The sequence below is a fragment of the Anopheles funestus genome, chromosome 2RL (assembly GCF_943734845.2).
Source record: "Anopheles funestus chromosome 2RL, idAnoFuneDA-416_04, whole genome shotgun sequence".
NCBI lineage: Eukaryota > Metazoa > Arthropoda > Insecta > Diptera > Culicidae > Anopheles > Anopheles funestus.
In genome coordinates this window covers 99,611,289-99,733,184 of record NC_064598.1, presented here as the reverse complement: position 1 = coordinate 99,733,184, position 121,896 = coordinate 99,611,289, and the positions used below count along the sequence as shown (strand labels likewise).

Genomic DNA, 121,896 nt, shown 5'->3' with positions numbered 1-121,896 from the left:
ATCTACTACGTCATCTCACTGGCACCTGGCATTTCATCTCTCAACAAACCTATTGGGACAGGCAAACAAATATGATTAAATCCATTTGTTCAAGGATGTTTGGCTAACATGGCTGTAGAAGGACATCGAACAAAATGTCCTCTACATATCATGCTGTTTCTCGATTACAAGACTTATTGTTACCACATAGTCGGATAGTCAATCCTTGCTACGGGGAGATGGTCAGGATGGGATTTAATTCTAGGTCCTCTATTGTGAACCCTCTTCAAAGGTTTATTAAATGTACACGAAAATCAAGTCGTAAAAATTACGAAAAATGGAACTCATATAAATTATCCCTCTTAAGATAAATCTTTTGTATATGTACTTCATTCGAGTACAACCACTTCGGTAGGATCACCTAAAGCAGAAAGCACAGAAAATTAATATATAGCAAAAATGTACAAATGTAGCTTACGCAGCTTACCTTTTTTGTTAGCTTTCATTTGTGGCAAAGCTTTCGTTTTAACCACCAATCCTCCACATATGCGATTCGTGATGCCGTACGAGGCTAAACTCGTGCTTGTAATGACAGGAGGGTTAATGTTCTGTGGAGAAAGGGGAAATGCAGGGAGAACCTTTTAATTAATACCACGCGTTGGAACCAGTTGTCTGTGTATAGGTCTGATCTCACTTAAAGATGCGGAAAACAGCAACCGTTCTCATTAAGTAGTAACTTAAATTACTTACCGTCTGTTCACGTCTGGCACGCTTTATAGAAGAAGCACCAGACTCAATTGAGTTTGCAGCGTTGCTACTACTACCCTTCAGTTGCTGTTCAAAAATCGAGCTAGGAACGTTTTTTGCCTTAGAACTGTCCATCGTAGTTGAATCCAACCCGCGTTTCCGAATAAAAACACAGTTTGGTGCCGTTTGAACACCGGTAATGTTTGAAGGGGTAGTAGTGGTGGTGGTGCCGGTACCAGCACGAATAATGTTCCCCGCCGGCACATTCGGTTTCAGTACTGTTCTCGATGGAGTAGCTGAAATACTGTAAAATGAAATAATAAGTCATTAATGTTATCAAGTGCCACTAATTAACACTACTCAGGGGGGTAAATACATACAATGGCTTAATAGTTGTTTGCTGTGAACCAAGGGTTGTTGGAAGAATACGTCGCATAGTGGGCGAAGCGACAGCTTTATGTATGACAAGATCTTTGCGTGCGACATCCTTGTAGTTGTAGCTCATACCGCTCACGTTAGCTGCAGGAATAACGGTCATCGTTGATGTTGTCGGAGATCCGCCTGTTCGCTGCATTCCTACGGTAGATGTGGATGGAATAACCGTCGACGTCAATGCTGATGATGTTGGTACGCCACCAGAGCCGGTCAGCTTTTGCAACCCTGCAGTAGTGGTGACATTTGCTGTCGGAATAATCGTCATCGTGGTTGATGGTAAAGAATTGGCTACGGAAATACGGGACGATCCTGGATGCTGCGCTGTTGCAGTCGTCATAATGTTCGTGAGACCTGTTTTTGCCGCAGATATGCTCGTTCTGGTAGCATTCATGGTTATAGGGCTTTTCCCCGGTCGACTGATAATCGTTGTTGGCCGGGCCATCACCGACGTAACAGCACTTGGTCGAGTTACTAAGACCGACTGGTTAGTGGTCGTTGCAGGTGTCGTCACGCCGGATGATGTTTTCACAGTCGGCAATTGCAAGGGAACAGAAGACGATAGTCTGGTGGTGGTGGTACCTATCCCAGTGGCATTATTCAGTTTACCTGTCATGCTGGCGGTGGAAAGCAATGTTGCTGGTGCTATGTTAGTTTTTTGGAATACGTTTATAGGACGCTGGGGGCCACTGCGGCTAGTTGCTTCCTTGCTTATTGTAGGTGTCGGTGATTTTTGATCCACCTTCGCCATCGTGATCGCGCTGATGGGATTTTTTACCATCTTAGGACCGGTATTGCTCGTCATCGTAAGCGGTGTCTTTATTGCCGTCATTGTTAGCGTCATTGGACGGCTTTCAGGTCTCGGTTTGGGAATTGCAGCAGCTGCCGATTTCACTTGCGTGATTGTCGTATTCGAGAAAGCTCTACTGGGCAAAGTTTGCACCCCGCCCATACTCGGTTGTAAAGCGTTCGATGTTTTGCCCTGTTGGCTTGCGCCAACTAACACAGGTTTCTGAACTGTTTTGGCAACGGTCGCAGTAGTGGTACTGGTATTGGTAGATGGCACAACTCCAGCAGTCGTAGCTGGTTGTGATTTGACCGTTATAGCCATACTGCTCTTGGGCATAGTTGTACTGATGGAAATGGATGTTTCTGCCGTTCGCTGGGTTGCATTGCCAGATCGTACGATTTGCATTGGTGAGGGAGTTGATGTTGAGGTGTTCGTAGCTGGTAACGTTACCTTGCTCGTTGGTATCAGTGTTTGTACCGTCAATGGACTTCGTGCCATCGACGCGGATTTGTTCACATTAGTGTGCTTTTTCAATGGAGGTGTTAAATTGACCGTCGGTAATGATTGATTTGGCTTGACTGGTACCGTTTTCGTCAATGACTGCGGTACGGTGGCTGTACCTAAACTGCTTAGTGCACTGGTCGTACGATCCAATTGAACCCGACTAGGATTGATGCTTGGCTTCGCTATTGACTTCGTATGCTGCTGAGGTACGTTATTGCTCAGAGTTTTGAGGTTTTTAAACAAATCTTTCCCGATACCGGTGGCAGAGGACGGGTTCGGCGGGGTGGAATTGTTCTGCGGTTTATTGTACGTTATACCAAAGTTAGTTCCAGTGACACGTTTGTCTGGCGGGTTTGATGTTTTTGGAGGGATAGCTGCTATTCGGCTTACATCATCTTCTTCATCGCTCGGAATAACAGTAGCTGCGCCAGCATTTACCACTGTACTGGATGTTGAACGCAATACGGATGCTGTGCTGTTCGATCTCATAGTTTCTATCACATTGTCAACAGTTGATCGACCGGTTGAGGCTGTCGTCTGTTTCGTATGCTTTTGCACACCTTGCCCAATGGCTGATGTTGGTGCCGATGCAGACTGACTACTTGCAGTTGTTACTGTGGCCATAGCGCTGCTAGCAGTATTCGTGGCGGTCAACGATTGTATCGATGGAGAAGTAATTGGGATATGGCCGATATTATTTCTCGATTGGTTGTCCAATGTCGGCGACAGCAGCGGCACATTTCGGGGTGAAAATGGACTTGAAACACCAGCCGATGAAATTGATGAAATAGCCATTTGTTCGCTTAACCGGTTGAATATGGATTTTGCTGAATCGAAACCGCCACCACTTGCATTTGGATTGCCAGTTGATTGTGGACTCGATTTGTGTAGTGAAGCTATATTTGAAATCGTTAGTCCAGCGGGCGTTGCTGGTTGAACGGCGTTTGATGGCAGAAGGGACAAATTGCTTTGTGCGTAATCACACATCTGTTTTAACGTGTTGTAGTGACTCATCGGATTGCTACTGTTCGAGGTACTGTGCTGCGCAGCTATATCTCCTAACGAGGAACTCGCAGCACTCGACAACTGAGATTGTCCTAACGCACCCAAGGACGATGGCGGCAATCCACTGCTACTGGCAGTCGCTTTTCCTGTGTAGTAGTTTAGCATGCTCGCTAGTACACCAGCCGAACCGTATCCTTTTCCGGACGATCCTGCTTGATTAACCGTTGGACCGACCGGTGGTAGCATCGATTGACCGTTACCAATTGGTGACGAATGACTCTGAAGTGAAGGCATACCATAGTCCATCCCTGTCGTGCCGGACATAGGAAAGTTATTAAACATCTTAGCCAATGCCGACGTATATGCCGGATCGCTAAGCATCGAGGTGTATGACGGCTGACCGCTGTACTGCATGTAAAGCGGTCTGTTTATCGAATTACTGTAGGAAGAGAAATCGTTCCGATACATATCTCCACCGCCAACGGGCATACCCGGCATACTCGGCATTCCGCCATAACCCAAGCTGTTATAGTACGAAGCTAACGATGCAGCGTATTGTGATGCACCAAACATGGAACTGGATGTCGCACCCAGCGCGCCGAACTGCGATAAATAGGAACGGTTTTCGTTGTTCTGTATTTCCCGCTCGTACGCTGCCCAAGCTTCCTTCTTTTCTTCCTCGCTTAGGTCCTGTTCGGGTTTGTTTTCCAGCAGTGAATCATGCTCGTGGTACTTGATAACCTTGTTCGAGAAGGTGCGCAACAGTGATGCTAGAATATCATCGGCCGGAAGTATCGGCGTTTCGCGCGTCATCTCCGAAAGCTTTGTAAGCGTATACAGTTCCGCCAACTCGCCGTAACTGTAATGTCGGTCAATCTGTTGCTCGTCTACCACCCGGTAGCTGAGCGCCTGTTTCGTAACGGAACGTGAATAAACCTTTTCCTCCATTGTGCCTACCGCTATTAACCGATACACGTAGCACTTACGCTTCTGGCCGAGACGATAAATGCGAAAAATATTTTGCTGATCATTCGATGGGTTCCATGACGTGTCCAAAATGATCACACGGCTTGCACCAGTCAAGTTAATGCCCTGACCGCCGGCCTTCGCCGAAATGAGGAAACATTTGGTAACCGTATTTAGCGGATCATTAAATGACGTGATCATTTGATGGCGATCCGTTTTGGGCGTCTTGCCGTCCAACCGAAAATAGTCTCTGCCCCGACGCCACGGACCCTTGAATGCGCTGTAACCGTACTCATCCGCCTGTTGCGGGTCGGCGCTCTGGTTGTGAATCTTGGCCATAAAATGTTCCACCATATTGAGTACCGACACAAACGCTGTAAAAATTAACACCTTTTCTCCACGCTCGTTGCTTTGCTTCAGTATTTCGAACATTATCCACAACTTGTTGCTTGGGAAGAGTGATTCCAAATCGGCAGTTTCTAGGTACTGGCGCCACCAATCATTCGTTACCGACAGCTGCCCACTCGCGATATCGTTAATATCGTCGGGTGCTTCATCGTCGGTGTCTGGAGTTGCCGTTTTGCGGATTGCGTCTTTGCGATTTTTCTCCAAATTTGCCAATTCCCATGCTTTCTCTAATACTTTTGGGTGCGTCCATATCTGCAATGTTTTATACAAGGTACAAAAAGAACGAATGAGTAAAACCAACCACTTATCGCTAAAGTTAGAATATTGTACCTTGCGCAATGAGGTGTAATCGGCAATCAATTTGAATTTCTTTGTTCTACCGGGCTCGCCGGTAATATCGTTGCTGGTATACTCGTTCATTTGCAAAAAGACTTGATACAATTTCTCCTACAAAGATACAAATAAACGACAAAATCGTATTAATGAATAAGCCAATAGTTCTAGTTTACCGCTTTCCATCGATTAGATTTTTTTTTTTACGGAATGATTCCTTGTGTCGCTTCTGCCTACATAATTGCGGCAGGACTTACTTGTACCGGTGTCAGTGGAATAAATAAAACATACTCGAACTTTTCCGGAAGGAACTCCTTCAATACTGATGCTTCCTTTCGCTAAAAAAAAGAAATAATAAAAAAAATTATCAAAACACGTACAAAATATATGGAATGACTGCGTGTATTGCAGATTGTGGCATTTTGTTTATAATTATAACTGTGTGATTGGTGAAACCGCAAACGAGCAAGTGTGCAATAAGAAGTTTCTTATTTGCAATTAACTCTACTTACCTGCACGAATTTTGAAAGTTTATTGTGCAAGACGTAAGAACGTTGCTTCATAATTTTAATGGCTTGATGATCGGAATCCTTGCACTGCCCATTCTTGATCGGATTTGCATAAAGATTACTAAACTCCTTGTCACTTCCCAGAAACGACGGCTTTATAAAGTTGACCATACAATAATCTACGAAAGAAAAACAACATGATAAAGATGGTGAGTACAAAAACGTCCGGTGAAAAGTTCAGACCGCTTTGTTTAACTTACACTCTTTCAGGTTGTTCTGTATCGGAGTTCCAGTGAGCATAATTCTTCGTTTCGTATGGATTTTTGATACTGCCTCACTGATAGCCGATCGCTTGTTTTTAATCTGATGGCCTTCGTCGCATATGACAAGATCGGCACCTGGATTCAGCAGATACTCTTTTATGAGCTCCAGCTTAGCGCTGCGCATTCGCTCCGATCCTTTCCGTCGCTCGTAGTTGATCAGTGCTCTAAACGCTTCGTACCCGATCAGCATCACACCGCAGTTGGGCGACTTGCAGGAGTACCATCGCTTCAGCACCGATATCTTATCGTTCTGCGTGCAAACGTCCGGAAAACAGTACACCCGCATCTGGTAACCGGTATGAATGGTTCCCTGCCATCGGGAAATCTCTTCCTTCCAGTTCATTACCGTACTCTTGGGACATATGACCAACACTCGGTTCGTCATTAGCTGAGGATAGCGCATCACCGTGTGCAGTAGCGTAATCATTTGCAGCGTCTTCCCAAGCCCCATACAGTGTGCCAGAACGCAACCGGAACCGGGATGTTTTGGCAGCGCATCAATAGAACCGTACGTGTTATCGTACATGAACTGGATACCCTCGACCTGGTGAGGTTTTAAAAGCTTCACAATATCGGGATGCACGCTGATCGCTTGGCGGCGTAACGAATCATAATCTAGCACCAATTCGCTCTCACCTGGTCCCGGCTTATACGTGGCAAGACACTTTTTCAGCTGTTCTTGCTTCTTTTTTAATCGCGCCGTTCGACCCTCTTCTTCCTTTTGCGCTTTTTTAGTTTCCTCTGCCAGCTCATCGTTGGTAAGCATATGCCGTGTTCTTCGTTTCGGTTCCTTGTCCGGTGCTGTTTTACCTTCGTCCAAATCAGCCGAAATCAGTTCGGCATCGTCTGAGCTGTCCGAGCTGAGGCTAATACAGTCTTGACCATCTTTCGAAGCCTTCGTTTTTGCCGGACGCTCTGTGGCGGACGATGCAGACTGTAAACCAGGTGCTGGGGACGATGTTTTTTCTAAGGAATCTGTACTGGAGATAGTATGCTTCTTTGTCGTTACATTACTTTCGGTAATACTTGTTACCACACCATCGCCCGATTTGTCATCTTTGCTAGAAGTTGCGGTAGTTGGTGGACTGGAATCGGGTAACTCAGCTGTGGGAGGAGCTTTTCGCTTTCGTTGCCGTTTCTTGATCAAAACGTTAGCTACCCCAACGTCAGATTCATCACTGGACGATTGCAACTCGGAATCGGACAAACGTTCTTTACGAGCGCCCATTCGTTTTCGCTTTTTGCGGGGCTTTTTGTCCGATGTATCACTTCTACTATCGTCAAACAGATCGTTACTAAACAGTTCCTTATCTTTTGGATTTGCCAGCTCCATTCTATATTGCTTCTTAGCTTCTCCGGGCTGTTTCGCTGTTGATATGTCTTTACCACTTGAATCTTCACCCGCAGCAGCCACGTTTCCTGGTGAATCTCCTTGTCCGTTGGTTAATAACTGCGAATTGCTATTTTCCAAATCACTTATCTCGTCCATCGTTCGCTTTTTCTTTTCGTTCTTCTGCGTTATTTTATCACTGTGACGTTTCAAAAAAGTTTCCACCAACGAGCCAGAAGATTCGTTCGAAGCTTCATCATCCGATCCTTTGTGCATGCTGTCATCGCTGGTATTATCGGTCCGATCATCCAAGCTATCGTCGTGCGTTGTTTCTTCACTGCTGCTGGACTGATTTAGCATTTGCAGCTTTACATTATCGTTGCATTTCTGCAAAAATTGTTCTTCCGTTTCCACCACATCCTTTTCACTTTCGCTCGATTCTTCCGAGTGTGGTTCGAGTGGGATCGTGTTGTCGGTACCATTTTCATCATTTAAGAACTGTTCCATACTGTTTTCTTCCTTTTTCTTTTTGAGGTGTTCTTTAGCATCCTTTGCTTTTGCCGTATTTTGTGTATTTGCCGAAACGACGCTGGAAGCATTTCTGCAGACGACAAGATTGCTTATATTACACAATCGTTCGATCTGCAAGTCCTCGTATTCCTCCCGTTCGGATTCTGTCATGTCTTTAAAATGCTTTGTACCGGAAACCTTGTCTATTTGCTTTGTACAAACATCTTTGCTCAGTTGCGCATCGGAAGACGGCTTACTCTGTTTCGGCGAAAGTTCATCGCGACCTTGACGTTCTTCTGCTTCCTCAAAGTAATCCTGCATCACACCCATCACGTCAGGGCAATCGGAAATAATGTCGTCTACTCCGCTCAGTACATCGTCGAGAAGATTCTCGTCTCCATCCACACGTTCCCCTTCTCGCTCGGAATGCTTCTCCTCGTCCACACTGCTGTCTGAATAGATCTGTTCCGTTCTCTTTTTACTGCCAGCGGTCCTTTCTTTTCCGATATCTCCTACCGCACTGTTTTTCCGTTTATCTTTGGCACTTTTTTGCAACCGTCTGTTGCGTCTTACAAACTCTTGCATCATTTCATCACCATCGCGATCGGAATCCGAGCTTCTAGCCATGATCGAACCTCCGCTGTCGGATTGATCGCTGCTACTATTGCTCAAAGAATCGAGCAATTTTTGTTTAGATTTTTCATTCAGAGTCCGTTGCATATGTTTATAGTTCTTTGTATTATCCGTCTGTACGCCTGTTTCGACTTTACACATAGCCCTACCAACGTTGGAGTTGAGCGAACACTGCCGTGCCATTGGAATCTGCCCACTTTGCCGATTAATCTAAAATAAAGTACAGAAAAGTGTAAAAATATCATTTTAGTTCCGCAGAAAGCTGTCGACATATACTTTATTTACCTTCTGCAATAGTTGGCCTAATTCGGAAAAGTTTGATACTGTTTCCAAATTCTTTTTGCTTTTTGTCTGCTCTATCCACCGTTCACAATGTTTTGAAAACTTGTTTCCTAATGATATTAGTTCATTGAACTCAGTCGCGGTTCTATCTGTCCCAGTAGCACCTTTTGTACAGTCTGTATCCGATTCAAAACCTTTCGGCATTTGATCATGCAATGTGTCACCAGAAGACGGAAGAGCTCCATCGTCTTCAAAACGTTCAGAACAGTTGGCGGATAACAATACCGACAACTTGTCCGGGCTGTCGCCGTTCACTATCGGTGAACATTTACCTTCCGCAGCAGGTCGCTCAATTTCATGTACAGAGTTGTGAGCCTTTTTCGATCGGTAAAGCAAAGATTTCACCGTTTTGTCAATTTGCTCAACCGTTTTTTTAGCACATGTCGTGGTAACATCATCCTCGCACGCCAATTTCTTGGAGAGGTTTATCAATTTTCGAACCTTGTTTTCATCATTATCGGAGAGCAAATCTTCCTGATCGCTGAACTGCGGTGCGATATAATTTGTCGTCGTGTACGAATGATCATTATCCAGCAATGATCTATTCTCTGTCTCATGTTGCGTGAACGAGTTGTGGAGCGACTGCAATATGATGTTGCAAGCATCTTCACTTTCGACTTCACTTTCGTGCAAATCGCTAGCAATTATCTCATTGCCAATGTATTCGGTCTCTACGATAGTCTCTTGAATTTGTGGTTCACCGATTTCGATTTTTATTTCAAACGGTTCATAAACCATTTCCTCGTCGCTTGCTTCGTTATCCACCGCTGTACCATCCGGCGCGTTATCCTTATTGAATAAATCCTGCATATCGAGATCTTCAACGTATGGAACACAAAACCGTTCTCTGCTGGTGTTCTCAACTTGGCTCGCTATACGTTCGGTAGTTGCCGCTTCGAACACTGGCGCACTTGTGCTATCGTTTAGATACTCATGATCAGATAGAAAACGATTGCTCTGTGCCGAGGAGTTTATGACGTACGGGGATGTTTCAACCGGGATCGATTCAAACTCACCAGACCCCAATGATTTTGGTGACGAAAATTCGTGCGTATCAAGTATAACCCGTTCGTCGTCTTCATCATCGGAACGTAACTCGACCGAAACATAATTTTCATCGCTTTCCGTAAAATCGCCGACTTCCATTATTTCAACGTCGTTGAAAAGATCCGGTTCTTCAGCGGTGGTAGACCTGTGGTGTCATAGATACAAGAAATTATTGAAAACCTAATGCCATTACGCCTAATTACATTTAAGTAGCTACCGGAAAATGTTCTATTTTCAAATTCCAATCGGATGATTATCGGATGATCCAAAGGTATTTTTCGTGCACATACCATTTCACTTTTACTGTATAAATTGAATTTTCCATTCTTTCAAACAAAAAACATACATTTGGAAATGAATGTCGGTCTGTTCCGAAGCGGGATTGTAAAAAAAGAAAGAGCACACAAACTCAACCACTACCTTGCGCGTGAATGAGATATAAAACAAAACAAAAACAAAGAACTAACGCCAGCAGTCACGAACGCGTTCCTCGCTTGCAGGTAATCCAATTTTTTCGCCCATAAACAATGAATTCCTCTAAAATATGCACATTTGCACATTTGCTAACGAAACTTACATGTTGCTGAATACTGATGATGTCGAGCGCGGTTGAACAGATCACTGAAAAAACATTGCCAGTGGCGCTGATTTTCCTTCACACGAAACTTTACAGATTGCTGCGAAAAAATGGGCCCGGCTGGTTTTGCGGATTTATCTTCATTTCAGCGCGAACGATACATTAAAGGGCCGATTACATTATGTACTTTTGCTTGGTTTTTACCATGGTAGAATGTGTCAAAATCGATTTGACAGATTCTACCAAGGCATGGTAAAAAACATTCGGTATGTCCTGTGTAGATTCTGTCACCGTGTGGTAGCATAGAAAAAACCAACTTTGTTCCAAGATTGCGATTACACATGAGCCATGGTGTTTTCTGTCAAATAGTGCAGTTTGAAGTTATTTTGACACATTCTACCATGGTAAAAACCAAGCAAAAGTACATAATGTAATCGGCCCTTAAATGACTAACACTGCGTGGTGCACTTGTAATACAGCGTGGAACTATCGCTCATATCCAACGATTTGCGTACACTTTTCACTAATTGTTGGGCTAAGATGGCCAAATATGCAGAAAATCACAACTGCAGTTTCACTCTATCTCGCCTGCTATTTTCAGGAAGCCAGTGGGTAGCAAACTTATTCATACGAATGAAGTGCACTGCACGTACTACCATTGGTCATGCGGCGTGACAATTAGTTGTCAAACTAAACAGCTTTTCCCAAAGTCTGTAGAGTAATGAGGTCTCGTAATAGAGGGGTTTTGGCAGCTCTTGGAATAACAATGAAAAATAAAACTGACAGATAGGTGTCCGAAGCTCCTACACGATGTTGTGTACTTGTATGTGTACGGTTGTTTTGGAGGCTACTTCAGCTGCTCGTGTAAACATGATTTTGTTTCAAGATATCCTACGATTAATTGTTGTAGATTTTATTTTAAAACGAAATCTTTTAATAGTGTGATTATCGTGTAATACAATGCGCAATGGAAATTTATGGAATAGTGCATATATTCCCCACATTTTAACGTTGTAACGACTGTCGCCAAAACTACGAGCGCTGAAATTTGCTCAGTAAACAATTCACCAATACATAGCCAAGGACGTCTAACTGTCAAAATGAAAATCCAAGATGGCAATGTCAACAAAGCCTATTCCGCGACCTCACTACTCTACAGACTTTGTTCAGTTCGCTTCAAATCCGACCCTGACAGAAGGCTCCATTTGTATCGAAGACTGCTGTGATCGGTTGCGTGCTGCGATTGAATTTCAGGATTTAGTAAGAACCGTGTTTGGTCATCACCTAACTGAAGATAATGACGAACAGAATAAAACCGAATGGAAAACAAATTCCATTGAAGCAACCGTCGTCGATGTTGAGCATCGATTGGAGCAAGAGGAAAGCCCAGTAACGGAAAACTTTAAATTGTTGGGAAGGCCGTTCGTTATGCCGAAACTCGATTATGTTGATACACATATGAGATTTAACAATCTAGAATACGTAGAGCTAAGCGGTCCAATGTGTTGCGGATGTGACTTTGTAGCGAAAACTAGGGAAAATCTTATGGACCATATCAACGCAAACCACATGTACAGAACAAACGGTCCGAACGATTCATTCGTTTGCGATGTGTGCTGTGAAGCGTGTGAAGATGGTCATCAACTAAAGAACCATCGACAGTGGTTCCTAAATACGGAAATTTTTCTTTGCAACTATTGCTCCTACGGTTTCACGTGCAAGGAAAATCTTATGCAGCACATGATCATGTGCATCACGCATGATAAGTTGGCTACCGAAGAAAAAAGGCTTTTGGAAACGAAGAGAGTCGAGCATAAAGAGCTGGAAAAAACACTGAATGATAATCTTGTAGCAAAAGTAGAGGACTATGACGATCATAGCGATTTTCACAATGACAAGGCAGCTGATATCGTACCGCAGCAGAAACCGTTCCGCGAGCTTACCCAAACCGGCAATCACGGATGCTGTTTCTTGCGCTGTAATGCCACATTCGACCGGGAAACCGATCTGTACCGTCACGTACATGAGTTGCACGCCGCTCGTCAACGGATTCATCGAAGCGAACGTACATCCGATCGGCACGTGTGTGAAACTTGCCAGTTGAGCTTTAAAAGTGTTAAAACTTTAGAACGACATCGGAACGGTTGGAAGCTAAAGCAGAACAACGTTTGCGCGCATTGCGCTAAAGGATTTATTACTCCTGGTGAATTAAAAGATCATGTGCAGCAGGTGCATAACGACACGACGCCCCAGTTCCGCTGTGAAAGCTGTGAGAAGCAGTTCAGGAAGAAATCCCTTCTCAAACTGCATCTGGTTACACATCAACAAGATCGCCGGCACGGTTGCGATCAGTGTGACGCACGATTCCACTTTGGCTATCAGCTGAAAAAGCATCTGCAGGCGGTCCACACAACGGAGTTTCCGTACGAGTGTAAGCACTGTGACCGGAAGCTGCCAAACAAACACCGGTACGATCAGCACATGCGGATGCATACGGGTGAAAAGCCGTATGCATGTCGGTACGACTGTGGTCGCAAATTTGCACATGCCACCGACCGTCGAAGGCACGAAATGGTGACGCACACAGGCGAGAAACCGCATCGTTGCTGCAGTTGCAGTATGGCGTACGTCAGACGAAAGGAATTGCATCAACACTATCGACATTTCCCAGCACATGATACTGATAGGAAATTCATCTCAGCCGGGGTTTTGAATGCTTGAGGAAGTAACATACAATCAAAAATGCTTTGAAGATACAACCGGGCTTAACAAATGTAACAATAACGGGGATCGAAAAGTAAAAGATGTACGGACAAATAGCGGCTTATTTTTCGAGTTTATTACGTTCTAACCACTGCTACACAGCGATCCAGAGTTTAATTCGCATTAAATGTCTTCCACTTACCCCAAAGCCTATGTAGCAAAATATATGTAGCTTGTTACGCGTTTTAACCCTGCCACGATGTCTTGCCTTTAGGAAAGAAAAGCCCTATTCGATTTGCTGTTTATCGTAGTAATCACTGCTGCTGCTGATCTGCTGTTGCTCTGGCAACGAAATAGCATACTAGGGCAGAAATATGTTCACATATTGCGGAACTGTTTGTGCAAATCGTTCAGCATGATGACGTCCGGATTTTCCTGCTCGAAGCGTGTCGGTTCGTGTTCGCGTTCGTCGTCACCCCACTCGCCAAACTTTTGCTTCATCACATCTGGCTGGCGGCTTTGTTCCTCCTGTGCTTTCTGTTGCGGCAAGCATTCCAACAAATCAAGGCGCACCCAATCCGAATCGGTATGGCATCGGTACGTTCGTTGACGGGACACAGTGTAGCAATGAATGGAGAATTCGAAAGGATGTTTTGGGATGTGTATTGAATAAAAGGTTACTCTTATCAGTCGTGGGAGGTGTAAGTTTGTGTTTAAATGTTTGCCCTCCCAATGTTTTTTTCTTCAATAAATGGACTGATTCTTGTTAGGAACGTCCTGCTGCCCAAGAGGATACAGCATTATTTAAGTATATTTACTATACCGGCCAGGATTTGAAAAGTCGGAGAGGGGGAAAAGAAAGGACAAATAATAAAAATTAAAATTTTACTTGTATCTAACAAACCCAACTAAACAGCAACGTGATTGTGATTTTTGTGAAGAAACTAGTTGCAAAAAGAGTAAATACATGAGTTGAAACGAAACGTTTGATACACATGAGTTCAAACGGAATACATGTGTACAATACCCAAACTAGCCAAATGAATATACTTCTCGCTCTGCCTAACTATCAAACCTGCATAAGCGAACAAGCGGGCTAATCTGAAGGACATGAAACGGGATACTTTTAGGATATTTATTATCCTACTCAGAGGTGGATCATCCACTACGCAAACTAAGCGGCCACTATGCATTCAATATGCTTGTCTTACATTATTGTAATACTTTATACTTAATTGATTTATTTTAATTGATTGAAATAAGTTTCTTTTCACTCAAATAATGCTTTAAATTAAAAAAAGAATAAAAAATAAGAAAAAAATTTAAAAAAAAATTCAACTCGAAAATTTCATAAGGCTTACCCCTTACGTTTTTTTGAGAAATTTTGCAAAAAAATGAAATTGATTTATTTTAATGCTAATTGGTTGAACTAAGTTTCTTTTCACTCAAATAATGCTTTAAGTAAAAAAAAGAATAAAAAATAATAAAAAATCGCACATTTTCGTTCAACTCACTCGCACATTTTCGTTTCAACTCACGTATTAACTCTTTTTGCTACACGACTCACCACGGCTACATGCTTACACTCATGAGTGAGTAAAATGACCGAACCTTAACTTATACGCTTATGTCGCGTTTTTTATGACTCCGAAATGAGTCGTTAAACGAGCTGACTCCTAATAACGACTCATTCACTCTGAGTTGACTCACTAAAAAGAGTTGTTATTCTCTGTAGAAGGAAGGATCTGTAGAAGGAACCCATCTCGTTTATGTATCTATGTGTTTTGCAGCATTGATAGACTAGGGGGTGCTATTGCAGGGGTTGGTCCGATCAATCAATCAATGGAAACTTACCTTGGAGTCACTCTGAGCAAACTTCGTAAACATGTTTGCAAACACTTTCTTCTGCTGATCGTTGTAAGCTTTAATCTTGTGCTTGCAAATCGACACCTGATTAAGAGCGGCTTTGTTTTCCGGTTCAATTTCCAAAACCTACGAGTGTGCGATAGAGAAAGAGCGCATTTAAAACGTCCAGCCAAACACGATGTGGTTGTTATACTTACAGCAGAGAAATCCCTAAGGGCTCTATCTAAGTCTTCCAATGCCAAATTAGACATGCCTTGCCTGTACAGTGCCTTTACGCTTTTGCTGTCTATTTGTAGTGCCTCAACGCACTATCAGCAGAAGAAACGGAAATCGCAAAACCGCAACATTAAGTGATGTATTTCAAATTGTAGATAGAACGATTGCCCACTAACCGCTTGATAAACTTACCGCAAGCTTTGCTTCGTCGTGATTGTGCATCTTTTGGTGGCACAAAATCTTATTCAGATAGATGGCCAATTTCACCGCATCTGCTTCCTTGGATCGGATACTCAAGTATGTTAGCGCACTGTTGTATAGCTTTAGTGCCAGCTCGTGTTTATCTTCCTTCAGGTACTTGGTGGCCTTCTCGCGCATCAGCTGAGCCTGAGCTATCGATTCATCTTGCGACATCATTGACAGATCCGCGAGGTGTTCGACATCGCTCAATGTGACCGTGTACTCGACTGTTGCGTTCGGCGGTACACCGAGCTCGCTGTTTCCTTCGGCCCCAAATGCATAAAGCGGTTTCAAAACCAATCGGCTCGTTTCCGCTCTGTTAAAATGCTCCAGTGCCACTTCGACGCCTGACACTACACCAAACTCTTTACCCTCGTCCATACAAAACTCCACGTCTCGCTCCTCGAACACGCGGCCCTCGTGGCGACCAACAAGATGAATCTTTACCAGGTCTCCACTCTTCGGACAGTCTCGGGTGGTGCCAGACCGCACCATGAATCGTTCAATGCCACCGTCCTCTTTGGGGCTAAGGTCTGCACCCTTCCAACCCAATATTTCGAGCTCAAAGTTTAGCGTCGCGTTCGGCGGGATGTTCGGTGGGCTGCCGGATTTGCCATATGCATACTTGGGCGCACAACGCAGGATGCACTTTTCGCCCTGTTTCATTGATGCAACGCCAATATCGAAAGCTTTGATGACCGCACCGATCCCAAGCTTGAACTGGAACGGTTCATTTCTGTCCCGGCTTGAGTCGAACTGCTTCCCATCTGCGTCAAGTGTGCCGGTGTAATGCAGCGAAACGGAACATCCTTTCGATGGCGTCTCGTCGCCAGTTCCTTCCTGCAGGATGCGCTTCTGCACGCCTCCATCACGGGACAGATCGATGTAATCCTCCATTTCCAAACGTTTTTATTTCACACTTTTAGTAAAACGGTGTAATAGCCTGCCTGATGGTGCTTCTTCGTAAGTTTGTTACGGTGATTTACGCGGCTCGCTTTTATATGTTTGACAAGTCCTAAATACAGAGTAGGCAACGTTTTTTCGATACCAGTGCTTCTCAATCTACAACATAAGGTACGAATATAAATTTGTAGTGTTTTCAATTATTGGAATATTTAAATTTATATTAATTTGAAAATTACTGATTTTCAAATTAACAGAAACTATACGTGATTACTTTAAAAAGATGTTTAAACATTTAAAGGGTTGGGAAGCGCTGATTTTCGAACTGCACGTTGACAGCACAATTTTGACATTTATCGAACATGCCCGAATTTTCCGGAATTCGTTTTCGGAGTCACGTTCTATACCATTATGGCCATGTGCGGCATAGATATGAAATTAATCTCTATGTTTTCTACACTGAAAAATGCAAAATGTTCTTCGAGAGCATTAGAAGATTCAGTATCAATTTTATTACATCACTCAGCCAAGTTACGGGCCCGGACAAATCCGTTGCACCACGAACTGCAACTCACACGCGCTGCACAGGATAGAGTATACCGGATTCTCCTGTAGTAAATTAGCAGCAGTGCGACGCACAAAACTTTGACACGGTTCATAGAAAATTGTCACAACTCTTCGAACCATTTCCGATGGAGAACATAAACGATAAAAACGAAACAGTACACTTCCGACATGGAACGGATAAATTAATCAACTGACATGTTTTCACCAGTGGCAGTCGTCCCTTGTTGTTGCTGCTGATCTCCGCCCGCTTCTTGGTCTACCATCTCCACCGGAAGTTCCAGTACCTTTGGTCCGTACAGCAACACATAGGCACAGTGCCAATCGCCACCACCGGACAGCTTAAGGATCGATTCCTGGTCCACCGGGGACACGTGATCATCGTTGAACATAATCCACTGATCGTCTTTATGTCGCACCCAGCCTACATAATGACCTGATGAGCTCGATCGTCCTTGATGTGTTAAGACAGCCTGCAGTGTATAATAGCCGCTGTTGTTACTACCTAGATCTAAAATGTAAATCAACCGGATAGACAATAAAAAGATTATCAGTTTAACCATCCATCGAGTGCTGAAACGCTCAATGCACATGCAGCAGTAACTTACCATCTTCGAAGCAGTACGGTTGAGGAATTGTCTTGGGTTTTTCCTTTTCTAGTTCGGCCTTGGATTTATTCTTGCCCTTTAGCGTACGCTCAACCTCTGCGTTGGATACTTCGTTAAATTTGGCACGCACCGGTGCCAGCTTTTCTTGCAGTTCCGGTGTGCACAGCTCGTACGCATCGAATTCGATCGGGAACTTAATATCCTTCAGCACCTTCGCGTTAATGCCCTCCTTGCCCTTGTACTGGAATCGAACGAACTGCACTGTCAGGTAGGCCGGCAGACGACTGATCAGCGACTGAAATAAATTCAATTCAAAATAACGCATCCATTTAAGTAATATTACATCAAATGAAATCATATTTAATACGAGAACTGTTGGTGTAGTTGGTGTAAATTGGGATATCTGCTCAACAATCAGTCGGAGGATCGGCACTCGTAGAAATGAATTATTGAACGACCAGAGGTGGATGTCTACAGCATCTACTTGCAGGATAATGTTTGTACTACTGTAGAAAAAGGATATGGGGTGATTAGCTGTATTCGCCACGTCGGAGATTTTAAGTACCTGTATTTCAAATATAATACGGAAACAAGATTGTAGTAAAATCGATCATACGAAGAATCTAAAATGTAAAGCAAAATGAAGGCAATGTTTTCTTGAAAATTTTATTTCTGAAAAGTACCCGACTTTCCTTTAGGAGACTCCCACGCTGAGTGGGAAGCCGAATAATTCAAAACACTCTTATCCTTTTTCTCGCTATTAGATCAGGATCTGTTTTGACGGAACCCTGCTAAACTGCATTGTAGTATGCAATTGCCGCCATCGACACATCTGTGTGTATTCTATTCCGTATTTCATATCTTCCTGCACTACATTAATATTATAACACATTTGTAATTAAACGTATAGAGGGCGCGCGCTTGACAATGGAGTTCATGTGTACAAGAAAAGGAGAAAATAAATGAAAAATTGAAAAAAAAAAACACTTCCTAATGGATATTTTCGATGAAATATGAGTTCAGTAAATGGGATGCCTGACTGATACAGCTTATAATAAACATGTTGTGTCTTAATGCCAAATTATGATATTTCTTGCAACTGCTCTGTGCTGTCCGTTACATTATGACATCAAATAGATCAAATAAAACATCATAATTGCACATGAAGAAAAATGACCCCCGCTACTACTCTCTCTCTTTCTCTTCTCAAATGACTTTTTGCTATGTACATTTTTTACCTTCTTCGGCCATCCTCCACAAGCCATGCGTTGTTTTAATGTTCTGATTCTGACTGGAGGACTTAAGCATTTCAAAAATGTTTGTACATAAAATATTACTTTCTTTTAATCTCCCTGCTGTTCCTTGTCGATGACTTATGAACCTTGCACAATATACACATGCAACATATATAAATTGTTTCTCTTGCCGGTGATTGGAAGGGAGTTTTTTATGCCTCTCTGGATGACTTCCCGTTCCCGTGCGTGGTGGACCACAATCGTTTGCAACACTGGTTTATGCTACACTACGACGTTACATCCGCAACGTGCATTTGTTTCATTGCGCGCACACACACACGCGCGCTAGGTTATTAATGATGTGACCCTAGATGTATGGTGTAGTTTAGATTATGTACAGTGAAGTTGGAATTCTTAAAAAAAATTAATCTTACTTCCTAAAAATGACTGTAACTCATATTCTTCACTTTGCTCTAATGCTTGGTGTACTAATGTTACTATATTCGCACATCGATACTTCTCCTACATGTGTGAGAGTACAACAAACTACTTTTTTCGACTATTTCCTTCACCATACTGCGAAATGCAACCTTGTACTCTATCTGCAATAATGGTTGGTCAAAGAATAGTTCTTGAAATGGGGACCAAAAACCTGAACCGAAGGTTGTGCAAAATCAAACATTGAAGCACACACGCGCGCACACACATACACACGATGGAGGCCGATTGATCGATGGTGGACTTCATGTGGCGCACATCATGTTGATATCTCTTGAATGATCAAGACTGTTTTTAACTATTTGAATAGACGTCCTACAATATAGGGGTCATATGTCTGCCACACTGTTTACAAGCATACAAGACTCGATCTGCTGTATCTGGATGTTATTCTCATACTTATCACGTTTGCTTCGTTATCTTGTATTGTTCTGTTCCTTCGACTCAGTAAAATCTATACAATTTCTGGCCTAAACGGTGTCTCTCAAATGTTAAATGGCAAATTGTGTGTGCTTTCCTCATTTTTCTTCGGTATATATGTGGGTGTGTGTGTTGGGGGGGTCTCAGTGTGTGCCCTAGTAACCGTATTGTTTAATCCGTGTAGATTATGTACTGCGACGCATCATTGTCGATCTCGACCGATTCCATCTTCACAAAGGCCTGAGGTGGCAAAATACCCGACGTCGTGTGATGCGGTGACGCGGTCTGCATTAGGCTCTGGTTTCTACTGCTGCTGCCACTGCTACTGCTGCTGCTGTTGCGTTTTGCTTTCGCGTGTGTTAGAATGTGAGATTTGAGGTTGGTGGATTGGGCGAATTTCTTGTTGCAGCCATCGAACGGACACACGTACGGCCGATCGCCCGTATGTATCCGCACGTGCGTTCTTAGATTAAAGTCCAGCGAAAACCGCTTGCCGCAACCTTCGAACGTACACTGGAATGGTTTTTCGCCGGTATGCACCAACTGGTGGCGCTTTAGCTTCGAACTTTCGACGAACGATTTACCACATTCGGCACACACGTGTACCCGTGGACCGTGCGTGTGTAGATGCTTCCGCATGGCCGAATTGTCACGGAACATCTTGGTGCAGCCCTTGTGCGGGCAAGCAATGTTGCGGTCTGACACGTCGGATGATTTGCCACCACCGCTGCCACTGTCACCGCCGAGTATTAGTCCCGGTCCGTCGGACGACAGCATGTTGGCGGACGAGCTGGACGATAGCTTACCGCTGCTACCTTTCGTTTTGTGTGCCGGCCGAGTAAACTCGCTCAGCTGCTTCGGATCAGAGAGGTCGATGCCTGGTATACTGTCGCAGTCCGGTGTTATTTTCTTGCCCGTCATGTACTCCGTGTAGTCTGGGTCGATTTCCGGATTGGAACCGTCATCATCATCCGTACCGGACGCCCACATCGTCACACTGAACTCGCCCTCCATCGTTTTGATCTGCACCTGCTTCTGCTCCCAGCGGCGCCGCTTATGGTTCACGTCCAGCTGCTCCACAGCCGTTAGCCCGTGGTGATGGTGGCTGTGGTGGTTGCTGTGGTTATCGTTCGCCCGAATCCGATTCATCATGCCGCCGCTGCGGGACTGCTTGAGCGACTTTCGCTTCCTGGACGATGGTCCCGGGGTAGTCGTTGCCGACTCGATGTAGATTTCGTTCTCCAGATTGATGTCCCCGTACACGCACATCGCATCGCCGGACGAATCCAGCACCTCCTCGTGCACTGCCTGTCCAATGTCTGGTTCGTGGTGCAGTATCTCCTCATCATCGTCCCCGTGGTGCAGATGGTGCCCCATCAGTCCCTGCGAGTCTTCCGTTTCGCACGTTACCTCCTCGTAGTGCCCATCCACACCGCCGTACTGATCGTAATCAATCTCGGTCCCGAAACCGGCACTTCCGTCCACCACCTCCACTATGTTTGCATCCGGCACTTCCACCTCCGACATGATGTTATCGTGATGATGATGCGGATGATGGTGATGGTGGGAGGACATCATCAGTAGCTCCTCCAGTGGATCTACGTAACCCTTCACTTTTCCGTCGTCGTAGCCCCGGTACTCCCGGTGCACGGTACTCCAGCTTCACCAGCTTAACTTCCACTGTCCGCAGTACCCTGGCGAAATTATCTGTTCGCCTCGGAGACAATCCAAAAGCCGCAGACACCCCACGAACAACGGGATCCTTCAGCAGCACCGCCGTGTCCTTCACACCAACACACGCACGATCAGCAGCAAAGCGGTACGTACACACACAACATTCAATCGTTCTGGCTTTAATCCTTTATCCTTCTTTACAACACTAACACACAACAAACTGCTATCGCAACGACGGCGACGGACGACGACGACGACGACGACAGCTGCTGTGCGTACAGGTCTCCTTTGTGCACAGAGGGTACGATATGTTTGAGTGTGTGCGTGCGTGATCCTTTCTGGTGTATTCGCTTGGCGTTAAATACTGCTCCCGTTCCGTTGAACACTTTTTATCAACACACTATTTTAATCTTGTACCGTAAAAATAACGTTCTATTCCTGGTGTGACGACGATCTTACATATATTTTTAGTTCTTGCGATGCGCCGTTAATGACGTTCCCTATTCTAATCACAGGGCTGGATGCGCCCAATGCAGGTTGTTGTGAACCGAGAAGGGATAACTCATTTGCCTTAATTTTGTTTCATACGAGTCAGTTCCACAGATCGGCTTTCGATGTTCGTACGCACACCACCACAAACAAGCTCATATTCTGTACGTGTAGAACCAACGTTCCGTGTGTGTTTGCCTCACACCTGCGAGATGAATCCTTTCAACTGTTTTATTCTTCCCACATGCTGCGTATTGTCCTTCACCGCTCCAAGAACGTAGCCAATTATGATAAATTCAAGTATTGCCGCGAATAAAGCAGTTTCTGATGCAGCACAAGAAACAAACATTGGCGCACTTCCTTCTCCGTTCTTCTATCTTCGCTACAAATAGCGAACACACACCAGCGCACCGAAACCGCAGAACACTAATAATGCCCCTTCGCTATTTCGATCCGTTCCGCTTGGCTTTTTACAGCAATGCGTGCGAAACTATTGTCCCATTGATGTAATCACTTTACGGCTCCTTTTCTGCACATTGGCCACTTGCAATGCCAACCGAGTGACGGTCGCTGCTGTACCTCACCGTGGAAGTACCAAATATTGCTTTAAATGCTGACAAAAATTCACGTTTCCAAAATAAAGATGGCTGCCTGGGTAGAATTTCTTCCTCACGAGAAGACAGGGAAAAAATGAGTGCGTCTCTGTTCGCTCGTTCGGGCGAAATTGTTAACCATTTTCGCCCGCATTCGTGCAAGAGCGAGATAGCACGATCAAGACTGCTCGACTGATTCGACCGGTTTCGAGCATGAGAATTTAGATTTTATTTAATTAAAATTGTATTACAGCACACAATTCTTGTAAAATGCTGCTAAATTTTTATGATTTTTTTTCACCATTTGTCACTATTTTGAGAAAAGTAAGAAATATGTAAAAAAAATACAATACATCACAACAAAATGCAATCATTCAAAATGTTACATCTAGCCGTCTCGCTCTACCACGGCTGTCCATGTTCGAACCCAACATGGCGGACGCGTTGAATTCTTGTTCGAATTCAATATGGCTTCATGTTTTGAAAAATACTCCTGCTTCTTTCCAACAACGCAAGGGCTTTGTTTTTGTACGATTTAATCAGTGTAAAATGCCAAAATCGCATTCAAATGCTTTTCTAATCGAACGAAGCATGATTTTTGAAACCATCTAAATTGTGCTAGTCATGCTCACCATTGATAAATGAACCGTATTTTCAATACGCCGGATCCGATGGTTTTCCTCACCCCCTTTTCGGGGGGTATAAAAGGAGGGAGACGCACGTTTGTTTGTTTGCATACAATTACGCTTTGCGCAAGATGGTGTGTGTGCAGACGGCGAGCGAGATTGTTGCCGAAACGGACAGAATTGGACGAAAACAAAGCAATAAAAATGCACCATACTCGAATTTACAATGCCGTGCAGCGTAAATCGAGTAGATATTCGTTTTACAATATTATTTACAATATTACAGAAAAAAATAAAAATCTTTTACCCGATTCACTAACCAAATAGATTATGTTTAAAGTTCTATACACTTACCGTTTTTGAGTAGACAGCATCACGACCTAGTGATGGGGACATTTTGGTTAATTGTTCTTTAAGTCTCTGTAACAAAACAGAAAGTCCGCAAAAAGATTATTTTTTGTTCTGAAGCTGTCCCCGTAGCATCTCGGCAATAGGCACATACCAATCGTAATCCCGAGTGCATGTACTTCACTTCGGTGGAAATGAAACAGCTAAGCTGCAGGAAGTTTTCTTTAGATTTGCTTACGGGCTCATCTTCGGCCTCGGTACATTTCATTTGCACGTCAAATGAGCCACCGAACCATTGGTCAATGAACGAACTGCAAACCGGGGGAGAAAAAAAAATTGGTGAACAATTTTCCTCTTCAATCCACAGCCAAACCTGATTCTACAGCACTTCGACTTACCTGTGTTTTACACTTTGGTCGACCAAAAGTTTCTGTGCCGGAAGCTTTTGCTGCAGCATTTTCAGTAGTTCGGACCAATATTCGTTGGCGTCCTGCTGACGGTACGTACCGTTCTCGCCGGTTTGAGAGAAGCTCGGAAATGCAGCGTGAAACCGTTGCAAGAAAAGCACCGGTGTGATCGAATCGTTTCTACGTTCCATATCCTCGAAAAGGTTCTTCATTGACATGGTAATAGCATGTGGTGAGGCCAGTCCAGCCAACCCGGAGGCACCGCTCGTATCTTCCTTGTATTCCTTTAATGCATCTCGCAGCTCACGCACCGATCGCAGACATTGCAGCGTGGCATTCATGTAGCACGTATTGCCCAGATTCACCAAACCGGCGGGAGTATCGAACTGCATGCATACAAGGGAGAAAGATAATGTACCAAAATATGGGGGAATCTGCTTCCTGGCCACATCACTCATGCACTTACAGCTGTCGCAATTTCGTTTTCATTCATGTCTTCTATAAATTTCGGCTTTTCCACTGGTTCCTGAGGGACTTCTTCCTTTGTGCCCAGTAGCAACAGAGTGGCACCCTACAAATAAAAGAAAAAAACGCTCAGCATAAACTTGCGTCCGTCCGGCAACTTTATGTGCATTGGCATGTGATTCATACATTCTTGATCGGCATATTCCACTCCTCATCTTTCAGACTTATTCCTTTACACAGCACCTTCTGACGATCCGGTTGCACACCAGTCAAGGCAAACAGTTGTGCCTTGAACAGCATCGGCTCTTCATCGGTGTTGACTTCGACATCTTTAAAATTTTCCTTACCCCACTTTACATTCACTGAAAAACAAAGCAAATGTCCAATCAAATATGCTTAATCATGGTTGTTTTCGTTTTGTACAGTGCTAAATAAAGTCTCGCTGGTCACCACAAAGGCTATTAAGTATCTTCTTTACAACCAGCTTCATCTAATAAACGTTTAGCAATGGTTTTACCTCGCCAAACATCCAAAAAAGCTAGTATTTATTTATTTAAACTGCTTCAAATCTTTGTGTACACCATAACCTCAATTGCGAGAACTGTCACCAGCGAATAACTGCGGCTAAAATATCGGTTTCGTACGAAGAATCTATAGTCTGTGAACTCACCCGTAAACGAAGGCATTTCTATAAATTTCGATCCTTTTTTAAGTGCTAACTAGCGTTTAGATATTAGTTCCGAAATGGAGAATCGTTTTACAAACAAACCCAACTGAACTGCTTTGGATCCGACGATAGCAAACTGGTTTTATGACAAAGGCTGAATTGGTGAAGATGCGTGTACACCGTACACAATACCGCGGGTTGTTCGAATATTTTGACATTTCCTATTCAGCACACTTTCGGTTGTTCGAAGATTTAATCGTTCGCATTATGCCCGTTTTTTATGCTTTCTTATGTTTATTTTATGTGCTTTCTTCTATATTATATACCTACCTAATATATTCCTTATTCTTTCATAGCGTAAACCAACATAAAATGTTTTATTTGCTTATTTTTGCAGGAGTCATGGAAGCGGGATATGCGATGCTTGTTGACGCAGAATGTTCCATAAGCTCTATATTTAAAGTTAGTTTTTCATTTTCTTTCTACATTAAGTATACCTGAACGCCTGGTATTTGCTGAAATTTAAATAATTTTAATATGAAGTCATACAAATAGTCGAATAAACCATGCTATGTGCTGCGTTACGTCAGCTGCTTCAAAATTTTGCTGAATGTCAATCCCGCTTTACAACCTGCCTCAACAATATAAACAAATACAATCTGCTGTTCAGTAGGGTTTCTCCTGTTTTCGCTGGCTGGAATCTTCTACCCGTAAAGACGCGAATTGTTTGGTGTATCGTAAATTATGAACTATCTACAATGAGTTCCAAACATTGCCGTATATGTTACAAATCCGATCAGGACGATCTAATCTCGGTACGACTATTGCTGGGCAACATAACGATCGAGGAGATGATACTGAACATCACAAGCATTTCCGTGTCTAGTGATTGTCGTTTGCCGCAAAATATTTGTCTGCAGTGCTTAGATCGATTGAAAGCAGCATACGATCTACGCCAGCAGTGCATCCAAACGAATGATCGACTGTGTGCCGAATTAGAGTAAGTAAAGCGCCTTTTCTTGTCGTCAACAAAACGTGTGATAATACTTTTCATTTTACTTATATAGATACAGCCGGGATTTGCCAAATACTGTTGTTGAGCAGAAGACACAAACTATACCCCAATCCAGCACAGTATCAGATGGGGATAACAATGACAAAAATACGGTTGTTATTGAGATAATTGATGAGGATGTGGTGCACGAATCAAGCAATGAACCTGACCAGATAGAACACAACATTACGGCACATTATATTGCCATCAAAGATAGAAATTTTGCTTGTTGTGGGTGTGCCATGGATTTCAGCTCACGGGATGAGTTAGAAGAGCACGTAGTGCGAACGCATACGAATGGTAAAACATACCCGGAACAGCGTGTAGAAGATGCTAAAGAAGAAGATCCAGAGGCAAACGAATCCGTACAGAATGAAGAGTACATTCTGGAGGATTCCACTGATGATGAAGTTGAACTGTCCATTGATATCGATTTCAGCGATGCTGAAGAGGAAGAGGCAGCCGATGAAACCGATCTGGATAGTGAGTTTGAAGAACCAACGACGATGAAATCCGCCGAACGCATAGAGCAAGCTAGCATACAAAGAGCATTGTGCCTTATTCCTGGAGAGAACTTGCTGCTTGTCTCACAGGAGCAAGGGTATGCGATCGTGGAAATGCAACAGCATCGCTGTTGCTGCTGTACACAACTGTTCCCGACCGAAATGCAGCTAAACAACCATTTAGAACAACGAGCGCAAAACCGAGATTCGGACGGTACGCGCGAACAGTATGCTTGCGAGTACTGTGGAAAACAGTTTACGTGCTGGTTGGTGTATGTTTGTCATAAGCGCATGCGAGAACAGCGACAATTTTACATGTGCACGTTGTGTAATGCGGTGCTAGACTCGCAGAAGCGAATGATATCGCACATGCTCATATCGGATGAGCATGCGAACCATTTCAACGTTTCCCGGGAAAGTATCGTGGATCGGTACAGAGCAATCGCACTACCCGGAAAACGGTGCTGTTGCTGTAAGAAATACTTTGATGACGAAGAGGAGCGGATGAAGCATATGCAGTACGCGCACAGTCTACCATCGGCGAGAAGTTCCTTTGATAAGTCAACGAAACTACCGTACTGTTGTAGTGCTTGTGGCCGACGATTTCGAAACGAGCGCCTCGTGGAACGTCATCTGCAGTATACGGTGGACATTTTACAATATTACTGCAATCTGTGCGACTTTGAAACGTACAATCCAAGGCGCATGGAACTGCATCTTTACTCTGGACTTCATCGAGATACGTTACCGGTAACGGTTGAGCTGAAGCCACTGCAAACGAAACCATCGCCCTCGCAGTACTGCTGTTTCGATGGATGTGAACAACATTTCCAGAATGAGCCGGCTCTAAAGCAACACATAAACCTATCACACCACCAGGTGTTGGAAGCGAACCGAATCCAGACGAAAAAATTGAATCGAATTCTGCAATCGCAATCGTACCACGAATGTAACGTTTGCAGCGTGCTGTTCAAGTCGATCGGTGCGTTGCAGGCACACCAAGCACCAAGCGCCCGGAAGGGCTATTTGTGCGTAGTGTGTGGCGTATCAAAGCGAACCCGTGCGGCATTACGCGTCCACGAACGATCACACACCGGTGAGCGACCGTTTCGGTGTGAGGTTTGCGATAAAACGTTCCTCACCAACCGTACGCTTCTTTCGCATCGTAGCTGCCACATCACGGGCCAGCATAGGTGCAAACTTTGTGGCCTTGTGTTTAATCGAAAAGAAAATCTTAACCGGCACATTATGCTCAAGCACGGTGAAGCGACGATCCAGTGTGACCTTTGTCCGAAGAAGTTCAAAACCGTTACCGTGCTGAACATACACAAACTTTCGCACACGGGCGAGAAGAGGTTCAAATGTCGGACGGAAGGGTGTGACAAACGCTACATCACTGCATGCGATCGACGGCGGCACGAGATGTCGGTGCATACGTTCGAGCGGCCACACAAGTGTTCCTTCTGCAATGCGGCGTTCATCCGGAAGCATCAGCTGACGGTGCACGAGCGACGGCATACGGGCGATAAACCGTTCGTGTGTCCGATCTGTGGGAAGGATTTCGTTGAAGCATATCCGTTGCGGAACCATATGCGCAACGTCTGCCAACAAGCGTTAGTGGAGTGAAGGTGGGATTGGGTGTTACATAAAAGCAGAATTGCACAAACAAACTGAATCTGATTTTTTTGGGACGACGTAAGAGAAATATAATGATAAGGAAGAGATGAAACGCTATTTTGACTTCATCCGACATACTCACAGTATTCGTCACTCTGCTGTGTATACGAAAAAGGAAGAGCTAGGACACTAGGATACTAGGACTGCGATTGGCTCTCCTTGTATCAGAAAGGATTAAACAACGCAAACGGCGAGTGATTTGAACGCGTGCAAAGAGATGAGCATGTGTAGAGATGATTCTTCACGTTGCACAAAAGATTCCGATTGAAATAATGTGTTTGATAAACCTTTTTTCCTTGAGGAAGAAAACCTAAGAAGAAAAGATAACTTGAAAATAAGGAAAGGATTTATAACTCGTTTTGTTAATGGAAATAGAAAATAAACAAAATCCATTGTCAAAGAAAACAAAATGAAACAACAACGAAATATTCATTTAACTAAGCGTTGGTTTACTATATTTACAAAAAAAAAAGAAAAAGACAACTATGTTCCATAACCTATCGTGGAGCGGGGAAGTGGGTAAATATACAGTTATACAAAAATTAAAGACGAAAAAAAAACACATAATAAGGAAGATTTCGTTTGCATTGGTCGCCTCTAAAGCCACACTCACAGTTACGCTACTTAAAATAATAAAACGAAACTAAACCAACCCGAGAGGGCACACTGTGTTTCCCCCGGGGGGCGTTACGAACGTTTTACCTTTTTTTCATGTCTCTTCCTATTCCCATATCCTTGAGAAGACTACGTAATTTCCCGATGATTTAAACACTAAACATCATATCCCTAGCTAATAGTTAGCGTAAAATGAAACATGAAAACCCTAACACACGTGTTGCTTTTTGCTCATCCTGCACCATATTTCCCTGCACACACACACGCGCGCGGGCGCCCACGCAGACACAAGCATGTGGACGCAATCAAAAAAAAAACACAACAAAACGCACGCAAACTATTCTTGCTTTTTTCTTTTGCCTAGTCTACATTTATTTTACGCCCACAATTGTCCACAAATGAGAACAATGTATGGTTTTGGGTATGTGCCATGAGCGCTTTTTAGTGCTGATAAGTTTTGTTTTTGCTTTTTTTTCTCTCTCTCTCTTTATGTGCACTTGGTACTCTTCTCATCGTAATCACATTTAATTTCAACATAATGTGTAGCTGCTGTCGATTTCTTCATATCGTCCTTATTATCGAATTGTAATATTGAACAGGGTTTATAAACTCTTTTCTCGCATTCTCGCTTTATCCTCTGCCTAATCTGGAAGCCAATTGGAAAGGGGGGGTGTGGTGTGGTGGGGTTTGATGGAAGTTTTCTTTTTTAGAGGTACACGTTAAATTTATGTTACTTACAGCTACATCGCTTAAATGGCTAAACAACACATATAATGGAAGGGGAAAACAATTAAAAAAGAAAAACAAATCCTATTCAAATCTGCTCGCCCCACCAATTTCCCCAACAAAACACGGAAAAACGCATTGTGAGTGTTACGAGTTGGTGGTGCAAGATTTCGTTGAGTTCCTGCCGCCATTCGAAGCCAACTGTGTTTCTCTGTTGGTACTTCTGTTGGACCATTTTGTGTTCGTGTGCCCATCAACGTTAAGACACGTAAATAACTCGTCCTTGGTCTTTCGGTTCTAACAAAACAAAAAGGATATATCAGTAAGATCATTCCGGGCCATTTTCCCCAGCAGCGCGATTCTGAATCATATCTTAGCTAAACACTTAATTCGTATTTAAAAAAAATCTAATGGAAACCAAAACAAACAAAAAAAAAACGGAAGAATAATCAAGCTGTTTCACAGTTTCCACACACCGTCAGACCCTCAACTCTTATACAACTATTAATTGTTGCTACTAAAAATTAAACTATCTGTACAAGTATGGTTCCGGTTATGTTTGTGTTGCAGGTTGTCTGTTGGATCCTAATTTGGAGCGGAGTGGAAACACACACGGTGCACAAAACAAGTAATCATTATTTATATGCATATATATATCGGCGCCATTTTAATTGTCCCCTAATTGAGGCGTGGGCGGTGCTGATTCTATAGATGAAGCATCATTTTCCAACATTTTTTGTCTTTTCCATCCGGTTATTTGAATTTCATTGCCTTTTTTTCCACGGTAGACATTCAGCATCTGATTCTCTTATAAACTCTGAACGCGTTAAAAAAACGTAGAACAAATCAGATTGGCACATAGTAAGTTTTGTTTGTTTTTGTGAGTAAGTGAAAGTTTTCCGGCGGCCTATTCCAGGTCCATCCATTCCTCCTATCTCCATGTCGAACCATCTTCTAATGTACAACTTTGCTTTTCCGTTCCGTCTCCACTACTGCGTTCAGTCAACTCTTCCTAATCCTAAGTTTGAATTTTAACAGCTTCGCCGTTTGTCAAGGGGACGAGACCGGGAAGGGAAGGGAAGGGAAAAGGGCTTCAGTACATTCCAAAGTGAAGTGGGGAAAACGGAGTAACACGCTTAACACAACTTATTGAACGGTGGTAATGATCGGTAATTGGTGTGTATATGTGTGGTTGTGACGACATATCAAAGGAAAAGCACGGAACGATACGCGAAACGCGATGATGGCACACAGACCTTCTTCTTGTGGCTTTCTCCACCCCAATGCGGATGATCCTGTTTATACTGGCTGAGATCATATGCTGCTGCTGGTTTCGCGTACCATCCTTTCCTAATCCCGGCGGCCGGTATCGTCGCTCACTTGTAGTACATCGGTTCGGATTTACTTAGATCCGTTGGCATCATGCTGTCGTCGTCACTTTTCACGTGCATGTGATGATGCTGCTGGGATGCTGCTGCAGCAGGATGTGAGGATGATTCGCTGTTAGTGGGTGATGGTGTATCCCGCTCCCGATCGTGCGGTTCCCGATGATCGTGCTCGCTAGTACCGCTCGTACTGCTGCTTCGGCTACCGTTTCGCGCAGAATGGTGGTGCTGCGGTTGATGGTGTGCATGTGGAAGCTGTAGATGGTGGTGGGTGGGATGGTCCGGTTGATCGTCCTGTTGGTGACGTGCTTCGGCTGCAGCCGCGATAGCAGCCGCCGCCGCTGCCTGTGCCTGCAGTTGCTGCTGATGCAGGTGGTGCAGATTACTGCTGATCGTGTGCAGCGATTGCGAATTAATCGACAGGGGCGTTGGTGAGGATGGAGGCGACCCAGCTTCCGATTGTTGTTGCTGCTGCTGCTGTTGCTGCTGTCGGAGCAGCTGAATTGTCGTCAGTCCGTTAGCGTTTCGTATCAGTCTGCAACCAGAACATAAATCAATCGATTAAATCGGTTCTAGGATGGATGGAATTCTCCAGCACAACTTACGGATAGCAATCGGTACCGTTGACCGGCGATCCGTAGCTAAATTTGCGATCATTCGTACTGAGATCGGTCGGTTTCAGGTCGTCCAGGTCGGTTTCCATCTTAATGTTACGATGGTGCGGGCCCGAACCATTTTGTACTGCGAGATGATGCGAATGGAGTGCCTGCTGCTGTTGCTGCTGCTGCTGCAGGTGATGGTGATGGTGCAGGGACGATGGCGATGACGACGACGAGGAGGACGAAGGCGAGAGCGGTCCGTTTTGAGATGCAGCAGCGGCAGCTGCCGCGGCAGCCAGATGATGTATGTTTGCCCCGTTCGGGAGCAACGACATCAGCGAATTGGCACCGGATGATCCATTGCTGGCAGACACTCGGTCACCGTTACGCTCGCTACCGTTTCCAGACTGTGCTGCAGCAGCGGCTGCTGCGGCCTGGCTAGCTGCCATCGTTTGCCGCAACAGTGAGATGTTTTTGATGCTCTTTAGCTCCGTCGGATTGCGGAGGAATCTGTTAGGGGTTAACGAAAATGATGATTAGTATCGTGTGTTGGAGAGAACTGTACTGTAGTAATAATGCACTAATACTTACTGGTAGCAGTGTCGTTCGCCCTGCACCTTCCGGAGTATGTTGACACGGTAGTAGTAGCGCAACGCGCGCGACATCTTATCGTAGTTCATCGAGAGATGGTTCTTCTGTTTGCCCCACAGCTTCGCTAATCCGGCCGGATCGACAATCTTAAACACGCCCGTATCACGGCACTTCCACGCGATGTAGCTGCTGTATCGCTGGCTCGGATCGTTCAGCAGCTGCTGCAAGAAGTCCCACAGCAGGCGGCCGTCTGAAAGCGAACCGGACGAAACTGGAGGTGTGACAATGGTGGGGACGGGGACGAAGGTTTTGTGGTGTTTTGGTTTTTTTTTGTGTGTTTGTGGTGATAGCGTAAAAAAACATGGGTGAGTACATATTCCCGGTTGTATGTTTTTTAATGTGAAATTAATGTGAAAGATGGGAAGGTGGTAATTGTCTCAGACGGGGATAAGCCATTTTGCTAAAACATGGTCTTATCCTCGTCGAGAGGAGTAGTGTATTTAGTGTTAGGTAGTGAGCGAAAGAGCTACCCCAGCGCCCACAGTGGTAGCCCACATAGCAACGCGATCGTACATTATACGATTTGGAGCTACTTCACTCCGCTCTTTTTTGAGAGCTGACCCAACACTAAGTGTAGTGTGCGTGGCTTGTAGGTAGTGTCGCGCGTAGCACCGTACACCAGAGATAGAAGATAGGGGATGATGTGAGCTAGGTTGGACAACTTACTTGTATTTGGTTCCGGACTGTCAGGGAAGAACTCGCGCTTGACAGGTAGAAACGCGCCGGGCGTGCTCGGTGCAGAGTTGGATCCAGATGAACCCGACGAACCGGTACCATTGGATGCGGCACCCTTCAGACCGAGTACGGCCGCGGCCATAGCTGCTGCGGCAGCCGCTGCATTGGAAGACGCACTCGTCGAAGAAGCACCGACGGAAGAGGATGAGTCACGGTCGCGTGCTGATGATCCACCATTGGTGCTGGAACCGTTTAGCAATGAAGACACCGGATATTGAAGAGTTTTCGTGTCGAGTAACTGCAGCTGACCAAGGTGTTGCGTTTCCTTCGAGATCGGTGTCAGGGGCGGGCTCTGCTGTGGTGGATGCGTTGCGATCAGGGGTAATTTGCTGTCCGGGTGTGATAGTGGCAGTGGATGGAATCCATTCCCGGTAGAACCACCCGTTGTCGAGGTTGCACCAGAACCATTGCCCACGGTTGTGTTATCTTCGTCCGAATCGGATTGATTGCTGACGCTGCTGCTGGTACTACTTGCTGCGCTACTGCTGCTACTACTGCTGATCAGACTGTTGCTACCATTCGCGGCCGATGCTCCGTTCGTGTTGGGACCGGTACCGTTTCCGTTGGTGCTGCCACCACTCCCGGCACTTCCGTTCGTAGAAGATGACGAGGACGATGAGGATGATCCAGCACCGGAGGACTTGGATTGTTGTTGTTGCTGTTGCTGCTGCTGAAACACATTCTGCTCGGCGTGGCTTTGTGAGGGCGGACTACCGGCTTGCGAATCAATCGACGGTGCCGGGCTGAGTGTGACCGAGTTGGACGCGGCCATAAACTGCTGCAGGTGCGAACTGTGGAAGAACGGACTGTCGGGTGGTGCAAGTGCACTCCAGTTCGGAGTCGGCGGATGGCTGTGCGGCGAGAGCGGGTAGCGACCGGTCGGTGTAACCGGACTGCTCGGCAGATGTCGGTGCAGCGTCTGTGCGTCCCGGATCAACATCTGTAGCACGTTGTGTAGCACATCGCCGGCGCCGGGACTACGCTCTGCCAGATCATTCTTTGTCAGGACACACAACGCTTTACCGTTCATTTGGAAGAGATCAAGATCGAACTTGGGCAGATCGAACTCCCGTTCGCAGAAGCGCAGAAATATGACCACCTCATCGCGGCCCCAGATGCGTGGGTCCGTGTTAAGCTGTGACGGAAGTTGTGTCTTTAGATCGGCAAGCGGGCTTGGTGGAGCTGGCGGGTAACGCCATAGCAGCTCTGAATTCCACAACCCTAGCGGTGGTGGTGCATTCAGCGGCGATAGCGGGATCGGTAGTAGCTTCATGGCGGCGGCGGCAAAGATGGCTGCAGCGGCGGTGGACGGCGGTTGTGTGGCGCTGGTTACTACGTCCTGACCGGACACCGCTGCACTGCTAGCCTGATGTTCACGAGTGATGGCTGCAATTGTGCTAGTATGCTATCGAACGATGCTGGACAATTTCAGGAGACGCGATACATCCAGAATTTCTGTAGTTATCTAGAAAGGAAAAAAGGGGAAAAAACAATCAATTAGTTTCAATGCGAAAGAAATCAAGCTCTGTGAATGTGAAACTGAATTCTGCATAGGCTAGAGAATGCCTATTCCCAGGATCTCTCCATTTCTTGGACAATTATTGATTTTATTTGCAATGGAATCTCAACTTAAGATCGCAATAACTTTCATAATGATCAACCAAAGTGATCCAAACACTGTTATAAGTAAGTCGTTCTTCACATTCTATTCATCTTCTGAAACTTCAATAAACCCAGAAATGAGGATTTGAAAGGTGAAAGATAGCGTGCACCCATTACCACTAGGGCTGGTCGCCATACTGATATTAGTTATGGGTTTATTTTTCACTTTTTCTTGGACGAAGGGTTCGAACACAAGATCGAAGTCGGAAAGTCTTTCCGTCCGATCCCTCCCAGACATACAGGTTGGACAGTACCAGAAGAGCACAACATACAATACCAGAAGAAGAAGATCTGACGATGATGTTCATCTAAAGATCGTTCGCACAAGAGAAAAGGGGTAGGTTTGGGAGGTTTGGGAGAGACAAAAAGGGGGTGAGAAAGAAAGAACGTGAGAAGAAGAGAATGTATTCAAATAACATCCGCTAGTTCAGGTTTTCAGCGGAAATTGATTTTTTTTATGATATGTATAAAAATATTTCTCTCCAACACCACACCGGTGGATGATGGTGCCTGCGTTTTACTTCTTGGGTTGGTTCTCTTTCGTGTTTCCACCGTTTCTTTGCGCCTTCGCTTCCACACCACGCTCACACTTCTACCATCCTCCGTTCGGAAGGGGGCACAACAACAAAAAATAGGGACCCGGCAGGAACATCTCTCGTAAGAAAAAGAGGTCGCGCGGGCACAGTTTTGTTTCACGAGACATGCCACGCGGATGATGGTGATGATGATGATACTAGCTGGAGCTTATGCTGTTCTCTTTCTCTTGTTTTACTCTTACTCCTGTGCCCGTCCCATTTCCTGTGTAACCGACCTTCCCAGCAACACCGGAGCGGATGACCTCGGCTCTTGGCGCTTAAGTTTTTACTCGTAGCTTAACTGAAACGATCTTCGCCCTGCGGGGATTTGTTTTTGCCTGACCCGTACAGCCGAAGGTGTAGCTATCCTCCAAGAGGATCGCTAATTATTTTTCACATCATTGCTTTTTAAACACTCTATGTAAGATCATGAGATGATGTAAAGCAAAGGCACAGGAATAAAGAGACGAATATGAAAGATGCGCTGGAAAAATGGAATTGGTTTTCTAGTTCATTTTGTTTAGGACTATCATGAACTGATAGTCTAGAACTGAACCTCTGTGAGAAAACTCTAATATGAGATTTTGAAATTCGCAATTGGAGAAGGGTATTCTTTTACTATACTCACTATCAAACTCGAAGAAAGGAGATATAAAATAGCATTTAGGAAGCGCATGTTATTCTAATCGATAGAAGAAAATCAATCGCGCGATGGAATTGCAAATGGTACACCTCTCCGGCACGTCTTTCCTTTTTGGGTTCACCTTACCGATGACACAATTGAGCATCGGATCTCTCTCCATGCCAAAAAACACACGATTCCAATTCTTGTTCTCGTCCATAGCCGAAAAGACCGTGAACCTTTTACCGCTGCTAGCTTAGCTAGTTTACTGTGCAAGCAGCGATGTTTTTGCTTATTCAAATCCCAATCTCACGATAAGGAGGAGTAGCAATAGGAACGAACAAAGATCCGGGAGAAGGAGTGAGAATGAGTAAATGATTAGAATAAACAAACCTGAATTTTAGCACCAGCTCTAAGCGACAAACAACCAACTTCCCATGAGAGCATACTAAATTTTGGAATTAAAGATTAGAACTTCCAGCAAACAAACGGATCCGGAACCGAGAATTGAGAAATGGAAAGATCAGGCGAAGTAAAAAAAGAAAACAAACGACAAGCGCCAGATCACCGTGATCTTCTTTTGGACTGGATGTTGCAACGGTTTGCTAACTCCCCCTTGTGTGCTATCATCTCCGTAGCGGAAATGCTTGTTCTGGTGCAATCTTGCACATTATCTTTCCGCACTACTCGGCGGTCGCGTAGAATTCTTCCTTTTCTCATCAGAAACAAAAAAAAAACAGACGAACAACCATCATCATCATACACGGAGAGATTCTATTAATAAACGTGTGCATCTCGTTCGTGCACAAGAACCAAAACTCATTGCACAAATCGCAAAACTCTCGCACATACACACACACTGTGTGTTTCATAGTCATAAAGCAGGGTGCACAGCAGCAACAGTTCCGCTAAAGCGCATTGCACTTACACCCCCTTCCTCACACCGTTCCTCACTCTCCACCCTTATGGTGCGCGATTCATCGCATGCACTTGCACTTGTGCCTCGAATCATTTCAGATCGTTTCCCGTTTTTATGTTCCTTCGCCGCGTACAGAAACGCCGTCCCGAGAGTACGTACAAGATCGCAGAGTCGTAATCGCTAAACCTCGATCAGGAAGTGGCATTAATGCACATCTTCTTGCTCTTTCTCACACTTTTCTTCCCAATTAAGAACACGAAGAATAAGAACGCATCCGAATGCGTATCTTGCAGAAAACATTCTTTTCCGATCGTTCTCCTTACATCGGTGCAGTAGTCTTGGGCAATTTCCCTGGGAAGGGGGTTACACAGAACTGCATCAACCGATGTCTGCACAGACACACGCACACACACGCAATAACATTCCGTCGAAGGATTCGGGAGCGAAAAGAAGGTGGAAGGCCACGATCATTCGTCTCGTGTCGAGGAATCACGGAAACAGAGTACTCGTTGCCCGGCCGTTTCCACTCTCCAAGTTCTTCCCTTCTTTCCGGGTTGGAGCATCGTTCGCCGTGAGTGGTGCTACAGTTTCCTTTTTTTCCCACACGCTGACACTGTTGTGATCGAGAAAGGGACCCAGGGACGAATTTGGTGCGGATCGCCGCTTCTTCTCATCTTTCTCTGTGATTCTTAGCTGTACCAGGGTTTTTCAGATACTTTCGCAAATCAGTCACCATTTATCGCAGTATTTTCAGTTAATTTCACAATGCCAATGGATGACATCGAAATTGCGCTATGTCCTGTATCTGCAATAGTAGTTTTTTTTTATATTATTTTCCTCAGTTCCATTGTCAAATTTGTGAAGCTTTTGTTTTATCATTTGAATATATTCTGATATTATTTTGCTACTGTTAAAAACTGAAGAACCCTGTGTTTGTGTGTCCGGTTTGAGGTCTTCCTCCGTGAGACGTGAAAAGAAGGAGCAGGTTGTAAAGCCAGAAACAGAAACAGCCTATACCGGAACGTCTTTCGATATCTTCTATATCCCCAAATGAAGGGATGAAATGGAACGCTTGGAGGATCGGAGGATGGGGACGTATGCTGTGTGGACCAAGAGCTGTAAGAGCAGCAGTAAAAGGAGATCTGGAGCGCATTCCTTTCCGTTCCAGCGGAAGCAGATGATCTCAAGACTCAGTCGTGACCACAACCACACACACACACACAAGTCCAACGATGAATGTTTCATTTTCTCTTTCGTGGTACGTTTCATATTTTTTTTGTTTCTCTTCCGTTTGCAAAAAATGCAAAAGAAAAAAAAAGTACATACAATCTCCTAAGATCAAGACCTCAAGAACTGTGGGATGTAAAACGGGAAAGGATCTCTCATTAGGCACTCTATTCAATCCGGAACCGGGCGTAGTTCTTTCAATCTTCAACAGAACGGCATATTTCTCTTTTGCTGCTTCATCGTTTGACTCTTCACCATATCGAGAGTGTGTGTACCATTGCGAAGCCTATCTCCGAAACAGCTTCCAAGACGAATGCCTTCCTTCTTCTGCCGAAGGTGGACGCTTCTACTACTCTTCGCACCCGCAACTATACACCTCCTTAAGGGCAAGTGATCCACGAAAGAATGTGTGTACGAGGAGGAAGAATATGGCTGGTTTGTGTGTTAATTTTGTGTTTTACTTATTAATGCCGCATTCGTTTACTCCAACAATGAGAGAGAGAGAGAGAGAACGGGAGAGTCGCAAAGTCCTGTCCGCAATTGTGCGAAATTGTCCGCAGAGGTTGGCGCTAAGAAGGGAAACGAAATAGTGTGAGAACAGAACGTGCAAGGGGGCACATCCTCTCCATTCTTCAACAATTATGCTGCCACCACTTTTCATCCCTTCACAAGCTTTGTACTGAGCTTCTTTTTTTCTTCTCCATTGGGACGATGTCTTCGAAACGGGAAGAAACGATCATTGGTATCTGCAAAGAACCTGCGCGCGCTACCGTTCCGACAAGGGAAGCTGAGCAGTAAGCAGGGCACATACCGAAGAAGCAAAAGCCGGACTTCACAAGAAGGAGCACGCATATATAACCGGTTTAAACGGAAACTAAAATGATAATATAAATAAAGTTCACGGTGTGTGCGTGTGTATTTATGCTTGGGGTTTCATTTTTTTTTCGCTCCATGTGGACGTTACATGGTGGTTTTATTTTATGTGTTTCACTCGCCCGTACCCAACGGGAGCACTGTTGTGATGGTGATGATGATGATGATAACAATTCCAAAGGGTGGCGCAGGAGTAAAAGCATTTCGTATTACAGCGTGTTTTGTCACTCTGCACAAAATCTTTTTCGATACATTTCCAACTTTCGGTAGGTGGCAATGTACCTCTTATGCTCTCTCCTCTTATCACAATTGCTCAGTTTTTCTTTTTTCTTTAAATCACTCCAAAGGTCGAGAACAAACGTTAACGTACGGCGCTGGTCTGTTATTAATCGATAATGAAACGATCGAACTTGTTTTTTCCCCTCTTCGAGTGTGTGCAAATCTTCCCAGCGATTGTAGGGATGTAGTATTATTACACAAAAGCTACTGGTTGGACGGGTAGACATGTGTGCGTGTGTGTGTATAATAATTACCCACCGAAAGGATGGGTTTGTCGTTCACCGTAACAACAAATCTTCAGGCAACCGAACAACCGAAGGAATATTGATTGGTGCAGGAGGCGAAAGGAAAAGGAAGTCATTAAAATAAGTACACCACACGGGAGAGACGTGAAGGGTGGATTGCAACAGATCGTCAGAACACATTTCCCACTCCTCTTGAAAACCGGCGACCGATGTAACGGTGGTTTTAGTTTGCGTCACAACATACATTAAATAAATGGCGCACACCGGCGGTGCGAGAACCGCACTTACGATCGAACATGCGGGATCTACCGAGGGTAGCGAGATATGGGGAAGTTGAAGAGCAGAAGCGTGCGCGGAAGAAGTATGTTCTCATCGAATGAATATTTACAAAAATGCTAAACAAAACCACCCTCTGATGACTGCCTCCTTTTACTCCACCTACCCCCTTTTACCATCTCGCGAGAGGATCAAGTATATAAATCACGGCTGCAATATAGCGTTTCCTCGTGCCGGAAGATCACTCTTCTGAGAGAGGAGATGGGGTCGAGTAACGTGTAGTGTAACCTTCAGATGAAAATGAAAATTGCAATCGAATTGTGCTGGATTAAAACACATTTCACTCTACTACTTTTCTTGCTATTCACCGCTACATATCAGCAGACTGGTTCAAAAGAACAGATATTTAAAATCCACAACATAAAACACCACCAAATGGTGCAACATTGAGGTGTGTTTGGGTCTTGGCTCACATTTCTTTTTATCGTTTTTACGGGTCGATTATTTTTTGTATATAAAGTTAGAGAAGGTAACAAACATCGGTAAGGGTTTTTAGCACAGGAAGTGGCTGTACAAAATGAGCAAACGAGGAAACGTTACTATCTCTCCAAACTCGTTCCCCATCATGTGTACGGTCAGTGGTCAGTGTACGGCTTTGATATTTCCACACTTCATTCTTGCTGGCAAGCGATAGAGATGAGTGGCTACGGGAAATGGAGATCGAGCTGTTTCCTGTAAGCAAAAGTGCGCCAACGAAGTGAGCACATAGCACAGGAGCAGGAAAACAGATTCCAATTCCGATTCGAACGCGATCAAGCTTTTTTTTTATAGTAGATCTGGCAGATTGTAAGATGATAGTGCTTGTACTCCACACATAGACATACAGGCAAGCATTTCTGCTTCAGCTTCTGCGTTCTAACTACATCGCACGTTCTCTTCGTGATCTCACGAGCATCACATTGTGTTTGAAGTTTGCTCAGGTAGAGCAGCGGACTGACTGCTGGAAGCAAACGTAGAACGGAACAGATTGAAAAACGTGTTGTTATGCTGCTCGGCCACATACACGGAGAATCGCCACATCCAATCGTTCAGGGTTTGAACAGCATCCAAACACCTCTCTTTCACTCGCTTAGATTTAGAGGAAACTTCCTTAAAATTGTTTGCTGGCATCGTCGACAGAGCTATACCCGCCCGCTGTTGTGTAGTTACTTACGATCGTTCTCATCTCATTTGCATATCGTTAAGTCGGCGGGGTTGCCGAATGCTTCCCGTTTGGGGATCTAAACGATCCCCAGCCAGATTGGAGTAGGGCGCTGTGTGCCTGTGCTTCCTTTTCCTCAGCATCCACATTTTACGCATGGTAATGTATCGTCGTTAGTTTCACCTCTTCTGTGTCGCCGCAAAACGCAAATCCGTTGATGTATGTAAAGGACAAACAAAACCAAACCTCCATCACCCAAAACATGGATGACACCCTCCCCCCCCCAGGCATGACACTGTTCTTTTTGACAATATTTTCGCATACAGAAAAAAGGAATCTAGGAGAAAGAGAAACGATCGACAGATGTGCTTCTCTCGTTTCACCTGTTGTACTACACACGATTGTTGTTGTTCCTCCATTTAACGCATTCTTGGCTCTTTCCCTGCTGGGAGGTAAAAACATAGATCCGCTTCCTGTGGAATGTGCGAGATGACGAGACGTTGAATGCCGTTGCGATGTGAGAGATAGAAAACACGCATCGAGCAAGTAGTAACGATGGCTTAACACACATAGTTCCCACAGAATTGAAGTGACGTGACGTAACGCTGGCATCATCTCCACAGCTAAGTAAATGTGATCGCAACTACTGCTGTTGTTGCCGTCTCACAAACGACACCGATCGTCGGCTACTCAAACGTACACATTAACGTGCGAAGGCGTACGCAATGTGCCCGGATGGAGATGGAAAAGATGACACTTGCTGTGACGGCGGTAAAACGAAACTGACTTTTGACACTTTCTGTCATGTGCGTAGCAGTCTACCGTAAGAAATTTCAACATCGAACCCAACTCGATCGAATCAGTATTAATAAAACAGGTGCGTAAATAAGGCAGCAAATTGTGCAGAATCTTCATCTCGTTTTGTGTGTTGTAATGAGCGTTTTAAAACCAATTTCCATCGGGAGGAAATTCATTTCGCTCGATCAATCAACCGATTAAAACTGAGCTTGATCGTCTATTACTAGCGACGCAACATACCGAGCCATTGCCTGGGACACCGATCGAGGTATGAAAGGAAAAGGGCGATGACGCAATTGGACGAATGGGAGAGGTAGGTACAGCTTACTCATTTCCGGCTGCTCGCTGTGAATAATCGACTTGCCACCGTTCCAGGATGAGAATCTAATCCTACCGTTGCACATTATGAGTGTCCGCGCAACCGTTCCGCTATTTAGAGAGATATGATAATATTGGAACCATTCCAAACAGCCATTCAGTTTCGTTTTCTTCCATTTTTAGACTCAATGGCTTATGTGTCTGAATAGTTGTATTTAAGTTGAATAGAAAATGTCAAACATATCCAACTAGCAAGACAAATCCCAGTTCAGATATAAGTAGACACAAGAATGACATCTTCCTATTCTGAACGAAAGCGGGATACGTGGCACGGGCTGTCAAATCGGGGTGAAAGAAGAACGATTGTCCCGCGCGCCTTCCCGAACGAAATGGATATAAATTGTCATTATAATTTCGTCAATGTGTCGCATCTTGAGGAAACGGAGGATAAGAGCATTGGACACAATGGACATCAGCAAAGCTCCATAAAGGGTGACGAAGACTTAAGGAGCTGACACTTTGGGATTTGAGATTTCAATTTAAAACCTGTAGAATGCTTCATTCATCTTCTAGTGATAGGGACAATTTTGTGATACAAAACAAAGAGCCTAAACCTATGACAAAAGTGTAGGAATATGCTGACATTTCGCGCGTTCATCGTACACTGTCGTGTGACGCCCGAATTAAACAGGAAAGGGAATTAGATCATTGTGATTTCAATAACTTTTCATATTATGTGCTTTTCAAGCATGTCGTACGACGAGAGTGCGGACGCGTTAGATCGTAGCTCAAGAAGTGAGTGCGAGATTTGGAGCTTCTCATCTCTAAACACAGTTAGTAGTACTAGTTGGTGTTGGGGTATTGCGGGTATTGGGATATTCTCTATCTGTATGTAAGTCTTCATTTCTCTGTTTGAATGAGTAGCATAGAGATCAAGAGAAAGAGTCACAAACCAAAACGCATTCAACAATCATGTTTTGCTAGCGTCGGGATAAGTTGTTTGGGCTTCCTTCGCTTCGGAGTTTCAAGCCCGATGCCGGTATTCAAGATTTAGTATTACGTCACATAACCAAGAAATGACGGCACTGTGCGCCCCAGAGAAGGTGAGTGGCGTATGTGCATTGTTGTTGGCGGATTCCATCTCGACCAAGAGTTAATTTCAACAGGAGAAGAAGCAAAAAAAACATACCCCTCTCCTCGTTCGTGCTTTCCCTTTCACGCTCGATCAAAAGTGATCGTTAAGGAGCTCGGATGAGGTAGAGATACCTCAGTAAACGTTACGTCACATCTTTCTTCAATGTGCACACCACATCCAGCAACAGTTCCGCTGGATTTAAGCTGCGTGTTGCGATTATGGCGGTTGTTGCGTGGTTACTTGATTACCGCTGCTACACCCAGCCCAACCAACACTTCCCACCACTCGGTTACGATCCGCCTTGCCAAGAGAGCGGGAAGACAAGTCTGAAAGATGCAATTTTTCATAAGAGACGTAGTGTGCACACCAACAGAATGGTTAGACGCTGGAAGAAAGCGGAAGAAACGGCACGCATCAACAAACTCAACAAATAGGGTATCTCTCCCTTACTTTTCTTGTCCCCTTCTCCACCATAACACTACTCGAGTGTTGATGAAGAAAGAGCGTGCAAAAGGAAAGCATGAAAGTCGGTCAAAAATTTTAAAATTCATATAACACGATTAAGTAACTCACGCTACGTTACCACAGTTGCAGTTACAGCCACTCACGGGTGCGGAGGACCTAGTTCAAACCGTGTATCCCCTGTTGATGAAGGCAGTGGTATAACGCTGATTACCTGATGACAAACCGATCGAGTTCGCACCGCTTTTTCCGGTTCGTATGGGAAACGGGCCACAGCTGGAATGGAACGATCACGTAATATTCTTTTGCAGCAGTGGGAGCTAAAGTGGAATACAGTATGTAACATGCGCCTTCCTTTTCGCCCAAATGTCCAAATGATCGATCAAGCTGCAAAGATCGTTAGTTTAACGATAGCTTTTTTTCTTCTGGAAATGTGAAAGAAAAGTTGGAACAACTGACATATTACCTTATAATAACAATTTTAATCAGGAATATTGGATGCTAAATAAATTGGGAGCTAATTTATCTTCACCCCTCATCTGCCCGGTGTGCCAGCAATATGAAACCAAAATTCTAATCGACCTTCAATGTCTCGCACGCACCCGAGAGACAAATAGTATGCAAGCGGATCCCCGTGCCACTGTTTGACAGCTCACTAGTCAGTTGTTTATAAACAACTGGAACGTAGCAAGAAAGAATTGCTTTAGTAAACCAATATGGTGGCCCGGCGTCTTCCTGAACTGTGTGGAATTCATGATCGTTCTTCTCCTTCTGCCAGATTCGTCTGAAGCCAAAGAGAGAACATGACCCAGAAGCGTTTCCAATTTTGCGTGATTTTTTTTTGTTTCCCCACCACGATTTGAAAGGAATTTTTGGGGAAAGGAACGGCAATAAAATTAATGATCAGACAAGGCAACATCGAGCCAAAATGGCAGACGACCACTCACCCGGTGGTTCGCATCCGGGGAAGGAATTCCTATCGCACCGGATGGAAGATAAATCGAGTGATGCGGGAACATACACGGGGAGGGCATCCGACAACGGAACGCGCGCACGGCAAAATCTCGGACTCTCTCGCTTGGGCTGCGATGAAATCCTTTCGCCTGCCTGGTGCTGCAGCATCTCACACGACCGCCCGGGGGGCAATTAATGGACCGGAAAGCGCTGTCGAACACGGGGGCAGTCGTGAAAACGGACGATGTATAGCTCGCACTGTTCCCGAGGTCAACGCCGATTGCGAGAAAAAAAAACCCAGTCTCCCGAGAAAGACACCGAGCAGCGCGCGGATGGACACAACAACATTCGACCGGAAATAGCAAATAAAAGTTAATATTTCAATTTTCGGCCGATGGCGCAACGAGAAAGGCGATGTGTATTCGGATGAGTTCTCAAGACCTGCGGGAACGATCGTTGCGTTGCCGATTGCTACGTTATTCGGGACGACTGGGATGAGTGTGTTGCTTCGCCTAATTAATGCACTCTATGTTAGTATGCTCTTGCATCCAGAGCTGTGTAGAGATAGTAAAACGGTAACCGTGGACAGTGTGTGTCCTCATTTTGTTTTGATTCTTTCGTTCGGGAGATAATTTGAGACTTCCCGCACCAGGGCATTCGCACGATAAGGCTGTTGTGAAGAAAGTATTTGGTTTATCCTTTTTTAATGGTTCACGATTCCCTGAAATTTGATGAAGCATCAAATTCGCCAAGGATTATCCCAACTTTGAGGAGCATTTCTTTGGTACATGGGCGAACGATATGTTATAATGAAAGAGCCCCAAATTTGAAATGAAGAGTTGGAAGTTAAAAAAAACTAACAGGATGATAACAAAAACGCACACATCATCATCTTGTTTTGCTGGCGTCCATACATAATCATCGTTTTGGGTGGACGGGTGGACGAGATCAAAAATCAATTTCCTCAATTTTGTTCCTTTTCGTATGCCACACACACACACACACATACTGCGAACTGACCGGTCCTCCATGTCGACACTCCAACGTCACTACTAGACTGGTAGGGTGTAGTCCAGCAAACAACCAACACCACGAAAAGCGAAGAAGGAAACCGGATATTACTACTCTTACTAAATCTATAAACATTTTCCTGTCCGATTTTCATTCGGGTCCAGTTTTTCCTTTTTTTTCGCTTTATTAACAACACACACGTGTACGCACCGATGTGCGCACACACACACACACAAATAAAAATCAGCATGGTTAGTGTACGGGAAAATTAAATGAAATGGAAAAAGAGGAACAAAACCCGGAAATGAGTATTGAGAGGGTGGAGGGTGGTTACGGCGGACGATACAGGACGGACAGGAAACAGAACCAAAAGCGCAGGAAATGGAAACCGTACCGAGGATAACGGAGGGATAGCGCTGAAAATCTGTTAGGGGCAACATCGAAACATACATTTTGCCGATCCGGATGCAGTATATATCCTTTTTTACTCCCTCCGAAAATTAAAAATATTAAAAAAACGAACCTCCATACTACACACACAGAGAAGCATATTATTGCAGTTCTGACAGTGGAGGAGGGAGATGGTATTTTGAGGATGACTTCCTCACACACGCGTATGCATCATGCAGTTGAAAATAAATGCACTGCACACATATTTGTGGTGTGTGGAAAAGTTGCATCTGCATGCATGTTAGTAGTTTATAGTTCAACAGAATTCATGGAATGCGGAAAATGCGTACAGAGCACTTTTTTTAAAATGTTTTTAATCGAAATTCCAATCATTTGACGAGTGAAAACAACAATAATCTCGTTGTTTCTATTAGAGAAATATTCCTATTAGTATGCAAGGTCATATATGTTGCATGTTTTCCCAATATTCTACTGCAAAGGAGTTTTATTGAGGTTTGTTTTATGTCTACTGTGTATTTTACCCACACAACCATACTGGTTCATTTTTTTTTCTCTCTGCGCCGGTAACCGGAACCAAAATGCCATACAATGAGCATGTAAACATCATCCATAAATACACCCCCAGCGTGAGGACATCTCCTTCCTTCCGTATCCTGACCGGGCCGGTAATGAAAATGGTTGCAATAAATTTGGCAACAGCGGAGAAGACTATTGGGGGGGCAGGCGAAACATAATCGCTCACTCGATGAAGGTAATGATAATGGAAATTGGGACCATTGCCCACAATTTCCGGAAGTGAGCGAGAGAAAATCAATACAAATTTATGAACAAACAGTTTCGCAATCCGGTGGTAAGAGGTAGGAGAGAAGGGGGGTGAAAAATAAAGGATCCATGCTGACCATGGAGTGGTCCTTCCGCTGGACATTGTGCCGGAAATGGAAAAGCGATCCCCAAACGGTAAAGCAGGGAAATATTCGCACATTTCCGGAATTGGGGAACGGTTCTCCGGGGAAAGGCAGGTTGGTGTCGAAGGGATGTATGAGTAGATACATATGTGTGTGTGTAGGGGGGAGTTTTGGTGCAGTGAAGGTAAAAATAAATGCTGAAACATAAACACCAATCCACATACACACAAACCAGACGAAACTCCATGTGGTGGCGTCCCAAACCCTTCCTTCTCATCATCCCCAATCACCCCCCCACATCCGTTACCCGGTACGGAAATGGTGAAAGAAGATTTATTGCCCCGGAAGAGATAAGTTCTTGTCGTCGTCGACGGCGGCGGCAGTCGTTGCCATTGCTGCCGCACATTCGTTTTATTGGAAAAGAGATCGCGGCGATATAAATTCGCGACCTGTGTGTATCTATCCCCGGTTCAAATCGAGCGGCAGCGTGCCAATATGCAAGTGTGAGTGGCGATACCAGAAAAAGGGAAAGGAAGTGAACGAAATAGCTACACAAAGCGGAACAGAACAAACGAAGAAAAAAATAGGACCACCGGAGATCGAATGGACGTGACCGATCGTCTAGGTTCGAAGGTCGTCCGGTAAACGTGGACATGGCGGGCGCACAACCCAAACACACACACACACTTCCGGTTCCGGATGTCGCGATACACTGCCACGCAACTGTTCATGCAAAAACTGTTTCCCTACCAATCGTTTCCGGAAGTTAAAATCCCACCCCACACAACAACACAACAGTTTGTGCCAAGTTTGTGTGCATCAGATTTGAGCAGTTGGTAACACGAAGTTGGAAGTAAACCGAAATCGAAACGAACCGAAGAAACAACATTACAGCAACAACAGACCGCGAAAAGAAACGGTACCCACCAAGACGTTATGACGTGACGACGGAGTTCGGTTCGTTGTGGTTGTGGATGTTGTTTCTGTTGGGGTTTGCTTTGCGTATTATTTACGTCAACGCGTTCTGCATTCACCTGTATCGCGCCTCTAGAAAGGGATGAACGAAGTGATTATGCTGGGGAGTAGGGTAGGGGTGAGAGGGATTTTTTTGTTGTTCCAGCAGTTGTGTTGTTTGGGTACAAACACGCAAGTAAAACGGTTTTTGTGTATTCGCGATCACGGAAGAAGACAAACCACTAAATGCACAACGACCACACACTTCCATACGAGCAAACGTCCAAGCATAGCGTTTGCGCTATTCAAAAACAAAACAAGAAATAGCAAAAAAATGCATAAAGCATAATGCAGATTTTGATATCTTGCATCCTCCGCTACCTTTGGATTGATCCACAACGAGATGCAATCTAAGTTTGTCTCACAAGCTTCAATAGTTACATCAATTCATATTTGTAGGATCGAGAAATTACGAGATCCTAAAAATAGGCGACTAACCATGTACATAATTTAATGAAATATTCTCAACTTACGTTTTCAGTAATGTTACACTCCGAAACGACATCCGAATAACAAATTTGTGTCTCTCAAAAATTTTGTTTTTGCCTTCTTCTCACTCTGTCAAAAATGCTGACGCTGATGATGTCGCTGTAAATAAAAAGAGATAATTATGTGGATTAAAAAATTGCATTTCAAAAGGCGGTTGGCGAAACAAACATGCCGCTAGGTGTAGGAGGTTTGGTTTATAAGGGCTTGTTAAAACGCAAAGCATTCACACTAGAGTTCGCAATTAAATAATCTGAACAAACCAGCAAAAAGTAATCCAGCAGGAGCCTCATTTTTAACAAGTAATGCAAGTGAGCAGGAAAACCATAATAAGTGTGAGTTTCCGGGACAAATTCGTTCATCACCATCATCCGATCAGCTCAAGTGCATCCTCCTAACGAGTTGTGCGAGCATATTTCAACCTATGTGATTCCCATTAACCCTTCGCTTAGTAGACGGCAAAAAAAAGGTACAGTACTCTTAAATAGGACGTTCCATCTCTCGTAGGGATGATAGTTCCCAAAAAAAAGAATTAAAAATGGTACCACTGTTGCACTTGCCTTCCTGCATTGGTGGGATATGTACGTCAAGTGGAGTGGATGATGTTGGGTACATTAATTACTGAAAGGCTACATAACGCACACACACACATACACAAGGTTGGCGCTGCAGGTATACACACCCTTGTCCACAGCCCATCAAATGCCTTTGCTTCGCTTAATTATTACTTTTAATTTAATATTTCCTTCCTGCCCGAATGCAAGGAGATGCATCCATGCATCGGGCATTACACCGCGAATGCAGCATCTCTTCATTCCGTCGTGCAAATGCTATTCACAGCCACGTTTGTGAGGCAAATTTCGCGACGACGTACCACCCATCCCCAGGCTGGTAAGAAAAGGGGTTTATAGAATTAAAACGTACAAAAACAACAGTAAGAAAAAACTGAAACCACTCGCCACGGTAAGGCGGGAAAGGACTGCATGGAAATGTCGTTGAGTACAAGAGCACAACAGACACGGAAATATGATTCGCGCGCACTGTCGTCGACTCGTGGACACGGACTCGGTTGACTTGGGTCACCCAGCACCGTCTAGTGAGGACGTCCAAAGTGAACTCTGGTACGCCTCGAAATCTAGCTTCCACCCTAACCTCACTCCCACTCCCTCCGCTCCATCCCCCATTCCAATCCTTGGGCAGGCGGGAAAATCAATGCTTGCGCTGGTTTAAAAATAAATCACTGTATGTTTTCCGTTTACTCCGTTCGAAATGTGGCTTCCTGTCACCGAGAGCACACCCTGCGAGCGAAATGCTACATTTCGGGAGTTAGAAAGGAAGCCGTAGACAACGAAGTTTCACGTATAACCGGGGTCTCTTCCGGGTGTTTTAGATAGGAGACTGTCCAACCCCCATAGCCAACCGACTGCGTGTGTGTATGTGAATAGAAGAAACCAAGAGGAAGCGTGAGAATCGACTCCCCCCGGATCATCACACACAAACAGTCAAGAACGTGCTGTAGGAATACCTTGCCATGTTCAAAATTCCAACAAACCACACGGAAGATGACCAATTCGTGGCCCAGTCCACGAGCAGGGCGGGGAAATCCAAATGATTCACGACATTTTAATTTCTTGCATCACCTCTCTCTCTCTCCCCAAGTCTCCACCACACATCCTCCACTACCCAAGAAGGTGGCGCGGAGACATTCAAATGATCCGAGTAGAAGTCGACACTACAGGCGGACGAGCGCGTGCTTAGTGAAACACATTTCCGCGTTTCCGTGGTTCACCGTCGTTGGGGTTGCAAAACCCAGTGAGGCGACTCGGAACGGAGATTTTATGGGTCACGTGGGTGGTGGCAAAAGGGAAGGAAGATGGTTTTGCGCTGTAGACGGCATGAGCAAGGGAGGGTTGGTGTAGTGAGAAAGACGACTGTTTGTTGCGGTTTTTTTTTCGATTTGCAACTTGCGAACAGGAAGTGAACCACTTATAACTCTAGCTTAGCACCATGCTTAGGGGGTTTCACTCACGCTCTCTCTCTCGTTCTCTCGTTTTTTCTCTCTCTCTCTGATTCAGACTTCTCCGCTGACGTATGAAAGGAAAGGGAAAACGTGTGGGTCGGTCAAATCGTGGGGTGAGGGCAACAGTAAGAACGTACACCCATAAGGAACCGCGGGAACGCGCGGTACTCCCTTCTCTTAATGCCGGACAAGTGGGCCGAAGGGTTTCGTTCGAGAGTGATTAGCATAAATAAATTAGCATGTCTCGGGTACACCACCGCTGGCTGGAAGGCACGCTGCTGTTGCGACTCCTCCATCGCTGTATGTGTGGTACATGTGCGAATATAAATTGCAGCAAATGCATATCCGGCATTGCTGGTTCCGTCGTGTCGTTACCGGGTCGCGGAAGTGGTGTAAGCATTTTCCCTCCACTTCACAATACCCTTTTTTGGGGTGATGAGGAGGAATGAGGGTAGAATATCAACACCCACCCCACCTAGGTTAAGAATTCCTCAGCATCAATTTCTTGGGACATTTCTTCCCTGTGTTGGCACACATCCATCAGAACCGTTTTGCCGTTGCTTAATCCACCCGAGCGGATGCGGAAATTAACTGCAGCTGAGTTCTTTTTTTTTCTTCACTCTCCTGTCTTCTTGTCGAGAAAACCAGATGTTTTGCCGAGTCACAGATTTTTTGGTGGATTTTTTCTTCCTACTCCGGACCGACGACGGATGTTTGTAGCGTTCAAGGTGAAACATGTAATTAATTTGAAGAAGAAAAAAAGACTACACATACACACACAAGTTTGCATTCTTCGGTGGGCAAACGCTTGTGTGGGGTTGGATAAAGACGGACCCTCATTAACTTCCCCGTCTAAAATCGCTCTTAAATGGCATATAAACAAAACTACCCATGAAAACTACGGTATCGGTACTGGCGCATGGACACACGTAAACCACACGTATATGTGTACAAACAAACCTAATTATTTTTTTACGTTGATTAATGGGAAAAATGGTAAACCATGTTCCGCATACAGTATCGTTGATGATACGGATTCATTTCCAAAATTTGAAAGATGAATTTGTTTGTGTTTTGCTTAATATTTACACAAATTTCCATATAAGAAAACAAAACCACTTTTTTTACTGGTATAATACATTCGATTAGACCTATTAAATGTTGCTGCTGTGCAACTGTTGGAGTGTGTGCGGGATGGTGTGAAACGTGTGAGTGAATCGCACGACAGATTACGAATGCGGAAATTGCCGGCGCAGCAGCGGCAACAGAGACGTCAACACCACACCCCGGCACGAACAGTCTTTTCCTGTTTTGAATTGCGCGGATTAACTAAAAACAACATCTTTAACCATCTAGCGTAAAAATGATTCTGTGTGCCGGGGCGTGTTACTCCTCTTTTTACCTTACCATGTGTTTGTGTGTAAAGAATGATCTTTCAAGTATGGAGTATAAACGATAGTGGTTGTGTCCCATGTCCCAGACAAGGAATCGATCAGCTTCGGATGTATCTTCACAGCATGAAGGTTCTGTTTCGTCTTGATTTTAAAACATCGTAATGAAGAGCTTGCGTTAAAAAAAAGGTAAATAACGATCAACAAATGATCGTCATCCGTCACCGGGAGTAAACAACAAGTGGAAACTGTTGAGAAGCATAGGAGTTGTTAACGTGATAAGGCGAGCGCAAATATTAATCGGTTCCGCTGGGAAGTAGCACGCACGGATAGGAAGGAAGGGTTACACGGTGACACACAGCTCCCACAGAGAGCAGTGGCTGCGATCCGGTTTCGAATGACGCATACCAAACCCGCCACACACCATACGGGTTTCGTACGATCGATCGAGACACTTCGATGTACGTCCGATCGGCGTTCATGGTGGAGGAACGTCGACTTAGAACGCAAGGGGAAGAACTCAAATGCCGGGTGTGACAGACACGCCGTTGCGAAACCAGTTTGCAAAGCAAGACACGCTAGTAGCAAGCCCCAAGCAGGAAGTAATCAAAATGGCTCCCTGAACGCCTTCCCTTCCTCGTGTCGACGACAGCACACAACACGCACATACAGTTCGATAACTGTATTATAAATATCAACTCGTTCCTACTTGCCTACTTGCACGTTCTGCTTAGGACCCACACTGGTTACGAATTGATTGGGTATTGATTTGGTGCACATCAAAGGCGCAACACACAAATACGCACACGCGTGATGCGAGGTGTGCGTTTTCGTAAATCACGACAGCAATCAATAGAATCGCTTTATCTCCTGCCGGTCGCGTACACAAACTCACGCACCTCGATTATAGCAGTGAGCGCGATCGGACTAGAACATCGCAACTGTGTGTGCGTGTGCAAGATACGCAATGGACGCCACTAGGAAACGGAATTCACACATCTCCCCCCGCTCCAAAGCGTTGCCGTTTCGCTCGACAATACGACAAGCGTTGCCGTTTCTTCCGTGATCGAGCGTTACCACAACACGCGTGCAATTGATTCCCGATGTCTGTCACTGTCTGGTCTCGTCGTCGTACTCCGGTTGTCCTTGAGGCCGCGAAACGGAACTCGTAGATCCGTTATATTTGTTTGCACGCTTCCATCATCGCAAGCCTATGCTTCTTGTTTCCTCTGAGATAATACGCCGATCAAGAAACTACATACATATGTGCGTGAGTCGTCGTGAGGATGACGGTGTGTACGGTGTATGCAAGGTGAATTTCGGGAGGGTATTGAACTGCACCGAACATCGCTAATAGACACGAGCGTCCGTGTCGTCTTCTCACAGAAGAATTCCGAACTCGGAAGTGTCATTTCGTAAACGTCGTACATTGTAAACATAAAAAGAACGACGGATATCCTCATCTATCAAGCGAGAGACACGCAATTGAAGGAAGCTGGTAAGGGCAGGGCAAGATACGCAACAGTATGCGTGAGAGAGAGAACAAATCTTCTTCGGAATAAGATGTGAAAATAACTGCTCACAATAGGGCGAGAGAATCTTCAAAAGCACGTGTACTACAGACAGTACAGCGAGAGATAGACAACCTGTTGCATTGTGTGCCGCTACACCGCAACACACTTGTGCGTTACACATCCGTAACGGGTGTGCGCTATCGTTACGGGTTGCGTGTTATCTCTCGCTTGCCCGACTCGCGCCTTCGGGGGGGCTTTATGCGTGACAATTACGATTACTATCCACCGGTTCCCTTCTACCTCTAGCACGCCGTTGTTGGACGGTTGGTGGAGGCTAGGTCGTGTGCGCTCTTATTATGTGATGGTCATATTTTTTAACCCCATCATCGTCTGCATACATGTCGCTGTAGCCAGGCCAGACTACCCCACAGCACCTAGCCCAACAATCGAAGTGGCGCGTTCGGACAATTTACGTGACAAATTGTGTTCAATTGTACAACGGGGCAGGAAGAAGATTTGTGACCAGGCGCACTTCCCGGTTATGGATTTTTAAAGCCGCACAAAAAACGAAGTCTCTACAGTGCCTGAAAGGGGGTTTGTTGCTAAACGTGAAGGAATTCGTAAGTCTTTTTCTTCCCTGTAGCCAAATCATGTACCATTCAAACGCTGCAAGTAAGTGGCCTGGATCGTACGCAGGAGAGGCAAGAACTAGGGTTTGTGATGATTTGTACGGCTAATGTTTTTTTTGTTGTATTCTCTCTATTTTTAGCTTATCCAAAAACCGATAGTACAATGTGCGGCACACGTGTACCACCTCCTCGGAATGGTCCAATGAACTATCATCACGAGTAACTATACAACAAGGAACCTCCGCTTCATAATAGGAAGCTTCTTAATTACACGCCAACACGAGGCCTTAACCGATGGCTCGTTACGAGGCCCTCCGTATTTCTATAGGCCCTCGTTAAATTCGCTTCATCTCCTTCGGCGCAACGAAAAGTTAAGTGACGGAGGATTCGAACCATCTCCTCCCAGAACGAACGGCGTGCAAGAAGTTCCGTTCGGTGGCGGCTGAAACCATTCTAACCACCTCCCTTCAAGAAAACCTTCCAACGGACGCTTTCTTGCGCTTTTCTCCCTGTAATCAACGCAACTTTCCATCGTGCTCGGGGGGGAGCCACAGTATTACCGGCTTTTACTTTAGGAACTTCAAAGCTCAGGAGCTTCGGCCGCTCTTTTTTTGTGTGTGCCTCGTTTAAGCTTCTTTATAAAAGGCTTCTTTTTCGGTGTTGAAGATGAGAGATTTAGATAAGTTGCATTTTGCTGCTTGGAAGAGATCGGGGAAAGGAAAGGTAATAGTTTAGAAGCAAAAAAAACTTCCTTTGGAAAGAGTGGATATACCATTAGCCTTGAAAAGTCAGTAACCTTTTCTCGTTAAGACATGGAATGGGGAATGTAGTAGCAATTACGAAATCTTAACGATGTGTTACGTATATTTTTGTATTTCAGTAACGATTGCGTATTAATTCAAGTAATCGAAAGCTTTTCATAAAACAAACCTAGCCAAAGGTAAAGATTATTTGAGAGAGTTAGGTCGTCTAGAAGCGGATTCTGTTGCCATTTCACATCCTCCTTCAAAAGCGGGGCGATTAATTACTTCCTTTCCTTCATTATCAAACCAACGACAAAAAATAGCCTTTTTGTTTCGTTATCTGCCAGACAGAGGCAATGAACAAAATGATCGATTATGCAGGCGCAATGCTTTAGATAATGCATTCTCTGTTAGCAGTAGCGGTCCATAACAAATACTAAAAATAAGAAACAATTTCTGCTTTATGATGGTGTAGAAACAGATCAAACATACTTCAAATGCTTGCTGTTTGTTGGTGTAACAAATTTTAATTCCATCACAAGACAACGAATAGCAGAAAAAAAAGTGTCAGTAGCGTCAAAACGCGAGTAGCCATTGCTGATAAAATAATTGCAAGAATAATAACAATAAACCAGGGCAAGACATATTAGAGATCCGCGTCCGGTGTGACATGAGTCCGCTGGTTTTTCTTATCAGAGCGCACACACAACACAAGTTACCTTCCTTCTTTTACTGCTGCGTCGTTTGGCAACAAAAGGTAACAATAGGAGCAAAAATAAAACCACGTTTCCGCGAGTTTCCGCGAGTAAGATAAGGAAACAAACGCGTCCCTTTCTCGCGTCCCTTCACCAGCGACAGGTGGGTGGATGATGGTATGCTCGCGGTATGGTTGTGATTCGCACCCGTAATAACGCAACAAAACGGTAGAAAGAAAAACTGGGCTAAAAGAAACAGTACACACGCGGACACGTAATCTTGATGCTTCCGGTGTTCGGTACACCGAAGTGTTGTCGTACGTTGTGGTATGTGAAGTGAAGAAATGCAGCGTTGTGTGGTCGCATCGTGACATCTTTGGTGCGCGGGCATGCTACTCCCCCGCACCATCGACGGTTCGCGTTCGTACGAAAGTGACGCGCGTTTAACCATTTATACTGAAGGATTTAAAACCGTTCAGAGGCAAACGAATGGATTAGAAGTTACTCACTTTTATCGCGTTCATGTCGTGGTGCTAGGTTTAGGCTTAAAGATTAATCGACTGTGATCGGTGAGTGGAATTAGGGCAGGGTGTGAGAGATATACATATATAAAGTCCTTGCTTCAACAATATGGCTCATCTTGAGAGCTTGTTCTTACACTTCAAGCTCGCTCTCTGTGTATTTGTTTGCCTGACACTGATTAACCAGAATTATAGAGAGTAAGAAGGCGAGCTAAAAGTTGAAGCGATAGTTAAACAACACAATCATCTGAATGCTCTTGCTCCAGAAGTGCTGATAACACGTCCCGAGCACATAACGCGGCACACGCAAACACAATGCCTAATTGGTTCAGGCATGCTCCCTGTGTCCGAGAACATGGAGCAAAGAGTTGATAAAGGCTAGCAAAAAAAACATTTTTTTTGCAAAAACGATTAAGGAGTAAAGAAGAAAAAATCCCCATCATGTAAAAGATTGCACGAACTTTGACCATTCGTGTCCTACGGAAGATGGCGCCTCCCGCTTATGCGGGCGATCTTTCCTTGTTGGGACTTAGTGATGGGTAAATCTTAAATTTTCCCGCAGTCGGAGTAATCCGGAGTACTCCGGAGTATATTTCGGAGTTACTCCTGAATAACTCCGGAGTTGAATCTGGAGTTAATATCGGAGATTACTTCGGAGTTATTCCGGAGTAATAAGTTAGTATCGGGGTTAATATGGGAGAATACTCCGGAGTTATTCCGGAGTAAGAACTCCGGAGATACTCAGGAATAATCCGGAGTTACTCCGAATTATTCCGGAGTAATTACTGCGGAGTTATTCCTGAGTAACTCCGGAGTAATTACTTCGGAGTATACTCCGGTTTTTATACGTCGGAGTCGGAGTGGATTCATGAATCTACCCCGGAGTACCCATCACTAGTTGGGACCTGTTTCCTTATCATCGCCTTTCACTGCGGGATCATTTTTAGTCCCGTGTGCTGCGTTTACAGTAAAATAGGAAGAGAGATAGAAGAACAGCACCAAATGAGCTAATACAACAGCTGATTGGTCTGGGTCCGGCTTCGAGAACGGGATCCATTGCTACAAAGGCAAAAATCACAGACGGTTTGAGTGATCAAATTTAAGAGCTGCTAAAGTGTGAAACATGCAAATGTTTAGAAATATCAATCGCACTCAGAGCCCGTTGTTTTTGTGCGTGTGTGGGATAGGTGGGAATGTGCAAAAGTTGAAGGTCGCTGTGTTGTTGTTTATCCATCAACGCCACGCAACATTTTCATCATTTGCAGCTGCGTAAACAAATACCCGAAAATAATGGTGCCTTCAACATATGCTGGCAAAAAAAAGCGAGAAGTGCGCGAGGCGAAAAATATGATTTTTGCAGGATGTAATAAAACACCCCGAAATTGCAGCCTAGCGCCATCACCCTCTCTTTTCGTTGCATCCTCAGGTAGGGATCCTGTGTTGCAACAGTAACGAGCAAAAAATCCGGGTCGGACAAGGATTGAAAATTGATGTTGGTCCATCTCCACCGGAAGGTTTGCTGTTTGTCCGCTAGCGGGTTACCAATGCTCCAACCGAAATTGAACGATTCCACTCCATCCCCATCTGCTGCTGTATGTATTTTGTTCGTGCATCCATACATCCCTGTTGCATTGATCCACTGCACTCTCCCCCCACAAAACTAGATCACACCGGGAGAGAACAACTGAGATGGATGATAGAAAAGCGCTTCCACCCCTCTGTAGTACCAGCAAAGTGTTGTGTATCAGTAGGATTTTTTTGTGCGTGTTTTTGTTGCAAGCAAAATCAGCGAAATTGTTGTAATTTTATTAATTGCGAGTACATACTGTTCTAGGGGAGGAGAAGAGGGATGAGGTAGTGAAGGAGGAGGTCAGCAAACACCACACAAACACACGTATACAGCTTAAAAGCTGCTGAATGGAAGCGGAAAACCGGTGAACGATGCACTTTTGGTTGCAATGCAATCGGGTTTTTGGGGTGGTCGCGAATGCGTCGATCAAAAGGTTTTCACATTTGGTGCGTTCGCCCGTTTTTGGAGGTTTTTTATGTTTCCCCGACAATTTATGAACATCCATAGGCAAGTGGTCCAACACCTACCGGTTCCTACTGGTCGCTGCACCGTACGGGTGCAAATTGAGACGTTTTTTTATGCTAACGTATTACGACAGCTTTTATTATGCTTTTCGGTGACTAGATACGTGTGTCTGATCGATGGTGCTGATTGTGCCTATTTTTGGGGGGCTTTTTTTACTCTCTCCACTACCAACACTATTTTCCAATAGGTCTTAATCCCGAATCGCAATTGGAAGGAATAGGATAAGGGCAGTGAACCTTTGTGAAACAAGTGTGCCCATCGTCTTCCACAACCTTTGAGCGCGTTTTGGTGCATTTAATCGATCGCTAGATCGAGTGAAGAATTTAAATAAGGAAAACACATTTTGTGCGCAACACGTGTGTAGTGCATGTAGAGAAAAAGCGATCAAGTAAAAACAACAAAAAAATCAATTATGCCGGGTTTTCCAGCGCTTTATTAGGCAGTTGCGTGTCGAGGCAACGCGTGATGCAGAAGTGAAACAAGAACGACACGGGAACAACATCCTCCCTTCGGGTCGAAAGCAACCGAAGGGAAATGGGAAATGGGTTGAAGGAAATAAATGTATAGCGCAGAAAAGATTAGACACGTTCAAAAGGTCATCAGCGTACAAGTTGTGTGCGCGTTCGCCGAGGTTCCTCGGAAGCTGGAAAGCACAACTACGCGCCCAACAGCACACGAGAACAAGGCGAGAACAAGGCGCAGAAGAGAAATGCTGTAAAACGCTCGAAACGCTCGAAAACGATCGTTCATTAGAATCATGCGAAAGAAAAGAAGCTGAAATGTTAACGCATAATAAGAAGGTGCTTAAAACCATTGGCGTCATGGTATAGAGCGGCATGGACGGGAAGGTGGGGTAGGAAAAATGAACATCATCCGAAAATATTAAGCAACCTCGAGGCTCGAATCTTCTCTCCGATTGTGTTTTAAACTTTGCCAAAGTAATGAGAATACATCGTCGCTTTACGTCGATATATATTAGGCGGTGGTGGTGGTGGTGACTAGGATGAAGAAGAAAATTCAACCACTGGAATTTCATCTTCAGGATTATTGCTCCACACCTTCTCGTCTTCGTGTCGTTGTCCTCTACGCTTGGTTTTTGTTTTGGTTTCTTTCTGCCGATCGCAGACGAGAATGGGTAAACGCAAAACAAAGCGCACCATTAAAATCCTAGGGAAAAAGCGATTTGAAACCAATTAAAATTATCTCAAATTTTAACTCTTTTCCCATCTCATCCGGATGTGGCGGTGGAGCGATTGGGGCAGTTACATGATGGACCGCAGCTTACGTATTTAGAAGATGCACGAGAAGCAGAACGAACCTTTTCTCCCCAGACTCTCTCTTTCTCTTGCGCCACACACCCGGTAGGATACACCCGCTTTCTCCTTGAATGGTTCGGGATTTTCCCTTGCCACGGAATGATGACGATTTGGGGTGTGTGATTTTGAGGCGAAAAAAAAATTATCCGGGAAGCAGCAACCTCAATTCTCGATACTACGACGTGTTGGACATCTTTGGAAAACCCTGCGTAAAGAGCAACAGAAGTTTTACGTCTCACCGTCTTACCACTTTCCTGAAAGAGTAAATAACACACGCACACACTCCTTCCCTTCCTGTTGAGAATCTGTTCCGTCTTCCTCGCTACTGCCTAGCACACGAAATTCCACGTTTCATACGAGCCGTTTAGACATCCCCAATTCCTACCTAGCTCCAGATGACCTGATGGTGAAGGTGTACCTTTTACGATCCTTTTACCATTTCTTCCTTCTTGCACCGCAAAGAAGAGCAAGCAGAGAAGCAAAAAGATCAATCATAGTGAAGAGGCAAAAATGGAAACACGCGATCCCCCAAACAGGGGGCCTGCGGGCGAAACGATTCTCGATGGCAAAATCAATCGGTGCCATGAGGAGCCCGCGGGATCAATGCGGGAGAATAGTTGCGAAGGAATGGGAAGAAATTCCGAGTGAAAGATACTAAAAGAAGGGCCCAGGTAAAAGGAAAACGTGCACCAAAACAGGGCGAGAGCGAGAGAGAGAGAGACAAAGACAGACTCCAAAATGGACCGTAACGATCATGGTGGTGCTGCTTTCGAACAATCCCCCACGGATGGGAGAACAAACCCACCGAGGAAAGGAATGCGATGAACGAGGAAGAAGAAAAGTGTGGGGCGAATGGTGGGTGGTACGGTAGAAGGTTGTCCGAAAGTGGTGGTAACCATTTCCTGGTGCCCTCTCTAATAGTGAACTCATCTCCACGAAAAAAAATCTATACGAACGAAAGACTACAACAAGGGTAGAAAGAACGAACGTAAACAACGCAAGCACTGAGATGGAAAAAAAGGAAATATCAAACGGAGAATCCGAACTGAAGGAGACCCGAAAGCAGAGGAAGGACACACGGAGGAAGAGAAAATGCTTGAAGCAACGAGAGAATGAAAGAAATGGAGCGAAAGAAATGGAGAATGCAATCAGGAAGAAAGCGCAAGAAAAATGGAAACCGAAAAATTGGCCCTCATCGTTCTTAATGCGCGCGTGTGTCTGTGCGTGTAGGGAAAACAATAATAACAACAATCACACGAAAGGAAATGCCGACCCCCAGGGAGAACCGAGCGGAACGGGGAAGAAGCAAAAAGGAGAAATAAAGGAACCAAAGCATAACAACAGCAAGAAGTAAAGCAAAAGATGTAATAAGGAAGTTGAAAAGAGAGTAGCATAACGTCAGAGCGAAAAGGTAAGGAGGAACGAAAAGCGAATGGAAAAAAACGGAAAAAAGGAGCAAAAGAGAACCGATTTATTCGTTTTCAAAACACAACATAAGATGAAGAAAATGAAATACTGAAAAAAAAAAACGCTCGTAAAATCTTTCCTGTAAGTCTTTTGACCCACCTCTTGCCTGCTCTTTTTCTCGCTTGCCTTTTCTGAACTTCTCTGCGCATCCGTGATAATCTGCTTCGGCCTTCATCTAGGCCGCAGCATCTTTCTGGAGACCCCGGGACAGCGAAGCACAGGAGAAGCCCAGCGCGCGAACCGTGCTGGCTGTGCTTTAATTCTTTTTCTCTGTTTCTCTGTTTTCATGTGTCTAGCAGCTTAGTTTTTTTGTGTGCTTGTCTTCTATTCTCCTTTAGCATCTTTCGCTACGCACCTTTTTCTAAGCGCCCGGATGAAGAAATGAGAAAAACTAAAAAAAAATCACTCCCAGCAGGAGACCCTATATGGGTGGATGGTCGTGAAGGAACGGGGTGAATGCTGCTGCTGCTTACACAGGTCCCTCTCCCTGTGGCCCATTTTATCTCCAAAAGCAATGATGCGTAGCCAACGAGTTCATTCGCTCTCGTAAGAATGAAGAATCACATTTTGTACGGGCTTCTATAGTTTTGGAGGTGACATTTCTCAACATAAGTACGTTGAGAAATTAAAAAAAACACACACATATACGCACAAAACTCTCACCTCCACTAACTGATCCGCTCGCAAACAGATATGTTTGTAGAATCAAATCTTTCAGCTACAACAGAGTACAGAAAATACAGCACAACAAGCGCAGCAGGAGACACTTGTGCCAGTACAATGTGGCGTGGTAGTAGTAATAACACGTTGTCCACAGACCTCGATCAGTGACATAAGATCAAGATCTGTTAAAAGAAACAATCCAACAAACCATACTATGCCAAGTGTTTCCCCTGATAGAGGTTCGGCTGATAGATTAAGAAAAGGAACTCCAATAGCTCCAATACGAACAAGTATGGAGTAGAGATCTTTGCGTTTTCAAACACTTACTTCCCTTCCAGACACGAATGTCAGAGTTGAAGGAAGTAAAAGAAGTGCCACCGAAGAACACGGCAAAGAGATACCATAACGAGCATAGAATAGAATCTTCTAATGGTCATCACCATTCCATCTCTGAGTCGACTCGACATAACTGGCAAGTTCAACGAGTTCACCCCTTTTAGACATCACCAGCACTCCTCATCGCCGCACTCCCATCCGACAACTCCAACACCCAAGATCCAGGGCCGTAATTCGTCTTCTTCGTCTAATGAACCTTTCCACCTATTAGGTTTTACTGTACGATTCTTTTCCATTTCCAGTTCCAGCCATTAAAAAAAAGCTCAACTTTCGGTGGTTGACTGACCACATCATCATCATCATCGTCCACCAGAGGCATTAACATTTTCGTTGAAGACCCGTCGAGATCCGGACACTAGATTATGAAACTAGCGTCCTAGCGAGTCCACTTTCCTGCAACCGTCGAGCCACAGCTTCCACAATGCGAGTGGTTGGTAGAATGTGAGAATGGAAGCACTGATTTATGACAGATTTCTCCTATTCTGCTCTGCGACGTGATCTCGCTTGAGGTTAAGGTTAAGATAGTTTAAGTGTTCGAGTACACCCGGTCTAGAGAAACGAGAACGCAGTCCACGTTATCACCAGTGTTTACCGATTATTCTTGAAGAACACGTTCCAAACTGAACGAAACATAGATTTTACTTTTACCAAGAATTCTTCGTTTTTCGGAACTTGACCTATGAAACGTGTTTGATTTTTTTCCCAAGAGAGCATTCTATTTAAGAGTCTAAAGCAGAATAGATGTCACAAATGACATCCGTATCGAATTCAATTTTTCGCTATTACATAATTTTTTATACCACACTTTGCTTTCACAGGTGAAAAAGAAGCATTTTTTTGCTCTCTTGGTAATTGTTTCTAACGCCTCAGGGACTCCCACATCTCTCCAAACAAAGGAAGTATTTTTCCAAAAAAAAACCCAATCCCACACCTAACACTTGAGAGCCTGCCTGGTGTCTGTCGGAGATTCTCCTCTCGTACCGGATGGACACCCGTCGAGTGGTTGGTGCGAGGAATTCGATTCGGACGGATCATCAACGCAACTTGGGCGCTGCTACACCAGGTACCTCTCAGAAACGTCACTTCGCTACGTCCAGAGCCTTTTGTTGGTGTTATGTACAAGGGATGGCAGGGAGAGTACGGTCGTCGGCATTCGGGAGGATACTCGATCCCTGGGATATTTCAAGGAATTTGACTTCCTTTTGTTCATGATTTGAGCATGAATCAGGAAGATCACTGTGTATGCCTCTTTTTTTTCTTTTTGGAAGTAAAGGACACATGCTTGTTTGGTTATGGTCCGTTCGATGGACCTTTGATGGTGCATTCGGTATGTTTCCTGACCTTCTTCACTCGCCATTCGACGCATTGCGACCTTGTTTTCCTCGAACGGTTTTCCAACGGAGGAGAAACGATTGAACAACGCTTCTCAGAACGACCATGAGTTTGCTTAACTCGAATGCACACTCTTTAATGGGTTTGCAGTTTGGTCTTTCGTTTACAAATTTACCGACGATCTATGTTTTCCCAGAAGTAAAGTTTTCTCTAGAAGTCTAACCAAGGGATCAGCCTTTTTAAAGGAGGAAAAAGAAACATGAAAAATAAAAAGGGAGATTTATATATTATTCTCAACAAAGCGTCGATGTAATCCAACTTCTGCGGTAATCAACAATTAACAAAAAAGATCTCATTCCCTGCCTTTGCGGTCATTCCTTGGTCACCCCGTTGTGGCTCTTTTCGCAATCGTCCCGTTTAGGACAATTGTTCACATGTGTTCCGAATGATTTCGGCGATCAATAAATAATGCACAGCCCATCCACCCACCCATGGGTGCTAACAAAAATTTCCCATCCCAGATTGTTTGTCCCTACCGTGAAAATCTTTCTGGATCTTGAAAACACGTTCATCCCCTTGCCAAAACCAAACTCGAATACAGAATATACAGCAAGTGCATGGCAAAAGTTAGATTTCTGCAGTTCCGATTTATTACATAGCAAAGGCAGGGGAGAAACAAGCTATTTTTACTGCTACTAACAAACAACAGAAGGCGCGAAAAAATGCGTCCTAAATCGAGGGTATAATCCGCAAGGACACTCTGTCTGTAGAATGTTAGTCGGGATGTAACACTATTATTATGATTGGGCAAGGTTTGGGAAATAATCGCGTCACACGCCTTCCAAAAACTCACACATACGCCACGGGGTAGGCCAAATCCCTTTCCAAGTTTTGTCTGGCACAACACAGCATTTGTATATTTTTTTCATTCTTCCCCCTATCGTTCAAAAGTGTCGTCCTTCCGGTTGTGTTCCCGTTCCTGACGCTAATCGAAACGAGGGGTGAGAAAATATTAACCCCTACCATTGTTTCTCCCTGGAGATGGGAACAAGGACACAGAGCGTACCATGGAGGGGAGAAAACTGTGTAAAAGTGTTACACAACCGCGTGTAATTCATATTCTATTGCCGGCAAATCTGTTCCGATTTTCGGTCCCCTTTGCACAACGCGGAAGCGGAACTGAATGTCGGATCAGGTGCATAAAAACCGATGGATGCTTTTGAGGCACTGCACTTGTCCGGAACTCAGGGGATTTCGGCGACACACGCGCTGTCAACCATCTGTGCCCTCCCTTTTAGGGTTTGATAAGCAACGCAAGCATTCCACCAAGTTTCACGGCTTCGGCGGATACAAATAATTAATATCGTTACTCCGTGAAGCGAAACCCGACCCATTGTAGCGTTCCCAGTGGAAATACTGGGTAAGAATTCCCTTCCTGAGCACGATGGACAATCGAGCATTTGAGGGAAAGTCTTCCTTTTTGCATGTTGGACATGATGATCGATAAAGGTTTTACACCCACGCCAAGAGTGTCCGTTATTAGTGCGTTCTCTTTCCTTTAGAGTGTTGTACCTTCATCGTAACCAGGTACGAGACTCGTAAAACGATTAAATTTCATTCGAAAAATCTTTCACACGCTAAAAATCTGCCACCTTGCTCGTCTATGCACCGGGTATAACTTCCAGGCATTTTTTGAAGATTTAAACATATCCTTTGAGATGTTCCAGACAATCTCCTCCATGCCCAAAACGGTTAATCGGGTTTGGGGTGTTAATTTATTTTTCCGATTTCGGGTTTAGTTTCTATTCCTTTACCTTCTTCCGAAACCGATCCAAACCTCAACCAGTCATTAAAGAGGATCCTAATAGTGGGTAGAAGAGAAGAGAAGCACTTCAGCTTGAGCGTATATTCGCGCACCTAAGAAAACCTAACTCGTGCGGTATACATCAGCCGTTTGCAGGCTTATACTGGCAAGGTATAAGCAAGAAAGGTGGTTCGAGTGTTAAGTAGCCCATAAAACAATAAGAACGGAGGGAAATCTTCAAGGTAGCAAAAAGAAAAACAAGAGACCCGAAACATAACAGGCGCAGGCGCAAACGGAATCCTAAACTGACACTCCAAAAACCTACTTTACAGGTGTGTAAAAGTGGGCTATACAGAAGGACATCCCACATTTGTCTCAAACCAATTTATGCGACATACTGACATGCGTCGAGGACATGAGTATTGAGATTCTTCATTTAGTTTTCTCTACAGATGTATTTATAAAAAGAAAGGGAAGGACACTAGGTGCTTCAATGAAGATGAGGGAAGATTTTTGAAGTTCCTTAAACATTCATCAAGTGGTTTTCAGGACGTTCTTCGGTGCACTTGTTGCTTCTCGTACCGCCCTGTTGCTGATCTCTCGAGATCTTTAATGACATTCCTTGTTGAGATGCGATTCTTATGCTAATTTATAATCGTTGCTAGACGACTGGGAAGCAAACCGACTACCTGGCTGTCTATCGGATCGATCATTGCCAACATTCTAGGAAGTACAAAAGTGCCTACCGTTACCCAACTTTCACATCCATCTCTTCTTGTCCTTCTCCAGACAAGTGGACAGTATATGGCTACGAAGCCAAACAAAAATAGTGCACGCATCAGACGTATAATTCGCTGTTTCCTTCTTGTCTGTCCGCGTTCATGAAGTCTCCACGGTGAATCCCACCAAACCATTTCTACAACATTATTACGATTGAATGGTACGGGCTGGGTTGGTTGATTGGTTCCATGGCCGGTTTGGGGGAGGGGGGGGGGGGCAGGGGTGTACGTTTGTTTTTCCTTTCCTTAGCTGCTACTGCTACCGGTTGCTGGTAGTGGCACAAAAATAATGCTTGGGCGGACATAAAAATAAAGTAACAGCGAAGGTTTCTTGCTTTGCGTGCACCGCACACACCACCCAATCCGGCCGGAACAAGCAGGCGCAACACACAGTTAGAAAAAAGTCGGCCTCAAACGGTCACTTTTGACCAACCGCGCAACAACAAAAAAAACATACCCACTCCTGGCGAAAGGAACAAAAGCCCCCACTCTGGTAAGGAAGTATGCAAAGGAAGGAAAGATTGGGGGGACGACAACGCAACTACGAAAAAAAACTGCATTAAAAGCAAAATAACTCCTCCTTCTAGCCTCATCAAAATGTGTGGTGTGAGGCGAAGGGTTTCGGGGTGGCCTGGTGAAGCGGGCAAAGGGCTCACACACACACACAAATACAAATGCGCGAGCGCCGCTTGGTTTCCGCCACGCATCGAAACGGAACAGCAAACGGTCATTGGACGGAACGGGAAACAGAGAAACCGTCCGCCAAAGAAATGTGCCTGCGATTGCATATGCTGTCCCACCGATCGCCTGAGAGGGTGTGAGGGTTTGTGGAAGGGAGCAACAAAACGGGAAGAAATGGTCACATATGCAAATCGGAAGCAGGAACCCGGGGGGGTGGGGGTGAGAGAATGGCAAAGAAAAGTGGTGGATTCCTTCCGAGAAATGGTAACAGCAGCAACAAAAAACGAAGTCAGCGGAGATGTTTATTCTTCCGTCCTGGAGGTTTCGCTTCTTTCGCGAAAAAGGGCCAACAAAATCAATGAGCGCACAGCTACCGCGTGTGTGTGTGTGTGGATTGCATTTGCAATTGCATATGTGTGCAAAGTGTGCAACAAATGTGCAACGCACATGCAGCTAGCTTGATCAGCGCATTGGAAAAGAAATGGAGGAGGCTCTTGGGAGACTCTTGGGGAATTCTTGAGGAAAAAAGGGATGAGTGAACGTTGATTCCGCTGAGGTTGTGGTTTGTTGAAATTTATACAAAACACCTTTTGAAATAACAAAAAAGTCTTTATATTTAATAAAGCATTAAAAACGAACGTTAATAAGAGTAGAGCAACATTAATTTGATTCCTCACAAGAACCCCGCCGAGAAGGAAAAGAATCATTCTTCTCAACCCGGATGTTGTTAAATGTCTGAATGGCCCCCTACACATTCGCGTTTCTATCATCCCCAACTCTCCACAGTTACTATTGTTCTGTCATCAGTCATCAGACAGACCTTTTCTCCTTTACCGTTCCTTTTCCTTCTGGACGGTGATACTCTTCTTAGACCAACCCAAATAGACACTGATGCTGTACAACCCTTAATACCCAAGAATTGTAAAGAGTAAACGAGTGAAATTTTGTTTACTTTCCGATCGTTCTAATGTCCGGCAAACGTCCGTGCCAAAGTCCGTCGGTTATGGCTGTTTTGCTGACACAACCGTCAGCAAGATTTGGCAGCGATGGCGTTTCTTTGAGTAGCTGTTTTTTCATTAGAAAAAAGGGGGGCCCTTTCGTGGACAATTTCACCGTTCACAGCAGCTTCTCGATCGCTCATTTCTAATTCGTGAAGCGTTTTTGGTAAGAGCCACCAGAAAACCATGCGGTTCCGGCATGGGAGACGACACACCGTCGTTGAAGGCAATCTCATCAATCATAATTTATTATTCAAATTTACGCTGGTGCTTCGCTTCTCGTAGCACGGGGTTACGTCTCACTCATCCCCTCGGTGGTCACCCTTCCTCCAAAGGAAGAGAGGGGGTGGGGGGTGGGAGAAAAAAAAAGAGTTTGTCTCTGTTACGATGGTGGTGGTGGCGCACAACAAATTATGCTCCGTCGAAGACCAACGGCAAGCGCGTGTGATCATGAGTGTATTTTTCTGTTAAAGAAAAAAAAAACCGAACACAAATTTTTTTCTCGCCCGCGTGCCAATTAACGCGAGAATATTCTCATTCTCCCCGTTCCGTTCTTTTGTGCTGCATGGGCGTATCGGGAAGGGTGTGAAAAGAGTTTTCCCGCATAATTTGGGACACTTCAATGAGGAAAACATGTAAAAGCACGGTTGTTAATACTTTTTTCGCCCTCTTCGTGTATCTTCGTCGTGTATCTTCTTAAACCCATCATTTGCTTGGTGATAATTGTGATTACTTAACGCCGGCAAGTGCCTGCCGGCTAAGGGGAAACAAAGTTAGAAACATTTACATAAACTTACCACACGCTTTTCTTTCCGATGCAGCAACTTGTTGCTTTTGGGTTGAATCCGGACTCTCCCGTTTTATATGATACTCCTGTCCTATAGCTCTTGCTCTCTATCGCTCGTTCGCTTCCGGAAAGTCCTTTTCGGTTCGCTTTTCTTGCCGGTTTGTGTGGTTGCTATTGGTGATGACGACTGCGCGCCGGCAGAATGTTGCAGATTCTTTCCAGTACAGACAGACTCACAATTCATAAACACACGTATACACAACACGACCGAAAGAAGCGCGGGAAAACTAATCGGAAAACCTTCCCACACATATCGATCCTGTGGCGCCCAGTGCGTGTGTGTTTTTCTTTTCGGCCTTTGTATCAATCAAAACACAACGAAAAACCACTAGTGGAAAAAGAGACACACACCCACACACCGGTACCGAAAATAAACACTTTTTTCGGTTTTGCCTTTTTCTTTCTTGCTATCGGGCTTGATAACACTATTGCACACACTCTCGCACATACACGCAATAACCAGAGCACTTGTATCTTTTTTTGTTGTTGTTGCTTGTTTTCACACTATTTTGCAGGAAAAATTCCGCCGGAAGGAAATTCGCTCGTAGTGTTGTAATCGGAACGGGCTAAACGGAAACGGAACGGAAACACGGCAACAAAAGGCCTATACGACACACAAGCGCGCACGTATAACCTACACACACACCACTGAGATACGACGCTGGGGCTATGTTGGGCACTGCAAAAGAAATGGAACGGTAATGTATAAAATGCTGTGTTTATGTAATGTAACGCGTGTGTGTGTTTGTTTTGCTTGTGTGTGTGTGTGCTGCGTATGTGTGTCAACAGCCGTATAGCCGACGGTGTGGCAGGTGAAGAAGCATCCGCGGTCGCCTGTAGCTACTTCCGGACATTTGACAGTTGCTGTTTGCGCTGCGTGTCCGCTTGCTGGGCTGGTGTGTCGATCATTTTTGCATGGCTTCCGTTTTTTTTTGGGGGCTAGAAAAAGCGTAGGTCACCACTTGCTTACTAGGACGAAAATAATGGTTTCTTTGCTTTGTGATAAATACTTTTATCAACGAATATCCTTTCGTTCGCACACTTCTTGACACTGTTTTATATTTTTGTTTAATATTTCTTCCAGTAAGCAGTAACACGACACATACACACACGGAACGGCAAGATATCCTTCTTCCGTTTTAACTCTACGAATTTCGGCAAGTAGATCCTCGACACGTTCTAGTGTTTACCAGCAACGCTGATACATATTCTTCGCACATCGAACAGCAAAAAAAAAACAACAACAGATGATGAATGTTTCTTTCTACTTTTTCATAACAGCCTGCTTTGGGGGTTCGCGATCTTCTCGCTAGTGGCTGATGATGATCTTTAGCGTGCGCTACTTCAAGCGCACGGAGATATGGCGGACGGAGACGCGGCGGCAAGCTGACACTTGACACCGGCAAACATTTCCTTCCGTGTGCGTCACACCAATCAAACCGCACACTACACACAGCGGCCGTTTTCCGGGTTTTGTTGGACACAGCAGCAGCAGCAGCACACCACAAAGCAACAATCACCACACGCCACACCACTACGGATGCAAGATCGCACCGCTTTTTAAAACCGGTTTGTTGGAGTATTATTTATGTGCAAGATTTGTACTCCTTTTTCCTTCGCAAACCTTCAACACTTTGCAACGAAAATTGGGAATCATATTCTTCAAAACTAGCAAATGCGTCTTCTCCCTGGGGTTTAGAGACAGTTTGCACACACTCACTTTAGTATTGCTTCGTTTCAATTCTTTACTCGCTTCCATACACATTACATTTTACTGGCACGTATTTGCAGGCGTTAGCGTTGCACACACTTGTTATAAAGCAGTCAAAGTTCACTGGATTGTTCACGGTAGTAAATCTTCACGGAAAATATGTTTATTACACGACGAAACTTCGAAAAGTGTTTTTCGGTGGCGCGTGTTTTCTCGCAGCAGCAGCCGAAGAATAAACGCTCCGTTCGCCTCGTTCGCCGCGTAAAAATTGAACACGACGCGAACAAAACAGTCGGCCCAAAGTACCGTCGGCGGGTTCCGCTTCAGCTTGCGAGCAACGCGCGAGAGAATTATGTGCACGTTCGAACAAGTGAAAAACATGCGTACGCTTTTCGCTCTCTTTCGCGCGGTAAGACGTTTGTGTATCGGTCTGTTTCATTCGCCCACTCGCTGAACGGCGAACGGGCGAAACCGTTTCGCTCTCTTCGTGGGAGAGATTTATGTGCCGGAGAGAGAATGTAAACATGCTCGGTACAGTGAGGTGAGGACGATCTTACACTAGTGAGTATAATGTTAAAAGGAAAGCGATTTTATTGTTTATTAAACCACCGATAAATTGTTTCGATCAAATGTATACAAACATTTAATATAATAAAGTCCACACTCGAATGTACATAAGTATATCATTGGAAATTGGAAATACATCACACTCTATGTCAACAAAAGGGTTGTTACTAAACCGTCATTGATAAATTATGTTGGTAATAAGCGTTCTTAAAGGAACACCATGGAACGATCACAACCTTGACATTATTCATATAAAAAGCCTTTCCTTCTCGATGCATAGAAGCATATGCTATAAATGCTAAATAATTGCGCTTAATTTAATGTTGCGAACATATTTTCTGAGCATAAACCGCAGTGCGAGATGGACTGTGCAGTACTGTAACGTAGGAGTGAGAAAAGGAAACACACACCGAGCCGTTTAGTGCGGCGTATGAGTGTGTTCGTGGGGGTTGGTGATCAGCACGCACATCAATCTCACCGTCGCCTAGAATGTCTCGCGCGCAACGTTTTCTTCCCGGAAATTTTCTTGCTTCCGCGTCGCGCGCTTAGCCGAAGATGACAACAACGGGAATAATAGCAGCAGCAACAATAAGAGTAATGGACGAAAGGTGCGGGGGGGAGGTGGCAGGGGGCCAGAAGAGATCCGCGGCCCGACAACGGAAGGAGGCAGGCGTGCGCTAACGGAGTGAGTGTAATGGCCGTTCGTTTCCGTGTGTTTAAACGGGGTGTTTAAAAATAAATCGCACACATATATGAACCGTGTGCGGAGATAGAAGATGGGAATTGATCGGTTCCTAGTTGGGTCCGCGCTCGGTTCGTCCGGTTGCGCACTATTATGTCCGGGTTCGCGAGAACGTTATTCTTGCGGATTTTTTCGCTCCCCCCTCCCCCTCCTCCCCTACCCCCTTTCTACCCCCGTCCGTTTGCTCGTTTCGTTGACCGGTAAGAAAGGTGCAAGAGCCCTGCTATTTGCCCCCGGACTGGCACGTCGTTACTTTGGAGTTCGGCGATTTATTGGACTGATGTAATTTTATTAATTCATATTGGCACACAGAACTATGTCGTTTTATCGATGATATGAGTTATCGCGAACGCAGCATGACACACAACTTCTACCATTTCTTCCACCCGTCAATCTGGGGTTGCGGTTTTATGAGCTTTGAATGAATGACAGGATGAATGATTAACAGTCTTTCCGGTCTAGCAGTGTTTAGACGGGGGGTGGGGGGGGGGGGGGGGGGGAAATTTTGTCCTTGTTAGTCCTGCAGGGGTCAAACGCTCTTGTTTTTTTATTTTTTTTCTAGTTACATGTAAATTCTACATTTTTGGTAGATGATAAAAATATAAGATTTGAAATTTGTGTTTGTTTTGAATTATTAATACAGTAGCTCATGTTGCAATTCGTATGATAGAAGAGTAATATTCTGTTAATTAAGTCCACAGATTTACGATAATATTTCGTGCGCGATTACAGTATCGAAGTGAAAAATAGTTTTCCCGATTATTTCCATTTCGCTTGGATTTTTTAACACTCCCGTACAGGACATATCGATTGTGGCGAGATCTCTATTCTCTACAGGGAAGATCGCTTCAATAGATGGCCAGAACTCTTCTTCGAGGATAAATCATCAATTACATCACGCTCATTGCAGACACTGCAACTGCTTATCGAACTGTTTATGTTTTGCATCGTTGCAGCGAGATGCTCCAGTTTCTGGTTACATCCACCTACGCCATACCGTCGTAATGCCGCATATTTCACCACTTTTCCCGTGAAAACTGAAAGAAAAATCCCATCCGCGGTGCTGGAGCGTTTGGGAAAATTTCTCACACTCTTGCCCAACTTGCACCGAAGTGATGCGGAATTGTCTCCCTCGGCGACTGTTGACAGTGGCGTAGAAATTGAAAGGAAGCACATTGCCCGAAAGATAGAGCCCATTGTGGTTGATTCTTCATCTTTAGAGAATGGTTTCCCCCGGTCGGATGACATCATTACACGAAAAAGGGGGAACGGGAAACGAAAATGAAATTGGCAGCAATTGCGTTTGTTTGGAGAAGAGAAAAAAAAGGTCAGCTGGCCCAAATTTGCATTTCTTCACCAGCACACCAGCACGCCAGCTGATCTTTTGTGTTGACTGGAAAATAGTAGTGAAAATGCGTTTCCCTTTGCGCCACTAAACCACCGCTTGGTATGCCTCTTTCGGGTGAAGGTGGCATGAATGCGTTACATCATTGTAAAAAAAAGCAAACAACAGCAATTACATGGCGAGCGGGAACCAAGAAAACGGCAGCGAGCCCAAAAGTGAAAAAAATCCTACCCACTAACAAAGTCACGCGCCACGTTTCTTTTCGCGCACATCTTCTTCATCTGTTGATCCGATCGCGGAAAAGTGTATCACTGGAGCGTCGTCGGGCCTTTCCGTGGGTTCGCTGATGGGGGATGAGTAAAGATCGAAATGATCTAACAAATGCCGTCGACGAAGACTAACCACCTACACCCTGCTCCAATGATAGAAAATGTCATGGAGCAGTGAGAAATGGAGTTGTGGCGTGTGCCATTGTTTTATTTGATGATTTTATTACTCCGGACAAAACTCCGTGAAGCAATGTTTGTACGGATGAAAACGAAAAGTAGGAACTTCTTTGCGCAAAGGCAACTCTATTGCATTTACATTTTTGAAGATTAGAGGTAAGAAATTGATCATTTTAAAGGAGTTACCAGCAGAAGACCTTTCATATATATAATGGCTTATTGTTATTGCAAAGATGTTTAACTTTGAGTATTCTAATCTAAATGCCGAGTCAAATGTCCAATAGTCCAATGCAATCTTTTCTAATTTTCTTACTGTCTAATAACGCGAATGTTTCGTCTGTTAGGTTAAAATGCAAAAGGAAACGAAGTACCGGACATTATAAAAATGACACAACTAGTTTCCTGTTATGTTTTTCTTCTCCCGATTATATTACTCCCTTATCGCAGATGGGTACGTCAAGACATGAGCCGTAAAGTCCCTGTTGTTTAATTAATAAAACGATAAAATACGTTTTGATAACGGATGTGCTGAAGTTCAACCAATAAAGCACTTGATCAAAGGTCGTACATTCATCTGTTTGATTTGGACGAGACGCGTACTGTTGCAGTTAGGGTAAACAAACCATTCACGAGACTGAAACCTGTGAGGGTTGTTACAGCTCTGTAAGTTTTTTTGGTGATGATTGGCACCGACCTGTAACCCAATCGGTATGCAACCGAATCAGGAAAAGAATTCCTGTCCCGCGTTGCATGAGCCGATAGACTCTTACGTGCGGATCTGGGTTGTGCAGTTATGCAACACCCACCCACCCACGTGGCTGATGAAAGTAAATGAAGAATGCAGCAAGGCGGCAAGATGGTGCGTAATTAAGTCAGACATAATTTATACACGTTCTTACCTGTCGGGTTTTACCGTCCCATTCTTCTCCCTCCTACCTACCGCTTGACGTTTTTGTGCCGCGCATCATCGACGTAACGCCGACGAATGAAGCGATCGATGCTGATCGTTTGACTGAAGCCGAGAGTGAAACAGTTGGTGCGGGAGTTTGTGCGAATTTTGTGGTGCGAAATGTAAACCAACCAACACCCTAAACCTCTAACGTAAGCAGCAAGATTGGCCTGCTTTGCTGCTCGTTAAAAACTGCGGAAGGTGGTGAAAGAAGAAAGCCAACCGCAACTGAATCGCAACTGAAAGCTGCTCGGTGCTGGAAAAAGTCACTGCATAATCCGCACCGCACCCGGTTCCAAAACAAGATGGAGGGAAGAAAGGGAGCGCGAAGTGCAGGAGTTTATGTGATGCGTGTTTTTCATGCATTTGTACGCCGTCCAACTGCATTTGCTGTTCGATGCACGATGTGGACGTGGGGTACGGAATGGCATAATCGTGTGTCTTTTCACCACCATTTCTTGTGGATTGGTTACATCGTTTGATTCTATCGTCCATTCCCAAGACTCGCGGCATTGCGTTGGTTCGGTGGGAAAACGTTATGACTAACGTCGAGTGTGAAGATGGCAGATAAGCAAACATGGTAGAACATTGTAGAACTATTGGTAGGATTTCCTGTTGTGAGATGATGCGTAACGATGTCCATGATCTCCGAAAATATTGACACTACTGATCATGTCATGTCCAGCTTTTAAAGGCTCGTCTAATTACTTCAAGTTACACTACCAATAAGACCGTTTATGTTGAAAAACAACTTTTAGCTGATAAAACAATCTTCGCCGTTGCACGTGCGGGTGATTTTGATTGTATTGGGCGATCTGTTTTCTCACGCCCTTCACCTTTATCTTGTGCAATGTATGATGGAAGCTTGTTTGCTCCCGAAACCCCGGTGGCAAGTGCGTGTGTAGCGTAGAGCAAAAAAAACACACGGTAAGCAGCATTAGGAAGTCTAGTGTTGATAAGATGACTGGTTGATAATAAGACATCCAGCGGCCCTGTGGACCTAGCCGTTCATTACAAAGCAACCTAACTTCTATAAAGCACCAGTACCTTTCGCGATTTCAAGCTACATTACCGGGTGTCCAACTTCGGGATCAACAGTATCTGGCTGAGTATCGGGTACCAGCGAGGTACCATTCCGTCTGAGATAGCAAGTGCTATTTTAGGTCTACCGTATACATCCGGACCATGGGCAATCACGGGAGGAGCTGTATGTCTGCGCAGTTTCGGAATTTCCACACTACGCTCCGGGACAATCACGGGGGGGTGCCGCCCAATATCCAGTTACCGGACGGGCCAGCCCTATCACCGAGGGCAATAAAACCTCACTTCACTAAGCACCGAATTTACTGAGCGCGCGTCAATTGGCATTGCGAATCTTATCGGGATCTGGATGGTTTTGCGGTAGATAATCTAAATCGTTCACATTGGTATGGGTGGTATGGGTAATTACAGGCCACAGGTTACGCTGGCCGGGGACGATATCACCGTGCGAGTGTGCAGAGCTTATCGCAATGGTTTGTTAAGCTCCCGGATGGTATCCGATCGGTAGCGTATTTGCTAAAAGCATCGTTGGAGGATGGAACAGGAAGGAATTGGGACAGGCAAGATGACCTGCAATTCCGGTATTTGGTCAGCGAGATAAGCGCGATTGGAGGTGACGCATCCTAGCGCATTCGATTTTTGGTAGATATTTTTTGCGGCTTTCAGTAGATAGCGGAGCAAGGTGAATCTATTTCTTTACGATCTGTGGCTTAATTATAGTTGAACACGATCATCAAATGCTACACATGTTGACTTTGGGAAAGCAAAAAAAAACCAAGCTTAGCACACACCACGTAACACCTTCGTCGTAAATCTTAGCTAAACAGTGCAATTTAATTGTGGGGAAAATTGGAAGAAAACGATGTGATGCAGAAGCACCCCACATCTTATGCAACGTGCAAAAATGCGGCACAACTTGTACTGTTGAGCAGTCGGAGTTGGCCCGCTTTTCGTTCAATTGCTTACCCTGGCTCATTGGCCTAGTGTCTTCCGGTAGTATAGCGCTCATAAGCCATGCGTCCCACGGCGTGTTAAGGGGTCTGTCGTTCCTTCGAATGAGTCTTCATGTAATCTCGTAAGAATTATGGCCTGTTCCTTTCCATGCTGCACGTCGATCGAGATTGAACGAGATCGTGAGTGAACAGGGGTGCGCGTCGTACCTAGCAACCTGCCTATTCGGGCCAACGTTTCACGCCATGCCTTTCCACACGCGGGATTGTATAATACGGTATCGGCGGCATTAAGACCTTTCGATCCGTCGATCGGTTACGGATCGGACTTACGCCTGCGCCGCTACCGAACCGCAAGTTCGACATTAGCATTCCGCAGGGGAAGTAAGGTGAAAGAAGACCTGATTCTCGATCCGGGCCCAAGTATATTCGATGGCCCTTCCACTTCCACACCGGCTGTGGAACTAGTTGGTGATCTAACCACCGGTGGCAACAGGTAGCTGCAGTAGTTGGGTAACTGGGTAGATTTTACTCTCCATGCATCTGGGAAATGCGATGCGTGGGGAAATGAGGAAGTTATGGTTTGGTAATCGTACAGCATATGAAAGATTACGTTTATGCTACGATGCAGACGAGACACGGCGTAAGCCGTGCAGTAATCACCATCGGGAGTTGCACAAAGTGACTCCAGGCTTAGCTTCTAACGCCGTACGAAAGAACGCATCCAAAGGTCATCCGGAGCGGTTTGTGAGGCTATAATTTCCTGGAAATAACAAAGTCTTCGCAAGCGCTTCACCAACAAAACCTCTCGCGACAGCGGCCGTGTACTTTACCGGTTACTTAACCGTACGTACCTTTCCCGACATCTCCCTCATTGATGTCTTCAGAGTACACAACTCTGCTGAGGTATCTGTTTCTTTAGGCCGGTGCTGAGTGTCAAGCGGCATAACCGGAGGATCTCCTGAGGATTTCCTGAGGCTGTTTTGCGATCGTTTGACCCACAAAAAGAAGAAAAAAAACCTTTTGTCCGTGTGGCCCCCTACCTGTCAGTATTCGCTCCGGATGAAGAAGGGATATGCGATTCTATGGCGCGATCTCGGCGTGGCTGGGACACGCTTCGATCCCTGACGTCGCCGGTCGTTGTGCAATCGGATTTGCAACACGGACCCGCAACGCTCTGTGGAAAGAATGAATAAATCTTCGTGCTTCATCCATTTCCTGGTTTCCAGACATTTACATCGCACAGGGAACACACGAACGAACGGCTGCACGAGCGTGACGATTGCTTCTTTGGGCTAATGCATGCGCTGGGTAGGAAGGGAGAACTGTACGCTTCACCTTGCTTGCCACGAGCTTCCTTGATTCCTGTTGCGGCCGCCCATGTCTGTGGGCAATCTCGGTCGGTGTGCCGTGAAGCTGTGTGTGAATAAAAGTGAAAGTTCACGGCACAGTCCGGGGAAGCTGTCGTGAAATGGTGAGCAGTCGCCGTTTGCATGGTGCAGAGTCCCGCATTAGCCTACATTGACTGCCATTCCATTACCAGCATTAGGAGCACTGGGATATGGAATTGGAAATGGCACGGGAGTAGAAACAAAATGCAAAGAAAAAAAAATGATGTCAATAGGCTTTGGTGTTGCCGTGCCGGGCAAACTTTGGTCTTTCGATCGCTTCGCGTCACGTGGCCGAAAGCAATTCGCTTCGAAATGGTCGACAAATAATGGAATCGTGGCTTTGACAGCTGTACGAAGGTTTGCCGCTGATCGTTCCGGTTTCGATACAATCTTACATGCATACTACGTACTCCACAATCAATCTGCTGGTGGTTCGAGTAGAAGGTTACTTGCAAAGCATATTAAGACGTCATAAAAGAGTATCGACGCTCTAGTTCCAGTCTCTCTACATACACATGTGCTGTAATCGAAAATGACGTAAAATGATTAGAATAAACCCGTCATTTAACACCAAATTAAGCGGCACTCTATTACAGCGTTTATCCTTATCTAGTGTCCCTGTCACTCGCTGATTCATGAGAGCAAATCTCCAAAATGCAACATCATACTGCGCATAGTAGTCGCATAGCATGACGCTTGGCTAGAGTGGTAGGATCTTGCTTATGGCGTGGTTTTGTGGGTCTCTTTCGGCATGTTCCAGTGTGACATAATAATATTTCGAACGGCTGCGAGTGTTACCGTCCCAGTTTCCTCAAGCGATCGGAAAGCAGGTCTATTGCTGGTGGAGGACTGTTTCATTTCTTCATTTCGTTCGCTTCCTTCGCTTCTGTGTTTCCCGCCATTCGTGTAGTAAACGAACGAGAGTAGCAAAGAAAAAGCAGACGAAAAAGCTTACCACTCCGGGTCTGGGGACAATTATGTAACGATCAAATCGCTTATTTGTATTACAATTCATCTTCGATCTCGGCCACGGGTTTCGGGTATGTCTTTCAGCGGGTTGGTGTGTGCGTATATGTCCGCAGTTGTCGGGGACGTGGAGGTTGGTCGCCATGCGTTTGTCTATTTTCCATTTCAAATTTTTCAGTGCGTCACTTAACCGCGATTTTGATACTTTTTCTTATCTGGCTAAGGTGAGGGAAGGGATGGCCAGAGCTGTGGCTTTCGTTTGCTTTGAAGTGGAAGCTTAAAGCTTGAACGAATTCCCCCATTTCGGCAGTCATCGTTGAGCGGGGAGTAGATTTGACACAACTGCTACTACATGTTGGCGACTGTTCCGCATTTTTCGTTCGAGTTTCAGGATGAAAATTGGCCGTTTTCTCCCTTCTTCGCTGGCGTTCAAGCGGCCTGCCACACTTCTGCACTGTTAGGCGCAGGTGGTGATCGTGCCGTGTTGTCGTCTTCCAAAAGTTACGCAATCGGCATGAATTTTAAAATCTCTCACAGCAAACGGACAAACGATGAGCGATGGTGGCGCAGGCGTGAGGGAAATGGCGCCATTTTACTGGGTCGGTTACGCTCACTGGGAAGTGTCGGATTCGGGCAATTACTTTTGACGGTGCAATTCGGTTACGATTGCAGGCTTACCGTCCTACTGCGTATACTATGGATTTTTATGTGTGTGGCACAGTAAAGCAGTAGGTGAGTGCCTTGATTTGATCTTTTATTTTGTTCGATTCGATTTTTGGAACACATTCTTTTTTTCTGCGGGTTGTCTGGTACGGGACATTTACACGGGTTGGCAATTTTTGTGCGCCCGTTCACCGATGGATATGGGTCTTCTGGTGGGTAGGCGAGTAACTAAATGTGCGTAACGCAATGTGCGAAGCAATTGAAACTCGGCGAGATGACATGAAGAAGATCCCAGTGTTACGTTACGCTTACGGTTCGATGCGGAAGGATTCGGAACAGTGCGCCATAAGTGTTACACCATAAGTGTTGCAGGTAAGTTGGAAGTGTTGGACAAGATTGGTACAGATAAAGGGTAGAGATAAATGCGCGTGTTTGAATATAGAGTACATTAAAAACATAATATCGTTCCTAATTATTCTCACTGCATAAGCTTTTGGTTGCCTGTAAACTTGCCTGTTTTTACTGTTAACATAATCTCTAATAACAGATTCCAGCCCGTCTTTAGACACCTTGGTCAAAATGTTATTCCCAAAGGGCCTTTAAATATCCGCCACACGAAAATTACAACGTGTCTGTTACATCATCCAGAACCATAGAATGCATTGGCTATGTCATCAGTGCTGCACAATGGACGTTTTACCGATGCACTTTAAGTATGGTGCATTAAAGGTGCGGGTGGCGTGCAGGAAATCATTTCACTTTTCCCGTTTCAGTCACCGGGAGGCGAAATCAAATCGTCGACCTTTTTTTCTGCTTCCTTCCACAAGTCCACAAAGAGAGGCAGCGGTCGGTGAGACGTTTGACGCAAAACAGCCGTAACAAACCAGACCTCGATCGGGCCGAGCTTAGTCCGGAGTGACGACGTGAAAAGTGGGTCAAGCCTGGACCATGCCGTCTACTGATCGAAAGTGGAAAGTGCAGAATTTCTCCACCGTGTGCATGCCTCCGGTGCACACTTCTCGGTAACAGGGTGGCAGTATCGCATTGGTTATGTGATGCACATAACATAACCGAAGTGGAACTGCCATACCAGCACTAGGTGGTTACATTCACTTCTTCGGAGGAGGGAGTGGAGTTTCTTGAAACTTTAGACTTCCCTGGTACGGCGCACGGAGGTGTTCAAGCTGAAACTCCGTAAGGAGTTCCGATATGATCCGTGACGTGATCCTCGCCTCGATAGTCAGCTAGACTTGTGCTGGATCCGGTGGATTGCAGGAACGGGCGACGAGGATCTTACATAATAGCGAGTTTCTTACTGCTTTGCGCCCCGGCGAGATCTGGAAGTCTGCAGCCTATCTGCAGTCCAACAAGAAGCAAAAGCGCCATGTTCCGTACAGTCGGCGAAGAACGATCGGCTTACACCATCCGTTAGTACTTCTTGCCAAATACATGCGGGTATTCCCCATTCCAGGTGGGAGAAAGGAACGTACCCGCGTTTATTTTCCACTCCGCATATTCGGATGGACAGAGCCCGTGACTTGGCGGTGATGACATAACGTTACCGTAGCTCCCAGAAGCGCGCTCCAAGCGCGACCAGGAAATGAGGCTTCTCCAGCAAAAGCCGCGCTTCGAGACCAAATATCGGTCGAACCGGTTTTTCGGTGTGCTCAAATCGACTCGTGAAAGGTCTTGGTGCGGCCATGTACAGTGTTCCCTTTTGCTTTCCTTACGAATGCGAGGAAGGGGAACAAGATGCACAGCTCCAATGGCTGGGCGCTGACTCTTCGAAAATTGATTGTGTAAGAAAGGAAAGAACCCAAACTCCACCCGGGATAGTTGATGAGTTTGGTTTTTGGCGAAGCCAACCAAGGAACGAACAACTCCGGTCCATGATGGTAAAAGTTGTCTATCGATACTTTCATTCTCGTAATTGTGTGTACCACAGTACTCGTGTTGGGCGCATCGATCGACACAAAAAGATCGCTTTTGAATCGTTTCGGGCCCGATTGCGCAGGAGCGAAGAACTTATGTAAAATTATGCATAATTATCGATAATTACGTGTGCTTCGGTTCGTTTGCTTCAATCCCGAGTGCCGGTGAACAATTTTCGCGTCGAGTTCTTGCCCCTGCAACGTAATGACTTGGTCCGCGTATGCTTTCCATTGCAGGACCCGCGGTTTTCGGAAATGATTGCTTCTTGTGCCACCTGGTAAAGCTCGCTTTGCCCAATAGTGGAGCAGGAATCAGAAACCAAAGGGTTTTCTGGAGGGCTCAGTTGAGCTGCAAGTGTGCAATTATCGATTAGTTTAACCTTGATCGTGAGAGTGCGAAAGCGATTGGTAGTCAGGGCCGCTCTAGAAGGGGTAGTCTTCCCAGTTTGGGGCGCCATTTCACCACGCATCGCATTCGTTCGTGAATCTTAGATCAACCGATTGCCTACCGTAGAGATGGAAACCAAAACACACAAAACCACTGTGAGGATAATTAATCTTCATCTTGCGGGCGCCTGACTTGCCCGGTAGCATACCCTAAGCGCACCTCTTTAGGAGGAAGCCTTTTAGTTTACATAATTTTTACCTTTAGATAACACAAAATTGCCTACCAAAAATCGAAGAAGTGTTCGCATTTTGGAGGTGAACTATTAGTTCTGTGCAAGAGGTAAGAGTAGAAAAAAGGCTGGCATGGATATACGAGAACGTTTTCAAAGCAATAGGACTGCTGGAGGTAATTGTAGGTTAGGTGATGGTTCCCGAAACCCAACCACCCATCGCTTTCGGGGTTTGTGTTTCGTATATTCTTTTGGGAAGCATAATCGCGAAGGTCAATAAACTATGTGGCATTTAAAGATATTTCAATATTCTGGTGCGTTTTTGCTGGAACGTTTGGGCGATCGTGGACTGTGTTTGATCGATAGCGATCGTCGGTGAAGCGTGCTGGAAAGCTTCCTTCTGAGTGATTCGCATTTTCGATTCGATCAAGATAGGACTCATTCTAGAGTTCCAGAATGTGACTTTCAGATCTAAGATCGGAATGGAGATTGAAGGGATCGCCTAGTGATTGGGAATTACGGATGAAGATTTTCATCCAGTGCCGTGCTTTGAACTATTTTGAAGTTACGTTTACGAGTTCTTTGGATTATTAAAAGCGCGGAAGCCTTTTGCTCCATTCTTAATGAATGTGCTCAAAAAGAGTTTTTGAAAAAGGTTAATTCTTTGATATTTTATAAGAAATCTTTAAAGGCTTTAGGTATAGAACGCATTTGCTTGGTACTAGAATCAATAGAGCAAAGGCTGTTGTAAGTAATGCATTTTGAACAACGAAATTGATGAAAGGATAATTATACTTAGCTTATTATTGTTGTCCACAAACAAGTACACGCTTGTTTCTTATAAAGGTCGAGGAACTGCTTACAATATGAATTCCTTCGATCTACGTCCAAGAATGCCCGTTTGATTCGTGAACGGCGTAATAATAACAGCAAGGCAATGTTCATAAATCTGGCGGCTTCCAGTACTGGATCCGTTTGTTATTGCTACCGTCCGATCATGAGTGGTCCCGTTTTGTGAGAAGCTGTGCTGTGTTGAATGCGTTTCCACCTTGCGTTACAGGAAATGAACCAACTTACGCTCATAATCCTCAAATGCGTATGCACGTGGAGCGTTTCACTGAAAGCTTGGGGTAGAATTTCGTGAGGATTCAACTCTTCGACCCGTTCTAGCTGCCTCAACTTACGTTGGGCGCCTTTTCCTCCACCTGCCCAGCGTAAGCGCTGTAATCAAAATATAACGAGCAATAAGGAAATAATCATTAGCTACCGTTTGATCGTGGCTGTGGCGTTTCGGCAGTAAAGAATTACTACTCCCTTTCCCTTGTTTTATAACCGCTACCTATCCGGTTGCTGCTCAAACGTGTCGGTTGTTTCAAACGCGACAAGACGGGCATGGGCCTTGGCAGGCGTGAGTAGATGTGGCACATACGTGTGGCTCATAGAATCGCCCGGTCCGCCCCAAAATCTTGCTCCACATCACTGTATGGCTGCATTAGTCATAAACAAGCGACGATCGGCGATGAAATCATCTCAAAACGGTTGTCTGGAACGCGGCAAAGGAAATGAAGCTTGAGCTCGGCTTAGCGGTTTGTGATTAAAATAAAACGCATTTTTCGTCCGGCACCTCGTCCGCGACTGGACCCCATAACCAAGACGTCCGAAGAAGTCGAACGCGAATGAGTTGAGACGACTGGCGACTTGCGTATTATTCATCATCGCCTGGCGTCCACATGCGTACACGATCGGGACCGATACGTAATGCTGCACTGTCAACCGAGCATAACGCAATTTATGCTTTTCGTTCCGTGGGTAGTGACGGGATGCTCTGCAGGGAAACGAGCCTTTGGTGGGGTTACTGGCGAGAACGTAACGAGTCATAATTAAAATGGAAAGAACCGTTCGTTACTGCAAAGTGCCGCTAGCTGCTGGTGCTGTTGGTTCGATGCGTTCAAACATGGTGGGCAATGGCCGAGCGGTGGCGTTGGGTGACTCTCTGCTGCAGCTCCAGAATTGAGCGGCAGAATGTGCAACATTCTTTCCGCACTGCTTGGAGGGAATTTTGCACTCGGTACTTCCACGTCTGAACTGGGTTTGATTCGGCAACGCTAATTTGTAGAATACTTCCAGATCACATCATTTTTTTCATGCCCCAAAAGCTAATTCAGAGGAGAATTCTTTGGCAAAAGATATCTAAGGCACGCGTTGATAGGGAGTCTGTTGCCTGCATGCTTGCTTTAAATCTATTTCTTTGAAATTCCCCTCAGCTTTCGCGCACTTGTAATCATATGTTTCAAAGGCGATGAAGCATTTTCGCCGTCACATATGGTGTAGGATAACATCATTAGCACGTAAATGGGAGAAAAATATTAAATTTTAATTATTTCCCCGAGGCTTACGGTCCTGACGGTAATGAGTGCCGATGACGAATACTCGTCCAAATCGGAACAATGTTTCGAAGCCGAACGATAGCGTAAATTGCAATATTTATTTTAACATCTTCCCCGCTGTTCCTCGTGACAAACGCTAGAATGCGAAACAGCTTAAGGCTCTTTGGCGAGCAGTCGTTTATGAGTCATTTTTCGGTTGGTTTGTGGTATGGTTTTTGGATATGTTTTATTTTTGAAGCCCAACCAATGATGCTCTTTTCTTATTAAGATGTCAATACGCAAGATGTCTTAAGTTTGACAAATGAAGGGGAACTTGTTGCCATCGAGAAATGATGACATTCCAGGAAGTGGAAGATCGTGCCACAAATTATGAGCTGTGCGTGTGCCGTCTCCAGTTACTCGATCAAAACCTTCCCTACGGTATTTGGCAATGGATTATCTATCGGTGAAGACGCTCTGCTTACGAGATGATTCAGAGCGGAGGCACATCTTGGTCGGGACATCCTTTTGTTTTGTATCGTCCGGAACACGCTGATGGAAATGTTATCCGAGGAACTTATTGTGTGCCTGGGTGGACTCCAAACTCCTCGGTCGGCACAATTCCAGGTGGCTCTGCTCTTGGTCGCCGCCTCCGGTAATACGATACTTTCGAGAACGAGTACGATCTACAACCTCCGTTGAGAATGATCGGCTTTGTTTTCTTATAATTTATCTCCTCAAAATCGTATCACCTTGCGGCATCCTTCCTGTCCGGTTTGAATGGATTTGCGGACGGTTTCGGACGAATCCGTGCGCGTGTTTGAGGGTTTTCAGTCCGCGGGCAATGCGATGTGATGTGCGTTGGAAATCTAATGCGTTGAAGTGTGTTCTTTTCCCATATGGAAACCATTGGAGCGTCATGCAGGGCACGCTTCAACGCTCGGGATCGTCTGGGACAATCAAGAACGGCATGTGCTGCACAATAACTCGTGGCCCTTGTAGTTATTACTGCTTCTCGTGTGCTCTTCCACCGGGGCAGGATAAAGCAGTAGTTCTTGCTTTGCTACGATCGCGCCGATCGTGGGTTTGCTTTTAGCAAGTCTTGGCCATCATTTGCAAGATAAAGTTTGTACCTCGCTCGTACAAAAGGGTACATTATGCGGAGATAAAAAAATCCTTACTATCACAATTGGGCACATTCCACAGCACGGGGTCTGTTGTTGTACAAACAATTTCATTGAATATGTGTAATGTACGGAGCCAAACAAAGTAAAAATGTGTAGAGCAAACGTCGCAAAAAAGAGGAATCTTATTGTCAAGACTCCAATTGTTCGATCTTGCTCGTCGAACGCAAAAGCTGATCGCGTCTGTAAGGAGAACTCGGCTCAAGTAGCATAACATTTTAAGCTGCACAATTGGAGTCCTTATAAAAAGAAGGACGATTTGCGTACGTGCGTTGTTTTGTTGTGGTTAGTTATGTGTACGATTAGCTGAGGAAGAAGAAATAAGAAAGCTACGATTGGAAAAAGCTAATTATACCTATACAAACGGTTAAACATGGCTGGCTGGTGTGCTGATCAAAAGAAGCACTAGTTTGGCAGTTTCAAATTGAATATTGCACGTAATACGATGCATTTTCTCTCCCTTATTCCCATTTCCCTCCTTATACGTTCGGTGTTCTTTCTTTCTTTCGATCCGGCAAGATCTTTTCAGCAAATTAATGTCGTCTTTATTCTGGTACTTCTCCGTCACTCTCAACCAGTTTGGCACGAGCAGGTGTTGTGGGAAACCGGGATCTTTTTAGAGTTGAGTACCTCGCTGTACGATTTCCAGCTATTTCCGTGTTAATCATCGGGCTGTGTCTTTCATCACACCGTGTACCGTTCCGATTGCTGGGGCACCAGTTTCGCATCGCAGAACGATGAATGTGTTCGCGGCGGCTCGTTGAGCTTGTGAGTTTTTATTACCGATCATCATTACGTCTCGGGATGACGCAATAAAGACGCACCTCAGCCGTGGCTGATCATTGGCTGGTGGAAGGAGAGAAATTAATAAATTAGTTAAAGATTTTCGACAGGTAATGACAGCGCAAATCATTGTCTAATTGAAACAGATATACGCCGATTGTACATAGAAATTAAATAGTTATTTATGAAGGCAAGATTTGAAAGCGGTAATGTTTGCATGGTTACAATAAACGTCACAGCTATTGAAATAAATAAAATAGCTTTTAATTATTTATACATTAATTTCCTCTGAAGCAACAGGACGATTGTTGCAAACTTCCTAGGGACAGTCTTTCATTTCACTCTCTAGGTTATATGTTTCAAAGACATGAATACTAACGACACGAATAAAAATATAGGCTTTTGAGTAATTTGGTTATTTTTAAGATACACGTTGGATACCGACCGAGTTATAGGCAAAACTTGGTGCAAAAATAAACCTTTTGAAATTTTGAAATTTTTATAATTTCTTAGTTTATTTATAATTTTTAATCTGTTTTTTATTTAAACCATTACATGACTGAAAAGAAACTTTTTTCAACCAATTGGCATTAAAATAAATCAATTTCATTTTTTTTGCAAAATTTCTCAAAAAAATCGTAAGGGGTACCCCTTATGAAATTTTCGAGTTGAAAATTTTAAAAAAATTTTTTTCTGATTTTTTATTCTTTTTTTAATTTAAAGCATTATTTGAGTGAAAAGAAACTTATTGCAACAAATTCGCATTCAAATATATCACATTTAAAAATTTTGCTACATTGCTCAAAAATGAGGAAAATTTTACATTTTCTCAAACAGGGTAAGGAACTTGGTTTCTCAGATAACTTCTAGCATAGACATCTGAGGGCATGGCCGTCCAAGAAGATAATGTAGCCATTGGTGCCATCTATCGACCACAGGTTAAAGATTGGCGATCCGTTGGATACCGACCGAGTTATAGCCAAAACTTGGTGCAAAAATGAGGAAAATTTTACATTTTCTCAAACAGGGTAAGGAACTTGGTTTCTCAGATAACTTCTAGCATAGACATCTGAAGGCATGGCCGTCCAAGAAGAAAATGTAGCCATTGGTGCCATCTATCGACCACAGGTTAAAGATTGGCGATCCGTTGGATACTGACCGAGTTATAGGCAAAACTTGGTGCAAAAATGAGCCTTAGTAAATTTTTGTTTTTTTGATTTTTTTAATTTTTTTATTATTTTTGACTCTTTTTTTATTTAAAGCATTACTTGAGTGAAAAGAAACACATTGCAACCAATTGGCATTAAAATAAATCAATTTAATTTTTTTTCCAAATTTTCTCAAAAAAATGGCAAGGGGTACCCCTTATGAAATTTTCGAGTTGAAAATTTTTAAAAATTTTTTTTCTGATTTTTTATTCTTTTTTTAATTTGAAGCATTATTTGAGTGAAAAGAAACTTATTGCAACAAATTCGCATTCAAATATATCACATTTAAAAATTTTGCTACATTGCTCAAAAATGAGGAAAATTTTACATTTTCTCAAACAGGGTAAGGAACTTGGTTTCTCAGATAACTTCTAGCATAGACATCTGAGGGCATGGCCGTCCAAGAAGAAAATGTAGCCATTGGTGCCATCTATCGACCACAGGTTAAAGATTGGCGATCCGTTGGATACCGACCGAGTTATAGCCAAAACTTGGTGCAAAAATGAGGAAAATTTTACATTTTCTCAAACAGGGTATGGAACTTGGTTTCTCAGATAACTTCTAGCATAGACATCTGAAGGCATGGCCGTTCAAGAAGAAAATGTAGTTATTGGTGCCATCTATCGTCCACAGGTTAAAGATTGGCGATCCGTTGGATACCGACCGAGTTATAGCCAAAACTTGGTCCAAAAATGAGCCTTAGTAAATTTTTATTTGTTTGAATTTTTTGATTTTTTTATTATTTTTGACTCTTTTTTTTATTTAAAGCATTACTTGAGTGAAAAGAAACACATTGTAACCAATTGGCATTAAAATAAATCAATTTAATTTTTTTTCCAAATTTTCTCAAAAAAATGGCAAGGGGTACCCCTTATGAAATTTTCGAGTTGAAAATTTTTAAAAAATTTTTTTCTGATTTTTTATTCTTTTTTTAATTTGAAGCATTATTTGAGTGAAAAGAAACTTATTGCAACAAATTCGCATTCAAATATATCACATTTAAAAATTTTGCTACACTACTCAAAAATGAACAACATTTTACATTTTCTCAAACAGGGTATCAGGAGTACTGATCCAGACTCGATAGCGAACGGACGTGTTTTTCGAGAGTAAAGTACTATCACACGCATACACATAAGAATAGCGCACTCAGGCAGTGCATCACCTAGCCCAGAGATGGGTCGTAGGAAGCATATTATCACTAAGAGGCGTGCTTCAGTATCTCTAAGCGCATTTCAAAATTCGTTGGAAGATGTTGGAAACCCACCGAAAACAGGAAGACAAGCCGAACAAAATCAGTTTGATATCCTTCAAACAATCGACGATCAAGAAATCATCACTTATCCTACAACCGCATCCACACGGACGACCAAACTACCACCACCAATTGTGGTAACCAGTTCAAACGTAGGTGACGTACATAAAAAAGTTCTTGCAGCTGGTGTAATTAAGTACACCACATCAGTAACAAACAACGGTACACTAGTACGCACTACTACAAGCGCCGACTTCCGAGCGATAGTCAACTACCTGAAATCAACGAACTCGGAGTTTCACACATACCAATTGGATGAAGAAAAAACAACAAAGATCGTGCTGCTAGGCTTAACAGATAAGCCACTGGAAGAGGTCACACGCATACTAAATGATGAAAACATCACACCTGTGACGGTAAAGAAGCTGGGTATAAAAAAGAAGCGGTACGACGACCAAGCTGTGTACCTTCTTCATTTCAAAAAGGGAACGGTGGACATGAAATTGCTACGATCCATCACGGCTCTAGAACACCAAGTGGTGAAATGGCGCTATTTTTCGAACAATAGTTCGATTATGCAATGTAAGAACTGCCAACGTTTTGGCCACGGAGCAGCAAATTGCTACAGACCACCGGTATGTATAAAGTGCGCCGAGCATCACGGTTCTACAAACTGCCCAGTAGCGAAGACCTCTACGGACGGCATTATTCCGCCGCACAAACTGAAATGTGCCAACTGCGGTGGGAATCACACTGCAAATTATTTTGGATGCCCGACGCGCATGAACAAAACTGCTGCCGAAAAGGATAAGTTAAGGCCGAAAGTATCGAAACAGGAACCATTCATAAACGGTAATTTTCCCCTCCTTCCTTCAAAACAACCAACACGAACTACCATTCCTAACACTAACATAAACAAGTTTACAACACAGCAAGCCAACTATTGTTCATTTGCCAAAGTAACGGCTAATAGCCAAAATAACCTTTTCAACTCAGAGGAAATAGTGGAAATAGTGAAAGAAACCTTCTCGTGCCTGAGGAACTGTTCCAATAAAGAAGACCAAATTTTAGTGGTTTTCAAAATAGTCCAAAAATATTGTTATCCGTGATGGCAGGATCCAACGACATAAAAGTTTCATACTGGAATGCAAACAGCATTACTAACAAAAAATTTGAGCTTATTCATTACCTAGATAAAACCCAGACAGATATCATGATAGTTTGCGAAACATTTCTCAAACCAGGTCAGGTGTTTAATGTGGGTAATTACATAACCTACAGGATTGACAGACTACAAGGGGCCAAAGGCGGCGTTATGGTTCTGGTTAAAAGCAGTGTACAGCATAATTTACTTCCTGCATATAATTTAAAAGTAATTGAAGCTATTGGTATAGAAATTAGACATGATAACACCCCTATATCGATTATTGGAACATATCATCCTGGAGGAAACTCTGATATGCTAAAGTTTAAAAGTGATATTCAAGCGCTTACTAATATAAGAAACAGTTTTTTTATATGTGGTGATTTGAATGCGCGCCACAGATTGTGGAATTGTGTGTCGGCGAACCAAGCCGGGAAAATCCTTTTTGATGAACTGCAAAAAGGTCAATTTTCTATAGTCCATCCTGATTCACCAACATATTTTCCAGTAAACACAAATACGAACCCTTCCACAATCGATATAATAATCACAAACAACAAACACAACATATCAGATCCCTCAACGTCGGTTGATTTTACCTCAGACCATCTACCAGTAAAATTTAGCATCGAAAACTTATCGATAAATTCTAAACCTGACGTTCAAATATTTGACTATTCAAAGGCTAATTGGAACACGTTTAAAACCCACCTAAGAAACACAATCGATGGTTCGGGAGTCAATTTAAGCCACATACAAAATTATTCACAGATAGACAATATGCTTGAAAAGGTAACAGAGGAAATAAAGAGAGCTCATGACCTTGCTGTGCCTAAAACAATTCCCGGAAAATACAATATAGTTATACCGGACACAATAATTGATCAAATTAAAATACGAAATATGTACAGGAAAAAGATACAAAGACATAGACAAAACTCGACCTTCAAATCCATTTATTTGCAATTATCAAATGATATTAAAACTCAATTAAATATGGTACGAAATACAGCATGGTCAAAAAATCTTGCGTCAATGAATTCCCAAAATAATCCTAACAAAGTGTGGAAATTTGTTAAAGTTATTAGAAACCGACCGAAAAACATTCCTGCGTTGAAAGAGGGTGGTAAAACACTATTAACTTCTGTTGAAAAATGCGAGTCTTTTAAAACTCATTTCCAAAAGGCACACAACACAACCATTAACAATTTCAGCAATCAAGAACACAAAGTTAACAAGGCCGTCAATAGTTTTTTCAAAAATCAAAGAATCTCAGACTTCGGCCCTAGGGAATTAATCAAGCCAAAAGAAATATTGAAAATCATAAAAAATCTTAATTCCAAAAAATCTACTGGTATAGATAACATAAATAACAGAGCCATAAAAAAGCTTCCAATAAATGTTATAATATACTTGAATGTAGTTTTCAACAGTTGCCTAAAGCTAGGATATTTTCCAGGTAGCTGGAAAACTTCGAAAGTAGTTGCCATATCAAAACCGGGGAAAGACAGTAGCTTAGCGGCAAATTATAGACCAATCAGCCTTCTAAGCTGCCTTGGAAAAATTTTCGAAAAGATTATAGGACTAAAGTTAAGAGCTCACATAGACAAGTGCGACATCATTCCCAAATGTCAATTCGGTTTTCAACCAGGATTATCTACTACACACCAGTTAGATCGACTAAAAAAAGATATTATTTCCAAAAGAGACTGCAAAAAATCAACCGGTTTAGTACTATTAGACTCAGAAAAAGCTTTTGACACCATTTGGCATAAAGCCTTGCTCTTTAAATTAATTAAATTAAAATTTCCCAATTACTTAATTCACGTTATTCAGAGTTTCATCACAGACAGAAAGAATTCAGTTCATATATATAATAGTATCTCAGACACTTACACCCCTGCTGCAGGTGTGCCACAAGGAAGTGTACTCTCTCCTCTTTTATTCAATCTTTACATCTCTGACATACCAAAAATGAAAGATTGCAACCAATATCTGTATGCTGATGATGTAGCAATAAGCGCAAGTGGAAAAAAGGCTAAAACTATAATAAAAACATTAAATTCCGCACTTAATATTTATTCAAAGTATTGTCACAAGTGGAAACTAAAAATAAATGGAGAGAAATCTGAAGCCATATTTTTTACTCGCTTCACGAGTTCAAATAAAATTCCCAACATGCAGCTCCATTTAGAAAACACATCTATACCTTGGAAGGAAAATGCCAAGTATCTTGGCTTAACATTAGACAAAAGATTAACGTTCAGACAACATATAGAAAACACAATTATCAAAAGTGAAAAAATCTTCCGCATATTATATTGTTTTCTAAATAGAAGATCACAGCTTAGTTTCAAAAACAAATTATTACTCTACACTGCCTTAATCAGACCAACCATAACATACGCCTCTCCTGTATGGGAAAAGTGTGCCAAAACACACAAAAAGAAGCTTCAGATCTGTCAGAATAAGTATCTTAAAACTATATTAAATGTTCCTTCATGGCATAGGACTTATTTAGTTCATAGAAGCTGCAACATAAATACCATTGAGCAACACATAATAAAACTAACAACAAACTATAATAACAGAAACCAAACGAACTCACATGTAACTACTGGCTAAAGAACAAATCCATACACCTTCCTTTTACACCCAACTTCCCCACACATTACCTACCCCGAAACCCATACCGTTTTTAAGAATGCACGAAATCATAAGCCAATCAATTAATTTCAGATTTCTAATAAAAAGAAAATCCTAGAATAAGATTAGATAAGTCATTAGATTAGGATACAAAACTAAGTTAAGTTAATAGATATAAGTTTTTTTTTCTTACTCTCGTGGGTTTTTTGTACAAAATTTTTCCCACTAATCTTTCAAACGCCAGATAGGTATACTTTACTTTCACAACCGACAAGCTCAAACGCTAACCTAAAATAACGAGGAAAGATGAGATCGAACCCGTTAAAATTAACGTCTAATTTGTATATTGTACACATTCAATTTTCATCCAAATAAACTGTCTACTACTACTACTACTCAAACAGGGTATGGAACTTGGTTCCTCGAATAACTTCTGGCACAGACATCGGAGGGCTTGGCCGTCCAAGAAGAAAATGTAGCCATTGGTGCCATCTATCGACCACAGGTTAAAGATTGGCGATCCGTTGGATACCGACCGAGTTATAGGTAAAACTTGGTGCAAAAATGAGCCTTATGAAATTTTCAAATTTTTATAATTTCCTAATTTTTTTTATTTTTTTTAATCTGTTTTTTATTTGAACCATTACTTGAGTGAAAAGAAACACATTGCAACCAATTGGCATTAAAATAAATCAAGTTTATTTTTTTGCAAAATTTCTCAAAAAAAAAACGTAAGGGGTAAGCCTTACGAAATTTTCGAGTTGAAAATTTTTTAAATTTTTTTTTCTGATTTTTTACTCTTTTTTTAATTTAAAGCATTATTTGAGTGAAAAGAAACTTATTGCAACAAATTCGCATTCAAATATATCACACCTACCCTAATGAAATAGTTTGGTTTCTGAGAGAAGAACAAGAAAATATAACTATAGAAATACCTACCATTTCCATATCCAGCGTGCAATTGAAAGTAAAAGCACTTTTCCGAATGAGTTGTTCTTAAATGATTACTTGTACTAAATGGAGCATATCTTGGGGTGTTCATTTCTGCTTGTGATACAAAGCAATATGAGCTCAACGAGTGCACCATACAAATGCAGAGTGCAAGTACTGAATGTACAATGCATCGTTTCAGATTTAGATCCATTCCTCAACGAATGTATGTTGTACAAGCGTTATGATTCACTGCGACGGCGATTTGCAGCAGTAAGAATCCAGTAAATTGTGAAAAAACCATAAAACAATAAATCTATCGTACAACTTTCCTTACCCATTCGGATGAACTGGGGTTTTCCTACGTGTTTCCTGAAGTCTTGGAATAACCGGCAACGCGTCTCACCTCAGCACGATCAGCGGATGCATTTCCATTTCGGTAATGCATCCATCACTTCCTCACCAGCTTCTGTGTAGTCCGGGTGACAATGACAAGGCATCGGGAACTGTGATGACCCGTTTTCCGGGTTGCACCCGAATGCTGGAGCAAATGCATATCGAGGTTGCCCGCGGAACAGGGAATGAGTAAGAAGCAAATGGGGGTTTTGTGACAGTTCGAGCAGAAGGTAGGAAGAAACACACACACACACAAACTCACCCCCCGCTGACCTCGAACAGCGCGTGATTTCGTTGAAACACATCCGAAACATTCAATCTGAAAGATTCAAACGGTGGATGGCGTCATTCTCTCGGTGGGGTAGGCAAGGCAACAACAAAAAACCAGCATCTCCCCGGTAACGGTAGTGCACTTGCCGGCCTCGGTGCACTTGCAGCAACATGTGCATCATGTACGGGAACGGAAAGGAAGCTGTCAGTTTGGAAAATCGTGCCCGGCTATGGGGAGGGTACCGGTCGGCCTATTCAACGGAATTCGAGATCCTTTCTCGTTGTTTAGGAAGGTTAAAGTAGATGTTGGCGGGGGAAGAAAGGGAGGGGAGCGTGGGATGGGGGAGGTTAAAATTTCAGAAGCTCCTTTGTTTTCGTTTACCACATTTGGAATAGTTAGGTGGGGGATGTGGTAAAGAACAAAACAGGAGAAAAAAAAATAAACAATCTTCTTGCGTACAAGTCGCCATGAAGTTGTGGAAAGCGTGTGTTTCCCCGCGTGGCGGGAAAATTCGTTGCCATAGCGGCGCGGCAAGTGTGAAAACGAGACGCGCAAAACGAGAAGGGCAAAAACACTCATCACAACAACTGACGCTGGCTGTGAAGGGAAGCGAGAAGAAAAATAATAATAATAAACAACACAGTTCAACAACGGGAGAGTAATTTAGTTTATGGGTGTGTACGGAACTGCAGGAGTTCCCTGCGAAGGACCACGTTTTTGTGTTGGTGAGGTCACCGTGTGTAGCTGAAGTCAGTGGTGTCAGGGTGCATGCGAAAAAAAAAACAAGATCCGTGCTGTGCCAAAGTGCATTGAGATGGTTTGTGCATTTGCTTTCATTCGGAAAACGCACAGAAAGGGTTAAATGGGAGCGGTTTGGTGGTTCTGTTGGCCATAAGGACTTTTCCCGCAGATTTTCTTCGATGCGGGAACGCGGTGCGGGTAGAAGAAGATACTCATTGGTGGAGAATTTTACGCTCAATGTGTCGTGCATTATGAAGATTAAAATATTTATGTGTGTATGCAATTGCACCGAGACACGGCTGGCTTATGGTGGCATTTGTTCGCGACATGCTGGAGTTCCCTTTTGAGGGCGTTTTGTGTGGTTTTGCTTTCAGCGTGCTTATGCGCGAGGAATAGATAGGGATCTTTTCATAGCTCTTCGGTGAGTAATTTCACCTTGCTACTACTGGTGCAACTGTTAATAAGGTGCTTCCAATTTTGTGTTTTTGCAATATTGAGTACACGAAGTTCAGGTCTGTATGTTGTGTAATAAAAACAGATGGAGTGAATAATTGTACATTATGGGGTCGGGATGTTTGTTTTTAAATTTTATTTTAGCAATTATTTAATCAAGACTTTCTTAATTAAATTCTTTTTGTATACTTACAGTTTATTTTGAATAGATACTAGAAGATTTTGCAAAAGCAAAAAAAAAAGATAAATGTCGAAATCTTTAGAAAGGGTTCACATTCGTACAGGAAAAACAACCCCACATGAGTGACAGCAGCGCGTACTATTAGTAACCCCCGCTGAGAAGTGATTGTCAGTGAGCAAAAATGAGTGAAGCACGAGTGCAACAATACAAAAAAAAATAATAAAACAATATTGAAAGTGAAAAGAATTCCCCGGTCATGCAATCAACCACGAGGGGAAGTAACCACAAATGAGTGAAACGATGAAAAAAAAATCATTCACGCACGCGGTTCTATGGTTATGTTGGTTTTAAGTGGTCCCCAGCGGGAGGTTTGCTCTCATAGTGTGGCATCTTCATTAACGCCACTTGCGTGTTGGAAATTACAGATGAGTAACTGAGTGAACATAACAACGTAACGATTGGGTGTTGTTTTAGGTATAAGGTAGATCGCTCGAAACCAGTCAGCCATCTAAAACTTGATCGGAGAACGTCATGCGAGTAAAATCTCCCATCGGCAGACGCCTAAACAAACGAGTTGACGACTTGTCGATGGCTTGTTCTACAAAGAAACTGCTCACTTTGATGCCTTGTTCTCGGGCCCTCAATGTCAACTTATGAACTGTCGGGAGTTCCACTCGAAAGCAGCAGGAACGGTAAACCACGGAAGGAAGCTCACCGAAAAAATGGAAATGAGCATGTTTCCCGGGTGAAGATCATCTAGCATACCTAACAGGAGGATCGGATGAAGTGGTCCGTTGTTGTTCTATTTGATTATCTTGCCTTTTTTGGCAGGTTCGGGTCACAACCGGGCGTCAGAGGGTTTTTGGAATGGTTTTACAGCGCACATCGTAAAAGCCCTCAAGAGGATCTATTCGCTCACCCCCGGCGATGCAGAGATCTTGGCTAAGATCGCATCCATCGAGATGGAAGCCATTGCAACAGTGTGATCGTCCGGTGTGTGGTGTCCTCTTGAGAGCACAATGCTCGACATTATTGGTGGCATGGTATATGGGTTCTTGTGCAGTGTGTACATTTCACTTCACCGACGGTCTTGTCCCTCCCGGTAGGAGGGCTTCCTGTGCCGGTTGTACCTGTCCACTTCGGGAGCTTGCATTATCCTGCATGTACTTGGGATTCGCACACACTGGTTGGGCTGATGGGCTTTCTCGTAAGTCTTTCGAAAGAAAGGACGTCCGCATTGTTTTAATGTTTTCATTTGTACCGTTTTCCTCTTTTTTTGTTTCTGGGATGAGCTTTTGTCGGGAAAAAGGTGAAACAAGGGACTTCCTCTTAACTTTCGCACTCAGGCTGACGTTTGTCGGGTCGGTTTAGGAAACGATCCGATTTACTATGGATTCGTTTGGTATTGGCTCTTTTTTGTCGATGGAATCTCTCCATTGTATGGAGATAAAGTATACTTCACGGATGTGTGGATTTTTTTTTATGGTGAAACAATGGTAGAAGATAGTAAACGAAGTGATGAAGTTGAAGATAAACGTCCGTTATGTTCGATATGAGGGTTTTCTAGACGGGGATTTTGTCACCTTTAGCCATCGCCTTTTAACGAGTAAAGTAACTTAGTAGTGACTATAGTACTTTTACTTCTTGGGTATATTCATTCAATCGACACATGCACGCATGTACATCTGTATAGAGTTCTTACGATGCCAGTACGTACGTCATTACCTTGTAGCTGATAACAACGATGTCTAATTCTATCTTCATAGTTTGTGTACTTTCAGCACCGTACAAAGTACCTAAGCAAATATTTCGATTTTTTCAACAATGCCAATGCTGGTTCGAAACACCATTGACAAACACGTGAATGCTGTGGCTTCACAATGTATCCTCTTGTACTTTTTGCTTTTACTATTTACCCTTTTGCGTGTCGTTTCGAGTGCTTAACCTTTGGTCCTTATCACATTCCATCCAAGAGAGGGCGACAGGTAAACGAGCAAGGGTGTCATAAAAGCGATTCGGGTTCATCCTGCCCAACCGGAAAACCGAACGAGAACTTTTCGCCCTGTCGTACAGGACGTTCTGTACATTCGGTTCAAAGTGCATTTAGGCGTACAGGTACCGGAGAGTTTTCCGATCCCGAGTGGTTCAAGTGGAACACAGGGCTATTCGCGTGAGGTGCTGTTTATGGGTTGTGTTATTAAATTAGGCTTTGATTGTTTTCAGGATTCGGTTTCGAATGGAGGAAGCGTTACCCTGTCCCGAGAAAGGTTTCCAGGGGTGAAAAGCTGAAGGACATCTGAGTAACCTTTTTTTTGTTATTTTGTTAGTTGCCCTTTGTACCTATGATCCTGCACCCCCCGTGGACCGGATTTCGGTGGAATGCGGGTAAGGATGCTTTATTTGGACTGTTGGCGGAAAGGATCCTGATGGATTGGTGTGTGAGTTTACGGGATGTGCCATCCTCAGTTCCGAGAGTTTTGCACCTGTCAAGTGGCAAGGGTCTGTTGATGATTGGGCATATTTTGTGTACTCTGTCAAGAGCTTTAATCGTTGATTTGAGAAATTCGGAAGATGGTTCAATGGCAGCGATAAGTAAGATTTGGTAGCGTTCAAAATTCCGTTGCAACTGGGGTAATATTCGTGGAACTGCTTGAATTCGACAATGATCAATCCTGTGAATAGACTGTTCGATCTTAGATCGGATACAGGTCGGAATGATTATGATTTCTCGAAAAGTGGATCTCCAAATGATTGCACCAATTTATGAAAAATGATTATCCTTCAAGCCTCTTGCCCCTGTTATGCACCGCTCCAGACTGACCGAAAAAATGACCTTTCTACCCAACCCATACACTCTATCATTAAACATTAAACGTCATTAATCGTTGTGAGATCGAGAAAATAAGTTATTTCTGGGGGTGTTTTTTTTTACTACGCACATACGAACGAAGGTACGCCCTTTGCTGGCCGATAGTTTGGGAATGCTGGTGCTAAGAACGATCAAAACGTCCAGCAGTTTGTGCCCCGGTAGGGTAATTGCAGGGTTTTGTAAGGTACGTTTTTGGGATCAGTTACAGCTTAACCATCATTAAGAGAGCGTAGAAGAAGATGACTGTGAGGAGTTGTCGAGAGATGCCTTAGAGCGAAGGTCGATGGTCCTTTTTTTAAAGCTACTCTTAATTACAATCATCCGCTGCATCGAAAATGCAAGGGTGCGTTAAATACAGTTTGATTAGACCGTGCACAGCCTGATCATGATGTGATTAACTCAACGGGTGGAATAAATCTCGATCGATTCGAAAGGAACGGAAGATTGACGCCATGAGAGATTTCCGCTTAAAACTGTTATCCACACTATCCGACGGTGTGGTTGAATCTCTACGGTAGAGGGAGTCAATCAATCGTGAAGTAAATGCCTAAATGGTTGATGTTTGGCATAGAATGTAGTTAGGTATCTCGATTAGTTGGTGCGCATGATCGGCAGCGACTGTCGGATGAAGCTGAGAACCTAGTAATTTATGACAACAGCTCGGAAGTGCTACAGCGGACGTCCAAACACTGGCTGGGCGAAAATTTGTAAGAAAATACACCTACGGTTTTAAATGGTTTGCTCGGGAGACAATCATGCTTCTCACATCGTGAGTATGTGCGGCTGTTTGTTGGTGCAACTCGCTAGATATATTTATCTCCTGCAACAAGATGCTCTGGGCCCGCAGTGTGGCAAACGGTAGTAGCCGTTTGCCGGAAAATGATCCATAAATTTCCTGCCCCAGACACTAATCATCATTCCTCAGCGTCCCACGGTCGGTTTCAGCTGATGCGCAGCAGTTGGAAACAATTCCTCGGTTTACGGTCCTGCGATGCAAAAGACGTTGGACGCAGGAGGCATTTTTGGCCATTTCTCAACGCATCTCCAACAGCGCCACTTCCGTACCATGCGGACGAGTGGGTACGAGTTGTTGATGGACGGGGACAGATTTTGCCCCACCGCGCGCTTTCATGACAGCCGTTGTTGAGAGATGTAGTTTCTGATTCTGTCTGCGCCGTCCGCTGCGCTCCTGGCCGTGATGAGGAGTATCCGTAGTCTAAGATCTAGTAAAAATAGATCGCCGGCGATCTTCGTCGGTACAAAACTATTCCAAACGTTGACAGAAACGCGACAACAAGCAGCATTGTGCTCATGCCGTGCACTCGTCTGTGTGTGCGTATCTGTGTGCCGTCTTCCTACTGTTCCTGAATCCCGATCGAGTAGAAGGTGGCCTCGGAATTGTTTCCGTACGTGTACGTGGTCGGCGGATGGATATTGTGGTGGTGAAAATATTTTGATGAGATATTAAAAGTACCATTAGAATTTATGGGCTCCCGAAAACCCGATTTTGAGGTGTTTGAGGAAGAGCAGATCGTCAAGAGCTAGAAGTAACGGTTATTAGCAGTCGACGGGTAGGAATTCCGGTACGCGTCGTTTCGTCATCTTCCCTGCTAGCCATCGTCATCATCACCGTCATCGTCACATCGCGGTACGCGCCAGAACCCGGCAAGGAACGACGTAACGACGCTCTAAAAAGGCCGTAAAATCGAACTAAATAAAAGCCATGAAATTGATTTACGGAAACCGCCGCGCCGGAACGTCCGCACGAGCTACTCACGGCCACACGTGCATCGGGAAGGAGGGGTTTCTTGGCCGGAGGATCGCCGCGGAACTTAATCGACAATTCACATGTTGGGGTTTTTGGGGATGTTCAGGAGTCACGGGCATTTTCGATACGATCGGTCGTAAACGTGAGTGCGAATGGGAATCGTACCCGCAGGAATGCTTTGGTTTTAGTGTCTTTTAATTGTGGAAGCTTAAGATATTCATTTGGCGGTGGTTTCGATGTTTAAGTCCGCGTCAAATCCTGACCAAAGTGTAAGGGACCTATTAACGCTCTCAGGATTCTTCGGTTTTTGGTGGGCCAAGAATAGAAAAATCCGTCCCAGAGTAAGAAGGTGCACGAGAGTCAGGCAAGACAAATAGAATACATCTGGAAGACTTTGCATGTTCCCGGTGACAGACGAGGTTGGCAGTAAAAAACGAAAGAAAACAAGTCAACCGAGTGCTCCACAATGTCGGTTGTGCAGCAAGTGGTAGTGCGAACACATGGTTGAGAAGCAAAATTGTACCAACTGAATCTCTGCTTCGCAGTTTCTGTGTTTTGCATCCCAAACATGATCGCATGGTGCGCATTGTGAGGGAGAAGAATGTTTTCCTTGAGCTTTAATTTATGGCGGAAATAACAAGGAAATATCCCACTGGCCGAAAAAAACCATTGTGAGAAGAGTTGGAAAAAACATCCTCCAACTAAACTTATCATTAAGACTGAAAGAGAAATAAACGAATCGTTCTGCAAAAGGTAACATTTTGCGGAACTTTCCTCACCAGTGACCAAACATTATGATAAACTTATAGATCAATTTTTCAAATTCCCACGCCGATAGGGGGTTATATAGGGAGGAAGATGGCAACCCTAAAGAAGTAAAAAAAAGTCGCCTGAACGTCAAACGACGACTTTGTTTGCACAACTCCCGCGCAGCTACCGACTAACAGCAGCGCAACATGCCACAGGATGACCACACGGTCAGGCGAAAGTCCCAGCGTAGACCGTGCGTATAGATGGGTGTTTCGAAAGATGTCAAAATAGTAGATTTGTTTTTGGATGCCGCTGTTTGGCTTGGGGCACTATTGGTTTGAGCTCTATGCCCTTGTTGCGTGCGGTGTTGGTGGCCGATTTGTTATTGTTTAGATTAGATGATGGATAACAAATTGGATTTGTTGTTAGACATTTGCGAGAGCCGGCGTGTATGCGATCCGTTGAGTGTGTACTTACCGGTTCAGGTGGGATGTACGCCCTGAAGGCAGCGGGACAGGAGGAGCAGAAGTAGAGTAGTGTAATTAATGCTTGGACGCTTGGGATTATTAGCAAACATTGGAGAATTGTTTTACAACAACCTTATACCAAGCTGTATCCATTTAGAATCGTGTAATGACTTAGTGATCCAAACAGGTTCTTCTTTTCGTTCCCACCATTGGGGGATGTTCTGAGTACTTTATGACAGCGCTATTTTTTGGTTTGACAAACCTAACCAAAAGCTAAATGTTCGTCACAATTTAACCAGTAAATTAGTCAATACACCACTTGACTGACAGCTTCACACCCTGGAGAACTGAAATCTGTTGCAATGTTTTGTTAATTGATGAACTCAAACTGATACATTATTTCTAGCTAGCCACTAACCCGAGAAATCCAGAGATTTCGGGGGGAAAAGTCGGCACGTTGGCAAAAGAGAACATTGACGACGGTCCCGGTGATAATAAAAATGTCAGAACGCATCCACAAATGGTTTCTTTCACGCACCGGCAGGAGTTCCACTTGGCCGCGGAGTGATTTCTTTGCGCGCCAACAAGTCTCCTGATGGCAATAATGGAGAACACATATCTGTGCGTATACGTCTTCAGGGAAATCGGAACCATATTGTTCACGGATACCTAACGCAGCAGCACCTTTAATGCGCCACATCTTGCGATCATTATTTTGGAACTTGTGGTCGATGATGATGGCGATGATGAGATAACTTAGGCAGATAGACACTTTGTTCCGTTTGACGTGCGAGAGTGTTTCGTATCGGGTACGGTAAATGGTGAAAAGCCGAGTTTCCAAAGTGGATGATGTCGTTAATACGAGCTAATAATATACAACAAGTGAAAATTGGATGAGGGAACGTCGTGTCCATAGATTGAGACATTTCTGGAGCAGATTTAAGACGAGCCAAACGAAAGGTGGTAGAAATTGTTGATCACCAAACAAATCGTTAACATTGCATTATGTCACGAATCTTGCTCTGTCGCTCTGAATGGTTGTTTTTTGTTACTCTGTTAAGATATTTCTTCGTCAGAAGTGAGCAAGCGTTGATAATGATCGCGAACAGGTTATGATGGTGAATCAAGAACCAAACTGAAGTGTTTTTTACGCGGGGAAGGATCCAAGACCAATGAAATATACAGGTTACAGTAGTGAATCCGAGTATCATTAAGTTAATGAGCGCCACTTGCACTCAGCACGAGGGTGAAGTGTTTCTTTTTTGCCCCTTTAGTTCCACCATCACCGAAGCAGCAAACTCTTGCATTTTGAACCTCGTCGCCGAAGAGCATAATTTGTCTCAATTATGTGTAACTAGTCCTGTGGGATGCTCTGCTTAGTATCTCTTGCAGGATTTAGGTTGTGATTACGCAAGATGCAGGATGTGAAAAAGAACCACACACACAGGAGTAAAATTGAGTTCAGTACATGAGAATTTTTTTGAATGCGAACAGGAAGGATGTGTTACTAATTCTTTGGAGTTTGTATGGGTTCTGGTGTAAAACAGGGGTGAGTTGCTAACATCCCTGCTCGCATATACCGTGAAAAGGATGAACATTTCATTTCCAAATGAAAACATACTATTAATAATGAGGTCTTTTTTCACCCAAACAACATTCGCTAGAACACCGCTGCCATAAAAATGTATGTTTAAAGCTGTGTTTTTGCTTGCATCTGTTCATTCAAATCTAAACATGTTGGTTCCTATGTGCGTGTGTGTTTTGTAATCATTTTACAGTCATGTACTAATGATGATCACATAATCCGGTTGATCTTTATTGTTGATCTAGCAAATTTAGCGCATGTGGATGTGGAAGTATTTGGCACACATGTGTTACGCGCGATGGTGGGAATAAGGCGTAAACGTGCGACAGAAAAGAATGGACCGAAAGAAAATGGCAACATACGGTACCGCGGCCGTACCAAAGGATGGCGTGAAAATAAATGAGTGTGAAGAAAACATTGTCCCGAAACGAGCAGAATTTCCACCCCACCAAGACCCTCTAGCATGCTTGTATGTTGGTGTTTTCCCCCCCAACCGGTGCAACACTGGTGAATAATTTGGCTTATGTTTTTGTTCGCTCTCTTCAGTCAACCCGTTCACCAACATCGGGAAACGATCCGCAGTATGGTGCTGTCACGCTGCCAAAAAATATTGCACTATTCGGCACATTAGCCCTCGTCGATGGTCCGTATCGGGGGTGGCAAGGAGGGTAGGGAAGGTGAGGGTTGGAACTAACCAGTAGGCGGGATATGCGTTTATGCTCATGAAACGCCACGGAAACGTCAGCGAATATGCGTCCCCCTTTCGCGGGGAGCATCATCGACCGCAAAGCCGACATTCCATGCGAGATGTGTTGGACGTGCACAGGATTCCCGATTCGGGTTTTCCTCGTACATCAAGATCGCCGAGATGATCGCTACTCCCATCGCGCACCGAATTATGATGCGTTGCTGCGGGTGCATGTTTACGGAAGCATTGGCATTTGTCACTCCGTGGGCCACTACACCATACCGTAGCATATTGCCGCGTACGATTGGCAAAACTTTATTTTCGGTCAAACGTCAACGAACGAGGGGTTAGAACGAAACTCACAGTAGCCAGGGTCTTCTAATTCGGCCGGGAAGGTAAGGCAAATCGCTACCAAAATTAATTACCGTCAATTAGTTAAGGTGAGATGCGATAATATGCAATTTAGAGTAGAAAATGGTTGGCTTTTGGCTTCCGCCAAGGGTTTGCCGTTACCGTACCGGTGACTTGGTTTGTCCATAGCCCAAACACCCATCGAAAGGAGCTGAAGTATGGGTTTTTGTACGTTTGCTGGATACGTAGCGGCGTCTATGTCTTTCGTCACCAGCTGCTTCAGATGGATGTACCGCACAGCGGGTGTTATGATAGTTTTTACTGGCGAAAAAAGAGTTGCACCTTCATTTAGAATATTGTTCATCGTGTAAGGAGAAAGAAGTACTTACCATTTTTAGTTATTCTCTACCGGGTTTGAGTAGATTTTGTTTAAAACCCCATAAAAGATGAAGTTTAGAGAAGTGCATCATGCAATTGCTGCCGTAAGTTGAGTTACATATCATGAATTAGCCCTAAAAGTTTGGCGATCTCACAGTGCACCCTATGATCTGTCCTCAGTATCTTAAATCCCTCTTCTCGCAGCCGATCTATATGATCCCCGTACAACCTAAGGGATCTTTTGCAGGATAGCGTGGATCATTCCGTGTTTTGGACGAGGACTTCTATTTTCGCTTTCTATTTCTGGTCCACGAACCATGTCCGTGTCTTTTCGGCCCAAAATCGTACTGTGGCATATGGTGTAGCGCGTTTGACGTATAATCCCCATTTCTTTCCTACGTCTGATGAGTGCGTGCATGTGTCCACATAGTGCAGGAGGTAAGTGGGTTGTGAGAGAAAGAAGGAGAGCGGGATTGTCCAATTTGCGTTTATGAAATTAATCAAACGATGCACTCTGCTGATTTTTCCATCGGTCGTACGAGCGGCCGGTGTTCTAAATAGGGGCGCAAACTGTTCACTTTTTCGCAGCCGTTCCCCACCCCTTCCATCACTTTATCTCTACCCTTCCTCCCCGCTTACAGCTATGGTTGTTGGTTGGGGTCCGTAATTCATCATGCGCGCGATTGGAGATGGCGCAGGCATGATCACTTGTTAAGATAAAAGTACACATCTATCGTGGTGATGTTTGCTACTCCTACCGGCCGTATGCAACCGATAAGATGGGGAGCGATGAGTGAGGAACATTGTAGCGATGCGGATAGGGAATCGCGTCGTAAGTGACCGTATCACTCGAGGTGGGTTATGATCGCAACGGGCATGATTCTCGTTAGATCGAACGGTAAATAATTGATGCACCGAAGGCGGGAGAGGGATGAAGATTGCTTCATGGAACGGTGGGGATAGCACATTAAACTGATGATGATACTGCTACTATCCCTGCGTGCGAAGATGACTTGATACGGGCGCTAGGCGGCGCGTTAATTCCGCGTTCTTTCGATTCGTTTGGTGCTGGTGGCGCAAAAGGGCAATAGAACCGTTGAAAGCGGGTAGCCTGAAGCAGGGTGCAAACGGGCGGGTGTCACAACCAGTAGAGTAGGGGAACGGGAGATGATGCGTCGTGAGAATCGTGTGCCTGCAATGGGGAGTTGCATCGAGTCGCTTCAATCAGGAAGAGCGATCATAACGGATCGCAAAAAAAAAACAACGAATAAAACATAAATAACGTTTGTTAAGACATAAAATTTAAAGCGTTGCTTAATTCTAGGAACTACGCATTCATGTAACATATGCAAAAATGCAACATCCCCCCTATGTATGTTACGAGATGCGCATGTGTTTGGGTGCCATTCGCGGCGATTTCTACTGGTAAGTCGTCCACCACGCAAGTCGACACGACCGTTTGACCTTTTCGGCGAATGGACGTTCTTTCCATAAATTTTAATTAACAGTACTGTATCTTCCTATACGTCCAATCGGGATCGCCACCGACTGTTGGAAGCGTCATCGGTAAATACCATTACGGTAGCTTCCGAGGGAAGCAGTGTGCTTCTTTGTAGCCATGTTCCTATGCCTCTTCCATATCGAAAAGTGTGGAGATATTTTTCCAACTTCTACAACACTGTGCCATTTCTTGTGCAGGGTATTTCTGTTACGAATAAGAATCCATACGCGATAAAGAAGAAGCTCCCAGCAGTATCAACATCCTCATCATCCTGAAGGCACTTCTGAAAGAACCTTCCACCGACCCAAAAACTATGTCCAACCGATACATGCGTTAGATAGTCTTGTGACTTCCGCAATTTCGCATGACTTCCCATCATGGTGCTTTGGTGGATAGAGAAGGAGAAGTTTGGGTGAAGAACTTTCCGGTTCCGGTTCATCCGCCACTCAAGGAGTCAAACGTCCCCCAGGCTCTCCCGCCACTATCGCTTCTTGTCCATCAAAAACTGGACCCGGCGACCGGCGAATGTGCTCAAAGTCATCATTTATGAGCCAGGCAGGGAAGTCATTTCCGGTTTGCTGCTAAGCTCGATTAGGGGTTGATTGTTTCGTACGTCATCTCCGGTAAACAGTTTCCGGTGGGTTTACCCAGGGTGGACATCCTTTTATAGGGTGGGTTCCGAGTACATGGAGTGGAGTGGCGAAGGAAACGAGTTTTCAGAAAGGACATGAGTGCGTTTTCTGGCCCCGGTATGTGGGTGAGCATGTAGGGAGGGTTTGCCAAGCAGCAGCAAGAGAATAGACGAGATCCTACATCCGGTAAGCAATAGAGGGTGACCCTTTGAAGAAAGAGCCTGAATGTTTTAAACCAATTCAATTTTCACTATTAAAAATCAAAATTTTTTAAAGTTAACAATACATAACAATAAAATAGATTCTAAAGAGTTTCTGAACGCACTAGAGCTAAAATCTTATTAGGTGAGACAACGAACCACCCTGTGCCCAACGCAGCGAAGGAAACAGTAAGCGAAAAGAAACGCAACGCACTATCTGACGTCTCCCATCGGATCGTTTACCATGGTGCAGGGACGTGTAGTCATCCTGTTCCTTTCCGCAAGACGTGGTTACTACTCATGTTTTGGAGCCTGAATGTTTTAAACCAATTCAATTTTCACTATTAAAAATCAAAATTTTTTAAAGTTAACAATACATAACAATAAAATAGATTCTAAAGAGTTTCTGAACGCACTAGAGCTAAAATCTTATTAGGTGAGACAACGAACCACCCTGTGCCCAACGCAGCGAAGGAAACAGTAAGCGAAAAGAAACGCAACGCACTATCTGACGTCTCCCATCGGATCGTTTACCATGGTGCAGGGACGTGTAGTCATCCTGTTCCTTTCCGCAAGACGTGGTTACTACTCATGTTTTGGTGGTTTTGCGCACGAAAGGAAACGTTCGCCCTTTTTGCCATTTTTGCGATGAGAAAAACTTCATTTCGCATGAGTACCGGTTTTACCGGAAATGATTATATACCTTCTCGGCGGCATTGCGAGAAGCTGTCCGTATTCGCAAACCGTTCCCGGCACAATGATGATGATGATGATGCTGTTGCCTCTGATACGACCGAAAGCAACGACCACGACAGCGGACCCGAATCGGTCGAATCGTTTCGCAATATCTGCAGGCTCTGTTCCTTTTCTGTTTCCATTCTCGTTCCCTCGGTTGATGGAGAAAAACCGGTAGCCGGTAGTGGATTGCGTGTTCCAGAGCCATCCTAACCATCCATCGTCTGCCCGGAGAGAGCGACTAGTTGACTTCACGTCCGGTGCTCCAAAAAGGGAGATCTGGCCGGCCTTGGTCAATGCTGATTTTAATTTCCTATTGTGGAAACGTTTCTTCGAGCGGTCGTAGAGGGAAGGACAGTTGTTCTACGAGATTTGCCGAGAGGCAAAAAAAAGGCTGGAGTAGTTCGTTATAGTGCGCTAACCGACAGCCAGAATGATATTCAGTAATCGAAGCATTTAGGGGTTTACGAACGATCCGGAAATGGATTTCACTAGATGGCGCTGCGATCGGTTGGATCTTTCCAAATGCACGCAGCATCACAACCAGGAGGCGCTTTATCTTGAAAAACCTGTGACCCTAAAGGGAGCGAGGTCGTGAGGGACATTTCCGGTCGCTCGCTGGTGTTGCAGGATGGAGAATGAACGTCGTAAAAAGGATGTCCTCTTCTCCCGTAGTTAGACTCCTGACGACGTGAGTCGACGACGATGATGATGAGATTTTTGCTGAAAAGTCTAGGTTCCAGTATCTAAAGACCACCGGAAGTCGGTGAGACCATGGGAAAGAATAGGGCTAGTGGGAGAGATGATGAAGTTCTGCGGAAGCGTAAAAAGGGCAACAGGAAGTACAGAACGGACGATAGAAGTGGTATCCTCAAGATGTGCTGGGGAAGTTGTTGAGGGGTCAAAAAAGAACCAAACTACTACGACAGCACCGAGTTGAGTGCCGTTCAAAAGTCAGTGGTCGTCGGATGATGTCCTTATAAACGTTTGCTTGCCAAAGGGGAGGAGGGGGGGGGGGGGGGTCTTAGCAGTAGTGTTGTGTTGCGAACGGCTACGTTAAATGTGATTCGTTGAGGTTGGGAATGGCTAGAAAGAACCGAGCGGAACACACATCCCGGAAGTATGCCGACAGAAAACGATGGATTTTGTCCCGTGTCTGGAACGTCTGACACAAGCTCCACACGTTCCGCAGGCTGAAAAGGGACTGGGGAAGGACAGTGGAGCATGGTGCAACAGGATGCTACGATGTGAAAAGCAGAACGTAAATGGAGAGGAAGAAACCTTTGCGCCAGGAAATGGCAGTCGGGTAAAATGGTCGTCCGCATTTGGGTTCGCATTTTCGGAGGAGCACAGCTCCAGCAAAGCAAGGATGACGATTGGCCAAAACGACGGACAAGGCTCTAGTCTCTGACGGACGCTTTTTCCACTGCTACACTCCAGTGACGGTCGCTTCCGTTTTCCGGGAAGGTGGGATGGCTGGAGCACGGGACGGAAAGAACAAACAACACTCGCCTGCTCGCGTCCCGTTATTAGCATCCGTTTTTCGAATAGCATGCAGACCATAGAGTTCCCAGTGGTTCACGTCGGGGTCCATTTTCCAAATGCTTCGAAGCTTTCGCACCGGAAGCGGAAGTAAGTGGAAATAAAACGCTCGCTCCTTGTTCGGTGTACGGGTTCGGGAGCCTGAGGGCGCGTAGTGGCCTTTCGTTGCCGAACTCGTAGCGCAAAAGGGGTGTTTGATGGCTTTCCGGTCCGGTTCGTACGTTCATGTACACGCGGCACGATACCGTAGAATGAGGCGCAGGGTGGGTGGATGAAGGGCGGTTAGTAGATCGAAAATTTGCAAAAAGGATTGAAAAGCTTGGGCAAGATAGGGCAGTGAGTTGGTGGTGATCAGTAGATGGCTGACAGGATGTTAACATCCTGTCCGTCGGTTGTTTGAATGGGGTTGCACTTGGTAGTGTCTTTGAATGTTGGGATTTGTTGCTGTTTAAGACAAGTTACCTGTAAGAGGTAAACTCGTATGATTACTAAAGGAAAATATATTTATTACAATTGTATATAAAACATTATGCTGTTGGACGTAATTTAGCGTTATCTAATTTTTAGGAATTTGTTTCGTTCAGCAATTTTTGAAGATCCGATTTTGAGACTGAATCAACTTGGAAGAAAGTGAGTGTCCTTTCCAAAGAAGATGAATGCGTTTGGGCGACACGGAAAGTATCTAACCCATTATCCGTGCGTTCTTTTCTCTGCCTCCGCCATCACCGAGAAAATAAACAATCATCCGGACACTTTCCCTTCCGGCAGTTCCTGTCAAACTGTCAGGTTTTCCTTTTTGGGAGGTGTTTGCTTGACTGTAACCTTTGGTATGGTAACGAAATTATATTCCAAAAAATTGCCAATGGGATGGAAATGGGTTAACGGGAAGGTCGTCGGAATTGTTCCTTCCTTTCCTGTCTATGCTTGCCCGTCCAGCCAAAGGCGCTTTCTCGCGCCATAGTAAAACGTCATTTTTTCCACACCGGAACAACCTCGATGTGTTTTTTTTTTGCGTGACACCGGAAGTCATTGTGCGAACCTTTGGGAGACGGTGAACTCAATCATTTACCTCCAAGAAATGGTCCTTCGGTCGGTGGATAAGTGTTTCATTTTTTGTTCGTTGACGGGATTGATCGGCTAGTTGATGGACAATCCTCTTGCCGCTCGGGGGCATCTTTCACGGAGAAGACCTTTTTTTAATGTGACTTCATTTTCCTCCCTAGGCGAAGGCTTAACTGGATGTGGAGCAGAACGATGGAAAGGATGTGAAAAGACATTAATGGAGAATGTAAGGATGTTATGGCGAAGTAGCAAAACGGAGCGAGTGTAGCGATATCCGGGAAGGAACATCCTTTCTCGGGCTGGCAAGTGGGCAAGGGTATGGGGCGGTTTGAAAGTTTTAAGCATCCAAAGTACTTCGAGCTGACCTCAACGATTGAAGGGAAGTAAGAAAGGTAGCGTAAGAAAGGATAACACTTCCGCCTTCGTTGAGCATGGCAGCTCTATCCGTGTTCGTCGTTCTGTTTCCTGTTAAGCACGGGAGCATCGGAAAAGAAATCTCCATCGTTGCTGTCGGAACCGGGTTTTTTACAGGACGTTCCAGAGAAGAAATGGCGGGTAAGCAGGAAGTGATGAAACTGGCAAAACTGAGCATCATTGCTCGCTTTGCTCCAAACAAACGGATCCACCGTACACTGTAGCATTTTCCATTGCGATTTTTCCCCAATACTGAGTCGACTTGTACCGATCCCTCTCCGTTCCAAGAAGGATGTGAACCGGAAGAATACGGAGAGAAAACCTTTTTTTTCCATTTTCTCCATTCTCGTGTTCCCCACCCATGGTTTCCACTCCTACCTTGCATTCGGGCGGTTATCACGGGATTGCTTGACTGTTGCGATTCGAACGGAGCAAAGTGTTCTCGGGTCGGTTTCTCCACCGAAAAAGGAAGTGTGCATCCGGTTCGGTTGGTGGCACCGGCACCAACCCGGGGAACTGGCACGTTTTGGGGGTATCCTTTAGCCCGTCTTCACTTCCGGAAAAGCGGTGTCCGGACGCCGGGACGGAAAACATGCGCCATTGGAAACGATGTGGATGGCGGAACTGGAGCGCAAAAAAAGGGATATGAAGAGGGACTTTGAAGCGGGTTTCTAATTTCCTTTTTCGCAAAATCCACGTTTCTGCCTTTTGCGCTTCTTGCATCATCCTCCGCCCAGCACACGGCGCCGGGTAAAATGAAGGAGGGCGAAAATCTGACTGCAAGGGAAAAATCATAAAACTCCGGATGTGTTAACAGTGAAAAAGTACATTTTCCTATGGTTGGATGTTCCCAAGACAGAGTGAGAGGGAGTGGGTGATGGGAGGATTTGTGGTAGGACAAAGCGGAGAAGGATTATGGTAGTGGTTGGATTGGGGATAACATACAAAAACATACACTCACACACATCTACAGAAAGAAGCAAAGCCAAACGGAAGTCAGTTTCTCCGAAGCGTCGGCACACGGAACGGATCCTGCCGAGCAGGTCGACCGGAAGTCGATGCTGGAAAATGGAGTCGAGTCGTGCTGAAGAGCTGAATGGGACTGGTTTTGTGGAAAATCGTTTGCGGAAGTAAAGCAAAGAGATGTAACGCAAAAAAAAAACCGGGAACGCGTTGTAGCGACAGGATAGCAGGTTTGGTTTTTGGACTGGACGGTTGAGCGGATATCAGCTTTGGCTGATGAAAATGATGGAAAATCCGGTACAGGTTGTCGAAAAGTGTACGCATGTATGCTTGTATAGAGGAAAGAGACAGGGAGTGGGATAGCAAAGGCGGAATCAAACTATACCGTTCAAAATTCCGAAACAATTGTATATGGTAAGTGGGCCGAGCAAGAGGAAAATGAGATTTAAAAAAAAAACACATCATGGACTCCAAAATTGATCGCATAGAGCCCGTATGTCCGGTGTGTAGGGGGTTGGGATAAATAGGGAATGGCAAAAAGGCTGACAGGAATATGATTGAGATGGGGGAGGATTTTATTTACAAGGATACTAACAAAAATGCTGGTCTTTTCACAACGCTGGGTGGTTATGCTTATATCTACCGAAAATCGATTCATAGCAATGATTTTAAAGTTATCTAGACGATGGAACATTGTATCATAAACGGAATGATTCTGAAAAGCGCTGTTGTAAAAATGTAAGCAAATAGTGGACTGTTTCGCACTCATAAGAGATTTGTCAAATAAAAAAAGATTGCAGGTTCTCAAATCACTCTTTGATGAGTTGAATGGGCTTGCTTAAGTGTAAGCTTTTCCAATCGAGGTTGAAAACATTTCTCAACTTCAGTCGCTCAAGCGTATTGCTCGCTTTTGAATATAATTTTATTTGGTGAAATAAAAGATCGATCAGAAAAAAAAGAAAAGCTCCTTTGTGTATCATTGTTCCATGTAAAACAGAACCCATGAAATCATATCCATAAGTAAAAAACTGAAATTAAATTTCGTTTTACATGTCCAAATATGTGCCTCCAAGGCTTGAGATCACCGGGTTAAATATGTAAGGTTTTATTTTATTTTTTTCGTGTTTTTGGTATGGAACGATCTGTTTTTCTTTCTCTTTATTTGTACTTGCGACTCTTTCCGCTTATCCGGTCAACGGTAACGAGAGCTTAAAGCTGTTGGATACATTGAAGGTGGACATCGGGGTTGTGAATGTCCTACCACCGGTCAGAGTGTGGAAACATGAACAGGAAGTGAACCAAAATCCTCCTACCGGAACACGGTTCACGTTTTGCTGCCTTATCCCAAAGGCACCGCGTATCCACCGCGTTGGATGGTGTGGTGCATCCGTTTTACTGTTTTCCGTTTATACCAGGGTTGAATACCAGAAGGTGGGGAACTGGTTCCGGTTTCAAAAAAGAAATGTGAATGTTATTTTATTTTTTTTTTGTTAGCACTGGGGTAGAATGTGACCCCGTCACCAAACGCGTAGCAATTGTCGCATTTGCGAACGCCGTTAAGAAAATTTTCGCGAAACTATAGAAAAATATGCGAATTTCCCAAAAAATTCTATAAATTTGAAAATCTCCTAAGGCTATAACAGCCTTAGCTTTTTTTTGAGAAATTTTGAAAAAAAATTAAAATTGGTTTATTTTAATGAGAATTTGTTGCAATAAGTTGCTTTTCACTCAAATAATGCTTTAAATTAAAAAAAGAATAAAAAATCAGAAAAAAATTTTAAACAAATTTTCAACTCGAAATTTTCTTAAGGGGTACCCCTTACGTTTTCTTTTGAGCAATTTTGAAAAAAAATTAAATTGATTTATTTTACTGCCAATCGGTTCAACTAAGTTTCTTTTCACTCAAGTAATGATTTAAATAAAAAAAAGAGTGAAAAATAATAAAAAATACAATAAATTATAAAAAGTGAAAATTTACTAAGGCTCATTTTTGCACCAAGTTTTGGCTATAACTCGGTCGGTATCCAACGGATCGCCAATCTTTAACCTGTGGTCGGTAGATGGCACCAATGACTACATTTTCTTCTTGGACAGCCATGCCCTCAGATGTCTGTGCCAGAAGTTATTCGAAGAATCAAGTTCCATACCCTGTTTGAGAAAATGTAAAATTTTCCTCATTTTTGCACCAAGTTTTGCCTATAACTCGGTCGGTATCCAACGGATCGCCAATCTTTAACCTGTGGTCGGTAGATGGCACCAATGGCTATATTTTTTTCTTCGACAGCCATGCTCTTAGGTGTCTGTACCAAAAGTTATTCGAGGAACCAAGTTCCTTACCCTGTTTGAGAAAATGTAAAATTTTGTTCATTTTTGAGCAGTGTAGCAAAATTTTTAAATGTGATATATTTGAATGCGAATTTGTTGCAATAAGTTTCTTTTCACTCAAATAATGCTTTAAATTAAAAAAAGAATAAAAAATCAGAAATAAATTTCAAAAAATTTTCAATTTGAAAATTTCATAAGGCTTACCCCTTACGTTTTTTTTGAGAAATTTTGAAAAAAATTCAAATTGATTTTTTTTAATGCCAATTGGTTCAAATAAGTTTCTTTTCACTCAAGTAATGCTTTAAATAAAAAAAGATTAAAAAATAATTTTTTTTTTTAAATTCAAAAAAATGAAAATTTTCTAAGGCAATAGCCTTAAAAATTATAACAAGATTTTCTAGCGCCAAACACACAAGAAAACAAAACGGACAAATCTGCGGTACTGTTAGCAGCATCCGTTGTTTGTATCACAGGAGTCAGCACCATCCGGCTACGAGCTTTCTTGGTGGTCCGTTGTTTTGGAACATCGTCAATGGGCTTAAAAAACTTGCTTTCTCATCGACTCGCGCCAGAATCGCAAAAATATTTTTTTAAAATTGAGCTACTTTTGTCGCGTTCGCAAACGCGAAAATTGCTAAGCACGTAGTGACGGGGTGAGGCTATAGCTACGATATGCACTGTACCAGAACAAACGAACAAACCAACCGGTTCAGGTGATCGGAGCAATCCTGGAAGAGGTGAAAGGATGACACAAACAAAAAAACCCCTCCCGAATGGGTGTATGTGTGTGTTTTTTCAACATTATTTTGGATGCATCGTGTTCCATTTTTCCGCATCGTAGTGCGCGTTGCAATTGCATTGTGAGAAAAAAGAAAAACCAAAAACGAGTTGACGGAAAGGAAGATACGGTAATATGTACTACCATCCTGTCCTGTTCGCCGGTCGTATTCGGACGATCATGATTTTTGGGTGAAGCGAAAATTTTAACTTCCTTTTTCCGTTCCGCGAGACAGGAAGCGTCTCACTTGCAACGCTGGAATGAATAATAACAAAGTGCAATCTGGTCCAACCCGTCCGTGTGCCGTAAAAATCATCCCGAAATATTGAAAATTAGCACCCAAGGGAGGGTTTGCGATGCGTGTGGACAGGATGTGCCATTTCGCTTCTGTTGCCGTTTTAACCAATGTTAATGGTTGTCTGCGTCGAATGAGAAAAAAAGGACACTTCGTCCCCGTTGCTGCCGTACCAGTTTCCACGCATTTTTTGGTGAAATGGGACGAGTTATTTTGTTTTTTTTTGCATTACTACCCAAACTGCAGCTATTTTATTCTGCACGTACCATTGAGTGACTGTGTTTTTCACCACGTTGCACCATTCACATTATTTTGTTTAGTAGCACAATATTTCCCTGCTTTCCGGGCTTCCTCCTTCTTGCCGGCCTTGTCCATATGCAAGCAGCAGCAGCAGCAGCACTTCCGTTCCGTGTGATTTCATTTGCGCATTTTCATCGTCGTCAGCGTCGATCGTTTCACGTCCGGGATATTCGGCAAACAGCCCAGAACGGATGATGGCTATCGGCCAGGCGCAATAAATTCGCATCCGCAGTTTCTCTTGTATCCTTTCGGAGGTTGTGCTTTTTTTCGTTGGTATGCGTATGTTCACTAAAAAGAGGGCAACTGGTGGCGGAATGGGTGGAGCATTCGGGACGCTTATGTTGACAGTGCTTTTGGGTTGTTTCCGTTCCAATTTTTTTACTCGCTCACTCGTACATTAAACAGGTGTGTTTTGATGTATGTTTTTTTTTTCGTTATCCTTTGGAATGACGTTTTGATTTTAAGTTCTATTGCCCGGGTTTTAGTGCGTGCATTGTACGGTTGGAAATATGCTTTCGTGTGGCCGTTTTGCATATTTGACTGCTTAGTTAGTTGAAGAACAAAAAAAAAGGACGAAAATAATGAAGAAAATTGTGTCTCTAATGCTACTGAATTAAGTAGATACCATTATTTGGATACGACATTCGCTTGCTCATTTTATTACCAATTGCATTTTGAAATTGGACAAAGACTGGTTAAATGATAAAGAGGGGTAAACGTTCATGCGGTTCTTGATTTTTAAGTAAGTTTGAAATAACTAGTTTTCTTGAGTTTTCAAATTACAATATCGTAGATTACATGTATGTAGGCCTAATGCAATGTATATCCCCTGAATAAATAGCAAATCAATTCTCGAACCGAACCGAAAAAAATGGGCGCAATATAAAAAAGCCCGGAAAACGTGTAGCCCGCCAACATAGTTGCTGGAACATGAAAATATGTTTTATAATACCTCAAACACAACCACGGCCTGTCCACAGCAACCCGGGTCCACTATGTTGATGCGGCGAATTCCCAGTTCTCCCTGCTGCAGCACACCAAAAGGAAGAAAGGAAGGAAGGAAGGACAGATTGTGGATGATCGACACGGAAACTGTCCGATCCGTGACAATGTTTTATCGAGCGAGGCAACAAGGCAATGCAGGACAGGACACTCTTCCCCACGCAACTCGACTGCTAAACTAATGGGCAGATGGGCAGGGAAGGGTGAACATATCAGAAAAATATGATAGACGATGGACACGTGTGTGGATGCGCTTGTTGATGCAGTGTATGTGGAAAAGTTGGCTGGAAAAAAATATTTGGATGCTTCAGCTCCAAAATAACCAAAACTGCACATACGTCGCAGTCCCGTGCTGACGTTCAGCTTCCCATTTTCGCCCAGGTTATCAGGTATTTTGCCCTACCAGATAGCGGTAGATAGTGGGTCTGGTGGAAAAACAATAAAAAAGTGCAACTATTAAACCTGCAGCTGGTCAAAAGTTGTGCTTAAAAACTATTTATAACTATTTCGTCCCGGGGATGGCTTTGTGTTTTGTTATTTTAATTTTTTCTCTCTCCCTCTCTGCAACAGACACAATTTCACTGGCTTTGCTTGGTTTCGGGTTTTTGGGCAGGTTAAACAAAGCACAGTAACAACAACAGTACCAAGCGATTCGCTCACACATGTTGACATGTTTTCCCAATCCGGGACCGGAGTTCGGTTCGGGCATTGTTTTTCGTGGGGAATTGATTACGCGCGCGAAATAGAGTGTCTTTTTTTCTTTTATCCATTTCACATGCAAGGATGTGTGCGTCCGTGTGTAGGTAGTTTGATTTTGTTCCGCTCTGAAAATTGTATCCTTTTATGTTGTTTATCTATGCTGTTAGAACCGAAATAGAAGAGAACCCAGGTGATATTTATTTCCAACAATATATAACAAGTGGCTTTCTAAGTCATAATAAGGATATTTTGTATTACAGATTGCATAACTGCAGGCAAACCTTCTGAAGTTATGTGAGTTGTATGTAAAAAATACAAAATTGGCTTGTTTATCGTAATGAACAGGTTTGTCCCATGGGCATGCCCTCCACTGCACTTGTATGGATAAGAATGCTGATGTGTGTTTGTGTAGGTTTTGTAGTCTATTACAAACAACAATGTCGAATCAGTTCGTAAATATGTTAGCGTACACAGTGTAAGATTTTTTTTCCTTCATTCTCATAAAGCAATATTCACACAAATTTGTATCGAACAGGGAGACAAAAAGTGACCCAACCAATAAAAAAACCCTGGTTTAATTTATTAACAACGGAAGGAACAGGTTCTGCCTCTTGTTTTCCTTTCACCCCGAAGCATACCATAGCATCTTTTTTCCCCAATCCCTTCAGATTGCATTTTCCAACACGTGGAACGATATGTTTCCGAGTTCGTTAAATTCCTGTAAGCAATTCCGTGCGTTTGGCTGTGCGCGCGTTACGATCGTCAGCAGAAAGCTCGACTATTTGGATGTTTGGTATTTTGTTGCAAATTTTATCTGCGCACTTGCGCTCATGACCTCATACTCACACACAGCAAAACCGACAATGAGAAAGTAGTTAAAAAATTCACCAAACAAACTGATCCGTTATCGGATAGTTTGCTAAAGTTTTGCGTACGATGTATTATATTTTTTGTTGCTCGTGTTAATGTTCGTTCGATATTCAATGTTTGAATATGTTTCACGATTTTTCGGCCTTTTCAGGGGTTCGTCCCGAATCGATTACGGCCTTGCGGGAGGTGTTTTCATTGCGAGCAGAAGCAGAAGAGGGAAGCATACAAATGAATTTGAATGAAGTCAGGCTGAAGCGGAAAATTTGGGAAGGGTAGAATCGGAAATTGCATGGAAAATTCACTTGTATTCGATGGAATTTCTGCTTCCGTTAGGATAGTACAATCCTTTTCCTCAAATGCATACCCCCATTTTCCACCTTAGACGCATACAAACACATACAAAGAACGTCGGCATATGTGCGCGGGAGGAACGAAAAAGGGTGCGTGCGTGTGTGTGTGTGTGGGTTCAGGAAAATTGATATTTTCAGGATAGTTTTTCATCGGTGATTTTTTGTATTGCCAGGAAGTGACGCAAGCAGCATTTGGTTTTGTTCACAATCCGTTGGTAGAATATGGGTTCGGAGAAAATTTGGTTTCGCATTTTAAATATTCCATCCCGTGGCTGAAACGGTCGTTGTTTGTTCGTTAGTTAGCAAGTCTCATGGAAGGTGCTGTTTGGCTAAACTATTTTTATATGAATGCTGTAAACGTTAATGAAAACAAGCCCACACTGTGAGAAATGTTTTGATTGTACAAATTTGAACCTGAAAATATTTCCTTCTACTGATACTGGTACAGAAAGCACAATATAGAATACAACAATGTGCATCAATTAAAAATGTGTATATATGCGATTTTTTTTTCTTCAAAATTGCATAACGCTTGAAGCGGGTCAATAATAAAAGGTAAAAAAGTTCATATGGCAGGAAATCGTACTTTAATTGATCATTCTCTATTCAACTCAATCACCGATCCTGATCTATATTTTCAGCACCGGTACGATGCTAAACAAAAAAAAGGGTACATTTCCCACCTGGGCGCCTCCACTTCCTCATGGTAGCCGTTAGCATTTTCCCACCCATCTGTACAACCCGGTCTGTTCCGCGTGACGCATTAGGAATTTGCATCATTTCCGCGGCAAGATGCAAATAAGCACGCGTCGACACCCGGTGAGAATTCCATCCCGTGTACAGTCGAGCGTCTTCAGGTTTTTTTTTAAGGTGCTATGAAACCGTTTTTTCCACACTTTACAAAACCACAATATAGCTTTCCATTAGGGCAAAAGGGTAGGTGGGAAAAAAGGGACAATTCGAACAAAGTGTGAAGTAGGTAAGCACACACAAAAAAACAAATCAGCATAACTCCAGCGAGCACGTTACGGATGCATCTTAGAGGGAGCATCCGATATGATTATGGAATGGAATTCTCATACGCACAAACGAACGCGAGCGCGCGCGCTCCGTACCGGCGATCCACGGGTGCATACACAGCGGCTTATCTGCGATTTAAATTGATTCAAATTAAACCGAATGAAGATAGATCTCATCTTGATAGTGTACGTATCGAAACGATTCCCGCTCGCGGCATGATTCGGTGTGCACTGATGGGTGTGTGTGGACCGATTATGGGGTCGTTGTTACCGAGTGATGTTGGATGTTTTTCTTTGCATCCAGTCCGAGTGCAGGCCGCAGATTGCGACAGGGCAAGGAAGTCGCGTGCTTGCCGTGATGGAAATTGTAGCATGATATTTCGGTGCACTCCAAGCGCGCCAAGCGAGCTGATATTGTTAAGTGAGGGGTGTGCGAATTAGCGCAGGACTCACAACAATTTATTTATTGTGTCATCAAACAATCCTCTTGGCTCAGAGAGCGGAGAATTAGAACAACAACCATTTATTGTGTGCGCGGTACTCATGTACAACGTATAATAATTCTTTTATTTTCGTATCATAGAATTAGTATGCAGTTTTATCAGTTAAGCAGTTGAATAATAAAACATTTTAAGGTCAAATTTAATTCCAAATTTCAAATATTAAAAGTGACAGTAATCGGTGTAATTGTAAACACTTTGACAGCTAAATTGTATCAATTAATATTTTTCATTGGTATAGCATTATCGTTAACTTACACTTCAACAAGATTGAATAAATAATTGTCAAGTACTTTTGCGTGCATAATTGCAGGCTTTTAGAGTTTCTTCTACAGGGCGACACAACACCGTATCGTCAATTTGCCTGTCGTTATGCGGTTATTTATTTATTTATTTTCGGTGCACAGAACACATGTATCGTTCCGAGCGCATCCCTCGATGTGTTTATTTGCATATTATGCCTCACCCAAAAGTGTGGGATTATGCGTTTGCAAACCATCCTGCTGCCATTCCATTCCGCGTTCGGGGCAACCCGGTACGAGAGCGAAAGTATTTGCCCCACGCGACGATTATGATTGCCATCCGGGAGCAGTGTAGCAGGCGAACAAAACGTGTATACTGCCAAGAACCCGAGCATAAGAGCGGGGCGAGACACGATCATGATGTTGATGGGTGTTGCTGCATTGCTGGTGGTAGGATGAAAAACATACTTATGATTGTGTTCTATAGGGGTGACAGTGTTGTTTTTTTCCTTCTTCCCTTTTCGCTGGGAAAGTGTTTACATCTCGATGGTTGATAAGACGGTGAAGGGTTTATGGATACATGGAACGTGTGCGGGCTGGTGTGCAATTTATGTTTCATGATGATTTTTGATTTGAATTTATGAGACTGGGCGGGGTTTGAGCCCGATCGAAGTACCAAACGCCAGTGTGACACAACGGTGAGGTGATCCGCAATGGACACTCGGAGAGTGACAGCGCGAATGTTTGCTACGACCCATCTCATCAATGTGCCCGAGTGGAATGAAGGCAAGGAAGATAAATTTTATGCTGGTCTGATCATAAGATCATCAGCCACGGAACGAACGAACGGACCAGTGATCAGTACGCGAAAAACGGACGATACAGAAGTCGATGCTGAAACCGACTGTGAAGGTGGTTGAACTGACGCAACTGCTGGGCAATTCCTGAGGTACTCCTGTAGATGATATTAATAGTCCCGCGTTGATCGTTGGCGCAATGGCGGAAGATATTAAAGTGCGTAAATGCGTGTTTTCGTGCTTTTTTTTTCTTCATTTTATTTTGGAGCAATATTCGAAACCGCTAGGGTGGGGGAGAGAGAGAATGATCCCCCTGGCTTTTTGGATGATTGAAATGTCTAATTAGCTCGGGCACTAAACCTATCCCCGTGGATTGGGCAGGCGGCTTTAATAGACGGTGGCGGTGATCGAGGTTGTGTACCTTAAAATTTCTCTTCCACGAGGCGTGCAGAATGGCGGCAATTTAAATCCAGCCCCAAAATCCCCTCACAGAAGCCTGGGCCCGGTGTCTGAAGACCGTAGGACGCAAAAGCGACTGGCCGATTCTAAATAGTGACCGATTCCGTGGGTGGGGTAAGATGAGTTACGAAACCTGCTGCGCGTACGGATCATCTCGAAAGATGATGCTCGGCTCTCGGCCCAGTCCCATCTGTCATGGTCATGCCGGGTACGGTTTTGTGCCCCGTGACATTCGGCACATTCTGGAGCAGCGTGGAGCATCGCAGGCACCGTGCGCACGGTTTCGGTCGGGAAATTAAGCAGCCGAATGCCACGCCATGAATGCTCGTTGGATTAGCACCGGGATTTTTCCGCGATGCAAGAGTCGGGGTAAGGGTGCATTAAGGGAGGAGGCAAAATCAATTCCACTCCTATGGCGGATCGGCTTTATGGATTCGTTCCACATTCACCGGATGGCCATGTGATTGGAAACGAGCTATGGAGATAAAACGGTGAAAAATTGAACCTTTACTCCCAAATCCAAACTCCACCCTAACGTGTGCCTTTGTGCGGTTAACGATTAACTTGAAGACGCTGACAAAGCACCACGTGTAGGACGAGGGTGACCGGAAGGTGGAAAGAATGAAAGATCATCGTATGATTTGTTTTGATACGGTAAACTGTCCTATTTTAATTGTTACGAATGGAGGCACGAGCTTCACCAAAGGGTTTCATTTTACAGGTAGAAAGAATCGTTAGAAACTGAGCTTTTTGTAGTTTTAAAGACAGTCCTGTCTTCCCAGCTTTAAAAATAGCTGGGGACTTTTAAAGTCAATATTTCTCCTAATGAAATTTATTTTCAAAGTGGTACGCTAGCTTTGGAGAACTGATTATCATAATTCCATAAATTGTATGTTCTTGTGTGTATGTAAATCTGTCCTTTCGCACTCAATTATCCATCTCATTTAACATCGAAAATGCTATTATCATCAAAAACTCCCAATGCATCACTGTTTGCGGTGATGTATAATTTATCCACGACTCGATCGAATTTCAATACTTTACGTGGACCGTGTTGCCAGGACTATTGTTTAGAAAATCACATAGTTTCCGCGCCCGGAACATGAAAAATGCAAAGTGACCGAGAGAAGAACATTAAAAAATAAATAGCACAGGAAGGCACAAATCGACCGAAAGCGAAATAAAATCCATCCGTTTTAGGACCCGGTCAGTCCTACCCTTTCTCCCTGCCGGGGTTCATTTTCGCTCGCTACTCACTCCAATCACAAACAGAATGACGTTACAGTGACAGTGCAATTCATTGCAAAAAATA

At 44.0% G+C, this 121,896-nt stretch overlaps 7 protein-coding genes across 14 annotated transcripts; 2 read left to right on the top strand and 5 right to left on the bottom strand.

Annotated features, from left to right (window-relative positions):
• Positions 1-233: 233 nt before the first annotated feature.
• Positions 234-10,596, bottom strand: LOC125763341 (uncharacterized). The gene is made up of 10 exons (XM_049426347.1): positions 10,436-10,596; positions 8,755-10,003; positions 5,934-8,679; positions 5,677-5,852; positions 5,422-5,502; positions 5,162-5,278; positions 1,107-5,083; positions 730-1,030; positions 467-587; positions 234-400 (listed from the first exon to the last, which is right to left on the bottom strand). Coding segments are annotated over exons 1-10 (8,802 nt in total). The 5' UTR covers positions 10,438-10,596; the 3' UTR covers positions 234-368.
• Positions 10,597-11,605: 1,009 nt separating this feature from the next.
• Positions 11,606-13,156, top strand: LOC125763486 (zinc finger protein 345-like). Its single transcript, XM_049426726.1, has one exon. It carries the CDS (start codon positions 11,864-11,866, stop codon positions 13,154-13,156), a length of 1,293 nt encoding a protein of 430 aa, XP_049282683.1. The 5' UTR covers positions 11,606-11,863.
• A 96-nt stretch (positions 13,157-13,252) lies between these two features.
• On the bottom strand, positions 13,253-16,704 carry LOC125763482 (FK506-binding protein 59). 2 transcript variants are annotated; one of them, XM_049426720.1, is made up of 4 exons: positions 15,413-16,697; positions 15,202-15,312; positions 14,993-15,130; positions 13,253-13,675 (listed from the first exon to the last, which is right to left on the bottom strand). In XM_049426720.1, exons 1-4 carry the CDS (start codon positions 16,355-16,357, stop codon positions 13,517-13,519), a joined length of 1,353 nt encoding a protein of 450 aa, XP_049282677.1. In that variant the 5' UTR covers positions 16,358-16,697; the 3' UTR covers positions 13,253-13,516. The 2 variants fall into 2 exon arrangements, with proteins under 2 accessions (XP_049282677.1, XP_049282678.1); XM_049426721.1 differs by having other exon boundaries at positions 13,532-13,955; positions 15,413-16,704.
• Positions 16,705-16,852: 148 nt separating this feature from the next.
• On the bottom strand, positions 16,853-25,155 carry LOC125763463 (ubiquitin carboxyl-terminal hydrolase 14). Its single transcript, XM_049426685.1, has 8 exons — positions 24,961-25,155; positions 24,477-24,652; positions 24,292-24,396; positions 23,817-24,211; positions 23,573-23,729; positions 23,425-23,490; positions 17,536-17,830; positions 16,853-17,438 (listed from the first exon to the last, which is right to left on the bottom strand). Exons 1-8 carry the CDS (start codon positions 24,974-24,976, stop codon positions 17,113-17,115), a joined length of 1,536 nt encoding a protein of 511 aa, XP_049282642.1. The 5' UTR covers positions 24,977-25,155; the 3' UTR covers positions 16,853-17,112.
• LOC125763478 (transcriptional repressor protein YY1-like) lies at positions 18,188-22,770 on the bottom strand. The gene has a single exon (XM_049426716.1). The coding sequence runs from the start codon at positions 21,264-21,266 to the stop codon at positions 19,860-19,862; it is 1,407 nt and encodes a 468-aa protein (XP_049282673.1). The 5' UTR covers positions 21,267-22,770; the 3' UTR covers positions 18,188-19,859.
• Positions 25,156-25,322: 167 nt separating the features above from the next.
• LOC125763402 (zinc finger protein 845-like) lies at positions 25,323-28,630 on the top strand. The gene is made up of 2 exons (XM_049426583.1): positions 25,323-25,957; positions 26,025-28,630. Exons 1-2 carry the CDS (start codon positions 25,524-25,526, stop codon positions 28,138-28,140), a joined length of 2,550 nt encoding a protein of 849 aa, XP_049282540.1. The 5' UTR covers positions 25,323-25,523; the 3' UTR covers positions 28,141-28,630.
• LOC125763398 (ets DNA-binding protein pokkuri) lies at positions 28,620-70,142 on the bottom strand. 7 transcript variants are annotated; one of them, XM_049426559.1, is made up of 7 exons: positions 70,048-70,142; positions 68,117-68,845; positions 48,263-48,377; positions 32,834-34,367; positions 32,108-32,378; positions 31,523-32,026; positions 28,620-31,452 (listed from the first exon to the last, which is right to left on the bottom strand). In XM_049426559.1, the coding sequence occupies exons 4-7, from the start codon at positions 34,173-34,175 to the stop codon at positions 30,909-30,911; spliced, it is 2,661 nt and encodes an 886-aa protein (XP_049282516.1). In that variant the 5' UTR covers positions 34,176-34,367; positions 48,263-48,377; positions 68,117-68,845; positions 70,048-70,142; the 3' UTR covers positions 28,620-30,908. The 7 variants fall into 7 exon arrangements, with proteins under 7 accessions (XP_049282516.1, XP_049282511.1, XP_049282513.1 ...); XM_049426554.1 differs by having other exon boundaries at positions 69,887-70,132; XM_049426556.1 differs by having other exon boundaries at positions 69,935-70,132.
• Positions 70,143-121,896: the final 51,754 nt, after the last annotated feature.

Coding starts and splice junctions, on each gene's coding strand:
- LOC125763398 (XM_049426559.1), bottom strand. CDS start 34,175: ATGAAGCTACTACCGATCCCGCTATCGCCGCTGAATGCACCACCACCG. Junction 32,027..32,107: donor GGCGAACGACACTGCTACCA/GTAAGTATTAGT, acceptor AACCCCTAACAG/ATTCCTCCGCAATCCGACGG. Junction 31,453..31,522: donor AACGGTACCGATTGCTATCC/GTAAGTTGTGCT, acceptor TTCTGGTTGCAG/ACTGATACGAAACGCTAACG.
- LOC125763486 (XM_049426726.1), top strand. CDS start 11,864: ATGCCGAAACTCGATTATGTTGATACACATATGAGATTTAACAATCTA.
- LOC125763402 (XM_049426583.1), top strand. CDS start 25,524: ATGCTATGTGCTGCGTTACGTCAGCTGCTTCAAAATTTTGCTGAATGT. Junction 25,958..26,024: donor CGACTGTGTGCCGAATTAGA/GTAAGTAAAGCG, acceptor TTACTTATATAG/ATACAGCCGGGATTTGCCAA.
- LOC125763482 (XM_049426720.1), bottom strand. CDS start 16,357: ATGGAGGATTACATCGATCTGTCCCGTGATGGAGGCGTGCAGAAGCGC. Junction 15,131..15,201: donor CCCTTAGGGATTTCTCTGCT/GTAAGTATAACA, acceptor GCACACTCGTAG/GTTTTGGAAATTGAACCGGA. Junction 13,676..14,992: donor TTGCTCAGAGTGACTCCAAG/GTAAGTTTCCAT, acceptor TTGCCGCAACAG/AAAGCACAGGAGGAACAAAG.
- LOC125763478 (XM_049426716.1), bottom strand. CDS start 21,266: ATGATGTCCTCCCACCATCACCATCATCCGCATCATCATCACGATAAC.
- LOC125763463 (XM_049426685.1), bottom strand. Junction 24,397..24,476: donor GGAATATGCCGATCAAGAAT/GTATGAATCACA, acceptor TTTTATTTGTAG/GGTGCCACTCTGTTGCTACT. Junction 23,491..23,572: donor TGCACTCGGGATTACGATTG/GTATGTGCCTAT, acceptor GTTTTGTTACAG/AGACTTAAAGAACAATTAAC.
- LOC125763341 (XM_049426347.1), bottom strand. Junction 5,279..5,421: donor TTCCACTGACACCGGTACAA/GTAAGTCCTGCC, acceptor GTATCTTTGTAG/GAGAAATTGTATCAAGTCTT. Junction 401..466: donor AATGAAAGCTAACAAAAAAG/GTAAGCTGCGTA, acceptor TTTCTGCTTTAG/GTGATCCTACCGAAGTGGTT.